Consider the following 136,249-nt stretch of genomic DNA (forward strand, 5'->3'; position numbering starts at 1 on the left):
ATTTTTAGATAAAAATACATTAAATAATCATCTCTTATTATTTAAATGCCATTTATTTAAGGCGCTTTTGAACAAAATGACTTAAATAATCCTTTAAAAAAATAAAAGAGATTATTTAAGGCATTTTCAATCAAAACCCCTTAAATAATCTCCAATATTTTTTATTAATGGTATTTTATAAATAAAAACAGCAATCAAATAAAATATTTATCTTTTTTTGCTATTAAATGCATTGTTTGTCGTTTTGGTATTTATTATTAATAAAAACTAATAAAAAGTTACAATCATATATGTAAAAGATATTATGATAATTATTCAAAAATTAATATATGTGAATTCAATCTAACAAAATGAGTGAATTTGAATAGAAATACCTTAAAAATAAAAAAAAAATTTTCGAATATCACACTTTTTTGAAAATTACACTTTTCTCTAAAATTTAATATTTCACAAATTAAACACCTTCTTAAGATATAGTTTCAACGGTTATTTTAGATTTTTTTACGAGATATATATATATAATTGTCGATAAATTTATTAATTTTATTGACAAAAAAATATTTATAAAAAATTTAAGAAAATATTTAAACAAAAATTATTGTATTTTTTAATTTTTGAAAATATCTATAAACAATCTACTTCAAATGATGATTCGGCACTGTACAATCTCTTATTTTCACCTTACCAAATATATGAATACAAAAAGGAGGTCTCAAGAGAAATGAGAAATGTTTACTAGCAATGAAACAAAAATCTTTGCAAAAAAAAAAAAAAAAACAAAAATCTTCCATATAGCAACAATAAAAATAAAGATATTTTAAATTTTTTAGGTGGTAATATAGAGAAAATGCATAATTAAAAGATATTTTCTGTGTGGAAGATATTTTCATGGGGGCAATTGATATAAAACAACAATAAATGGGCTCAAAACCCCATTTTTTTGAGAAGGGTGGAGGGTTGCAAGGAAATCATGGCACGGCTCTTTCTTATTGCCACGTGTTGCAAAACAATTAACTTCTCGCCAATCATTAATACAAAGAAACATTGCCCCTAAGAAAAAGAAAATTACTGGTTAAATTTACTGTCCCTTAATCCTGGTCTTTTCTAAACCTACATTATTTTATCCCTTTTCACTGTAACTACATTAATGTCAAGTTCCTTTCACAACCTAACAATTTTTGGTTCATTAATAACTCTTTTTCGGCCATAAATTGTAATCTTGTTCATGTTTTAATTAATTTAAATAAATTGGACTCACACGCAAAGATTAATTTAATTAACAAAAAAAGAAAAAAAATTTAATAAAATTAAATTCTTATAAAAAATATTCTTAAAATAAAATTATGACACAGATTCGAAATTCGAGGAGCTTGTCTTTAGAATTGCTTATAGAATAGATTACAGTAAGTCAAGATATAAAGACTCCTGACTATATATTATAAAAATATAAAGAAATTACAATTAATGAAACTAGGTATCTACAGCTCAGGATTTTAATTGAAATAGAAAAGGTTAATATTCTTTTCCTTGGACTTACGTTAAGGAGTTGGACCACTGATGAGAAAATGAAAGCCTGTTGATTAGTACAATACCTAGAAATAGAAGGCAGGCTAGCTTGCTGTCGTGGTCCCCTTTTTTCAACAAAACTTGGATGCCAACATGAATTTCTTTTCTTTTTTATGTATTGCCATAAATGAATAATGATTTTAATCAACTAAGACTTCTTTGCTATTTTAGAGAAAAATATATATGGGTTTTTCTTTTTAATATTTTCCGTACACAATTAACTTTTTTCTTGCAAAATTAAGTTACAATCGTGAAATGGTAACGTGTTTTGTTTAATCTTTATCCTTTAATCAATTGAAAATAAATTGTAGTGTTAGAAACTCCTTATTTCATTTTTTAAAAATTTTTTATGTTTTAAAATTATTTTTTTCTTTTAATAATTAAAACTCTTACATCTTTATGGTTTAAAATTAATTTTCATATTTTTTATTTTTGAAATTAAAAATCATGGTATATTAATTTTATAAAAATATAAAAATTTTAATATTATATATACTAGGTCAAAGCTTTTTTTTTTAAGTTAATATTATAATTTGGGACAGCGGAAGTACATAATTTTGATATTTAATAAACATAGTAAAAATTTAACAAAATTATGCATTTGCTTTATGCTATGATTTTTAATATAGTAGTAACTGATCAGAGCTTCAAATTCATCAATTTTCAAAGAATTTTTGGATAATAAAATAAACTCTAAAACCAATTTAATCCTGTTTTTTTTTTTTTTTTTTACTTTTTACCGAACTCAAGTGTTAAAATTAAACTAGAATTTAATTAAGTACAATTTTTTGTACTTTAATTATATAGTTAACCATCAAGCAATATTACAAATTACGCGTACGAAAATTAGCTAATTTGTTACAAATATGAACAAATAGCGAGTTAGCATTCGAATTCTAGATTAGAATTTTACATTATTTGCTTTGGATTATATATAATAACTCTAACTCATTACCTTAACATTGCTTAGTTTTCCAAACCTCTAATTAAGCATATATTTCTCAAAATATAAAAAAATTAAAATCTAATTCAATTAAATTATATAATTATTTTTTAAAAATAATATCTAACATGTTTAAATTTTAAATCCCATATTTAACACTTATATAAAAAATCCTAGTATTGGAGCCTCAAATTTTGACATAAGAATATATATATATATATATAATATTTGTTGATTTCCAATTTCATTGTTTGTATGGCTGTTATTTTCAACTTTTTCAGTGAAAAGAAAGCAACAAAAAAGAAAAGCAACCTTTGCAAGGTCAAATAAACAACAACATAAACTTATTAAATTAATCATATGAAATTTGCTGACCAATAACCATGCAATAGCTTGATATATACAATTTTTTTTTCATACAAATAATTGGAATGAATGAAACAAAATCAAATGAAATGAAATCTAATAAATCTCTGAGCTTTCAGAGTAGCATCAATGGTGGGGTTTTCTGAGTACAAGCTCATTGAATGTTATAGGCTTGTAAGCACGTGGTATTATTGTCACTGAACCTGTCAAAGGACAAGGCAAGTGGGACAACAGGGAAAGAAAAAAATAATGTATAAATTGGAATATAGGAACTTTGTTTTGTTATAATTTCAATTATTAAAGATTATTGTTTAGAGCCTTTCCTAGTTTGGAACGATTGTGTGTTGTGAGGTTTGAAAGTGGCCACGACAAACCCAATCATCCTTAGCCATTCGTTTCCCATTTGGTGGTATTAATGGGAATGAAATGATCATAAGTACTCTTGTTAGGTTTGTACCTCTCTTTCTGTCTCATTTCCCCCCTTATTTCATGAAGAAATTCGGATCATTGCTATACCCATATTGTAAAAGTATTAAGTTCAACTTTTGATTTGGTAGCTAATTAAGAGTTATTTTAAACGAATTATATATATGAATTATATAACGTATAAGACTTATTTTAATTGATAAAAAAATTCTTTTTTTTTTCATTGTCTTGTTAGTCAGAGTTTGATTTTTGTGAGAATTAAAAATGATTTCGAAAGTAAAATTTTTAACGTATCAAAGAGAGGGTTTTCTCTTTAAATATAATATAAGATTTATTGCTCCAAGGAAAATAATTACATGTTTGTGAGTACATATATTTATTTAGAAATCTCCTTAACTAATTAAAAATGTTCTTTTCCTTGCTTGTACGTGGGGGTTGGCTTACTTTATTTTTGGTACAAATTATTCTTACTTGAGTTTAGGGTTGGTCAGCAATGAAAATAGAGGATGAAAATGTGCGTCACGTGAAAGTTCTATGATTGGTGAGGGAATCCACGCAAAAAGAGGCATAAGAAAGAAAACGATCCAGTTGTCTTGCAGTTTCCTCTGAATTGATTTACAGGTTAATTCCCCATGCTATATTTGTTTCATAAACTACATCCTACTATGGTTCAAACTGAAAAAAAAAAAAAAAAAGGATGAAGCTGAAAAATGATATTAATGAAATCAATTATAGATTCTTTTTACAAAGAAAATTGTAATCCAGTGATAATAAAAATTATATATATATTAAAAATTGAAATTTAAAACTATTAAATATAATTTTTATTGCATGTAACACCTAAATTAAAGTATGTGGTATAAGATAAAAACATAAAGTAATATTTTATCTAGAGTTCCCGGTTATCGGAGATACTTCCACCTATAGATTGAGTGCGTGATGGGGATGTGACTGGCATTGTTGCCAATTATCATGGTGCTTTGTCAAAATTGTCTAATCACACGCGGAAAATGATAATTTCCACTTCGGGGGACAAAGAAAGGTTGATACGAGTTTCCAATTTAGGCAAGAAAGACTTTGCTTTATTTCCCAATGGGTGCTTTTCAGTTTTCACTAAAAAAGGGGTGAGTAAATATCATGGCAATGGCAAAAAGCAACCGCCTAAGAAATAGAAACTTTGGAAACCCTTTTCTAAGATAAGCAAATAGGTTGGTTTAAAACGTTTTAAATTAAATTGCACTGATGATATATAATCCGTTGTTAAAATGTTAAACCCTTAGTTTCATTAACCAAGAATATTGATAATTTCAAATATATATATATATATATATATTAAAAAAAAAAGAGCACTGAACCCTTTTCCTTAATAGGAGAATCGTAACGATCAAAGCAAAGCTTTTGAGCCTTTACCAACTTTCTGATTATATATATTGTCTATTTGTTAAGCCAAATTAAGCATTGACTTTCAACTCATCAGTCAGTCTTCAAGCAAGCTCCATGAACAAGTTTCCTCAAAGCCCTGTAAGACCCAAGTGACAGGCCAAGTTGGCACGAGAAATGGACTTAGTTTGTCTCAATTCATGCAACTTTGAAGAAATGAAAGATTTAAGCATATCCAACAAATCATCTTTTAAGTTTGAAGCGTCATTTTTCCCTTTTCTGGTTTCCAACAAATTAGCGGGCTTTCAGCTCAAAAGAAGTCTCCCTCAGATTGAAAAGCTTCAATGCTTCTACAAGAAGCGAATGTTTCTCATCACCATGGGGTTTGCCATTGACACTCGAAATTGCCAAAGCCTCGTATTTTGAAAAGCTTAATCAAATTTTAAACAATATTGAAATATATTTAAACAAAAATGTTTACCATTTCTATTCCTTCTCTTTTCATCATCATCATTCTGTGTTGTATAATCTCAGTTTTTGCCAAAAGAAAAACCGTGGTGCTGTTTACAAGGAATCTCAAAATAAAACTAGAGTTGAAAATCAGAAGCTGTTTGTCCTGCTAACATTTTGATGTGATAAAGAATCATGAGAATAAAGAATGAGCATCAAACTGAGGTCATTACTTGAGTACAAAGATTCATTTTGCAGAGGCTGCCAGCAGAAGTCCTTGTCTGACAGTTGTAAGCAAATTGGAAGCATGTGCGTACAAGATCAAGTCTATGGCACAAAGTAGACCTACAAAGGGAAATCAAAATAATCAGCAAGATGCATCTTTCTAAGATGGCTTACATTTCTCTTTCATAAGTGCTCTTTCTTGGCACAATCAATTTCTTCATCTGGTAAAATGAAAATCAAATTTCATTGGAAGATTAGAAAGAAGAAATATCTTGCATACATGCATCTACTCACATAATATAGAAAATCATTGAGTATAATAATTGCAGCATAAGCACTCACATGATAACAAGATCATATGCACAATGCACCCATATCAGGCGGCCCTCCATCAGATCCAGAGGATGCTGCAGCTTTAGCAGATGCTCCCGTCTTGCCTTGTTTCCACTCCTTTCTACCCTTTCTAGCATCTGTTGTTTGGTTCCTAAACAGCAAAACATAACATTGGAAAATAATGAGCTCTTTCTTCTTAGGAGTTGTTAACATCTTTCCTACAAGTCAAATTTTAAGAAACTTGACACTCAACAAAGGAATCTAAACTAAACAAAAAATAAGAGAGAATAACTCAAGCTCTGATCATATCAAGATTAACAGAATGCATGCTGTACCCTTGTCATACTCTACAAAGAATGTCCCCTGCTAACTGGTGTTCAGTTGAATTTGAGTAGTACAAGTGCAGAACTAGTACATATTGCGTTTAGCTTAAATAGCATAAATAGATCCAAAAGCAAAATAGAGTTCAGGTAGCATACACTATAAGCTTAGTCGAGGGCCTCCCCATGACTGATCCACAACAAGCCTTGTATTTTTTCTTTGACCCACAAGGGCATGGCTGGTTTCTTGCGATCTTCTGCAGTTTGGAAAAGAGGAAAAAGAGTGAGAATCATATTTTAAAACCATGTTTTTAAAAAAGGGAAAATGTTTCTTATTTTCATTATAGTATAAACCTTTTCATCTGACCGAGAACTGCCATCACCAAGGGTTTTAATGCTATCACAGGATCGATCCTGTTCAAATGTCTTCTTTGCAGGTTCTTCCTTGTGTTCACTGTTTGCATGTTCACCATTACCTGGATATCCTATTTAAAAAGAGATAAGTACCATATATGTTGAAATATAATCTCTTTAAACATCATAGAAAGCAGAAGCATAGTGAACTCAACCAATGTCAAGCAGACGTCAAACAAAATGAATCAGATTTAACAGAGATAACGAAAATATGTCCATCTTCCTGGTTTTAATAATTAAGAAACCAATTGCAAATGTTAAATGCAAAGGAGGAATGCAACAAAAATCATATAATGGTTTTAATTTCAGTTCCATTTTAAGTAAAAAAAAGAAAACCTTTACTCCTCAAGTCTTCCATGAAAATCTTCACATAAAACAGACTCATAAATCTTCTAAAGCAGGCAAGGATGGTCCTGAATGGGGGTGTCAGAGACAATTGGTGCCACCGCATTTTCCCAACCTAGGAGCCATACACATTACTAGAGTAGGTTTTTCATATTTCATCTAGTAATGATCTTTCTAATCTCATCAACTGTCTTACTAACCCAAAAAATCTCCATAAAATGTTACAATAAAATGGAATTTTCATTATAAAGAAGAAAAGGAAATATCAAATGTAAGGAGAACTCTAACAAAAGAATATCTAGAATGTGCATATATACTGACCGGCCATTACCATAAGAACCATCTGCATGACATGTAACTGAATCATTAGCAGCTGTGTATTCTTCAGTTCCTTGTTCTGCAAACAGGAACTCCGTAGCAGCATCAACATCACCATCTACTTGTAGCAAAATCTGAAGAAGTATGAGTGAGGCAAAGTAAGGAAAAACAATTCCATGCATGACATGACTCCTGAGTATGGAAAATAAGGGACTTTGAGTCCATAACTTAGAGAAACATGCTCAATTCATCACCTCTTCAACTTTTTCAGCACTTTCACAACCACTTCCAGCCATTACCAATTTGATTGATCCTGTGTTGATACTGTCCTTACCAGCTGCCCCCTTTGGCTTAATAACAGCAGCTTTTGCTTGATTAGATGATGTTGAGATATCAGCATCCACCTTTTGACAAACTAGAAGTTATTAGGCATTCTTTACCAATTTAGACATTCCGACTTAAGAGCGGAATAAAAACAATAATAATCACATTGAAAAACCATAAAAAAACCTTAATTATAATTGGCATTGCTGGCCCATTACAAGGGTCCTCCTTTAATCTTACACTATTGTAGTGCTCCTCATCATGATATGATCTGAAAAACATTTGCAAATCATACAGCAGAACTGAAACTATAGACGATAATCAGAGAATGTAAAAGCTAATTGGACAGTGTAAACAAGAAAAGATTCTATAACACTCACAAATGGACCATGCGAGCCCGATGGTTGTCAAAATTCTTTATGTACCAGCGAGGTGACATGTTCTATAAACAATGTATAGCATGAGAGATGAATTCCACAATGCCCAAGGCTAACCTTAGAAGACAGGAAAAGATAAGATCTTACCCGGTGTATGCATATATTTCTGCGAGTAACAAGGGAAGCAGCCTGAAGTTCCATATGTCCAGCCCATGTACCATCCTTTTCCATGGACTGACAGTATTCATCAAATGGGACATCGTCCTCAATAAATGGTTCAAACATTTCACGGTTCTTCTGTTAATATCAGGTACAAAGTGAGATTTGTCTACAAGTTGGATCTTCAAGAAGAGGAAAAGATGGAAGAGGCATGCAGGGGGAGAGAGGGAAAAAAAAGATGAGGAATAAATCGTAAATCATCCAACCATCCAAGCAAGCAATAAAGTTTGTGAAACAATAACTAAGTAAAGACAAATTAGCTATCCTTCTAATTTACTGTAAAAAAAGGAGAGTTAAAATATGGCAGATCATGCCACATTCAGCCAATTAGGCAAAACTGGGTTATCTATTTTTTCCACATTTAGGTTGTTCAATGCATGTGGAATTTTATGTACTCGCTAGTCCAGTCCTTTTTGTGTGCTAGAATAAATACCCTATTCATTGATTAATAATAAGTTGTCAAGTTAGTTTGTGTGAAGCCTCTAGAGGGGCATGTAATATAGATAACCCTAGTTCTTTTTTTTTTCCCCAGTAAGTCTAACTATCTAACTCTGAGATTCTAAGTTCATTAGCCTTATCTTACGATTTTCAACACACTATAGTACTTGTTTCCATTCTCATTGTTGATAATAAGAACACAGCTATAATATACTTTTCGGTACATCAATTACATTTGATGCACTGTGGTAACAAAAAAAATAAAATTTCATAACTCACCAAAGAGACTAGAAGATTCTTAATTAAACTATAACAAAAACAATAACCAAGCCTTTTCTCCTTTAACATCATCAATTACCACTATATATTGCACCACCATGCTGCGATATTTTCCATGTTCCTCCTCATCACCTTCCAACTGATCAGCAAGAGCCCTGCTAACTAACAAGAGTGAACAACTTCAACAATATCAAAGAAAATGTGCACCTTTAAGACAAAGCAATTACAATGATGATGAAGAACAGAAATCAGATTTAATAATTCAAATGACATAAACACCACAAAATACATCGCAAAAGCATTATCAAAAGAATAAGAGGAGAAAAAGTAGAATCCAAAAGACACAAACCTGAAGAAACAATTACCATCTGCAGTCACTTGGATGATTTTTAGGCCCAATGCATCAAGTTGGGCACAAAACTGAGAAATATCTGTCTGCTTTCCCTGCTTTTTTACCTGTCCATCAAACAGATCAAGGTTTGTTAATTTTGCAGTATGAAGAAACAACAACTACTAAAAGCATTAAATTGAACTTTCATTTCATATTTCTGTTTGATAGTCTACCAGTGGCATCCTTAATTGAATATGCAATAAAAAAAAAATTCCCATGTTTTATCTGTCCCTTACTTTTTATTATCAGACATTGATCTCTAAAGCAAAATTTAAAGTGCATTGCTCCACATGTATTTCATAATTTATCCATAAAATTCTTTATTCTAATAATAAATTAATTATTACAGACATAAAACCAACATATAAACTGAATTGAAAAAAAAAAACAAAAACTTACATGGGGATGTTGTTTCTTGGGTTTGGGTTTGGATTTGGATTTTTGTTGTCTGGTTTTTACCATTGGTTCACGAAATTGTTCGTCGTCTTCGATGAACAAATAATAGGATATCTCGTTCCGACAAAAGAGGGAGGGAGAGATGATGGCGGTGATAGTCGAACCTTCGAAGTTGGAACGACTCCAAACCAGATTGAAATTGCGGAGACTCGGGCGTCTCGTTTGTCGAGTTCACCCTTGACGAAGCTCATTAGGCCCATGAAATTTCAGTCCTTAATAGGTATGCCTAGAAACCTAGATAAAACAAATCGCTAAAAATTCTGGCCACTTGGATGGCTCCTATTGGTCCAATAACCTTTACTTGTTATATACTGGGTTTGAGCCTTTCAAGCATATGGGCTCGTGTACTTTACAATCTTTTTCCTTCAAGATTGGGTTATGAATGCTCAATCTTTTCAATGGAAGCTTGATGAATTTAAGGAATTTTATCCAAGTTTTGCTATTTTTTTTATATGTTTGCCATTGCAAATTGTTGTGTTCTACTTTATCAAGAACAGTCGGGATTTTCTTTTGAACTAGTGGTGAGGGATAAATAATGACAAATAAAATTTTTCTTAACATTTTTTTTTTCTAGATAATTTTTTAGTGATAGCGATTTGTTTTTATTTGACTTTATAAATTGATTTAACATGCAATATTTTTTTTTTACAAAATCTAAATAGAATAGTTTTAATAACCAAATCAAATCAAATCAAATTCAGTGATTTGATTTTTTGATTTTTTAAATTTAAATTGTTTTCAATTTTTTAAAAAATCTCTCTTCTCTTTTAGTAATTCATTCTCTCTTTTTTCATAATTAAAGTTTTAGTTTCATGTTCTCTTCAAGTTATTTCATAGTTTACAGTGATACAAGTTGAGTATGCTCTACAGTTATCATAATATTATGGATCTTTTGCATCTTATAAATAAGATCATGAGCATGTTTTTTAATTATCTTTTTGGTAATGATCTGCTAAATTTCATGAGGAAGGTTATGAACTGGGAAAATTGGTTAGAAATTTGGATCTAGAACAAAAGATTTGTATTTTGGGTTGTAAAGGTAAGTATAGAGAAAAGGATTGGTTACCGTTTAAGGAATAAGATCAAAAGAGGGTAAAGGTAAAGGTAAAAAAGTTATCATGCCAATAACTGGAATGATCTGTAAAGTGTTTGAAAGAAGTTTTGGAGGTGGTCTTGTAAGCATATCTGGAACGAGGTTATCTTTACCTTTTATATATAATGTGGTAAATGAGTATTGGGAGAACCACTGTGATAACCTGAGTAATTGAGCATTTGACATCTGTTTTTTTTTTAAATTAAGCATCTGATCAAAGACTGACACATCTAATTTCACAAGAAAATAATATCCAATAAAGTGAAATTCAAATCTTTGAATTTCATACTTTACAATTAAAATTTTTTTTAGTATAAAGTGATAATGAAATTTCAAATCTTTAAAATTTTTACTTTTGTATCCACAGATTTGTCTGATTCTATCTTTTTCTTCCAAAAGAATTGTTCACCAAAATTGTTCACTTGCATCTGTCTGCAGTATCTTTTTTTCATCTGAAGAAATCTTTAAAGTTAAAAGTTACTTTGTTTTTATCTTCAAGGTTTATACTGCATTTGTCTGCTTGTGAGACCATGTGACTGGTTCTTTCTTGAGCATCTGTCTAAGAAGATAAGTTAGCTATGCAAGACTGAGAGAAATTCATTCATATAACTGATTATGCCAAAGAATTATTGTACTTGCTTCTTTGAAAGATTTTCAACACGAGAAATAATTTTTTGGTTCTCATATTCATCTCTGTTAGTGGGATTTGAGATTTTTGGAATATGTTTGTATTAGTCTTTATGAAACTCTTGAAAATGAGAGAAATATGAACTTGGGTAGTTTGGTTGCATCATGAAATTTTAAAGTAAAGGTTTGGTGGAATCTGGTTTTTATGTGATTTGGTTTGGGCCAGTTTGAGGGAGTTGTTTTTTCTTTTTAGGATAGATGACATAGTAGTCAAACTTTCCTGAGAGTTTACTAAGGAGATGAACTTCAAGATCTTCATTCTCATATCTTTCTTTGAGTTTTTGTTGGGAAGATTTTTTTTTTATTTTTTTGGAATATCATCATCATCATCATCCAATAAGCTTCTGTACGCATCTATCTGGCATTCTTTGTATTTACAATTTATGTCCCGATAATAATGTCTTTGTGAAGATTTGTATGCATATACGAGATTTTCATTAGACTAAAAGTGTGTGACTGAAACTTCAAGGGGATCAGCTTGACATATTTGCATCATGAATTGTGTTGAAAAGATTATTGGAAGAGGAACATCCTTTCTTTTACTGTGGTCAAACTCAATTGTGACAGTACTATTTTGATTTGTCTTGTAGGTTGGATCAAAGTGTTGAATTAGTTCATCTTACTTCCAAATTTTTTGATAACTTGTCGTCTATATTTTTGAGAGAATGGTGGCAAGTTATTCATTTGAGATTTGCTTTGGAATATGAACATGTTTAGGAGTCCTATCTGCTGCTTCTATTTTGACAAATACAGCATCACTAAAGTGAAAAAGAGGCAAGTTAATATCATGGTCTTGAACTCTATATGCCATCTGGTAGTAAAAGGTTACCTGGAGTCATTTCATCTCTGTGCTACGATTTGGACTTGAACTTTTAAAACATCTAATAGTATTGTATCATGAAGAGACATATTATAATTTGAGAAGACTATGAAGAAGACAGTTCCTATAGTAAGTGTTATCTCAACTATACCAAAGACTGCATGTTTGTATTCTTTGAATCATATGTCCAATAAAGTCATTATGGTACATACAGGAATACCATTTATGCCGTAAAAGTTTAAGGCTATTTTAATAGCATCAAAGTGGATATGAGTGTATTATTGTTTTGATCACTGTTGAGAAATTTCTTCTGGGATCTGAAAAGTAACAAAATACTCTTAAGGTCTTGCTGAAAGAATACATTGATCAAAGTTTGTGGCTTGAACATATTTTTTTGGAGCTTAATATTTTGGTTTTAAATGAGTTTTTAAAGATCTAGTAAGAGAAGGAGAGGAGTTTAAGAAAGTCGTATAAGGATTTACAAGGGGAAGAACTGTTTGTTGAATTTGTTTTTTTGGGATATAATCTACTTCATATAATAACTTTAACTTAAAAGATGAAGACTTTTTAAGTACAGAAAAATGATGAGAAAATAGACTAAAAAAAGATCTAGAAGAAGAGGTTGAGAACTAAAATTACTGGTAGTTGATTAATTCATAAAAGTAAGACTTTCTTTTGACTTTTCCTATTCAACTTCAATAATCAAGAATTAGAAACATATTTTCTTCTCGTTATCTTGGCAAGCTAGCTAGCTCTAATACCATTTCTTACACAGCAGCAGGTAGTAGTGCCAAGGTTTTGATAACTGACAGCTTTAATTCTGAGCTCTGGTGAAGCATTTTATGTCAACAAACGTTCTGAATAAGTTCATAAAAAATTAAGATTGGTGATTAATTACAAACCTCTTAATATTTTTCTTGCAGATGATAAGTTTTTTCTTCTAGACAGAAAAACTTGTTTGCAAAATTGACAAATGCAAAAGTCTTTTCAAAGTTTGACCTCAAAACAAGATTTTAGTAATTAGGTATACATCTACAGGACAGATACAAAACAACGTTTTGCATTCTTCAACATAATTTCCACTGGACAGTAATACCTTTTAGATTAAAAACTGCTGACCAAAACTGTTTACTTGCAACTGTTTACTTGCAACTGTTTACTTGCATCTGTCTACAGAATCTTTAAAGTTGGAAGTGACTTTGCTTTTATCTTCAAGGTTTGTACTGTATTTGTTTGCTTATGGGACTACATGGGTGGTTATTTCTTGAGCATCTATTTGAGATGATGAGTTAGCTGTGTAAGATCTGGAAAGAATTCACTCATAGAATTGACTACACCAAGGAATTGTTGTCCTTGCTTCTTTGAAATATTTTCATCAGAAAAAATCTGTAAGTGTCTGAGCTATGTGGGGTTAAGCTATGTACTGTCCATCTTTTAGATGCATGCTTAAAAAATTAATTTTTGAGGCACCAATTATCATCCTTTTTTCTGAGAGCATTATCCTATACTGTTGAATAATCTGTTAAAATTTATTTAATAGCTGTGTATGAGATGTGACATTTAGAGAAAATAATAAGATATCATCAGTGTAAATTAAAATATTATCAAAAATTAAAGTAAATATTTTCGTCATTGCTTTCTGAAATAATAAAAGAATAACTTTTAATTCAAAAAATATTATTGTCCACTGCATACGAAAATTTTCAAAAAAAAAAAAAAACTATGATTAAATGCATATGATCTAAATCTCCCAACAGAAATCCACTGTTGCAGTTGTTTAAATTCTTGATAAAGAGACAATTAACAACATATATACTTGAGGCCTAAGTAAAGGAAACAAAGAAAAAAAATGAGAAAGAAATGCACAATGAAAAAAAAGGAACAAAACCAAAGCACCAACGCTAACAGATGTGAAGGAGCAACGATTGACGTTTCCTTCATTTTGTCCTTTTTGAGACCAAAAAAGAAAAAGTGGGCCTCAAATGTTAAAGAGAATTGAGACTTTTTACTCCTTTTGCGTTACTCTCTATAAAGAGAAAAGTAGGGGTTTGGTAACAGAGTTAAATACGGCATTCAAGGAAGGGAGAATGAGTTGCCATGCCTTGTTCTGCTGTCTGCAGCAACCATGTCCTGCAAGCCATACGGAGCCCAACGCCTTAGCCCACAAATCAGATTTTGATTTTACATCACACTCTCGCTTTTGTTGTTTTGTCAATTCTAACGCTTTTTTTTTTCTCACATTTTTTTTACCATCCAAAAAATTCTATTTTGTCAAAACACAGTTCTACACGCTTGGTTCCTAATAAGATGCACTCAAATTTGTCTTTAATTGAAACCGTTGTATTTTTTTTTTTTTCTTTAAAATTTCAATCTGTATAAAACAAATCATGAATCAAATTAAGCTCGGAAGTTTTATTTTCAAATCATTAATATTAATTAAATAAAAAATAAAAATATTAATCAAAAGAAGTTTTATTTATACTAAATATAAAGTGACCATTTTAATTTCTTTACTATTTTATAAATATTTAATTATTTATTTATTTCATTCACATATTTTTTTTATAAAATTACAAGTACAAGTTATAATTATAATCAAATATTATATTTATATATAAAAAAAATCATTCAATAATCTAATAAACAAATTAAAATATTACTATATAAATCTAACATAAAATTGAATCGAACTTATATACAATAAAATTTAAATTTAAAATTTCAAAATTATAAGGTATCTTTTTTACCATTAAGTTAAAACTTCATTGGCTCATCAGTATAAATATATTTAGCATGCATAAGACTAGTAAAAAAGGCATTGACCAATTGGAAAATATGTACAACTTATGTGTGAATTGTTAAAAAAAAAAATTAAGCATTAAATTGATAGAATGAATTTTTTAAAATTTGAATTAAAAAATTAAGAATAAAAATGTGATGTTTAGAACTAAGATTGACAGGTAGACTAGCTATGATCAATGTTGTGCACTAAAGAATTTATCATTTATTTGTTATACAATTCCACGCTTGACAATTTGCAAGTTTTTGTACATTATACTCAGAAAAAAACAAAACTAAATAAAAAAAAAAAAAGTGAAACATATTACTAGGTGAGATTATGGTCAGAAAAACAGACAAACCAACAGAGTGTAATGCAAGAATGCATTGTTTAGAAAATAATTAATCAAATGATGTTCCTGACAATGATGGTGGGACAATTAAGGGACCACCAAAAATCACTATCGTTGTTTAGTGCATAATTAAAGAAACTTAAGAAAGATTCCAAAGACAAATAATAAAGTATGCACCTGGTTTAAGCAAGAATATATGTCAAAGCATTAGTGATAATGGTTGAATATAGAAGAGCAAAAAGGAAAAGAGGTTTGAAAGATGCAATGATACTCTAATTATAGTTTTTAAGCTTTTTGGGTTTAAGTTAAAATGACATGTTATAAGACCTAGAGTCCTTTATTAATTATATTTGTGTTTGATATGAAGGGTGTTGGGGTGTTTAAATATTGTTTTATATGGTTTGTTGTTTAAATTAAAAAAGATAATATATTAATTATATTTTTTTTAATAAATATTAATTTGACGAGTGCATGTAACCACTTGTTAATTTACGATTGGTTACGTTGATGAAATCAAATATTTCGTATGTAAAATTTAAATTCAAATTTTACTATAAATAATTTTTTTAATGAATGATTTATAATTTTAATATATTTTTGAGACTTACAATCTGTCTTTAACTTTGAGACGAAAAATCCTTCCTTAACCTTACATCTTACCTACCCCGACCCCGACCCCAAGCTCAAGTTTCATTTAAAGAGCTAGTGGAAAATAAGAAAGCCAAAGAGTGGAGAGTTGGGGTAGTTGCATTTACACTTAGAAGAAGATACATTAAATTGTTTAATGAATATTTTCATTAAAGATTCTTCTTCATAATTGCGTAGTTAAGAAAATTCTTATCTTCAAACTTTAATTGACAACCATATTGTAAGTGCACCAATCAAGTAAATTGAGCAAGACCTTTGGACAATAACAATGGAAATGTTTTTGGTGTTTCAAGCCGCAACTAAAATATGGAAAAATAAATCCTGAAAAAGCTTAATAAAATATTAGTAATTGAAAATTTCCGCAACCATTTGCAATTATTTGACCTATTTCTTTTTCACTATTTCCTTCGCTTTAATCTTTTACAAATATTAATAGCTTCTGCCATTAAGCATACGAGATCGACCCACGGATCTTGTTCGATTCTGCCCGTATTTTGGATAAAGATTTTTTAGTTAAATTTGATTTAAAATATTAAATTATTAATAAAAATATTTTTATTTAATTTTAATTAAAAAATACATTAAAGAGTATATTTTAATATTTTAATATGTTTTAAAAAATTTTAAATTACTTAAACTAGATAAATTAAATTGATTGTAAAACAAAATTAAAAAAAATTAATTGAACTTAATTCAATTGGACCGAATTTAACTTATTTCGATACATAAACAAATTTAAAGCAATACGTGAGCACTAAAAATCAAACCAGAAAACAATCATAGGAACCTTTTATCTAACTCAATTATACCAAAAAACAAGAAAAAGAATTATTACTAGGTTTTCTCTTTTTTTTTTTCTTTAATGGAGTAATAATGAGCATATTTTTACTTTTTACCTTTTATTTTTTTGACAGCTAAGGAAGGAATTGAGGGAAAAATAGACAAAGACTACCGCTCTTCCGCTCCGTCTGATGAAAGCAATCAACCAACAAAACGGGATCTTCCTCCCGCAAAACGCCAAGTCTTTCCTATCTTTTTCTCTCTACAGTTTCAAGTACCTTCACTTCACTTTTCCCACATTTTACTTTTCCTGTTTACCAAACACACTCACTTTCTCTCTCCCCCTCTTTTCTTTTATGTTACTTAGTTTATCTCATCTCATCGTCATCGTCATCACTCTTTCTTCTTTCCCTTCCTCTTCTTTGTTCCACTCCTCACTGTCGGTGGAATTCCCAACACCCCACATTTCTAATTTAATTCATATTTCCCCTGTTTTCCTCTGGCTCAGCTCTCTGTTTTTTCCACAGTTGAGAGTTTTTGTTTTTGTTTTCCTTCTTTGTTCTCTGCTTTGGTGATCCATGCACAGTTTTAAACTACTACTCCACTCATCATCAAAGGTAAAGGACATTATACTTTTTGTTTTTAACAGATTTACGTTTGTTTTGGTTCTACTAAGGTTTTTCTTTTTCAATCTTTTCATATTTTGCTTAAGATTACATTTTGCTTTCATGTTTGTACTTTAAAATTCGCAGTTTTTGGAAGTATGTAGCTTGACCGTTATCCATGCAATGAGTGTTTCAAAATTTACCTGTTGTAATTTATGTTTTTTTTTTTTAACCTTTAATGTGAAACAAATATTTTCTCCAATGGCTGATGATCAACATCTTAACTTCTTGTATTTTCATGTAATTCAAATGCAGGTGTTTTAAACTGAAAGCTTTGAGTTGTTGAGACTGGGACTGGTGAAATAATGGAGCACAAAACCTGGCTTTGGAGGAAAAAATCAACAGAGAAAATCATTCTTCCAACTGAAAAACTAAACCTCTCCCAGAAAGACAATGAAGAAGAGGTAAATTATGAATGTTTGACTATTTTTGCAATAAACTTTCTCGAAAATTGATGATGTTGATGCCTGCTCGGTCTAAATTAGACATATTTATACGTTTTAAGTTCAATGATATCCATCAAGATATCAAACCACTTCAGACAAAGCCAGAAAATATCCCAGCTCAACAGCCGAATGATTCTGCTGTTGTAGATAATGTTCTAAATGCTAATGGGGAAGAAAAAAAAAACTAAGTAATAAAGAAAACTTGCCAAATTATTCTCTGACAACCACATACCTCCACTGAATATGCATCTGAAAAAGTTCCTCTACATTCATAGGAGATGTTCAAGTACAAGCGTTTCAGATTAGAATCGTTTTTTTTTACTCCAAATTTCTTATGACTGATGCTGAATTGGGTTTTCCATCAAGTGAAATTTAGTGGCCATATTTAACTGCAAAAATGGGTGCACGACCAAGCAAGTGCTGAGAAATAGTTAGAGTGAAATTCTTGGACTCTATTAGGATGCCTTTTCTCGGAAACTTTCTGCTTTGGAATAGTTTGATTACACTAATGTCTTACGGGTAATTTTGGTTCTTTACCTTTTCTCCAGATACAGATTCTTGTGGCTGATAAAGGAGAATTGGAGAATGAGCTGCGAATTTTAAATAACAAGCTTTCTTCTGCACTTTCTCACTGTAATACCAAAGATGAACTTGTGAAGAAACATGAAAAGATGGCATTGGAAGCTGTTGCAGGTATATTTTTGCTTTCCTTTTAGAGTTTTCTGTCAGTTAATGATGTGCTTTTTAAGTTTTCTTATTCTATAGATCATTTAGCTACTTTTCTTTTTATCAACAAATTATATGCAGCAAGGAAGAAGGCGGAAGCAGAAGCAGTTTCTCTGAAGCAAGAACTAGGTGAAGCTTTGCAGCAGAGAGTTGCATGTGAAGAAAGGCTAACTCATTTAGATATGGCCCTCAAGGAATACATTCAGCAACTACGCTTTGTTCGAGAAGAGCAGGAACAAAGGATTCATGATGCTGTGATGAAGGCCTCAAATGAGTTTGAGAAATCGCAGAAGATTTTAGAGGAGCAGTTGGCAGAGACTAGCAAAATGCTTACCAAATTAGATATCGAGAATACTAAGCTTACTAAAGCTCTCTTGGCAAAGGAAAAGGCCATCAATGATTTAAACAAGCAAAGGGCTCAGATGGAGACAGATTTTAATGGACTAATGACAAGATTAGAATCCACAGAGAAAGATAATGCTTCTCTGAAATATGAGGTTCGAGTGCTTGAGAAGGAACTTGAGATCAGGAATGAGGAGAGAGAATTCAATCGTCGAACAGCTGATGCATCACACAAACAACATTTAGAAAGTGTGAAGAAAATTGCTAAGCTAGAATCAGAATGTCAAAGGCTGCGTCTCTTAGTCCGGAAAAGATTGCCAGGTCCTGCTGCATTGGCCAAGATGAAAAATGAAGTTGAAATGCTGGGAAGGGACTCTGTTGAAATGAGGAGAAAGTTGAATCCTGGTCACACTGGTGCAGGGCTCGATTTCACAGTTGACAATTATTCAGACAGCCCGAGCAAGAGGATTAACATCCTAACTGAGCAGTTATGTGCTATAGAAGAAGAAAATAAGGCTCTCAAGGAAGCCCTTAATAAGAAAACGAATGAACTTCAATTCTCAAGAGTCATGTATGCACGCACAGCTTCCAAATTATCGGAGGTTGAGTCACAGCTTGAAGAATCATCAAAAAGTCAGGCAAACAATGAATCAACCAGGAACAGTATAATGTCACATGAGATCTCTCTGGCATCAGTGTCTGATGTTGGCAGCGATGATAAAGCCAGCTGTGCAGAATCCTGGGCTTCTGCTTTAATTTCAGAACTGGAGCATTTCAGGAATGGACAATTAAGGAAGTCGTCATCACGCAAAGCTGTTGGATCTTCAGAAATAAATCTGATGGATGACTTTGTTGAAATGGAAAAATTAGCTTTAGTCTCTGTTGATAAACTGTCTGGAAGTTCTCATGTTTCTTCGGATGAAGCTAATGGGACCCTTGGACCCTTGCAAACTGGGTTAGGTGGAAATTCCTTGGAGGTAATGTGCACGGAGATAGTACCTGTTCCTGACAGTCAGCCTGACCAAAACATGTTGCATAATGAAATGAAGTCCAAAAGTCCATTGCCTAGCAAAGTTCCTAGTTGGCTTCAGAATATACTGAAAGTGATCTTAGAGCAAAACCGTGCAACTCAAAGAAACCCAGATGAAATACTTGAGGATATTAGAAAAGCTTTGGCCTGCATTAGCCATTCAAACGCTGGTGAAATCCTTGATGAAAGGGTTAATCCCTCTTGTATTAGTGGCTATATCTCATGGAAACCTTCAAATGGTTCTTCAAAGATGGATTCATCTAATAGGGATGCTGATGCTAACATCTGCTTGGAAAAGAAGAGCAATCGGCAGTTTCACCCTGATTGGAGTAAATCAATTTGCAGGATAATTGAGCTTATTGAAGGGATCGGCTTACCATCAGCGGATTATAATATCCCAGATACCTTGTCCAAGAAGGAGAGGAATTCATTCTCATACAAGCACTCAGAAACACCTTCAGGCTACATGGTTCGTGTTTTCCAATGGAAAACTTCCGAACTCAGTGATGTTTTACGGCAATTTGTGCATGCTTGTTATGACCTGTTGAACGGAAAGACAGACCTCAACAAATTTACCCAAGAATTAACTTCTGCTCTGGACTGGATCATTAATCATTGCTTTTCCCTTCAAGACACTTCAAGCATGAGAGATGCAATTAAGAAGCATTTTGACTGGGATGAATCACGAAGTGAAAGTGAAGCAGAAAGTGGAATAGTTGGTCAATTTGCAGAGGCAGATAAATTTCACCTTGCTGCTCCATATGACAATAATAATTTCCTTCAAAAAGAAGAGCCTAATGTGAGAGAAGAAAATAGAAAACTAAGAGATGAGTTGATCAATATAGAAGCTGCAAAGAAACATCTGGAAGATAAGCTCCAGTCAACAACAAATAGGAGTGACTCTCTGTTGAATCAACTTGAGAAATCCGAAAAAACCATTGTAAATTTGGAGGCAGAGTTAGATACTTTGAGAAAAACTGAGGAAATGGCTGAAAATCAAGTTGAAAAACAGAAGTTGATAAATGAAAACCGTGATAAACAGCTTTCCTTGACCAAAGTTGACACAAGCGAAGCTTGTCAAAAATTTCCATCTCAAGACCTGGAATCAGAGAATAAAAATGATTGCCGTGAAGAATTGGAGGCCTCGTGTCTTGACAGGTAACATCAATTTTGCTTTCTGAACCTAATATCAAGGTCAATTTTTATTTTTTATTTTTTATTTTTTGCATTGTTGATAGTCTTATGCAGCTGATGTTTGTTGCCTTCAGTGTGGCAGAAAAGGAAACACCAAAGTCTGAAGTCAAGCTGGAAGGAAATCAGTTACCAGCTGTAAGTTCATATCAAGATGTTACAAGTGCACAAGATAATTTTACTTAATTCCATTTTACATAATGACTCTGGAAGCTTTGATGCCACATTGACAATTAGATTAATCCTTGCTTTAAATATAACATGTAAATTGTTGTTGACTCTTGGTCAATCTGGCAGAACTGGGAAATTACAGCTGCTTCAGAAAAGTTGGCTGAGTGCCAAGAAACTATTTTAAACTTGGGAAAGCAGTTGAAGGCGTTGGCATCTCCAAAGGAAGCAGCCCTTTTTGACAAGGTCATCTCCACTCCAACTTCCACTACCATTCCAACTCCTCCAATGAAGAAGTTGATCAGCCAAAGATCCTCTCTACTTGATCAGATGATAGCTGAAGATAATGCTGAAACAAATAATCTTGAGTCTCCTAAGGCCAAAGAGAAGGGCAATCCCAGTTCTTCTTTCATTTCTAACAGGATGATAGCACCTCTAGACAATGCTGCAGTTAAATCTTTAGCAATTGTTCCTAGCAAAAACCAAGGTGGGAGTTTATGGAAAAAGTTGTTGTGGAGAAAAACCAAAAGTAATAGCAAGAAAACACCCCTTCCATTTGACCCATAGACATTGAAACAAAGAAGAAAGTGGTGACGAGGCAGGGCTTTCGCACAGTTGTCATGGTTGTTGCTTTTTGTTTTACTTTCTTGTTTGAGTTCGAATGAATAAAAGTCTGGCTTTTGGATGCTCGCTTGAGAGTATCTTGTTTGTAGTCCTGGTGCATATACGACAGAAACCCGGTCAAAGCCAATAATTTATCGGGTTTGCTATTTTACAGATTCATTCTGAGTGCCCTGATTTTCTACAGAATAGTTAAACATTTGAATTAAGCATGTCCTTATTAATAATTACAGAACAACTTAAAAATGTGTTGTTTTCCCAGAATTTAGTGAATTAAAAGAAAAATCGTGATGACCATTAATCACTGAAGAAGAGTATTTGCCTTAAGCTATCTCAGCCATGTTTCCCATGTGCTTTGAACATCATTTACTCTATGAATAATAAGGAGATAGCACGAAATATTTTGAAGGTAAATGCAACTTGGAGGAACTCGTAAGAGATGGAAGATAAACATTATCAGTTCAAAAGCAGTTACATAGGCATTACAGATTGAAATGGGAAGGAAAAGGTGAAAAAGGCCAAATCATATATCTTCCTCTCTATTAGTGATTAAGACCAACCGTTGCAAAACATGCTCATGCTAGTCATGAGGCCAATGAATCCCCTAATCAAAATTTTCCATTTCCATATGCAGTAATTGCAAAAAAAAAAAAAAAAAAAAAGAAGAAAAGAAAAGAAAAACCCTAAGATTTTTAAATAGGAAAAAAATACCATCAAAATTGAAGATACAAAAATCGCAGACTAAATTCTTATGCTCAGCAATTAGTCTCTGTATTGCACAAATCTTGCAATATCATGGAGTCCAGCCTTCTTGTAACATTCAGCAATCTGCTCCAAAGAGTCCTCCCAAGTCCCTTCCACAGAAGCTAAATCCAACAAAAAGGCAGCTTCATCCAATGTGATCTGTGGATTTCATTTAGGCGATGAATCATACTCAAAAAGAAAATTAGTGGGAAGAAAAAAAAAAACAAGTTGTTAATATACACTTTTAGTATATAGTCAGATCAATAAACATCACAGGTTATAACTAGCAAGCTGCACAGGTGGCTTTCCCTTGTTTAGATCTTCTTGCTTTCCCTCTTCTGTCAATTTTTCTGTTATATATTCAATTTGCTCATCCTCCCATTCTGCTATACAAGCAACTTCCTGCAGAGGAAGCAATTATTTAATATGACAAGAGAATTATTTTAAAGGGAAAATGAAAAAAGATCATGAAAAAAGATTATCTATAGATCCCATACATGGTAATTGCAACCCAGAGTCCACCATGGGGATTTTAAAGCTCCCCTTGCTGCATCTTTAGCTTCTGGATTACGCCCAACCCTAAAAAATGCCAATGAGGATCCTTAGTAGAACATGTCAGTTGAACGTAGCAGAATAAACTAAAGAGAGAGTAATTGGAGTATCTACTACTTCAGTAAAACTTCTGCATTGAAAACAAAAGGCCGTGCAAATCCTGGAAAATGCTCTTTCCTTGCATAGAATTCTCCAGTCACCAAAGCTGAAACCTTTTACACATAGGTAGAGATATATAAAGAAACAATGTTAACTTACATGCAGTATGCTGCTTAAAATAGACAGGGCAGTTAGGGAGCCTTACATGGTCTCCTTTCTCAAAATGCTGAATCACTTTGCGCTCTAGGACATCAGGAAATAATCCAACCTGAAACAGTAATTTATCATTACAATTTGGCATATGACTGAAATTTGATTGAAGTATAATAGAAAAAAATATATAGTTTCAAGTTAAATTGGTGTTATACCACATTTGTTAAATATTAAGTTTCCTATGGTCTTACATTCAAGTTGGATCTCTCCACCTATAGCCAATTGGTCTTAAGTTGGATGCTTAAGCCCAAATTTTGTTAGCAAATACCTTTCTTAAAAGATAGACATCTAAATCAGTAATCTTTGATTTAGAAAAGTCGCCCTTTTGATAAAATTTCTTCCCAGCATCAGATGCAGCATGGAATAACTCATCACTTCCTTTTTGGCGGCTATTGGCTTCTTCTTCAACCAGGATTCTGTGTATGAACTGGTCCACCTGTTTGAGAGAGAGAGAGAGAGAGATTACAAAGTACAGGAGGTATGTCAGCATGGTGAAGAATTGAAATTCGAGATATCAATACAATCAAATTCCAGCTTTGGACCCTAGCCATGGGAAATGGTGACATGGCCATGTCATGCCGAGCACAAAACTTACATTCTTGGCTAAAAACCAAACTCCGTGTTTACGAACCTCCACCACTGGCATCTCCATCCTGAGGGAAAAGGTGAATCTCAATCAGGCTAGAGAGAACTAACCACTTATAAAAGGTCAGACATTTGAAGTTTCTCACTCAGCAGGAGCAGTTGGCCACCTGAGCAATGCAGTTATAGCACCTATTACCAACAAAATCATACAATAGCTTCAACTTAAGTATTTATTATAAATAGCCAATTCCAAACATAGATAACACTTTATCAGTACCTGAGCTGCTTTTGGCTAGCGGAATTACCAGCGGGATTAACCCTTGCTTTGCTCCAGGAGAAAGAATTGATTCACCTGTTGCAATGCACCAGATATGGAGAATATAAGCCCTAACAGTTTCAATCACCACAAATATACTACTTTTTCTCTAAAATAGGATCAAAACCAGCATTTCTTTCCAAAATTAAAAGTTCAAAAATTTTAATATCAAATTTGTCACCTTTATAATAATAAGTAGACAATTCAAATAACCCACTTTCTCTGATAGTCAACAAATGCACACATATGAACTTTAATTTTTAGTAACCTAAATAAAATTTTCTTTCATGGGTGATAAGTTAAACTCTATTAGCAATTTAGTACCAAATATTTTCATTCATACGTCCCTCACAAAAACCAATTCAAATACAGAACTTTTTAAGATGGAACTTTTACCTCTTGTATTGAGAATTTTTAATAGCTGTGAAAGATGCTGAGGAGGTCGAGTTACGGCCACTTCTTTGATGAAACTAATGTGGTCTGCAATTTTTTTCATAATGATATTCTTTACTTACTGACTAAAACGTTATAAACCAAACAGGAAACGAAAAATGAGAAGGAAAACAAACCCAAAAATGCAAACAGATAAAAGTATAAATACCCACCTGGAAATGATGAAGAAGAAGAGCAGAGGAATCTGGCGCATCTTCCATGGCCAAGAAGAAGAGAACTGGCGCGTGGTGATGAAAACGCCATGACCTTCAATGACCAGACAGATCCAATGAAACCCATATTTCAAAGGCTTCGAATTACATTATAAAAATGCACACAATGAGCCCAAATAGACTTGTCCGATTGGGCCTAAATTTAGTTAGGATTAAATATAAAAATAGTTCCCGAATCATATATTTGGTACCTAAAAGAATATATTATCAATTTAGTACTTTAACTTTGATTTTGTCATCCACTTTGGGATATAAAATAGTAAGACTAATGTCGTCAATTAACTATATTGATGTGACATGAACATCCAATAAAATATTAAAATATATTAAAAAGTTCAATCAATACTATATCATTAATTATCACATCAATATTAAAAGAAAATTCTAAAAAAAATTTTAAAAATATTTTAAAAATATTTTTTTAAAAAAGATAAATTACAAATATATATATATATACACCTTATAGTTAAACGTGATTTGAGTTTACTCTTGAGGTTTAAAATGTGATATTTAATTATCTTATGATTTTTTTTATTATTTTTTTTACCTAAAATCATTACTTTTTCCATTTCATTTTTTTAATTTTTTTTCCTTTTTCTTCATCTTCAATTTATTCTCTCTTTAAAATTAGATTAATTTTCTCTTTCTATAAAAGTTCTTTGCTTTCTTTCTAGAATTGAAAAAAACAAAATCCCAAATTCTGTTGAAACTCATCGTCATCGTCCACTACGCTACCATGGTCGATTGATGTTGGTATCCTTTGTCACTAGTGACCACCACCGTAAAGTAAAAAAAGAAATCCCAACCAAAAAGTTAGAGAACCCTCTATGTTGCTACAATTTTTTCTACCAGCACGCCTCATTTTCTTTAGTCTGAAATGAAACATTCGAAGACAACCAAACGCAAAATCACCAAAAAGCTCTTTTTTACAAACATAAAAAAGCAATCTCAAGCCAAAACCTAAAATTTTTATTTTGCTATTAGATGTTCCTACTAATGCTATTTTTTGTTTATGTTCATTGTTTTTGGTTAAGACTTTTAATTTTTTTGCTTATCTGCTTGGATGCAAATTCTAGGTTTTGTGTCTTTTTGGGAATGAAATTTATGCTGTTTGAAATTGTATCTTGGGGAGCTAGTTCTGGAATTTACTAGATTATTGGGTTTATGGATTGGTTGGGTGTAAGGTTTAGGTTTCCTTCTAGGTTTAATGGGTTAAAGCTCTCGATTTGGTTATTTGTGTTTGTTGGCTTTCGACTTCTGTAAGTATGGTAGTTGGGTATGGCCTTATGGTTTTGACTTTGCTTTTGTAAATTGCTTGTTTGTTTGATGCTTAATTCCTTAATTGCAAGTTGTTTATGCTTGTTTATGTGATGCCGACTTTGCTTCTATAAACTTTTGTAAATTGCTTTTGTAAATTACTAAATTCATCTGATCTTAGAAAAAGCGAGAATCAATTGAAGATGAAGAAGAAGGAAAAAAAAAACGAAAAAAATAACAATTTCGGGTAAAAATACAATATCACAGGGTAGTTACGTGTTATATTTTAAATCTTAAGGGACAAACTTAAATTGCATTTAACTACAAGGTATATATATATAATTTACCCTTTAAAAAATTATAGAAAAAATTTAAAAATTGAAATATTTTTAAAAAATTAAAAAATTATGAAAATATAAAAAAATAAAAAACTTAAAATTTTCATTTAAAAATCCCAAAAAATTTTAAAAAATCTAAAAAAATAAAAAAAAGAAAATTTTGATAAAAATAAAATTTCCTTCAAATTCATTAAAAATTCACAAAAACTTAAAAAAAAAAAAAAGAATCTAAATGTTTTTGAAAAGTTTAAAATTTTTCTTAAAAATTGTAATTTTTTTTAATTATGAAATTTTTTATTTTTTTAATATTATAATTTTACTTTTTTAAATATATTTTATGAATTTTTATTAAATTTTTTATTTTTCAAAATTATTTTAATTATTTATAGTTTTTTAGAATATTCAATTTTAGGAATTTTTTAATTTTTCATAAATTTAAAAAATTGTTAGGATTATTTTAATAAATTTTTAGATTTAAAAAAATATATTAGATTTTTTTTAATTTTCAATTTTTAAGTTTTTTGTGAATCTTTTTTAATTTTAACAAAATTTTTTGGACATTTTATTAAAATTTTGATATTGTTTCAATTTTTTAAGTTTTCATATTTTTTAATTTTTATGATTTTAAAATAATTTATAGTTTTTAAATTTTTTAGATTTTAAAACTATTTTAGATTTTTAAAAAAATATTTTTAAAATATTTTTGAATTTTAAAAAAAAATTTGGACTTTTTTATTTAATGCTGACATGGCAATTGATGATGAGGCACTTACTAGACTTTTTTACATGTTTCAACATTTTATTAATTGTTTATACTACGTCAACAAGTGGACTAGCGGGTTTGTCCAAAGTACTAAAATGATGACAAAATAGAAGTTTTAGTATTAAACTGACAATTTTATTTATTTAGGTATTAAACTGATAAAAAGTGCATAGTTTAGAGACTATTTTTTATATTTAACCCATTTAGTTGTTGTTGGATTACAGGGTCTAGCAGTCTCCTCTAGAGATTCGATATGTCGGTTCATATGGGTGAGGTATCTCATGGTGGATCAGATTTTGATATATGACAATCCAACTTGCCAAGGCCCAATAGGTGTGGTATCTCAAGAAGGCTTTGTGAAGCCTTTTATATCCACCTGTCGCTTAGTACGGGACTACGCACTACAAAAAAAAAAAAAAAAGTTACGCCTTCACTATCAGCTATAGGTTTTAGTGTAGTGGTAAGCGTTTGGTCTTGAAAATTGATATCAAAGAGAAGTTGTAGGTTCAAGTCCCGTAAATACCGTTGGAGGGGAGATTGTTGGATTATAGGGTCCAGCAGTCTCCCTTAGAAACTCGGTATATTGGTTCATCTAGGTGAAGTATCCCATGGTGGATCAGATTTCGATGTATGATAACCTAACCTATCAAATTCTAATAGGTGTGGTATCCCAAGAAGGCTTTGTGAAACTTTTTACGTCCACCTATCGCTTAGTACGGGATTCTACGCTACCAAAAAGAATAATGAAATAAAATCGTGCCTTTATTATCAACCATAGCTTTTGGTATAGTGGTAAGCAATTGATTCTGAAAATAATTATTGTTAGCTTTTTAGGTGAGATAATGATCCAAGAAGAGGGTGAATTGGATTTTTTTCAAATTCTTCTCAAACAATAATTTTAAAATAATTGAATGAAAATTAAAACTAATATCAAAATATGATGCAAATAACAATAAATTGATGTATGTAAAAGTATATATAATCAACAATGAAAATAAAAAGATGGGATAGAGAAATCAAACACAACGATTTACAAAAGTTCAGTTCTTCTCTACAAGTCACTTATGTCCTTTTTTCTTGGTTATCCACACCAAGACTTCAATCTACTAATCTTGAATTGAAAATACAACCCTATTTTTTCTCTCTAAACCTTAAGATAGAAATATCTACCCTTTATAGTATTTTACTTAATCTCACTACAAAGTTTTCAAGAGGGTACCTCACCTCTTATTCTTTTCCAGTCTTATATATCAAATGTAATTTTACAAATAATAGAACAACCTCTCTAAGGCTAAGTGTTTGCTAAGTTTAAGTACAATAAAATGATAAATGAATAGCAAATATGATTTGAATACAATAAATACAATATAGACTTTAAAGCCCTAAAACTTTTGATTTCTTTCAGAGAATGAAAATATAGCTTGTTGGTTATTGCTTTCTTGATTCATCAATCTTTTTAGTGTGTTAGAGTGACCAATATATAGAGAAATTGAAGAACTAGCTATTGAGGAAGCTTGGGATAAGAAAATAACTATTGAAGCTTGATAAACTAGCCATTGGAGTTGTTTCAGGGCCTACCCATTCGATCCCTTCCATGAGGGGATAGATTGATTCAAGTTTTGGTGCTATTTATGCCTTTGAAAATCACGACTTGATGGATCCTTTCCTTAAGGGTATCAATTGGTTTAAGGGGGTGATCAATCCCCTACATAAGGTGATCGATCTTTTATTCAACTAGATCACAAACCTACATTCTGAGTAAAAAATCAATTGATCCAATTCATGAGGGGATTGATCTTGTCAAAGTTATATGGTTGTCTCCTATTTTGCACTCTACTCACTAATTTGATTATATTTTTAGTTATACAAATCCAAATAAAAAATCGTGTGAAGATTTAGAAGCTAGACTTAAAGGGCTTTCTATCCATATAAAATTTATCACATAATTCATTGTGTACGAATTATAACTAATTTTAAAATCTACCCCTTATGCAGTTTTTAAACAACTGCAAAGTGTCTAGTAAAAATTTAAAATATTTTTTTAAAAAATTTGGATTGTGATTTTATTTAATCCATTAGAAGTAGACTCAAAGAGCTTTTCAACCATATAAAATTTAAATATTTAAAGCTTTATGAATTAGTACAAAAAAAAATAAAAATTCAATGTTGGAAAACTTTGTTCTTGTAAAATAACTTTTTTAAGTTAATCTATTTCTCAAAACCAATTATTATAAAAAATGTATTAAGTCTAAAATGAATAAGTTCACTTTAAAAACAACAAGTGAACTTTCATTTAAGCTCAAATAAAAAAAGGTTTAAAGATACTTTTGATTTGAGAAATAAGAAAACATAAAAAAATGTTTGTTTAAACTTTGAAAATCATATTATTTATTTAGTACCAAAATATAAAACTTCAGAACATGTACTTAATAAATCTTTTTCAAAATCTTGATTAAGCTTATAGAGCTTAATGTTTTGTCATTTTAAAATAAGGATCAATTCAAAGCTAACAATCTCTCTCTTTTTGATATGACAAAACTTAAAGACAAATTTGCTTGATAAAAAACTTTCTTTAAGACATTTAAGATTTTGAAAAATATTTTGAAAAACTCCCCCTTAAATAATGCATGGCAAAACACCCCTTCAATTTATGCATCTTAATCCAATGCAACTCAACAAACATATGTTAGTCAAATATATAAATAAGTACAATCAAACATATGCATATCAAGCATAAACAAATTTGTCTATATAATATTTCTCCTTTTTTTTTTGTCATAACAAAAAGGCACGAGCATATTAATTAGTAAATAAACATAAAGAGGCATCACTAATAAATATATTCATAAAATATTTCTCTTTTTTTTTGTTTATGCTCTTTATACCATATGTTTAAACTCCTATATCAATTGCTATAAGCATAATATAGACACTCATTTTTCAAATTTATTTTGGTTGATTCGATGGGCTCCAGATGGGATAATCAGAACAATAAAAGTAAAATTTTAGTTTTGATTAGGGGTATAATCAATCGAGTTCAAGTCAATATAGTATTAAACTCGAGCTCGAGCTCAATTCAAAATTTGAGGCTTGAAACTTGACTCGAACTTGATTGAGTTTTATTTTTTAGCTCGAGTTTGACTCGAGATAAAAATCGAGTTACTTGAGCTCATTCGATTAATATGTAAAAATAAGTTCGATTTTTATATTTGACAAAAGCTCTATTATTTGTGCTCGAGCTCAAGTTTGAAATATTTTATTAATTAAAATAATAAAAATATATTTAAATATAAAAGCTTGATTAAGCTTACAAGTGACTCGAGTCGGGTATAAAAATACTTGAACTTGACTCGATCGATGAGTTAAGCTACTTGAGCTTGAGCATGAGCTCGAGCTCAAGCTTGACTTGATAATAATAGAGTGAAATTTGAGTTTTATTCGAATCGAACCCGAGTAATTTGCGAGTACTAATATATCATTTATACCTTTAGTTCTGATAGCATTCTAGATAAAAAGTTTGAAATTGGGTTGATAAGAAAACTCTTGAGAGATCAAAACAAAAAAGGATAAACGGATAAGAGTTTTGGGAAAAAAAGATACTTTTTTAAAATTTTCAACTGATCTGAAAGGTTAGGCTGGGCAGTTTAAGTCCTATATAAATCAGTGATCGCACACAATAAGGGGGCAAAAAAGCATATTATATAGAAAATCACAGAAGAATAAAAAAAGAGAGCAGTTACACAAAAAAATTAAACAGGCTCAACCATCAAGCAAAACTGCCAAGTTTTCCAAATCTAAACCTCTCTTTTACCACCATCAAACACCATCTGCACCATACCACACTGGAATCTCCACCTAAGCCAAACTTCCACCATTGCTACCAAAACCTTTAACTATCTTCATCCATAACCAATCCTTACACAGTCATCAAAACCATAAACAACATAATAACCACAAACCCAAAACCTTTACAATTATACAGAAAAAACCATTTGACTAAAAATCCACCTTCTCTCATCACCATTGCCATAAAACAATATCACTCCATTGCTAGAATCCCTATAAACACACTACTATATCTGTCAAACCACCACAGCTCCATCATCAAACGTAATTTCCCATCAATGCCAATACCAGGTAGAACCCTAAAAGCCCATACTAAATCGTCAACTGTTAAGCCAGGTTGTAATTTTTTAATGTATTTTTTTTTTTTTGCTTATTAGTTATTTATTCATTTTTTGAGTGAATTTTTTTGAAAAAAATAAAAAAAATCAAAATAAATGCTTTTGAAGAAAAGTTAAAAACATCAATTTTATTTGAAAATAAAATTTTCAAAAATATTTTAAAGAATGTTTTAAAGAAAATTTGAAATTATTAATTCTTTAAATATAAAATTTTCAAAAGATTTTTTTTGAGAAAAAGTTGAAAGTATCAATTTTTTTTTGAATAAAAACATTAATCCTTTTTTAAAAAAATAAAATAGGAAAAAAATCTCAAGAAAAAGTTAAAATATTATTTTTTTTCTAGAATTTTTTAAAATGTTAAATAATTCGATGACAGAGCTTCTGCAAGAGAAACAATAGTTTGCTTGTATACTATTGAGGTAAGAGAATTTTTTTAATTTTCTGTCAAAAGTATTGGAATCAATTAAGAATAATTTTTAATAATTAATTATATAATAAAATTTTTAAGACTCAATAGGTAACACAAAATCAAGTTGGTACCATCCTTTAATAGGTGTTGTCGGGGTGCCATAACCTTCCTTACACGTAATCGTACTCTCGAACCTAGTTCTAGTTTTGTAGACATCGAATCTACCTTTTAAAGATACCTAAGTTAAACTTAAGATTTCTCTTTACAAAGGGATAGATTCGATTAAGTGGTCAATCACACCTAAAACAAAAAAAAAAGATTCATGGTGACTCTTTAAGTCAATGTCTAGAGACAGGTTCACAGACTTAGACGTTATGACACATATAAGAATAAATATCTTTAAATCTCTCCATTTTTGTTATTTCAAAAGAAAATAGATCAATTCAAAGCATGAAACAAAATGCTTAATACTAATAATATCAAGAGTATTTTGAATGCATTTAATCAAGTGTAACATGCACAATAAAATTCACATATATGTATTCAAGCACAAAAGTATAAGTGTAATTAAAATGTTATAGCACAAAATCATTCATTCAACTTAACCACATAAAATTTTTGAGCAAAAGGATAATAAATGATATGTAACCTATTCATAAATCATGTTATCATAAGAGGTGCTTAGAACCTAAAATATCAATAACAATTAAGCATAAATTCAAGTACATGTATACAAGATCATATCAATTGTTAAGGATATGTTACCACAAAGTATACCAATTATTATCACAAAACAAATCAAGTAAAATTATATTCTAAAATTGCTTATCATTTCATAATAAAGATTAATCAATTTAAGGCACACACAATTTTGCATAAAAGGTATAAGCTATGTCAATGATAGGCACATAAATAAACATCTATGAAAGTTTAAAAATCTTTACCAAATTTTGATACCAATTGTTAATAATTTTATTCAACAACTTTCATAGAGCACACATACTTCAAACTTATGAAAAATTCATTCAATACATGCATAAATGATAATAGTAATCTTTCATAAATTATCATATCCATACAAGAACCAAAAGCTCACATGTATATAATAAATTATAGGTATGAACGTGCATGAGGTTCAATCATCATGTCCTAACAAAAATTATATAAGCATGATTTTTCAAACATGATAAGCACATATTCTATAGCAAAAAAATAATGAAAACATAATTTCAATTATAATCCAAATTATTTCAATGTAAAGTAATATTCTTAATCCAAACCTATGCAAGTCTATAAATATAGTTTAAACATATTTTTCAATCAAAATCATACAAGCATATGTAAAAAATTTCAAATCACATATAGCAATATACCAATAGAGATACAAACATTAGACATAATATGGTGCATGTTATCTCAATGATCTCGATCAATGAATATGTATATAAAATTTCAAAATCGTAAGTTCATAGTCCATGAGTCAAGGCAATTAAAAGATAAAAAAATCAATATATTCAACTCATATCCATGTTCAAAGATTCAAATAAATATTCATGTAATAAAAACTAGTAATCAAAGCAATCAAGAACTAGGCATGAATATTAATCAATCCAAGCATTTAACAAAGTTAAGACAAATTTTATCAAGTAGATTGGTGATTAATTTGTTCAAAGTATTCACAAATTCAAACATAATATTTTATTTTTGTACATATCAAAGCAAGCATTTATCAAATAATGCATTAAACAGTATAAATCATAGGTGCATAGCATAGATTCAATAAAATTATCTCTATCATTGTCAAGCTATGTTGTTGTGCTCATTGTAGTTGAGTGAGGCTTTAAATCTTCCATTCAACATCATTTGAGCTAGTTTTTGATGTACTTAGGCTTGATTGATGAAGATGACTTGCTTTACTTGTTCCACTTAAAATTCAAAAAATGTAGGCTCATTCATGCTCATTTCAAGTACTTCTAGCATAAACTTAGAAAATATTCTTAACAAAGAAATATTCATTAGCAGCATCAAGAAAATCAATTGATAAAAATTATATTAATTGTTAAAAAATAATTTCATATTCTAAGTCATTATAGGCAAAAGATAATTTATTCACTAAGCACAAGTTACCAATTGCAAGAGAGATATATACTTAAGCTAGATGTCATATATCAATTTAAACATCAAATAGCATAAGAATGGCACTAAAGCAAAAGTTCTCATATAATGTGCAAAAATCAAACCTTTTAGATCATTCATGCACACAAATTAGACATATTCAATATTCATGTATATTCAAAAAATCATCAAAGAATATATCAAAATAAATTTTAGGCCATATGAAAACTAAAAACTCAAAGAATACATATTTATCATAAAAAACATATTCAAGAAAATTTTAGCACAAAATCATAAATATGTCTACACAAATTATAGTCCATAATCAATAATGACTTAAACTAAAAATAAGTATCATAAGAAATTCATTTACTTAAGTCATGTTGCAAGCATATCAAGTAAAGATAAATAATATTTATCACACAAGCACATACTTGATAAGAATAATAGATAAACTAACAACATTTTTTATTTACAAATAAGTAGTTTATTATATTCAAAATCATAAATCAATAGATAAAACAATTATGTATAACACAATCAAGTTTAAAGAATTCACAAGATTTAAGCTTATAAATAAATTGAGTAACTTTAAATATCATGTCATATAGGCATATTTAATAATCACAAATTAATATGTATAAAAATCATAAAATCGTTTCCATCATGCCAAAATCATTCAAACAAATATATTTATGCAAAATACAATAGGATAAATAATTCAAAGCTTAATATTTTAAATATTTTTATTTTTGATATTTTGAAGCTCATTTTTGTTGGAAAAAGACTTTAATAAATCTCATAACCAATCAAGCTCATTTTTAACCAACTTAAACCATTCCAACAAGTTTCAAATAACAAAACAGAGTTATTCAAGTGGTCATTTGACATTAGAAATAAGGAAATTAAAAAGTTAACTTTTAATCTCATATTTTCTTGAAAAAGGTTATTATGATGGGCAAATATATTTAAACACACATTTAAGCTCTTCAAACCATTTAGAAAAGTTTTATATCACAATTTGAAATTGTCTAAATGGCTTTTATACCCATGTTTGTTCAAAAACAAGATTTGATCTTTTAGGTTCTAAAATCTTTTAAAACTTGTATCTAGCACTTATGAAAATTTTAAACCATTGCAAGTTATTAAGTTATCTTTGTTTGAACAAGTTTAAATAATTGAATTCAAGATATTCAAATTCATTTTATAATAAAAAGCTTGTTAAAACAAAATTTCATATTTTAAGGCTTGACTCTAGCAAAAATCATTTTCAAAGCAAAATATAAAGTCTCAAAATCATTAAGCTTTGAGTGCTCCCTCTAAGTTTGTGCATAAATATAAAAATAATTTAGCACACAATTTATCACATAAAGTACCAATAACAATTTCACAAAGCATGTATAATATCATCAATAACCAATATTCATATATACAATCATACATAAGCACAAGTCCTCAAAAATGTCAATTTCACAAATAATATCAAAATATCAAGATCATTCATACAATCTCAATATTAAGAGCATTCACACGAAATCCCACAAATTCATTAAAGCATTCATAAATTCTCTTAAAACTGTATCTTAAAAAATAAATATTAAACACAATATCAATAAGCATGTGGAATATGTAAAAATCATACAAAAAAATGCATACTCAATTCAAGCTTACATATATCAAATAAAATTGGTATATTCAGGTATATCATCAAAGTATATACCAATATCCATTAAGCATTCAATGTTCAACAAGAATAGGCAACCAATTTCATATTCACTTAAAATAAAAATTTTAAGGTTACCCATCTCTATTTTGCGTCTAGATTTTCATTCTTCAAAATCATATTATAACTCTTTACTCTAGTACACCTACAAAAGATAATCTCATTTGATTTTTGGTACCCAAATTGCTTTAGGTCCTTGAGAATTAGTCACTAAGTTGTTTCTTCCTTTAAGAACCCATACTTGTCTAATTCTAATGAAACTTTTTCTTTTTTTAAGACAAGTATATGTAGTATGACCATAAAAATTATAAAAATTACATTTTATCATTTTAGTACTTAAACAAGTCTTGAAACGATTTTGTTTTTTATTCATTAATTCATCAAATTTCTTTTTCAAATCAATTTTTTTAAAAAAGAATTCATTTTTATTTTGAAAGGTCTCAAAATCTATTTTCAATTTTTCATTTTCTTTTTTCAAAATATCTTTTGCATTTATCAAAAAATCATTTTCAATATTCAATTTTGAAATCATTTTCTTGTATTTCATTTTCATTAACTCAAATTCCATAACTAACTCACTAAAGGCACGTTGCAATTTATCAAAAGTATACGAATTTGAATCAATTAAGTTAAAGATTACCTTAGACTCTTCAAGAGCCATAAGACATGATGCATTTTGGTTAAAAATTTATCTTTCATGTAGCTCATCCAACTTTCTTCATATTTCATTTGAAGTGGAGCAATTTGAGACCAAGTTAAAGTTGTGGGAGTCGAGAGCTCCATAAAGAATGCATTTGGCCTTTGTATCATCCATCACTTGCCTCATATAGTTTGTATCATTTGAAGGAATTTCAAACCCTTTCTCAATCACATTTTAAGCTTTAAAATCATGGGCTATTATGAACACATTCATCTTCATTCTCCATTCATAAAATTCATATTTATTAAACATTGAAACTTTAAGGATTTTTTCACCATCTTGGAACCTAAATTGAGCCATAAGGTTTTTATTCAAGGTGGTTAAACCTACAAAAAGATATCAAATCTCTAATACTAATTGTTAGCTTTTTAGGTGAAATGGTATCCAAGAGGGGTGAATTAGATTTTTTTCAAATTTTTCCTAAACAAGGATTTCAAAATAATTGAATGAAAATTAAAACCAATATCAAAATATGATGCAAATAATGAAAAATTGATGTATCTAGAAGTATATAAATCAACAATGAAAATAAAGAGATAAGGATAGAGAAATTAAACATAAAGATTTATAGAGATTCAGTTCTTCTTCACAAGATACCCACGTCCTCTCTTCTTGGTTGTCCACACTAAGACTTCAGTCCACTAATCTTAAATTGAAATACAACTCTATTTTTTCTCTATGGCTTAAGACAATAATCTCTACCCTTTGTAGTATTTTATCCAATCTCACTACAAAGCTCTCAAGAGGATATCTCACCTCTTGTTCTCTTTCAGCCTTGTATATCAAAGGTAATTTTGTAAATAATAGAACAACCTCTCTAAGGCTAAGTGTTTGCTAAGTACAAAAAAATGATAAATGAATAATAAATATGATTTGGATATAATAAATATAAAGATATAGACTTTAAAGCTCTAAAACTCTTGATTTCTTTGAGAGAATAACAATATAGCTTATTGGTTCTTACTCTCTTGATCCATTAATCTTCTCGGTGTGTTAGAGTGGCCAATATATAGAGAAATTAAAGAAGTAGTCATTGGTGAAGCTAGGGAGAAGAAAATAGCTATTGAAGCTTGATAAACTAGCCATTGGAGTTATTTCAGGGCCTACCCAATCGATCAATTCCATGAGGAGATCAATTGGTACAAGTTTTGGTGCCATTTATGCCTTTGAAAATCATAACCCGATCGATCATTTTCTTGAGGTGATTAATTGGTTCAAAAAGGTAATCGATCCCCTACATAGGGTGATCGATCCTTTCTTCAACTAAGAGCATAAACCTACATTCTGAGTAAAAAATCAATCAATCAATCCCTTCCCTGAGGGGATTGTTCCTGTCAAAGCTAGATGGTTGTCTCATGTTTTACATTATATTTACTAATTTGATCATATCTTGAGTTATACAAATTTAAATAAAAAATTGTTTAAAGATTTAAAAACTAGACTTAAAGGGCTTTCTATCCATATAAAATTCATCACTTAATTCATTGTATACGAATTATAGTAAATTTTCAAAACTACCTCTTGTGAAGTTTTTAGACAACTATAAAGTGCCTAGAAATATTCAAAATCTTTTCCTAAAAAATTTAGATTTAGATTTTGTTTGATCCATTAGAAAGTAGACTCAAAGAGCTTTTCAACAATATAAAATTCAAATGTTAAAGCTTTATAAATTAATACAAAAAAATAAAATAAGTTTAATGTTGGAAAACTTTATTCTTGTAAAATAACTTTCTTAAGTTAATCTATTTCTCAAAAAAAATATTATCAAAATTGTATTGAGTCCAAAATGAATAAGTTCACTTTAAAAACAACAATTGAACTTTCATTTAAGCTCAAATAAAAAATATTTAAAGATACTTTTTATTTGAGAAATAAGAAACCATAAAAAAATGTTTGTTTAAACTTTGAAAATCATATTATTTATTTAGTACCAAAATATAAAACTTAAGAACATTTACTAAATAAATCTTTTTTTAAATGTTGATTAAGCTTATTTAACTTAATATTTTATCATTTCAAAATAATAATTAATCAAGGCTAATAGTTATTAGATTGAATAAAAATATATAAATTTTCCTTTTACCTGTTTGGTATCATTTTCGAAATCATTATAGTAATTTAATCATTGAGGTGATCTTATTATTAAAATGATCTTTTCACTCATGATTTAGAATCACTTTGGTTGCTTAATAATCATTAGTTTTCTGGGATAAAATATCATTAATTTGGTATTGTTAAAAATCAAACATTATATTATTTGAAAATACAAAAATAATCATGCATATTCTAATAATTACACAAGTTAATGATTTCATTATTGTTTAAGGATAATAACTTGTAATATATTAGTAATATTTCATTTATTTCATAATAAAATATAATTAAATTATTAAATTAAAAAATATATTTATTGATAGGTAAATCAATTTTTATAATATAAATTATGTAAAAATTTGAATTAGAAATTAAAATTATTTATTTATTAAAATTATAACAAAAGAAAATAAAAAGATTGTATTATATATAATTAAAAAACCTAAAAAAACACAAAAATTATTTTTGAAATTGTTACAATAAATATTAGTTTGAAAATATAAAAACTTATAATATAAAATAATTATAATTTTGAGAGAAAACGAGTTTTTATTTTACTTATTAAATAGATAATATTGACTATTTTTAAGTTTACATATCTTTTCACCTCAGTGATAAAAATTTTCTATCATTTTGAATAAGAATTAAAATGCAAATTTAATCACTCATTATAATCTAAGATCATTTAACGGAGAATCATTGATTGCTTATTAAACATGACATCTAATTATTATATGTAAATCACCATGATTTTTAAGATGATCGCGTCATACCAAACACTACCCTATATTATTTTGTTAGATTATTTTTTAAAAAAGTTGGATTAACATTTACATGTGAAATATAATATAATATAATATAACTCATTTTTTAATTTAGTAATGAAAGAATTAAATGAGAAAATTAATTGTAAATAACATATGATTCGTTGATAAAATATTAAATTTTTAATTCTCATGATAAAAAGATGTATATTATTATTGATTTGTATAAAAAAGATGTGTATTCTTATTCTTTTTGTGCTTAATTTTGCCTGTAACATTTTGTTGCACATAATTAAATAATCTCTATATGCACTCGTAGACATCCAACTAGTATAATTATGATTATGGATCTCCTATATGCAAGAAATATTGTGAAGTTTATAGAAAATATATGGCAAGCTTCCATTTTATTTCCTCGAGTACCATCTAGGCTGAAAGCCCTAGAAAAAAACTGATAGGGTTTAGCTAATTCTATGGGGTCTTTAACACATTTTAGTAGGCTATTTGTAAGGGAAATTACTCTTCCATAAGCTTAAACTACAAAATGAGGAACCAAAAAAAGCCTTGATACATCACTTAAAAACCTCTCTTTCATGTATATGAAACTGTTAGGATCATGATAGCTTTGATACTAGTTAAGAATTACAATAGCTCTAATACCTTTGTTGGGCAAAAAAGCCTTCAATCAATTAAGTCAACGTAATCAAAATCAAACAATTAACACATAAGATATAATAATTTAACGTGATTTAGTCCAATCGACCTATGTTCATAAATGAAAAAAAAAGATTCATTAGTTGTAAAAAATTACAAAAATACAATCATATTAGCCATATAAATACCCATAAACTCTTTCAATCTCATTTAGTTCTATGGAGTGTTCTCAATCTAAATAAATACATACCCATGTGCACCCATACACCATACTTATATGAACCTTCTCAATCTCTTTTAGTCCACTCATAAACGTTCAAACATATACACCCATAAAACGTAAATCTTTAATAGTCCTATAAGGTGTCTGTATCATAAAATCCTACAATTCTTTTACATATTTTTTTCATACCTAACCTTATAGAAACTTCACCTATTTATAGCCATATTAACTTGCCTATTAAAAATCTATTTTTTCTTAGAATTATTCTTCTACAAGTCTTCTTATCCATCAAGTAATATTTAGCTAATCTCAAATAAAATCTCTTATGGGATTTGAGTCACTATTTCCAACAATCTCCACATTTACTCAAATTTTATTAATCATCTGTCTTTACGCTAGACATGCTTAGCTCCACTTGTAATGAAAATCTTATAATCATATTCTCTTATGTGTTTTCATGCTTTATGCAAATCAATTTTCAAAACACTAACTCGAACTATTCCTTTGAATCGAGCTCTTATATGCTTTTCTCTTTACATATATTGAACATTTAGCTCTGATACCACTTGTTAGGATCACGACGATTCTGATATCACTCGTTAAAGATTACGATAGCTTTGATATCACTAGTTGGGCAAAAAAACCTCCAATCAATTAAGCAAGTGGAAGTAAAATTAAACAATTAATCAATCATACAAGATATAATAATTTAATGTGATTCAGCCCAACCGACCTACATTCACGAATAAGAAAAAATTCATTAATTGTAGGAAATTACAAACATACAGTCATATCAACCACATCAGTACCCAAAGATGCTTTCAATCTCCTCTAGTTCTATGAAGTATTCTCAACTCAAACAAATACATACCCATATGCACACATGCATCATACCTATGTGGACCCTCTTAGTCTCTTTTAGTACATTCACAAAGATCCAGACATATTCACCCATAAATATAAATCTTTAGTAGTCTTATAAGGTGTCTATTTCATAAAACCCTATAACTCTATTACATATTTTTCTCATATATAACCTTATAAAGACTTTACATATTGATAACCATACTAACTTACTTAACAAGAATCCATTTTTCTTTAAAATTCTTCTTCTGCAAGTTTTTTTATCCATAAAGTAATATCTAACTAATCTCAAACAAATCTTTTATAAGATTTGAGTCACTATTTCCAATAAAAACATTTTTACCCCATTTGCAGGTCACCTTGCCACCATCGAACATGAAGATAAAAACCACTTCAATTTGTTCATTAACTGCAACAATTCTGGAGCCTTATTTGTCCATGGTGTAGCTGAGAAAGTAACCATTTCTGATCTCATTGAACCCGTCAATATATGTTCCTGAAACTTTCGACTTCTTTTTTCAATTGGACGGGGTTAAGAATATTGAGGGTACTTTGAAGCCATTGCCTGCAGTGCAAATAACTGAGCTTGTAGATGGTATCTTCATTGCTTGCAGCATCAACCATTCTGTTGTTAATGGTGCTTCATTTTGGCATTTTTTTTAATTCTTGGTCAAAAATTTCTCGCGGTTCTGGTCATTTATCTAAACCTCCGATATTTCGACGCCCATTTCTGGATGGTATAGATTACCCCATTTAATTTCCTTTAAAATTAAAAGAAGTAAATCCAAGATCAGTTCATACCATCAAGAAGCGGGGAAGAAAATCAGGAGTTCATACTTACATACATGCATGTGAAAATGCCAAGGTACTATGCTATGCTAAAGCATGTAAAATATATAATTAAATAGGTGCAAAACTAGAGGATACAAGCTCTCAATATCGCAATATCATTAACTGAAGGAATAAAGCCGGTAAAAATCCAAATGGGTTAATGTGTAAATTGATTTTTAACTATATCATTAAAAAAAAATTCATTATTTAGTACTTTAGCTTTGCTTTTATCAAACAATTTACACCATTCTAAAAGTATTTAGTAAAATAATGATAGGGCAGATATTGAGTACAAAAATGTACATTATCATTTTGTTAATTTCTTGTTACATCAACATATTATTAAAAGAATTGATATCTTGAGTAAATAATATGACAAAATGAAAGTTAAATATCAATTCATGAAGTTGTTAAAAGTATTAAATTATAAAGAGTAATATAATTAAAAGATCAAATTACATATTAACCTAATCCAAATAACCTGAATTTTGTAATGAAGGAATTGAATTTGGAATTGAAAGAACAAAGTAATTAATAACGCGATCCTTGATTGTTAAAAGGGAAATGGCTAGGATATTTGGGTTGTAAAACATATTTCATAGTGCTTTCTTTTTTTTTTAACTGTTGTTATAAGAAAGCACATATACTGATATACATTTTACATGATTAATTACATCTAAGTTCAATAATGCAGTTTGTAGACTGTAGGCCCATTTTATATGGAGATAAATATTCAATGAAACAATAATATTCCGCTAGAGAGCCTTATAGTTTATTTAGTACAGCAGAAAAGCACACCACACAGACTGGAAGCAAGATAAGAAAAGAGAGAGAAATTGAAAAAGAAAAGGACGGATGGGATGTTGGGTGCCTTTTAGTCTTGTAAGTACTGAAGTTTCTTTTACTTTGATGAAAGGGTCGTTTAATTTGGTTGTTTGGGGCCTTGATTTGGGCATTTGAACCTCCAAGTTTCCAAACAACTATTCTGCTTCTTGGGTTAATACTGATCAGTTTATTCCATATGCTTGGTTGATTTTATTGTCTTGTTTCCAAAATTAAGTCTGTTAGAGTCAAAATAGATGCAGTTTGATATAAAAATTGAAATTTGTTCTTGAAATAGTATCAACTTTCAAATTCATCTGCTATCAAAGGTAGAATTTTTTTTCCTGGATGTTGATTTTCCTTCCACAGGATTGTTAGAGTACTCCAGAATTATAGTTCGTCAGAATGGAAATAACACCGATGGTTTGGTTTGGACTTAGCAGGTTACTAATCGGAAAATCTAGACAAGGTGGGCAACAGTTCATGTGGCATCAGCTTTTGAGTTTTGAGTGAAGATTTTGTCTTGGAGTTAACATGGCCGATGTAAGATTCATATCCAGCAGTATAGTTCAAGCAGAAGATCACAGGGCATCAGGTAAGAGGATTGAGTTAACACCCTGGGATCTTCGTCTCCTTGCAATAGGGCATATTCAAAAGGGACTTCTTTTCCCCAAGCCTAAACCTTATCTGCAAGAGAAGGAAACTGAGAACACTCTGATCCACCACTTAAAAACCTCTCTCTCCCGCACTCTAGACTACTTTCCGCTCCTGGCAGGTCGCCTAGAAACAGCAGAACATGAAGATGACGCCATTTCCCTTTTTGTTGACTGCAACAATGCTGGAGCTTTATTTATCCATGCTGCAGCTGATGGAGTAACCATTTCTGACATCATTAAACCTGTTTGTGTTCCTCCCATTATTCACTCGTTTTTCCCACTGAATGGCCTCAACAACTATAAGGGTATTACTAACCCATTACTTGGAATACAAATAACAGATCTTGCGGATGGTATATTTGTTGGTTGCACCATCAATCATGCTGTGGCCGATGGTACATCATTCTGGCATTTCTTTAATTCATGGTCAGAAATATCTAAGGGTTCAATTCACTTATCCAAGCCACCGGTTTTTCAATGTCGGTTACCTGATGGTACTGATCTCCCCATTCGTATTCCTCAATCTTGTCTCGAACAAATCAATGAAGACTTCATTCTACCACCTCTACGAGAAAGGGTTTTCCATTTTACAAAGGAAAACATTGCAAAACTCAAAGCAAAAGCTAATGCTGAGATTGGCACCAATAACATCTCATCTCTTCAAGCTCTGATGTCTCATATTTGGAGATCTGTTATCCGCAACAAAATTTTGGACCCTAATGAGGAGACCAATTTCCGCATTGTAGTTGGCGCTAGACGAAGATTGCAGGAGCTGTCTGAAAATTACTTTGGGAATGCTATGCTGGGTCGGATTGTAAAAATGAAAGCAAAGGAGCTACTGGAACAAGGAATTGGTAACGTGGCGTGGCAAATGAACAGCGTAATTGCTAAAGTGACCGAAGAAACTTTCAAAAAATTCCTTCAGTCTTGGCCAGCAAGCCCCAAGTTGGTAACTATGAGTAATATGACAAGCAACACCCTGGTTATAAGTAGTTCTCCTCGGTTCAATATGTATGGTAATGATTTTGGATGGGGAAAGCCAATTGCAGTACGAAGCGGATCAGCAAATAAGTTTGATGGGAAGATCACATTGTTTTGTGGAGCAAAAGAAGGAAGTATTGACATTGAAGCATGCCTTTCTCCAGAGATATTGGAGGCTATGGCAAATGATCAAGAATTTATTGATATCGTCACCGTTTAACTATCTCAGTCCAAACTCTAAAGCTGAAAGTTGCTTTCATCATGATAGTATCAACTGAATTGATGTTATTGTTAATGTCGGTTTGTTCTTGGATTAATGTATTTTGAAGCAGATTGTAAGTGAAATTTAGCCTGCCATGTTTACAATTTGTGTTGTTTTGAAAATAGAAAAAATTAAAAATCATGGAAGTAATCACAATAATGAATGTTTTATGTGATTCCAATGAAGTTGAATCGGACATAAATATATGCTTCTTATGATCCAAAATTTTTTATACTTCATTTAAATGATTGGTGAAAACAATTTTCATCGTATTATTACATTATTTTGGTACTGAACATTAACAACTATATCAGTCAATTATTCATAAATCTTATTCATCAATCACATTTATAGTATTGAATGCATCCAATACATATGAATCAAAATATTAAATTTGCATGTGTCATTGGTAACACTTGGAATATTGTTATGCACATTGTTCTATTTGCTTCTTTAACAAAAGAAAATACTACTCCTTAAGTCTATTTTTTAGTACATTTTTCATATTTGAAATTTCTAAATTTACATTATCTTTCTATTTTTTAACAATTGATACTTGTAAAATATTTTTATATTTACAATATTTTCTCATATTTTTTCTCTTTCACATGAAAAATCATACCTGAGTATTAATATAATAAAAAGAGATAATGTCATAATTAATTTTTAAATTATAATAAAATATTTAATGCAATATTTGAATTTTAAAAAAATTTAATATGTTATTTAAATTATAAATCTATTAACTAATATAATATTTAAAAGATCTTTTATTTATTACATATCATCATTTTAAAATTAATTATCTTAAGATAAGTATAATATTAAATTAATAGATTTATAATTTAAATATTATATTAAAAAAATTTAAATTTAAATATCATATTAAATATTTTATTATAATTTTAAATTTATTTATGATACTAACTTAATAACTTTTAAAATTTTAAAAAACTCAACAAAAAATATCTAGAATTAATTATTTTTAAAGTTTTTTTTGCCAAATTAAATATGAATAAGAATAATGAAACGATGAATTATTATATTATTATGATGCTTAATAATAGTGGTGAAAGGCATTGATAAGTAGGCCAAGTACGCAGGAGCACAATGGAAATTCCGCAATAATCTAAAAGGTTAAAAACTCGTGTCAACACTCCACCAAGCACGATATATTCTGAACATATAGAGTTTGGAGGAAAATTAAAATATTTTGAAGAGGCCCATCGAATCTCTTCTTCAATTAAAATAAAGCCTAAAAACCTTGCAATCTGTGCTTTTTTTTCTAGAAAAGCAAATAGCATCAAACAAAAGCACGCGGAGCAAGCAAGCCGAGGTAGCGTAACTGGTGTCAGGAAGGGACAGTACGCTAGTAAATGGCGCTTCAGCGTCGACAGGTCATTGTCATTGCTTGGAGCCCACAGTTCGTAACGCATGACGGAAGCATCATTATGTTTTGTTTACCTTCAGCCACGGGTGTGGCATTCTGTTTGCCACCTGTCTACTACATGTTTTTCGTGTTGAGCGCTAATAAATGAAATGGTTTTGTTTGTTTGATTAATCTCCTATATGTAGGGTATGGCTTGTAAACTAGAAATCAGTACGGTAGAACTCAAAGAATTGACCGAGTTTAGGGAGTCGAGTGAACAGTTTTTCTTCGAGAATATATGGAAGGTGTCCGATGCATCTCGAGTGCTATGGTTCAGGCAGCAACTCAGAAGGTAGAGAATCAGAGGGTTGAGTTAACACCATGGGATTTGCATCCTCTTCTAGTCGGACCTATCCAAAAGGGACTTCTTTTTCCCAAGCCAAAACCTTCAGGAGAGAATGAAATTGATCAAAGCAACTTCATCCACCACTTGAAAACTTCCCTCTCCAACACTTTAGACTATTTTCCACCCCTGGCAGGTCGCCTAGCCACCACTGAACATGACGATGACACAATTTCCTTTTTTATTGATTGTAATAATGCTGGAGCCTTGTTTATCCATGCTGAAGCTGATGGAGTAACCATTTCTGAATTTGTTAAACCTGTTTATGTTCCTTCTATTGTTCATTCATTTTTCCCACTTAATGGATTGAAGAACTACGAGGGCATTTTCAAGCCATTACTTGGAGTGCAGGTGACAGAGCTTGTTGATGGTATTTTTGTTGGTTGCACCATAAATCATTCTGTGGCTGATGGTACATCGTTTTGGCATTTCTTTAATTCATGGTCAGAAATTTCAAGAGGTTCGATTCACATATCAAAATCCCCTGTTTTCGAATCTTCATTTATTGATGGCATCAATTTTCCAATTCGGGTTCCTCAATCTTTGGTCAAGCAATTCCATGAAGAATTAATATTACCTCCCTTGAAAGAAAGGGTTTTCCATTTCTCAAAGCAAAGCATTGCAAAACTCAAAGCAAAAGCTAATGCTGAAGTTGGCACCAACAGCATCTCATCTCTTCAAGCACTTCTATCCTATCTTTGGCGATCTGTTATCGTCAACAGAAAATTAGACCCCGATGAAGAGATGAGTTACTACATAATGATCGGTGCGAGGGCAAGAATGCACAAGCTGCCGGAAGAATATTTTGGAAATGCAGTAAAGGTTGAAAGCATAACTATGAAAGCAAAGGAACTGCAGGAACAAAGAGTTGGTGACATCGCAAAGGAAATGAACAGGGTGATTGCTACACAAACTGAAGAAAAGTTCATAAAGGACCTGGAGTCTTGGATCGCAAGTCCTAAGCTGTTAACAATGGACACTGTTATGAGAAATGTTATGGTCACAAGTAGTTCACCTCGGTTCAACATGTATGGTAACGATTTTGGATGGGGAAGACCAATTGCGGTAAGAAGTGGGTCAGCGAACAAATTTGATGGAAAGATAACCGTGTTTTGTGGAGCAAAAGAAGGAAGTATTGATATTGAAGCATGCCTATTGCCTGAGACATTGGAAGCCATGGCAAATGATCACGAATTCATGGATACAGTCATCCAACTCCAATAACTTTCTTCACCAGTCACCGTGATAATTGATGAGTACGAGTTTTTTCTCGCACCGAGGTGGATGGAAATCTTTATTATCAAATGAGAGTTCTTTTAATATTTTATCTTAAATTTGGTTTTTAAGCCACGTCACTGTTTTATCGTTGCTTCCAATGGAAAAACTACCACGTCAGCTGAATTTTGCTTTGTTTTTTATTCTAATAATAAATTACATTTGCTACAAATGAATCTTGCGCAAAGCCTCTCCAGGGATACCTTCACCTTTCCAACGGACCCATTATTTCAAATGATTCTGTGTCAGCCAGAGGGTCTGTCTGATATATTCTAATCCGTCCATTCTCAGATGCACGCAGGGACAACCATAGCGACCTTTATTGCAAGCTCTCTCATCTCCAGTGCGGAAATAAAAAACACGAACCCTTTGTATCTTCTCCTCCGGTAATGAATTTATTTCCATACTTCAATTCTAATGAGTCTGATCGATGAATATTTAATTTTGAAAAAATCAAATAATATTATACATTATCTTAATTTTTTTCACAAAATAAATGTATATAAAAATAAAATACATCAAATAAATAATTTTATTTAAAATTGTGATTAATTTTTTTGAGAATATATATAAATAAATCAATTGTTTAAAAATATATTTTTATTAAAAACAAGAAAAATAAAATACATCATTAAATAAATAAAGTTGAAATTTTGAGATTATTAGTAAAGATACTTTTCTTATAATTAATTACTTTTCTAAATTTTTATAAAGTGGTTTCAATCTTAATTTTTTATAAAATAATTTGCATGACAATAAAGAAAGAGATTTTAATCATATTTGATACATAAAATTATGATATGATAAGATAAAAAGATATTATAAATATGATTAGATTAAATAATATTATTTTATTTTATGTTTAATGTGTATAAGTATTAATATAAGATAATTTATTTATTGATCAAAATTATTTTTTTTTTAAATTTATATAATTTAAATTATTGACATAATTTTTAAGAATATAATAAGATATATAAGTTTAATCTCATAGATTAAAAATAATTTTTTTAATTTTAAAAGAATTGAATCATATTACACAAAGAATATTATAATCTTTTTTATAATCATATCCCTTTCAATTAAATATAAATTAAATATAATATAAAATAATTATCATGGTATCTATCATTTTATATATCAAATATAACTTTAAAATATAATTTAAAGTAAAAAATTATATGAAAAAGAGAAATTGAATTTCCCAGAGGAAAAGTAAAACATGGTTCATACTTAGTTGGAGATTTGGAATTTTGTTTAATTAATCAAATTATAATATAATAAAATAATTTTAAATTTTTTATAACGATGAAATTAAAATAATAACCATCATACTAAATTAAATAAAAAATGTAAATTTAAATTCAATAAATATATATATATATATATATACTGTGGTGTTTTTAAAACTTTATTCCGGAGGAAGGGAGGGGGGGGTTCTAGCTCTTATAACCGTCAGTCCTTGAATTGCGGTACCTGCTGCATATGGGAAAACCGATGCTGGCAGTGTGCATACGAGTTTCAAAGTCTTTGATGCAAATAAGTGAGCTCTTCCAAGCTAATGCACATGAAAAGAACAAAGAGAAAAATCAACTGCTTATGCTCAAAAAGTCTCCATATGGCACAATTTTTCTTGTTCAATTTTTGGATGAAAAAGACTTTAGTCCAAGTTGAACCGAAAATGCTGCCAATTGGTGTTCGGTCAATTTGGACAGCTCAAAATGCAAGTTACTTAATGATTAAGATCAATCCATCCAACTAACATTTTTTTTAAATAAAAATATGATATTTTTATTTTTATTTTTATTTTTTCGTTCATTATGGTTTTTCATTTAATCTTTAATATTTGTTCATTTTCTTTTATTAAAACTTAAATATATATATATATATAATTTAACATATTTTTTAATGTTTATACTATAATATTATATATTTATCATTTATATATAATGTAAACTTTATAATTTGAGAGAACCATAAATGTCGAGCCAAAAGTTTGGTCATTTTTCAAACGAGCTTTACTTTTTGAACCAAATCTGTTTAAAAACCTTTTTTCTTTTTTTTTTTAACTCTCTTAAATATTGAGCATGCCTTTGAAACTGGATGAGTGGACGACCCTATCACATTTTTATTTCTAATTTATTCTTTTTGTTGTTTTCTTTTTTTCTTATCCCTGATACTTTATATGCCCACATAAACCAGGTTGTTAACGGTGATAAGAACAAGGAAGGTTAAAATTGTACATTAATTAGTATAATATAGTAGAATACATACACCATTAAAAAAGTTCTAATTCATAGGTGCACAACTGAATACACTTTTAATCCGTTTGAATTTTTTAAAAACTTTTATTTTTAATTTTTACTTTTTGCTAGTGATTTAAAAGTTTTCAATGTTATATTAAGAATTTGTTTGGTCATGGTAAGACTTATTTATTGTAAAAGCAAAAATTAGGAGTTTGGTTTTTTAGAATTTAAAAAATTTTAACTTGGATGGGAAATATAGTTGAGCGTTTAGAGAAAGTTATAAATAAAAACTTTTTATAAAACTGTTAACTTTTTATAATAAGTAGTTAATGAAAAATTTTTTCGTTCTCACTCTACTCTTTAATAATTTATAGAACTATACAAAAATTATATTATTTTACATTATTTTTTATTAAATTCATTTTTTTATTATAATTAATAAAAATATTTTTTTATTTTATTTATTCTTTTCACTTAAAAACTTGTGATTTAATTTAATAAAATTGATTATTTTTGTTATTTATTTATTAAAAATATAAAAAAAATACTATATCAAATAGTTTTATCAACATTTTATAGCGTTTCTGCGTTAAGTTTGTCAAACACTATTTTAACTTTTATTTATAAAACTTTTAAAACAGCTCTACTCTAACAACATGTTTTATAAAACCTTCAGCTGGATCAAACGGACTTCAAGTATTTTTGTCTACAAACACCCCTTAACATGCATACATATTTTATATAAATACACAAAAGCTAAAGTTTTTGGTAGAAAAGAAAAAAATTTAACATAAATGTTATATTCTTTTGACACGTACAATCTTAAACAAATATTTTATGTCTTATATTTAATTATTTTGACTTGATTTTATTTAAATTTTAAAATATTTTATACAATAAATATATGTCTAAACTAATTTTATAATATATTACGATGAGATAATATTTATGAAATGTAAAAAATATTATATTTTTTTTAATTATGATGACAGTTGTATATTATTATTATTGTTGAACTCTATATATATACCAATAATATATGATGAAAACTACTTATTTGTAAAGATTTTTGCATATCATCTAAATGATATCATATTTGTGAAAGGTGAAATTTATTGTGTGCTTTCGTTTGTGATTTTATTTGTATATTATAATTGTTGATAAAATATGTAATGAAGTAATTTAGAGCAAAGACATTGTAGAAAATCTTGTATTAAACTAGATAATTTGGTGTATATTGAAATGCAATGAATTTGTAAAATGTGAAAATTATGCTTAAAGTTGTGAATTGTTTGAAATTGTGATCTTTTAATGAACTATATAGGTTCTATAATAATGATTATTATTTTAAACTTTTTGTAAAAAAAACTATGATACCGCATTATCTCAGAAATACAGTTAATACTATTTCAACCATCTAATTTCGACCCACAAACATAGACTGAAACTATTGGAGGGGTTGAAACTACGGTCACTAATGTGTATGACTTTGAATCAGCAAATAGATCTAGGGACCTCTTTTCACTGAACTTAATCCATTGCAACAATAGGATCGTCTAACTTTGTTTGTAGTCTGTCATTTGTGTATTCTAAGGCTCATTAACCTCAGATAGAATAAGGAATTAATGAGTTGAAGACTAAGTTAAGAATTGGGTTTAGGTCATTCATAGATTAGATGATGCAGTTGATGGGGTCTAAACAAACTACACCATCGCAATATTCTAAACTTAATGATGACATCGAAAATTTTAGATCATAAGGTGCAGCAACAACATAATGACATTTTTTTTTTTTTTGGATTTGTATGAAATATTTAATGGATTGATGTTATGGATGTTTGATGGATGTTTTATGATGTATTTGATGAATGTTATATGGATTTGATATTCTAATTAATAATAACATATTTAAATAATTACACATGTTTAAATTGTAATTTACAGGGTTCGAATATAATTACATGTTTTTTTGAATAATTATAAATGTTTTTATAATGACAGCTTTAATACTACTTGTTAAGAATTACAACAGCTCTAATATCATTTGTTGGGCAAAAAAGCCTTCAATCAATTAAGTCAGTGGAATCAAAATCAAACAATTAACACACAAGAGATAATAATTTAACGTGATTTAGCCCAATCGACTTATGTTCATAAATGAGAAAAAAAGATTTATTAGTTGTAGAAAATTATAAAAATACAATCATATTAGCCATATCAATACCCATCAATCTCATTTAGTTCTATAGAGTGTTCTCAATCTAAATAAATATATATCCATGTGCACCTATACACCATACTTATGTGGACCTTCTCAATCTCTTCTAGTCCACTCATAAACGTTCAAACATATATACCCATAAAATGTAAATCTTTAATAGTCCTATAAGGTGTCTGTATCATAAAATCTTACAATTTTTTTACATCTTTTTCTCATACCTAACCTTATAAAAACTTCACATATTTATAGTCATACTAACTTGGCTATTAAAACTCTATTTTTCTTAAAATTATTTTTCTACAAGTCTTCTTATCCATCAAGTAATATTTAGCTAATCTCAAATAAAATCTCTTATAGAATTTAAGTTACTATTTTCAACAATCTTCATATTTACTCAAATTCTATTAATCATCTGTCTTTACGCTAGACATGCTTGGCTCCACTTGTAATGAAAATTTTATAATCATCTTCTCCTATGTGTTTTCATGCTTTATGCAAATCAATTTTCAAAACACTAACTCGAACTCTTCCTTTGAATCGAGCTTCTCTATGCTTTCCTCTTCACATATATTGAACATTTAACTCTGATACCACTTGTTAAGATCATGATGATTCTAATATCACTCGTTAAAGATTACGATAGCTTTGATATCACTAGTTGGGCAAAAAAACCTCCAATCAATTAAGCCAATGGAAGTAAAATTAAACAATTAATCAATCATACAAGATATAATAATTTAATGTGATTCGGCCTAACCGGCCTACATTCATGAATAAGAAAAAATTCATTAATTATAGGAAATTACAAACATACAATCATATCAATCACATCAGTACCCAAAGATACTTTCAATCTCCTCTAGTTCTATAGAGTATTCTCAACTCAAACAAATACATACCCATATGCACACATGCATCATACCTATATGGACCCTCTTAATCTCTTCTAGTACATTCACAAAGATCCAGACATACACACCCATAAAATATAAATCTTTAGTAGTTCTATAGGGTGTCTATCTCATAAAACCCTATAACTCTATTACATATTTTTCTCATATATAACCTTATAAAGACTTTACATATTGATAACCATACTAACTTACTTAACAAGAATCCATTTTTCTTTAAAATTCTTCTTCTGCGAGTCTTTTCATCCATCAAGTAATATCTATCTAATCTCAAACAAATCTTTTATGAGATTTGAGTCACTATTCCCAATAAAAACATTTTTACCCCATTTGCAGGTCACCTTGCCACCATTGAACATGAAGATAAAAACCACTTCAATTTGTTTATTAATTGCAACAATTCTGAAGCCTTATTTGTCTATGGTGTAGCTGAGAAAGTAACCATTTCTGATCTCATTGAACTCGTCAATATATGTTCCTGAAACTTTCAACTCCTTTTTCCAATTGGATGGGGTTAAGAATATTGAGGGTACTTTGAAGCCATTGCCTGCAGTGCAAATAACTGAGCTTGTAGATGGTATCTTCATTGCTTGCAGCATCAACCATTCTGTTGTTAATGGTGCTTCATTTTGGCATTTTTTTAATTCTTGGTGAGAAATTTCTCGTGGTTCTGGTCATTTATCTAAACCTCTGATATTTCGACGACCACTTCTGGATGGTATAGATTACCCCATTTGATTTCCTTTAAAATTAAAAGAAGTAAATCCAAGATCAGTTCATACCATCAAGAAGCGGGGAAGAAAATCAAGAGTTCATACTTACATACATGCATGTGAAAATGCCAAGGTACTATGCTATGCTAAAGCATGTAAAATATATAATTAAATAGGTGCAAAACTAGAGGATACAAGCTCTCAATATCACAATGTCATTAACTGAAGGAATAAAGCCGGTAAAAATCCAAATGGGTTAATGTGTAAATTGATTTTTAACTATATCATTAAAAAAAAATTCATTATTTAGTACTTTAGCTTTGCTTTTATCAAACAATTTACACCATTCTAAAAGTATTTAGTAAAATAATGATAGGGCGGATATTGAGTACAAAAATGTACATTATCATTTTGTTAATTTCTTGTTACATCAACATATTATTAAAAGAATTGATATCTTGAGTAAATAATATGACAAAATGAAAGTTAAATATCAATTCATGAAGTTGTTAAAAGTATTAAATTATAAAGAGTAATATAATTAAAAGATCAAATTACATATTAACCTAATCCAAATAACCTGAATTTTGTAATGAAGGAATTGAATTTGGAATTGAAAGAACAAAGTAATTAATAACGCGATCCTTGATTGTTAAAAGGGAAATGGCTAGGATATTTGGGTTGTAAAACATATTTCATAGTGCTTTCTTTTTTTTTTAACTGTTGTTATAAGAAAGCACATATACTGATATACATTTTACATGATTAATTACATCTAAGTTCAATAATGCAGTTTGTAGACTGTAGGCCCATTTTATATGGAGATAAATATTCAATGAAACAATAATATTCCGCTAGAGAGCCTTATAGTTTATTTAGTACAGCAGAAAAGCACACCACACAGACTGGAAGCAAGATAAGAAAAGAGAGAGAAATTGAAAAAGAAAAGGACGGATGGGATGTTGGGTGCCTTTTAGTTTTGTAAGTACTGAAGTTTCTTTTACTTTGATGAAAGGGTCGTTTAATTTGGTTGTTTGGGGCCTTGATTTGGGCATTTGAACCTCCAAGTTTCCAAACAACTATTCTGCTTCTTGGGTTAATACTGATCAGTTTATTCCATATGCTTGGTTGATTTTATTGTCTTGTTTCCAAAATTAAGTCTGTTAGAGTCAAAATAGATGCAGTTTGATGTAAAAATTGAAATTTGTTCTTGAAATAGTATCAACTTTCAAATTCATCTGCTATCAAAGGTAGAATTTTTTTTTTCCTGGATGTTGATTTTCCTTCCACAGGATTGTTAGAGTACTCCAGAATTATAGTTCGTCAGAATGGAAATAACACCGATGGTTTGGTTTGGACTTAGCAGGTTACTAATCGGAAAATCTAGACAAGGTGGGCAACAGTTCATGTGGCATCAGCTTTTGAGTTTTGAGTGAAGATTTTGTCTTGGAGTTAACATGGCCGATGTAAGATTCATATCCAGCAGTATAGTTCAAGCAGAAGATCACAGGGCATCAGGTAAGAGGATTGAGTTAACACCCTGGGATCTTCGTCTCCTTGCAATAGGGCATATTCAAAAGGGACTTCTTTTCCCCAAGCCTAAACCTTATCTGCAAGAGAAGGAAACTGAGAACACTCTGATCCACCACTTAAAAACCTCTCTCTCCCGCACTCTAGACTACTTTCCGCTCCTGGCAGGTCGCCTAGAAACAGCAGAACATGAAGATGACGCCATTTCCCTTTTTGTTGACTGCAACAATGCTGGAGCTTTATTTATCCATGCTGCAGCTGATGGAGTAACCATTTCTGACATCATTAAACCTGTTTGTGTTCCTCCCATTATTCACTCGTTTTTCCCACTGAATGGCCTCAACAACTATAAGGGTATTACTAACCCATTACTTGGAATACAAATAACAGATCTTGCGGGTGGTATATTTGTTGGTTGCACCATCAATCATGCTGTGGCCGATGGTACATCATTCTGGCATTTCTTTAATTCATGGTCAGAAATATCTAAGGGTTCAATTCACTTATCCAAGCCACCGGTTTTTCAATGTCGGTTACCTGATGGTACTGATCTCCCCATTCGTATTCCTCAATCTTGTCTCGAACAAATCAATGAAGACTTCATTCTACCACCTCTACGAGAAAGGGTTTTCCATTTTACAAAGGAAAACATTGCAAAACTCAAAGCAAAAGCTAATGCTGAGATTGGCACCAATAACATCTCATCTCTTCAAGCTCTGATGTCTCATATTAGGAGATCTGTTATCCGCAACAAAATTTTGGACCCTAATGAGGAGACCAATTTCCGCATTGTAGTTGGCGCTAGACGAAGATTGCAGTAGCTGTCTGAAAATTACTTTGGGAATGCTATGCTGGGTCGGATTGTAAAAATGAAAGCAAAGGAGCTACTGGAACAAGGAATTGGTAACGTGGCGTGGCAAATGAACAGCGTAATTGCTAAAGTGACCGAAGAAACTTTCAAAAAATTCCTTCAGTCTTGGCCAGCAAGCCCCAAGTTGGTAACTATGAGTAATATGACAAGCAACACCCTGGTTATAAGTAGTTCTCCTCGGTTCAATATGTATGGTAATGATTTTGGATGGGGAAAGCCAATTGCAGTACGAAGCGGATCAGCAAATAAGTTTGATGGGAAGATCACATTGTTTTGTGGAGCAAAAGAAGGAAGTATTGACATTGAAGCATGCCTTTCTCCAGAGATATTGGAGGCTATGGCAAATGATCAAGAATTTATTGATATCGTCACCGTTTAACTATCTCAGTCCAAACTCTAAAGCTGAAAGTTGCTTTCATCATGATAGTATCAACTGAATTGATGTTATTGTTAATGTCGGTTTGCTCTTGGATTAATGTATTTTGAAGCAGATTGTAAGTGAAATTTAGCCTGCCATGTTTACAATTTGTGTTGTTTTGAAAATAGAAAAAATTAAAAATCATGGAAGTAATCACAATAATGAATGTTTTATGTGATTCCAATGAAGTTGAATCGGACATAAATATATGCTTCTTATGATCCGAAATTTTTTATACTTCATTTAAATGATTGGTGAAAACAATTTTTATTATATTATTATATTATTTTGGTACTGAACATTAACAACTATATCAGTCAATTATTCATAAATCTTATTCATCAATCACATTTACAGTATTGAATGCATCCAATACATATGAATCAAAATATTAAATTTGCATGTGTCATTGGTAACACTTGGAATATTGTTATGCACATTGTTCTATTTGCTTCTTTAACACAAGAAAATACTACTCCTTAAGTCTATTTTTTAGTACATTTTTCATATTTGAAAATTTCTAAATTTACATTATCTTTCTATTTTTTAACAATTGATACTTGTAAAATATTTTTATATTTACAATGTTTTCTCATATTTGTTCTCTTTCACATGAAAAATCATACCTGAGTATTAATATAATAAAAAGAGATAATGTCATAATTAATTTTTAAATTATAATAAAATATTTAATGTAGTATTTAAATTTTAAAAAAATTTAATATGTTATTTAAATTATAAATCTATTAATTAATATAATATTTAAAAGATCTTTTATTTATTACATATCATCATTTTAAAATTAATTATCTTAAGATAAGTATAATATTAAATTAATAGATTTATAATTTAAATATTATATTAAAAAAATTTTAAATTTAAATATCATATTAAATATTTTATTATAATTTTAAATTTATTTATGATACTAACTTAATAAATTTTAAAATTTTAAAAAACTCAACAAAAAATATCTAAAATTAATTATTTTTAAAGTTTTTTTTGCCAAATTAAATATGAATAAGAATAATGAAACGATGAATTATTATATTATTATGATGCTTAATAATAGTGGTGAAAGGCATTGATAAGTAGGCCAAGTACCCAGGAGCAGAATGGAAATTCCGCAATAATCTAAAAGGTTAAAAACTCGTGTCAACAATCCACCAAGCACGATATATTCTGAACATATAGAGTTCGGGGGAAAATTAAAATATTTTGAAGAGGCCCATCGAATCTCTTCTTAATTAAAATAAAGCCTAAAAACCTTGCAATCTGTGCTTTTTTTTTTTAAATGGAAATAGCATCAAACAAAAGCACGTGGAGCCAGCAAGCCGAGGTAGCGTAACTGGTGTCAGGAAGGGACAGTACGCTAGTAAATGGCGCTTCAGCGTCGACAGGTCATTGTCATTGCTTGGAGCCCACAGTTCGTAACGCATGACGGAAGAATCATTATGTTTTGTTTATCTTCAGCCACGGGTGTGGCATTATGTTTGCCACCTGTCGACTACATGTTTTTCGTGTTGAGCGCTAATAAATGAAATGGTTTTGTTTGTTTGGTTAATCTCCTATATATGTAGGGTATGGCTTGTAAACTAGAAATCAGTACGGTAGAACTCAAAGAATTGACCGAGTTTAGGGAGTCGAGTGAACAGTTTTACTTGGAGAATATATGGAAGGTGTCCGATGTATCTCGAGTGCTATGGTTCAGGCAGCAACTCAGAAGGTAGAGAATCAGAGGGTTGAGTTAACACCATGGGATTTGCATCTTCTTCTAGTCGGACCTATCCAAAAGGGACTTCTTTTTCCCAAGCCAAAACCTTCAGGAGAGAATGAAATTGATCAAAGCAACTTCATCCACCACTTGAAAACTTCCCTCTCCAACACTTTAGACTATTTTCCACCCCTGGCGGGTCGCCTAGCGACCACTGAACATGACGATGACACAATTTCCTTTTTTATTGATTGTAATAATGCTGGAGCCTTGTTTATCCATGCTGAAGCTGATGGAGTAACCATTTCTGAATTTGTTAAACCTGTTTATGTTCCTTCTATTGTTCATTCATTTTTCCCACTTAATGGATTGAAGAACTACGAGGGCATTTTCAAGCCATTACTTGGAGTGCAGGTGACAGAGCTTGTTGATGGTATTTTTGTTGGTTGTACCATAAATCATTCTGTGGCTGATGGTACATCGTTTTGGCATTTCTTTAATTCATGGTCAGAAATTTCAAGAGGTTCGATTCACATATCAAAATCCCCTGTTTTCGAATCTTCATTTATTGATGGCATCAATTTTCCGATTCGGGTTCCTCAATCTTTGGTCAAGCAATTCCATGAAGAATTAATATTACCTCCCTTGAAAGAAAGGGTTTTCCATTTCTCAAAGCAAAGCATTGCAAAACTCAAAGCAAAAGCTAATGCTGAAGTTGGCACCAACAGCATCTCATCTCTTCAAGCACTTCTATCTTATCTTTGGCGATCTGTTATCCTCAACAGAAAATTAGACCCCGATGAAGAGATGAGTTACTATATATTGATCGGTGCGAGGGCAAGAATGCACAAGCTGCCGGAAGAATATTTTGGAAATGCAGTAAAGGTTGAAAGCATAACTATGAAAGCAAAGGAACTGCAGGAGCAAAGAGTTGGTGACATCGCAAAGGAAATGAACAGGGTGATTGCTACACAAACTGAAGAAAAGTTCATAAAGGACTTGGAGTCTTGGATCGCAAGTCCTAAGCTGTTAACAATGGACACTGTTATGAGAAATGTTATGGTCACAAGTAGTTCACCTCGGTTCAACATGTATGGTAACGATTTTGGATGGGGAAGACCAATTGCAGTAAGAAGTGGGTCAGCGAACAAATTTGATGGAAAGATAACCGTGTTTTGTGGAGCAAAAGAAGGAAGTATTGATATTGAAGCATGCCTATTGCCTGAGACATTGGAAGCCATGGCAAATGATCACGAATTCATGGATACAGTCATCCAACCCCAATAACTTTCTTCACCAGTCACCATGATAATAGATCAGTACGAGTTTTTTCTCGCACCGAGGTGGATGGAAATCTTTATTATCAAATGAGAGTTCTTTTAATATTTTTTCTTAAATTTGGTTTTTAAGCCACGTCACTGTTTTATCGTTGCTTCCAATGGAAAAACTACCACGTCAGCTGAATTTTGCTTTGTTTTTTATTCTAGTAATAAATTACATTTGCTACGAATGAATCTTGCGCAAAGCCTCTCCAGGGATACCTTTGCCTTTCCCACTGACCCATTATTTCAAATGATTCTGTGTCAGCCAGAGGGTCTGTCTGATATATTCTAGTCGGTCCATCCTCAGATGCATGCAGGGACAACCATGGCGACCCTTATTGCAAGCTCTCTCATCTCCAGTGCGGAAATAAAAAACACGAACCCTTTGTATCTTCTCCTCCGGTAATGAATTTATTTCCATACTTCAATTCTAATGAGTCTGATCAATGAATATTTAATTTTGAAAAAATCAAATAATATTATACATTATCTTAATTTTTTTCACAAAATAAATGTATATAAAAATAAAATACATCAAATAAATAATTTTATTTAAAATTGTGATTAATTTTTTTGAAAATATATATAAATAAATCAATTGTTTAAAAATATATTTTTATTAAAAATAAGAAAAATAAAATACATCATTAAATAAATAAAGTTGAAGTTTTGAGATTATTAGTAAAGATACTTTTCTAAATTTTTATAAAGTGGTTTCAATCTTAATTTTTTATAAAATAATTTGCATGACAATAAAGAAAGAGATTTTAATCATATTTGATACATAAAATTATGGTAGGATAAGATTAGATTAAATAATATTATTTTATTTTATGTTTGATGTGTATAAGTATTAATATAAGATAATTTATTTATTGATCAAAATTATTTTTTTTTAAATTTATATAATTTAAATTTTTGACATAATTTTTAAGAGTATAATAAGAAATGTAAGTTTAATTTCATAGATTAAAAATAAATTTCTTAACTTTAAGAAAATTAAATCATCTTATACTAAGAATATTATAATCTTTTTTATAGTCATATCCCTTTCAATTAAATATAAATCAAATATAACATAAAATAATTATCATATTATTATATCTATCATTTTATGTATCAAATATAACTTTAAAATGTAATTCAAAGTAAAAAATTATATGAAAAAGAGAAATTGGAATTCCCCAAAGGAAAAGTAAAACATGGTTCATACGTAGTTGGAGATTTGGAATTTTGTTTAATTAATCAAATTATAATATAATAAATTAATTTTAATTTTTTTATAATGATGAAATTAAAATAATAACCATAATACTATATTAAATAAAAATTTAAATTTAAATTCAATAAATATATGTATATATATATATATATATATATTGCTTTCAACTTGTTATACAACAAATTGAAAGCAATATATATACTGTGGTGTTTTTAAAACTTTATTCTTGGGGGGGGGGGGGGGGGGGGGGGGCTTCTAACTCTTATTACCGTCAGTCCTTGAATTGCGGTACCTGCTGCATATGGGAAAACCGACGCCGGCAGTGTGCATACGAGTTTCAAAGTCTTTGATGCAAATAAGTGAGCTCTTCCAAGCTAATGCACATGAAAAGAACAAAGAAAAAAATCAACTGCTTATGCTCAAAAAGTCTCCATATGGCACAATGTTTCTTGTTCAAATTTTGGATGAAAAAGACTTTAGTCCAAGTTGAACCGAAAATGCTGCCAATTGGTGTTCGGTCAATTTGAACAGCTCAAAATGCAAGTTACTTAATGATTAAGCTCAATCCATCCAACTAACATTTTTTCAAAATAAAAATATGATATTTTTATTTTTATTTTTATTTTTTCGTTCATTATGGTTTTTCATTTAATCTTTAATATTTGTTCTTTTTCTTTTATTAAAACTTAAATATATATATATATAATTTAACATATTTTTTAATGTTTATACTATAATATTATATATTTATCATTTATATATAATGTAAACTATATAATTTGAGAGAACCATAAATGTCGAGCCAAAAGTTTGGTCATTTTTCAAACGAGCTTTACTTTTTGAACCAAATCTGTTTAAAAACCTTTTTTCTTTTTTTTTTTAACTCTCTTAAATATTGAGCATGCCTTTGAAACTGGATGAGTGGACGACCCTATCACATTTTTATTTCTAATTTATTCTTTTTGTTGTTTTCTTTTTTTCTTATCCCTGATACTTTATATGCCCACATAAACCAGGTTGTTAACGGTGATAAGAACAAGGAAGGTTAAAATTGTACATTAATTAGTATAATATAGTAGAATACATACACCATGAAAAAAGTTGTAATTCATAGGTGCACAGCTGAATACCCTTTTAATCCGTTTGAATTTTTAAAAAACTTTTATTTTTAATTTTTACTTTTTGCTAGTGATTTAAAAGTTTTCAATGTTATATTAAGAATTTGTTTGGTCATGGAATGACTTATTTATTGTAAAAGCAAAAATTAGGTGTTTGGTTTTTTAGAATTTTAAAAATTTTAACTTGGATGGGAAATAGAGTTGAGCGTTTAGAGGAAGTTATAAATAAAAACTTTTTATAAAAGTGTTAATTTTAATAATAAGTAGTTAATGAAAAATTTTTACATTCTCACTCTACTCTTTAATAATTTATAGAACTATACAAAAATTATATTATTTTACATTATTTTTTATTAAATTCATTTTTTTATTATAATTAATAAAAATATTTTTTATTTTATTTTTCTTTTCACTTAAAAACTTGTGATTTAATTTAATAAAATTGATTATTTTTGTTATTTATTTATTAAAAATATAAAAAAAATACTATATCAAATAGTTTTATCAACATTTTATAGGGCTTTGCGTTAAGTTTGTCAAACACTATTTTAACTTTTATTTATAGAACTTTAAAACAGCTCTACTCTAACAACATGTTTTATAAAACCTTCGGCTGGACCAAACGGACTTCAAGTATTTTTGTCTACAAACACCCCTTAACATGCATACATATTTTATATAAATACACAAAAGCTAAAGTTTTTGGTAGAAAAGAAAAAAATTTAACATAAATGGTATATTCTTTTGACACGTACAATCTTAAACAAATATTTTGTGTCTTATATTTAATTATTTTGACTTGATTTTATTTAAATTTTAAAATATTTTATACAATAAATTATATGTCTAAACTAATTTTATAATATATTGCGATGAGATAATATTTATGAAATGTAAAAAATATTACATTTCTTTTAATTATGATGACAGTTGTATATTATGATTATTGTTGAACTCTATATATATGCCAATAATATATGGTGAAAACTACTTATTTGTAAAGATTTTTGCATATTATTTAAATGATATCACATTTGTGAAAGGTGAAATATATTGTGTGTTTTCATTTGTGATTCTATTGATATATTATAATTGTTGATAAAATATGTAGTGAAGTAATTTAGAGCAAAGACATTGTAGAAAATCTTGTATTAAACTAGATAATTTGGTGTATATTGAAATGCAATGAATTTGTAAAATGTGAAAATTATGCTTAAAGTTGTGAATTGTTTGAAGTTGTGATCTTTTAATGAACTATATAGGTTTTATAATAATGATTATTGTTTTAAACTTTTTGTAAAAAAACTATGCTACCACATTATCTCATAAATACGGTAAATACTATTTCAATCATCCAAATTTCAACCCACAATGTGTATTGGAGGGGTTGAAACTACGCTCACTAATGTGTATGACTTTGAATAAGCAAATAGATCTAGGGACCTCCTTCACTCAACTTAATCCATTGTAATAATAGGATCGTCTAACTTTGTTTGTAGTCCGTCATTTGTGTATTCCAAGGCTCATTAGTTGAAGACTGAGTTGGGAATTGGGTTTAGGTTATTCATAGATTAGATGATGCAATTGATGGGGTCTAAACAAACTACACCATCGCAATATTCTAAACCTAATGATGACATTGAAAATTTTAGATCATAAGGTGCAGCAACAGCATAATGACATTTTTTTTTTTGGATTTATATGAAATATTTAATGGATGGATGCTATGGATGTTTGATGGATGTTTTATGATGTATTTGATGAATGTTATATGGATTTGATATTCTAATTAATAATAACATATTTAAATAATTACACATGTTTAAATTGTAATTTACAGGGTTTGAATATAATTACATGTTTTTTTGAATAATTATAAATGTTTTTATTTAAATTATTGATGAAATTATACTTTTATCAATAAAATTTATTGACAGAAAAATCCCTTTATGATAATTTTCATGCTTATTATTGAGGAAATTTCATTATTACCAATAGAATTTTTATCATTGTCGATGGATTTATTGACAGAAAAAAAAAAAAAAACCCTTTATAGATAGATTTATCAATGAAAAATTTCATAGGTAATTAACGAATAAGTAAAACTGTTGGTAATAAATTCGTCAATAATTATTGATAAAATTTACAAACGAATTTTTCGTTGGTAATTACCAATGAATTTCAATCATTATTGACGAAATAGTATTACTAACATATCTAATATCGATGAAATTTTTTTATTATTAGAACCATTGCTAATGCTATTACTAATGAATTTTTAACTTTTATCGATAAAAAATTTCGTCAATAAAACCAAAATTTTTAATAGGGTGAGATGATAAAAACTGTCTGCGATGACAAATAAGAGATTACAAACATAAGTTAGAAAACAAGATCAAGGATCAGCATAAATTTTCCCATCACTCAACAACAGGATTTACCTTTTGTATGATTTCCCAACTGAAAGCTTTTCACATGAAGCATGTTTTGTTTTGCAATCCTTGCCCAAAACCAAAATTTCAACAAAATATTCGATGTGTATGTATTAAAGTAAAAGTCTTTAGAGCATAAGAAGATGTTAGTGGATTGGTCTTTATTGCATTGAAAGTTGATCACAACTTTCATGTGAAGAGAATTGGGTTGTAAAACCTAAACGTTTATTTGCTTCTGGATCACATATTTCTCTGATATTTATAAAACCCTAAACAAATTTCATGCCACAATATTTGATTATGGGACATCATGATTCATGGAAAACGAGTGGCCCCAATGCAAACATTGAGGCACATGTATCACGATGCTATTGCTAGCTCTTTCATTTCCCTCATTTGGCGAAAGAAACAGCCACCGCGTTGGATGTCATATTCTCTTCTGTTCCAGACTAGTTTAGAAAAAAAAAAAACATTTTATTTCTTTTGAGAATCCAAAGTTTCCCTATATTTTTTTCACGTGTTCATTCTTTTACCAGCAGTTAACTCATAATTAAATGACTATCATTTGCAAAAAATTTAAATTTCATTAGTTAATTATTAAATCATGTAATAATTAATTATATAAATATAATATTTTATTATGAGTCTAATTTCAAACAAAAAAAATTAATTACATTTTTTATTATTTACCTTAAATTATTCCTAATTAAATCCATATAAAAGATATTATATTATTTTTTTATTAGTATCATTAATACGTAATATAATAATTAATATTGTATCCTTTTTTTTGGATAATATTATAATTAGACAAACAAATTTAATTATTAAACCAAATCAATATATGAATGACAAATTAATACTAAAATTTCAGATAATAGAAAATTAATATTGCACATATTTTGAATATGTAAGTTAAAAATTACCCATTTAAACATAATTATAGCCATAAATTGATAGATTCAATTTCTAAAAAGTCCAACTATAGCATAATTCTTCAATGCATGCATCCCAAAAGGGAATACAAACATCTTAGATAATCATGATTTCTCTTTTATTTTATTGCATTGTTGTATAAATCATAATTATCAAAACCAAATCAGATATTCAATTGTTCAAGATTTTAGATCATTGGGTTAATGATTCAACCATTGGGTCAATCAAATCAATTGTCGATTTAATAAAAAATATTATATAAAATATAAATATTTTAAAAATTCAAAATTCAAAATTTTAACTCAAGTTATAGTTTAATAATTCAACCATAAAACTATAAATTTTAAGGTATATCATAACTTACAAATTTTAAAATATAAAATTTATAAAATAGTTAATTACTAGTTAGAAATGAAATTATTTAACATTTTATTAAAATCTTATTTTATATTTTAATAGTTGAAAATAATATTTATATTTTAAAAAATATAATAAATAGTAACTAATAAATAATTATAAATAATAATTATTTGTATTTATTAAAATATAAATATTATTTATTAATACATAATAATTAATTTTTTAATAAAAAGAAATATTTATATATAAAATTAGTAAAAAAATCTATATTTATATGAAAATTAATTAAAAAAATTAAAATCATTTATATATTTTTTATATGAATGTAGATTTTTTAAATTAATTTTACACATAACATTTTATTTTATTAATTATTTTTTATCATAAAAAATAATTAATCAATTTTATTAACATTTCATTTTTTATTAATTATCTATTATTATTTTATAATTATTTTTAATTATGATATCAATTAATAAAATTTTTTGTTAGATCATTTTTTTTAAATTACTTATTTTTACACATGTATAAGTTTTTTTTACAATGTCATTATTCACATGTTTCAAAATAAGCCAATATATCATTAATATAAATATACAAGAGTTTTGATGATAAAAAATAAGAGTTGAGGAGTTTATTTATATGAAATAGTAGTATAAGAACTTACTTAGATTATTTTGAATACTAAAAGGGTTTTTTTTTTTTTTTTTCATATTTTACCTAAATTTATTAGTTGGTATTGAATCAGTTTGATTCAAAAATAATTGTTCAATTTATTGATTTATTATGTAAACTGTCGGTTTACAATGATTTACAATGGTTTAATTGTAAAATTGATTTAATTACAAAATCAGATCAATTTCAATATTAATTCACCGATTCAACCGGTCTAACTAATGATTCAATTCTGATAATTATGACATAAATTATTGGCCAATTGTTTAAGAATTGCTTAAATTATGTAATAAAAAAAAAGAAATAATGGAAGAACAAATACTTATGACCAAATCAAAATAATTTCTCCATTTACCATGTCTTTAGAGAAACACCTAAATATACAGGATCAGGATTTACCTTTTGTATGATTTCCCAATTGAAAGCTATTTCACATGAACCATGTTTTGTTTTGTAATCCTTGCCCAAAACCAAAATTTCGACAAAATATTCGATGTACATGTATTAAAGTAAAAGTCTTTAGAGCATAAGAAGATGTTAGTGGATTGGTCTTTATTGCGTTGAAAGTTGCTCACAACTTTCATGTGAAGGAATTGGGTTGTAAAACCTAAAAGTTTATTTGCTTCTGGATCACATATTTCTCTGATATTTTTCAAACCCTAAACAAATTTCATGCCGCAATATTGATTATGGGACATCATGATTCATGGAAAACGAGTGGCCCCAACGCAAACATTTGAGGCACATGTATCACGATGCTATCGCTAGCTCTTCCATTTCCCTCATTTGGCGAGAGAAAAAGCCACTGCGTTGGAGGTCGTATTCTCTCCTGCTCCAGACTAGTTTAGAAAAAAAAAGAAAAAACATTTTATTTCTTTTGAGAATCCAAAGTTTCCCTATAATTTTCTCACGTGTTCATTCTTTTGCCAACAGTTAACTCATAATTAAATGACTACCATTTACAAAAAATTTAAATTTCATTAGTTAATTATTAAGTGATGTAATAATTAATTATATAAATATAATATTTTATTATGAGTCTAATTTCAAACAAAAAAATTAATTACATTTTTTTATTATTGACGTTAAATTATTCCTAATTAAATTCATATAAAAGATAATATATTATTATTTTTTATTAGTATCATTAATACATAATATAATAATTAATATTGTATCCATTCTTTTTGGATAATATTATAATTAGACAAAAAATTTTAATTATTAAACCAAATCAATATATGAATGACAAATTAATACTAAAATTTCAGATCATAGAAAATTAATATTGCACATGTTTTGAATATGTAAGTTAAAAATTACTCATTTAAACATAATTATAGCCATAAATTGATCAGATTCAATTTATAAAATGTCCAACTGTAGCATAATTCTTCAATTCATGCATCCCAAAAGGGAATACAAACATCTTAGATAATCATGATTTCTCTTTTATTTTATTTTATTATTGTATAAACTATAGTTATTAAAATCGGATCAAATATTCAATCATTCAAGGTTTTAGTCACTGGATTAATGATTCAACCATCGAGTCAATTGAATCAATTATCAGTTTAATAAAAATATTATATAAAATATAAATATTTTAAAAATTCAAACTTTTAACTTAAGTTATAGTTTAATAATTCAACTATAAAACTATAAATTTTAAGGTATATCATAAATTACAAATTTTAAAATATAAAATTCATAGAACAATTAATTACTAGTTAGAAATTAAATTATTTAACATTTTATTAAAATCATATTTTATATTTTAATAGTTAGAAATCTAATATATATATATATATATATATATTATACAAGAATATACACAAATAAATTTGTCACATAGGCACCTATGTGGATAACTCTTTTAAATGACACATAAGATAGTTTTTTTAAAAAATAAGATAATTTCTTCTAATTACAAATTAGTTAATTTTAAATTTATTCAAATATCAAAATTATTCAAATTATAATTGAATATCAAATCAATTTAGAGATATATATTCTAAAATTAAAAATATGAAATATATTTTTTATTTTTTTAATAAATAATTTTAGTTGTTTGCCAAATAACCTTATTTAAAAAATTATGTAATTATCAAAATCTTTCAAACATACTTAAAAATGACAAAGATTAAGTTTATCTAAATCTTTCAACAATATTTTTTATCTTGATTAAAAAAATTTACATATGACATTCAAAATTCAAGTAATTTTATATAATATTTTGAAAATTCAAAAATTTTTCATCTTAAATCTTTAAATAATAAGATTATCAAAATAATTATATCAATTTCAACTCTAATTATCAAATTTATATTTCAAATAAATGCAATTTTTTAATATTATCTTTATCACTTATTATATCCATATTAAATTTTAAAAAATTAATTTAAAAATTATCTATTTAATCCTAATTGTGACTAAAAAATTCTTCTAAAATTTAAGATTATAAATGTAATCTGTTATACATCAATGTTTTTTATTTTTTTAGTAATTTTTTTGAAGGTATATTTTATTACTTCTTTTTTTGTTTATAAAATTTTTCTAAGATATATTTTGTTATTATTACAGTTTCATTCTTATGAAAAATAATATTTTTTTAATTTATTTTTTTCACATATTTTTCATATTTTATATGATAATTTAGTCAATATTACTGAAGTGCAAATATATTAATACTTCTTTTATTATTTAATTTATCATTCAATAATATATATTTTTATTTTTTAAAAAAGACATAATTTATTTTTATTTGATATAATTTTATAAGTGTATAAATATTATTATAAACAAAAATATCCAAAGGAAATATATAATTTTTTAATGTTCTCATAAAGTTTATTTTTTAATGACAAATTAATATATATAAATTTTATATATGTTATGAGTTTTAAAGATTTGAATATAATTAAAAAAATTAATTTATATATTTTTATATTAAATAAATAAAATTATTTTGTGTATCGACATGGGTTATAATCTGATAATATTTATATTTTAATAAATATAATAAATAGTAACTAATAAATAATTATAAGTAATAATTATTTGTGTTTATTAAAATATAAATATTATTTATTAATACATAATAATTAATTTTTATGTAATAAAAAAGAAATATTTATATATAAAATTAATAAAAGAAAACATTTATTTTATATGAAAATTAATAAAAAATTAAAATCATTTTTAAATTTTTTATATAAATGTAGATTTTTTAAATTAATTTTTCATATAACATTTTTTTATTAATTATTTTTTATCATGATCAAATAATTAATAAATTTTATTAACATTTCATTTTCTTATTAATTTATATATTATTATTTAATAATTATTTTTAATTATGGTATCAATTAATAAAATTTTTCGTTAGATCATTTTTTTTTAAATTGCTTATTTTTACACATGTATAATTTTTTTTTACAATGTCATTATTTACATGTATCAAAATATGACAACATATCATTAATATAAGAATACAATAGTTTTGATAGTAAAAAAAAAAAGAATTAAAGAGTTTATTTAGATGAAATAGTAGTATAAGAACTTGATTAGATTATTTTGAATATTAGAAGGATTTCATTTTTGTATACATTTTACCTAAACTTATTAATTGATATTGAATTAGTTTGATTAAAAAATAATCACTCGGTTTATTGATTTATTATGTTAACCGTCAGTTGACAATGGTTTACAATGATTTAATTGTAAAACTGATTTAATTACAAATCAAACAAATGTCAACATTAATTCATCAATTTAATCAATCAAACCAATGATTCGATCCGATTATGATAACTTTGGCATAAACTATTGACCAATTGTTTAAGAATTGCTTAAATTATGCCCAAAAACAAAAAGAAATAATGGAAGAACAAATAATCATGACCCAATCAAAGTAATTACTCCATTTACTATGTCTTTAGAGAAACACCTAAATATATAGATCAGTTCTTACGTAATATCATTTTCCAAATTCTTCAACGTTCTTACTTTTTAATTGTACAACTGCAACGGTACACTTTTTTGCTTCTTCATTTGATTTCACATATGCGATTTTTTATTTATAAATATTTTTACCAATATTTTGCTCCATTTCTTAGGCTTATTTATTTTTTAGTTGTTCCACTCTATTTGTTTTTTTTTTCTCTCATTTAATTTTATTTCTAGCTTATTTTTTATTTTTTATTTTATGTAAATATATGTTTGATTTAATTATTTTATTTTATTTTTTTGGAGAGTGAGATGTGATAATTGATGACATTAAGGCATCAGTTTCTTGATGTATCTGTTGTTCTTTCCATCATGTTAGCAGAGAGAGACTAATATTTTTGCTCATTAATATGATCCAACTAGGGTAGATTGAATAGTCCATGGCAAACTAGTCTCCCTCTCTCATAGCTTATATATCTTCATCTAAATATCATTTAATGGTTTAACAAATTATTTTTACTTTCCATAAATAAAAAGTATAATTAAGATTCTTAATTGCTCAATTTCTTTGACTTTTTTTTTATACATGAAAACATTTATTTGGCTTTTTTAATGTTTATTTTATGTTTACTTTTGGTTTATAATATATCCTGTATTAATTTATTTGAACATATTGTTTTCATTTATTCAATTGTTCTATTGGTTGAAATAAAGCTTTATTAAAAGTACTATTTTTCCAAAACTTCATGTTCAGTTTTTTATTTTAAAATTTATTCTTTACTTAAACATTTTATCAAATCAACCTTCATTCATAAAAAAAAAAATGTGATTTGTATTTTAAAATTTTTTAAAAGTAACATAATAATGTGTGGTGAATTGTAAGATCCCATTATCTTTAATGCTATAAAAATATGTTAATATTTTAATTAAATTGTGTGGCCCTGTGCACGGATTTAAAACCAATATATATTGTTAAAGATGAAGACAACGTTGCCAACTTTAAAGCGTTTTAAAATTTAGGTACCCATTAGGAAGCATTAAATGAGATTTAATTTAATTCAATGAGTTAGATAAAAGTCTATTGCCAGCCCTCCTCTGCTGTCCCTATCCCCCAAGCAAGTTGAGAAAACAAGAGCCCACGGTTCAGACTTAAGAACTCACAGGTACCATTAGAAAAGTCTACACTTTTTTGTTATTTCTATAATACTTGATAAAACTTTCATGTAAATTTTTAAATAAAATTTATGAAATTAAAAAATAATTTAATAAAATTTCAAACTGATAAATCAATAAAATTTAATGTAAAAATCAATAATATATAAAAAAATTATTAAAATTATTATTTATAATTTAAATTTAATAGATATTTATTTAATGGTAAAATTTTTATTAAATATATTTATCTAAAAGTATAAATCAAAATTTATTAATTTTTAAAATTTTATATATTTAATTTATATAATCAAATTTTTTAATTTATCGATTTTAATTTTTTATTTTAATTTTTGTTTAATCGTTTACGTTGGAAAACTTCATGAATTTTATCTATCTAATTACGTATAAGTCCTTCCCTCAAGTTCAACACAAATTTGCTTAGAAGGCTGGAAAGGATCCAAGTTTGCTTCAAATTTGCATACACAACTCAAACAACTTGGCGAATTAAGTGAAAAGTTTCACTTGCACAAGACATGGCAGGGGTCCGATACATCTCGAGTGCTATTATTCAGGCAGCAACTCACAAGGCAGAGAACCAGAGGGTTGAGTTAACTCCATGGGATCTTCAGCTTCTTCCAGTCGGCCCTATCCAAAAGGGACTTCTTTTTCCCAAACCAAAACCACCGCAAAAGAATGAAATTGAAAACGCTTTGGTCCAACACCTAAAAACCTCTCTTTCCCACACTCTAGACTACTTTTGCACCCCTTGCGGGTCGCCTTGAGACTGTTGAACCTGACAGTAACACCATATCTTTTTTTATTGATTGTAATAATGCTGGCCCTGCTAAAGCTGATGGAGTAACCATTTCCGACATTGTTAAACCCGTTTATGTTCCTTCTATTGTTCATTCATTTTTCCCACTTAATGGTCTTAAGAACTATGAGGGTGTTTCTAACCCATTACTTGGAGTGCAGGTGACACAGCTTGTCGATGGTATTTTTATTGGCTGTACCATGAATCATTCCGTGGTTGATGGTACATCATTTTGGCATTTCTTTAATTCATGGTCCGGGATTTCAAGAGGTTCGATTCACTTACCAAACCTCCGTGTTTTCCAACGTTCGTTTCTTAGTAGTATCGATTATCCCATTCGGATTCCTCGGTCTTATGTCCATCAATTCCATGAAGATTTTGTTGTACCGCCTTTTGAGAGAATGGGTTTTCCATTTCACAAAAGAGAGCATTGCAAAACTCAAAGCGAAAGCTAATGCCGAAGTTGGCACCAATAAAATCTCCTCTCTTCAAGCACTCTTATCTCATCTCTGACGATCTGTTATTGGCAACAAAAATTTGGACCCAAATGAAGAGATCCATTACAACATAGTGATTGTGTAGACACCCAATTTGATTCAGGTTCGGATCAATTGGGTCTGATTTAAATGAGTATGCTCATTATTTTTTTTATTTTATTTTTTATTTTTATATTTTTTCTCTTCTTTTTCTTCTGTGTATCTTATGTATTATTTATATATTTATTTTTTATTACTATTTATTAACATATATATATTTTTTATTTTTTATTTTTTATTTTTTTATCTATTTATATATTATTATATATATGTATTTATTAGTATTTATCTATTTATATATTACAATTTATCTATTATTTATTTTTATTTATCTATTATCTGATTATTTTCCTTTTAATTATCCATTAATATATATATATATTATTTTATTTTTATTTTCTTTTTTTGTTAGAGATTTTAACAATTTTGAAGAATCCTACCGTGAATGGGGATTCAATAAGAGTCTATATTAGATTCAATGATTGAATCCTAATCCAAAAAAGAGTTGGGATTGATCAGAAATTCTTTTGATCAATCCTTATAAAAGGACCTATGGATTAAAGGAAAAACACAGAAAAAAGAGATATTGATTGAGAGAAAAAGGCACAGAGAAGGTTTAAAAGCTGAAAAAAGGTTTAGAGGCGTTAGAATAACTTTAGAAATCGGTGAGAAATTTTTGGAGAATTTTTTTACGATTTTTTCTGGAAATTTTTGGAAAAATTCTAGATTTAGTTGAATTTTCTGGCGAAAGGTTGAATTTTTCGACGATTATTCTGGCCAAGTTTGAATTTTCCTACCAGCTGCCCAATTTTCGACAAGAAATTTCAGAAATCGACCAACTTTTCGATGAACTTTAGATGAAAAACTCAAATTTCGATGAAAATTTTCAGAATCTGGTGAATATTCAACCGGAGTTCTTCGAGTTTTAGAGAGAATGGAAAAAAAAAAAAGAAGGGAAAAGAGAGAAGAGGAGAAGGGATTCTGAGAAAAAATGGACATTCAGCTTTATATACTTTCCCCAAAATGACGTCGTTTCTGCGTTAAGTAACCCAGAGAATCCGTACGTTTTATCAAGATCCGACCCGACCCGAGCGTCAACCCACTTTCGACCACGTTCAACCCGAATACGAGCCGTTTTTCGAGTCGAGCCGCATCTCCAAGCAGTTTTTCTTTCTCAAGCCGAGCCGAGCCATTCCAAGTTTTTTTTTTCTTTTTTTTATATTTATATTTTTTATTATTATTATTATTATTATTAGATTTGTTTAATATTTTTTATTTTTATCTTTATTTTACTTTTCTTTATTTTTATTTTCACTTTTATTTTATTTTATTATTTTATTTTATTTAAATAAAATCTAAAATAAATATTTTTGAGAAAAAGTTGAAAGTATCAATTTTCCTTAAAAATAAATTTTCAAAACAAAGTTTTGAGGAAAAATTGAAAGTATCAATTTTTCTTAAAAATAAACTTTCTAAAAAATATTTTTGAGGAAAAGTTGAAAGTATCAATTTTCCTTGAAAATAAGCTTTCCAAAAAATATTTTTGGAAAAAAATTGAAAGTATCAATTTTCTTTGCACAAAAGCAATCATTTTTTTGAATTTTCTTTAATGTTAAATAATTCGACGATGGAGCCTCTGCAAGTGAAACAGTAATTTTCTTGCATACTTTTGAAGTGAGAAGATTTTTTCAATTTTCTGCTAAAAGTATTAGAGTCAATTGAGAATAATTTTCAACAACTAATTACTTGATAAATTTTTAAGGCTTATTGGATAACACAAAATTAAGCTGGTACTATCTTTCGATTGGTGTTGTGAGGGTGTTATAACCTTCCTTACGCGTAACCGAACTCTCAAACCTTGTTTTGGTTAGTAGACTGAACATATTCTTTTAGGGACCCTTAAACTTAGATGTTCAATGTAAGGATAGATTCTTTAGGTGATCAATCGCACCTAGATAAAAAAGATTAGTGACAACTCCTTAAGTCAATGTCTAGCGATAGATCCTCGGATCTAGACGTTATGACAATTGGTGCCAGGCAAAGATTGCATGAGTTGACTGAACAGTATTTTGGAAATGCAGTAAAGACTGATGCTAGAGTAACTATGAAAGTAAAGGAGCTGCTAGAACAAGGAATTGGTGACATCACATGGAAAATGAACAAGATGATTAGTACAAATACAGAAGAAGAGTTCAAGAAGGTCCTGGTGTTGTGGATAGCAAGCCCTAAGCTGCTAAAGATGACCAGACAAGTAAGGCTCTGATCACAAGCAGTTCTCTATGGTTCAACATTTATGGTAATGATTTTGGATAGGGAAGGCCAATTGTAGTAAAAAGTGGGTCAGCAAACAAATTTGATGGGAAGGTAACAGTGTATTGTGGAGCAAAAGAAGGCAGTATTGATATTGATGCATGTCTATCACCCGAGACCTTGGATGCCATGTCAAATGATCAATAATTCATGGATCATATCACCAATTAACGTCAGTCCAAACTCCAATAAATTACCTCTACCAAGATAGTATATATAGTACTACGAAATTAATATGTTCTATTGTTTTTATTGTAATGGTCTAGACTCTGAAATTGATGAAGCCTATTGCTTTGCTTATAAGAAAAGTCACCCAACAATACTTTGTCCCCAATTCTAACAGAGCTAGGTGTTTTTTTTTGTTTTTTTTTCTTCAGTTAGCTGTTAGAATGCGGAGACTTTGTCGAATGTATGAGCTAACAAGGCTCGAGAATTTGTTTCAACCAATAAAATCGAAACATAATGTTATCGTTATGTTTGGTGGTGGTTAGGTATATGATCCTAGAAATAAGTCATAAATCTTACATCGACTGTGTATTAGAGTTGATATTACGATATAAGGGTTCATACCTTTTTAACCTGTAAGATATTTTTTGTAGGACAAAATCATGAGAGTCAAAGCAGAAAATACCTCACAAGTTAGTGTAGATTGTGACATTTGGTATTAGAGTTAACTCTGAAAGTACTAATAATATGTCATCGAAGGCGGTAGGCTTCTGTTAGAATAGGTCAGTGGATTGGAGTGAGAAAGGATGTCATGGTCCTAGAGAAGAGCTATGAATCTCATATCGACTGTGTACTAAAGTTAATTTTAAAATATAAGTGTTTACTCCCCTTCAACTTGTGTGAGATAAAATCGTGAGATCAACGAATCAAAATAGATAATATTTCATAAATTAGTGTGGATCGTGACACTAGACGTGCTAATCCTAAAATTTGAATTGATCAAGACTAAGCAGTTGATACAGATGGGATGATTATGTTTTGTTGATTTCATTGATTTGATTTTCAATTAATTGCCCAAAAGCATTTCCACAAATTTTGGTTACCAGAAAATTAAAGAGAATGTAAATTATACGAGAAGAAAACGTTTTAATCAAGATAAAAGGAACATAACAGAAACCAAACCTTATGTCCAAAATCCTTGTCCCCTTAGGATTAAGTCAAATAGCCTTGTTTGGTAGAGGAACAGGATTCATTATCTTCCGGGTTCAATGAGAAATTTTGAGGAACGCAGGCCTAGAATTCATTTCTCATATACCATCTGACAGCTTAAATTGTCATCCGCTTGAACCAAAAACTTAGCCTTCGGCCCTTTGCCAAAGAATCCAAGTACCTCAAAGCCCAATAGGCGTCTAGAAAGTTAAGACTGATCCACGTAAAAGAATATAGCTTGATCACAATCGCCCAGCACATGCGATGTTGTTTCCTCTGCACCGATACCCACACCTACATTTACTGATTTTTTTTTTTTTGGAGATTTATAGTATTTAAGTTTCGATTAATCTAAAATTAAATTAGATTGAATTTTATAAGAAAAATAAACTCTTTTAAATTAATTTTTTTATTTACAATATTTAAAATCAATATCTTACTTAATAATAATCAATTTTTTGTTTTTAAAACTAACAGATATTGATTTATTTATCGATTTATGTATTTATATTATACATTTATTTTATATTTTATAATAAACTATTTATTATAATCCATATTAATATAAAATATAAATAATTTTTTATTTTATTAAATTTATATAATTATTATTAAAATTTTAAACTTTATTACCTTTTTATATTTTTTATATAATATTTTAAATTACCATACGCCACGTACAACTGACCAAAAACCCCAATTATGTTATATTTCAATTTTCAACTTCAAACCTCGCATTAATCATGGCTGCAGTTGTTTCCTTCTATTTTTTCCCCTACTTTTTTACTAGTGCTTTTCTCACATGATAAATAAAACAAAAATATTACAACTATATTGTATTATATTTTATACTAAGTGAAGCAACCCTTTCTATTGGCCCAAAGAAAATAAATTTGAGTCATTGGACAACCAATTTTTTTTTTAGTGATTGTAATGCATCAGATAAAGTAGATTGCTTGCTTGTAGGTACAATATGCCTTGTCCCCTTACAAATTTTAATTGAGTGGGAGCATTCAATGCCAACTTTTTAAGAATTTATTTCTAAGTAAGTTCTTTCTCTATTTTAGGTAACATATAATTATCACATACTATTTTCTTTAAGAGGTTGTCTAGTATGAGATAATCGATATAAACATTATAGTGATTTGTATTTGATAATTATATTATTTTGTTTTATAGAAATTTAAAAACTTTATGTGACATAGATTTTAAATTATTGCGTAATAAGATAATTATCTTGAGAGTGATTTTATTCTAATTTTAAGGGTAAAAAAATTTATCATCATTAAAAATAAAATTTAATATTATTTTTTAATTTATTTTGACAACAAATTTAGTAACATTATCTCAAGAAGCAGTCCAATAAAAATATTCAAAATTCAAAATTTCTAATCACTCATTTAAAAAAAGTTTTTTATTACAATTGAATAAATGTTTGTTGACTAAAAAATATAATGAATTTACTTAATATCTTCTTAAAAATTATTTTAATTAAAATTGATTTATAATTTGTAATTTTTATAAAACAATATTTAATTATTTTATAAATTGTTGATTCAATTAATATTTAATATTTTCTTTTTTTATAAGGTTATTTTGATTATTTTATACTAAATAATTTATTTTTATATAATACTAAATATAATGATTTAAGATTGATTGTGATTTTTAATATTATACCAGACATGATAATTTAAAATTACTTGTGATCAAATCACTTTAATGATCTTATCACTATGATAATTAAATCATATGATAATTTTGAAAACAATATTGAATGCTATCAAACTGCATAATTGTTTTTCATATGTAATGAAAAAGCATTAAAACTTGATTATAGAGCATTTATTCCATCCTATTATATAATACATTTATTCAAATTAAATGTCACAAATTGGAAAAAGAAAAATAATCCCAAATGATATATATTAAAGGGGCGTTTGGTTTAGGATAATCATGTATTTTTCTCTAGAATCTTACTGGTTAGTATTTCCTTCTAACATTTGGTTCAAGATAATTTGATTTTTGGTGAAAATGATAGATTTTCAACAATACCCAAAATCTTGGAATAAAAAACCCATTTTTCCATGTTATATTCTATGATTTTGGGGAAAAATGTTATGTTATTTTTAAAATTGATATAAATAAAAAATTATGAAATATCAGCTATCTTTTTTAAAATGATGTCTGAAAGTAACTATAAATCAGTTATAAATTTTTACTGTTAAAAATATTTTTTTATGTTACAATTAATGACGTTTGGTATGAAAAATACCTTAAATGATCATGTTTAAATTTTTTATTATTTAAGGTATTTTTTAATAAAACATATCTTAAATAATCTTTTAAAAAACTTGACCAACGTTATTTAAGGCGTTTTTTTGTTATAAATACTTTAAATAATCATGTTCTTTTTTTTTGGATTATTTAAGGTGTTTTTTACTATAAAATACCTTAAATAATCATATTCAATTTTGTAGAAGATTATTTAAGGTGTTTTCTGGCAAAAAATATTTTAAATAATCTCTTAAAAAATTGATCAGTATTATTTATATATGTTTTATGACAAAAAAATACTTTAAATAATCATAAAAAAATCTTATAAGTAATATCCACAAATAAGTGTTAGAGGAGATTATCAAATTTATAACCTTATGATTAATAGTCATATGCTCTAATTAATTGAGCTACTTTATTATTTTTTTATATTTTATCTATTAAATCTTATAAGTAATAATAAATATTATTTAAGGTATTTTTAGTCAAAAATATTTTAAATAATACATTTTAATTTTTTTTAAAATGCCTGAAATAAGACCCTTTAAAAATATTAAAGGACTAGAGGGAGGAATTGAATCTACGATTTTAAAGTTAATAGTCATATGCTATAACCGGTTGAGTTACTTTTATTTTTTTATATTTTATCTCATAAATCTTTTAAGTAATGAAATTGATTATTTAAAGCGTTTTTAGAAAATAATGCCTTAAATAATCAATTTTAAAAAAATATTGAAAATTATTTAAGATGTTTTTAGATAAAAAAAATGCTTTAAATAATTCTCTCATATTTTTAAAATGGCATTTATTTAAGGTGCTTATGGATAAAAAAATACCTTAAATAATCATTTAAAAAAATAAAAGGAATTATTTAAAGTATTTTCTAACAAAAAATACCTTAAACAATCCAAATATTTTTTTATTGATGATATTTTATAAATTAAATAACAATCAAATAAAATATTTGTCTTCTTTTGTTGTTAAAGGTATTATTTATCATTTGAGTATTTATTAGTAATAAAAACTAATAAAAAGTTACAATTATATATGTTAAAGAGATTATAATAATTATTTATAAATTAATATATGTGAATTCTCCAAAATCTAACTAGTGAATTTGAATACAAGGTGTTTTGAAAATAAAATAAAACTCAAGTATCACACTTTTTTTTTTAATTACACTTTATTTCGAAATTTAAGATTCCGTGAATTAAATACTCCTTATAATTTTTAAATTTCGTAAAATGATTTAAATAATTCACTTATTTATTAGACTATAACTAAAGAAATTAGTAAACTGATACAATTATTAAGCAAACTCATGACAATTGATGGTAGTATATAAAAAAAAAAATCTTTCAAATAAATCTAAATGATCACGTAATTGTTTTTTAAGATATATAAAGCATAAACTAATGACCAATAGCATTGTTTTTGTCGTCAACATACTAATAATACCACTAGTTCAGTTTTTCAAACTCAATTCAAGTGTGTAAAAGACGATTGTTAATTTGTCTAACAATTATATATCGTAAAATTCTAAAATTTTTAATTTAATGAAAAATATTTTACTTTGATTAATTTCAAATTGAGAAAATATTTACTATTTATGTTCGTTTGATTGTCAATTTTATTATTAATGTTTTGTTTTTAAAAGAAAATGAATTGTTTTGATAATTAGTTAAGAAGTTAGTTAAATAAAATGTATAATTTTATTTTTTATAATTATCAAATTCAAAATTTTTATTATATAATTGATAATTGTCATTCTTGATATACAATACCAAACTCCTGCAGACCATAACAAATGTCTTTCTTTCGAATCTCAATATTTATTTGCAAAGAAACAAAATAGAAAAAGAAAAGGAATTCTAGCTGTTTATCTAAACAAGGAATTGCAGCTTTTGTTAGTTCTACAGTGCATAATTCAAACCACATTGCCACGTTTCTTTCCCCCCAAAATTTTATTTTACTTTTTTTCAACCCGAATTTGTTATTATTTTATTGTGCAAGTTAAAATAACCATATAAATCGCCAAATTAAAAAACTCAAGCAAAAAAAAAAAAAAAAATCAAAAGAAAAACCCACACCCGAAAATATTGAGAGAGAAAGAGAAAGGTTACATTACAATTAGGGTTTGAAGCTTGACCCGCCAAATCTTCTCCGCCAAAAAACCCTAATTTTCTTGGTTCACTCCTCCGGCATTGCCTTCTTATGAATCGGATCCCGATCCGGATCCTCCAAATTATTGTTTCGGACTCGAACGGGTTCTCTCCCCGACAATGGCGGCGAAATCTTCGCCTTCTGATTCGGTGGATAGATCGGAACCTCCCAATGACTCCTCGGTAACTTTCGCCTTTCCAATTTCGCTTTCTCTCTCTGACATGCATGAAACGAATCTTTTATTCGTTCTGCTTCTCGTTGAACTGTTTTTTGTTTGACTTATTTTTTTTTTCATTTTTTTTCTGAATTGTGCACTTATTTGAGGGTAGTAATAGCTGCATTTTGTTAAATTTAGCTGATTGTAATTAAATCTAATTTGATTATGTAATTTTGATAAAATATTTTGAATTTTATGGATTATTACGTCATTAATATGTTATCTACAGTTTGTAAGTTTACAAAGTAGAAATGTGACTAAAATGGATTAGTTTTAGGATTTTCTTTTGAGGCCAATTTGTTGTTTCTTTTCCTTTTGCTCTGTTAATTTTAAATGTTTGTTGAAAATTTTATTAATATATATTATGTCTTGAATTATGTATAATTTTATCATCCTAGATTGGTAAGCTTGATTGGATTTTTCATTTTTACACAGATGACACAAACTGAAGAAAACACTGTGACTGTTAAGGAGGTTTTATTGATAATTGATTCATTAAAGAAGCAAGTTACAGCTGACCGATCTGTTTATGTGAAGGTGAATTCCTAGGTTTTCTGATCATTTATTGGCTTAAATAATGGTTACATGTGCTAATCAGTTTCAGTTCATTTTGTTTCCAGAAAAGATTGGAAGAAAACAGGCAAAATTTGGGTGGTATAACGAGCCATCTTTATAAATTGTCAAATGAAAGAAGAAGCAGTTGGATTAGTGATACTGACAGTGCTTCGGATCTATTGACAAAGAGGCAAAAAGATGCACTTAGTATGCAAAATGGTTTTGACATAAGTGATGGGGATAAGGATAGTTATAGCTATCAAGAACCTTCTACAGCAGTTCTTATGGGATCTAGTATTCCAGTCAAGAATGCTGTTCGTCCTGTTAAGCTTACAGAAGTGAAAAAGCTACCGCCTTATACTACATGGATATTTCTGGACAGGTTTGTTAGGTTAACTAGACATTTTGTCCAATTTTGTTATATTTTGTATTCTACTCTGTTTCTTTATTAATATATAGAGTGCTATTCAGAAAGAAATGTTTCACTCTTATGTTTCTAAACATCTCTTTTGTTTATCCAATTTTAGAAAATTGGTATAAAAAATTGAAGGATTTGCTGTTGTAAAAAGAAAAAATGCTTTTGTTCAATAGCTGATTTTTGGCATTTTCTATGAATTTCTATAAAAAAGATAAACTAAACAAACCTTTTTGTTCGTTTAACTTAAACTTTATTCTCTAGACTTGCAATATTTTTCTTATCTTTAGAACAATTTTAATCTTTCTTGCTTGAGTTATCAGTTAATTTTCATTTCTTTGGCTACAGAAATCAAAGAATGACAGAGGATCAATCAGTGGTAGGTCGAAGGAGAATCTACTATGATCAAAATGGTGGTGAAGCACTTATCTGCAGTGACAGTGAGGAGGAAGCAATTGAGGAAGATGAAGAAAAGAGAGATTTTGCGGAATCTGAAGACTTTATTCTTCGGTTGGTATAAACATATTATGTATTGTGATCATAGTCATGTTTTTGTCCTTTTTGTTTCCTTGTTTCTATCTTGAAGTATATTTTGTTGCCTTTATTTCCTGTTCTAGTGGAGAAACCTGGAAATTGTCTGGAATCACGTATGGTTTCTTTATTTATTGCTATTTTCTGCAGCAATTAGGATTTGTCAATCTGTAAAAGTTGTATTTTAAATATTTAATGACAAAATGTACATAATCAACTTAGTTTTGAATTAATAATTGTAAAAGGGTTGATAGTTATGGGATGCATTACAAGTATTGTAAAAAAAGCTGGGTAAGACATCAATTATTTTGAAAGGAAAATTAGGGGTGACAAAGACTTTTCTACTCTCTAGTTTGCTTGCATTTGTGAATTTTCTGTTTTAGGGGTTTCTTGGCACCTTTTGGATGTTTGCCTTGTTAATTAACTCAGTTAACTTTTTTTGATGGAAAATAAGCTTTTTTTTAATGGAAAAATATGCTTTGTTAATTATGCTACTTTTTACCAAATTCTAAATCCTTACATAGTTACGAAAATTATTCTTATTTCCTTCATGAACCTGTGAACTCTCTTTATAGGATGTTTTATAACATGTATGAAGTTTAATTGATATTGCCTTTCTGATTTGTGTATCTTCCTGTTCTATAATTGTCAAATTGACTTAATGTAGCTATAAGGCTATAACATATCTTACTAGGATTCTTAAAATTGTTGTCTGAAACTCAATCTATTTATAGCTAATAATTCATGCATCGTCCTGTTATAAAATTGCCAGAATGACCATCAAGGAAGTTGGTTTGTCGGATCCAGTACTGGAATCACTAGCACAATGTTTGTATAGAAGTCCTTCTGAAGTCAAGGTATGCACCCTTGATGGAAATTGCAGTGTTGGCCTTTGATTTTTTTCATACTGGTCTTTTTTCTTTCACTTTTAGCAATTAAAATTCTTCTTTCCATGAGATTGTTTTATCTCCTGTGCATTTTCTGATAAAACTGGTCATAGTGTAAACTTTGGTCCAGCTGCTCCCATTTTCTTTTTGCTGGCTTTACAGAGATATGAAACACCATCAAACATCTTATACAGGCAAGATATGAAACTCTTATGAAGGAAGGGAAGGATGCTGGGGCCTCTAAGAATGGGGATATTGAAGCACAAAATTGGAATTCCTTTCTTGAAAAAGATCTTGAAGCAGCTCTTGATTCTTTTGACAATTTATTTTGTAGACGATGCCTTGTAAGCACTTTTCTTGCTCATTATCATGTTCTGTTTTGCTTTTTGTTGTATTCTTTAATTGTATCTTTTTTTCCCCTGTATTTGGCAGGTCTTTGATTGCAGATTACATGGATGCTCTCAGGACCTTATCTTTCCTGTGAGTTGTTCATGCAATTCTAATTGTTTATAATGTCTTACTATGTTGCTGGGCTCCTAGATTTTTATTTTCTGAATACGTTATATTGTCAGGCTGATAAACAAACTCCATGGAACCATCCAGATGAAGAGAATGAACCATGTGGTCCGCACTGCTATCGTTTGGTATATGTTTGGCTGATCTCTTTTCTCTTTAATAGTTGATATCTTTATATTTATACAGGATTAAATTGTTTAATGCTAGGTGCTTAACTCAGAACGAAATGGCACAGTCAGCACTCCAATGAATCCCAAAGAAAAGTCAAACTCTTCATCTGATGGTGTTGGGGCACAAACGTCATCCCGTAAGAAATCTTCTGGTCCATATGCTAGGAGGAAGGTAAAGTCCTGCCAAAGTGAAAGTGCTTTGTCCAATGCTAAAAATCTTTCAGAAAGTAGTGACTCAGAGATTGGACCCAGGCATGAAAACTCCTTGTCGCCTATTCCCCAGTTATCACCTTCTAAGAATAAAATTGCTGGAAAATCTGGAATTCTCAAGAGGAATAGCAAGCGAGTCGCTGAACGTGTTTTAATTTGCATGCGCAAGAGGCAGAAGAAGATGGCAGCTTCGTATTCTGATTCTGTTGTGAGTGGAGGTGTTTCGCCAACAGATATGAAACTGAGGTCTAATGCATGGAAAGAAAACGAAGATTCTACATCTTCTTCGCAGAAGAATGTGAAATCTCCAAACACAGGAAGGTCTAGGAGGAAAGAGTGGCCATTACAGGAAGGAGAGAAAGGAGAAGTTCCTGAAGTTCCTTCTAGTGAGACTATTAATGAATTGGCTCGGTCTAGTAGCAATTATGGCCTGAGAAAAGAAGAGTTTGTGGATGAAAACTTATGTAAACAAGAACTAAGTGATGATAAATCTTGGAAAGCTATTGAAAAAGGTCTTTTTGAGAAAGGTGTGGAGATTTTTGGCACGAACAGGTTAGTTTCTGGAGTTTACATTGTGTTTTAATGAATTGCTTTTGATATTCACTAGACAGAATCCACATTGCATTTAAGTCAATTAATTCTACGAAAGCTGTTGCCTGCTTATTGTTAATTTTACACTAAAGAATCTACTATCATCAAATTCAATGGTAGGTATTTCCAACTTAACTCATTTTCTAGAGGTCTTGTTATAAGTGTTTGTTAAAAGTAGCAGTTATGACGCTAATTTTCTTACCTCCTTTTTCTCAAAATTCAGACAACCATCAGGAGTAGTGGTCTAAGAGTTACTTTATGTAGTTTGTGAATCATTATGCAAGTAACACTAATTTTTTTGCATTTCCTTTGCACTAGTACGTTTTGGGATTCCTTCCGGTAAATTGATTCTCTATCTACTTACAGTTTACTCTTTGTCATGTCAGCTGTTTGATTGCCAGAAATCTTTTAAATGGATTGAAGACATGTTGGGAAGTTTTCCAATACATGACCTGCTCTGACAATAAACTGGCTTGCCATGCAGCTGATGGTGTTATATCTCTTCTTGAAGGGTATTCCAAGTTTGACCTTAATGGAACCATGGTTAGTAATTATATTTGACTTAGCTTTGCAGGTTTGGGCATGAGTATCTTTTTGCTAAACTATATAATTCTACCATTCTTTTTCCTCTGTTTTCACATTCTCTTGTTTTTCTTTTTTTAATAACTCTAGGGAAATAACGAAGTACGACGCAGATCAAGATTCTTGCGTAGAAGGGGTAGGGTCCGTCGTTTGAAATATACCTGGAAATCAGCTGCATATCACTCAATCAGGAAAAGGATTACTGAGAGGAAAGATCAACCATGCCGGCAGTATAATCCATGTAGTTGTCAAACAGCTTGTGGAAAGCAATGTGCTTGCCTTTTAAATGGGACTTGCTGTGAAAAATACTGCGGGTGAGCTGTTATTTTTCAAGCTGAATTGTGTTAGAATACTTCATCAATTCATTTTACTCCTTATTAACTTTGGCTGCTTTGGATTTCTTATATCTTGATATAGATTTATGGTTAACACATGCGTTGATGATATCTTGATGTTGATCCATTTATTCTCTTTCCTGCTCTTTGCTCATTTATATAGATGTCCTAAGAGTTGCAAGAATCGATTTAGAGGTTGTCATTGTGCTAAAAGTCAATGTCGAAGCCGTCAGTGTCCATGCTTTGCTGCAGACAGGGAATGTGATCCAGATGTTTGTAGAAATTGTTGGGTCAGGTGAGCTCTTGACTTTGATTTTCTATTTTCTTGTTGTGTTACCTAGTGGCATTCAAAGGGATAAAAAAAGATGCATCTATGCACCTTAAAAAAAAATCTATATTAGCATTGAAAAGAGGTACTAATTTTCATAGGCACTATTGCAGTTAGTTTTATATGTTATGGCTTTTCTACCCTTCTCTCGGGAAAGAATTATGTTAACTTTGCCCATGATATAGCTTCACCTGCTTATGCATCATTTAGTTGTGCTAGTTCTGATTCATTTACTATTAGTTCATCATTACTAGTTCCTTAAATATTTCTATAACTAGAATGTACATGTGCTTTGCTGTGAGAACTTTTTTATTTTATTTGATTTTAACATATATAAATTGAGTTACAAAAACTACTGTAGATTTTTAGTTTAGATATTAATATGTACATTTTGATATAGAGTATCAAATATATAATTAACTCTATTTAATAGTTAAAATTGAGTTGTCCACAATTACAAACTTAATTTAACATATCATTTCTCTTTTTCTTTTAAAAATTGAAACATGCTTGCATTCGAGTGTTTGTTGGATTGTATTGACAAACTAACTCACGAATCAAAATATATGAATTCATAAGGTCAAGATTTTCAATAGAAAAATGATAATTTTTTTAAACATAATGTTTAAAACTTGCTTTTTTAGATTGTAAATAGAAATCAAGAAAAGATTTGATACAAATAGTAAATTTTTGTTTCTTTTTATTATTTTAAAAAATAAATTGATAATATTTTTTATATTTTACGTTTTTTGCATAAACCATATTAAATTATAACTTTTATATAGAAGCATTTAAGAAAAAAAATTAAATAAAGATAGAAAGAACCAAAATAAAAGAGAAAAAATATAATGGTGAAAAAGTTTCATACATTTTTATTATTTTATTATTTTCTTCTTTTTTTTTTTTTTCTCTCAATTTTTCCTTTACAAAAAAAAAAAAATCTGAAACTTTTTACTCAAGTTAAAGTAAAGAAAATAAAGATTTAAGAAAACAAAGGAAACTAACACAAAAAGGATTCAAAACCCTTTTTAAAAAGCTAAATCCATGAAAAGTTAAAAACATTTGTCATTTTTTTATTTTAAAGTCTTCAAATTTGTTCATAAAACTTTTCTATTTGATTTTTAAAATTTTTTAAATTATATAATTTTTTGTTGAAAAAAAATCTAAAAGACAAAAGACATAAAGAAGTGAAAATGAAACATGAGAAAACAAATAAGAATAATAAAATGAATTCATGTTTTTCATTAACTTTTTCCTTTTAATAAGTATTTTATTTTTTCCTTATTTCTCTTTTTTTATTTCTAAAAGAATTCAAAATGTTTTTTCCCTTTTTTTTTTAAACAAATTCATTGTGAAATACCTATGACTAAAGACATAAGAAGCCTAAAACTCCTTTAACATTTTGGAAATCTGTCCATATCCCACTTAATATGAAGATGAAAAGTTAAAATCAACCCAAAATAAAGACAAGAAAAACCCAAAATGCCCCAAACATTTGAAAAATCCTCTCTAATTATATTTGTGGCTTAAAATCAATATACTTTAGATTAACTTTTGTTAACATAATAAATTTTTTTGTAAATGCACCTATTATTACAATGAGTTAATTGTTGACATCTTGAATCAAAATGTAGTTTCAGCTAGTAGTGGATCTTAAAATTTTGGGAATATCTGCATTAAATCAATAGTTGTAATGGTCAATGAGCTCTTCTTTTTTATTTGTTATTTTTTATTTTAAATTTGAAGTTATAATTTGTATATTGTTGTTTTTTTTTTTATTTTTTCCAACTTTTTATATTGCTTCTAGCATGTGATTCTTTGAAATTGGCTTTGCAGTTGTGGTGATGGCACTGGTACACTTGGAGCCCCTCCACAAAGGGGTGACAATTATGAATGCAGAAATATGAAGCTTCTTCTCAAACAACAGCAAAGGGTGATGTGTTTTCTCTTCCATCTTATTTAGTTGCTTCATTCCAGTTAGATAAGTGCATATGTGTGGCTGTGTGAATATGCTTCAATATATATTTTTATTAAATACTTAAAGAAACATTGAATCAATTAGTGCCCCCTTGCTTTGAAATAAGTGTCCTATCTTATAAGTATTTAATTGCTTAATTTTTGTTTGCTCTAGATACCTAAATGAAATGTTTGACTATTAATCTTTTATTCAACAACTCTTTTAAAGTATTGTTTGTGGAAAAACTAAAAAATAAAAATATGTGAAAAACTCAAAGTAAAACTGAATGTATATTGAAAAATTGTTCTTTAGAATTATACAAGCACCTTAGGTTTATATACTACTAACTAGTGGGTAAACTAGAAAACTAAATATTCTTAAACTAATCCTATAATTGAGGGATTGTCTATCCTAACTTTCTTTCCTTAATTCTAGGGATGTAAATACTTAATTCTAGTGATTCTAGGGATACAAATATAAATATACAAATTATATGATTACTACCAGCTGTAAATAAGTATTTTCTCACACTCTCTCTCAAGCTAGTGAATAGGTGTTTTCCATTTTTAGCTTGGAAATAATTTCCTGAAATGTTGCATTGTTGAGACCTTTAGTTATCACATCTGCAAGTTGACCTTTGGTTAATATATATGGTGTACAAATCTACCCACTATCTAGTTTCTCCTTTATGAAGTGCTGGTTTACTTTAATGTTTTTTGTTTTGTCATGTTGCACAAGATTGTGTGCAATGCTTATTACAGACTTGTTATCATAGTAGAGTCTCATTGGTCTATCCTACTTGATCTTTAGGTCTTCTAGGATAATCTTTAATCATAGTAGTTCACAAATTCCTTGAACCATTGTTTTGAACTTTGCTTCAACACTTGATCTTGCCACGACATTCTGTTTTTTACTCCTCTAAGTCATAAGATTACCACCTAGGAAAGAGCAATAGCTTGAGGTGGATCTTCTATCAGTTACTGAACCTGCATAATCTGCATCTGTATATGCCTTTAGAACCAGCCTAGAATTTCTTTTAAACAAGATATACCTCTCCCAGGATTGGCCTTTAGATAGTGTAATGTACAGTAGATAGCTTGTAGGTACACTTCTTTAGGCCTATGCATAAATTGACTTATCACACTCATAGCATATATAGTATGTCAGATTAAGTATGTGAGAGATAAATGAGTCTTCCAACTAATCTCTAGTACACCTTTCTAGCTATAGTGGCATTTTCATTAGCTTCTCCAAGTTTGTGATTAGGATTTATAGGGGTATTTGCAGGTTTAAATGCGAGCTTTCCGGTTTCCTTCAAAAGATCCATCATATATTTTTGTTGTGAGATGAAAATATTATACCGTGAGTGAGCTACTTCAATTCCTAGGAATTACTTAAATCTCCCTAGCTCTTTTATCTTAAATTCTCTAGCCAAATATTGTTTTACAGATTTTCTCTCTTTTTCATCATCTTCGGTTCCAATCATATTATCAATATACACTAATAAATAGTGTGTGAGCTCCTTGACTCTATTTATATTCCATTGCTAGTTCACTTTGACAAATCTCTCGAACCAAGCCCTGGTAGACTATTTAAGGCCATATAATGCCTTTTTCAGCTTGCATATTTTGTTTGCTTCTAAATGACCTCCGTGGAACCTTCATATATATTTCTTCTTCCAAATAACCATGTAGAAAAACATTCTTTACATCAAATTGTTGAAGCTACCAATTGTAATTTGCATCCAAGGATAACAAAATCCTAATTATATTCATCTTGGCAATTGGAGCAAAAGTTTCTTGATAATCTACTCCATAAGTTTGAGTGTAGCCTTTAGTCACTAACCTAGCTTTATACCTTTCAACAGTACTATTTGCCTTGTATTTTACAATGAAAACCCATTTACACTCAATTGGATTTTTTTCTTTTAGGCAACTTTACCAATTCTCATGTCTTATTTTTCTCTAAGGTCTCCATTTTTATTTTCATGGCTTGCTTCCATTTTTCACTAGATAATGCCTCGGATAATGTAGTTGTAATAAAGCTAGTGTTTAGGCTCACAAGAAAATTTGTGGGATGGTGAGAATTTTTTAAATGACATAAAATTAGAGCTTAGGTATAATGAATGTTTAGTACATGCTCTGATTTCTTTCCTAATAGCAATAAGCAAATCATAATCACTAGTTATAGTTTTAGAGATTTATGCTCGTTTTGAGAATAGAATCAGAGATTGTAGTTACCTCATTTCCAGAGTTAGGATAAGGTTCTTGGACTTGCATCGGTTCAAGAGCTAGAACTTTCCTTCTTGAGTACACCTTTAATTCCTTCATAGAATCAAGAATAATTTTATCTTTTGTCACATCTTTTGTGTTTCGAACAGGTTCAAACTCAAATTTAGTGTTTGACTTAGACTTAGAAGAAATAGGTTTAGACTCAAAAAAATTAATGGGTGAAAATGTTGAAGAGGATGAGAAGTCAAGCAAAAAGAAGTCTTTATTTTTATTTTTCGTGAATGAAGTCTCCCCCTTAAGATAAGGTTGAGTAAAAAATAATTTATTTTCTCCAAAAGTGATAGATGCGGACACAAAATTTTTTGATAGGCAGATGATAGCACTTATACCCTTTCTGAGTTGATGAATACCCCACAAAAATATGTTTAACTGCTTTAGGATCCAACTTCCCCCTATTATGAACAAATCATGTACAACCAAATATCCTAGGTGTGAGGTTGTTTGTAGTATTAAAGTTTGTATAGAATTGTGAGAGTAGTTCCATAGGAGTTTTAAATTCCAAAACCTTTGAAAGTAATCTATTTATAATGTGTGTGGTAGTGACAACAATTTCCTCCTAGCAAGATTTGATATGTTTGCTTGAAAAAGTAAAGCTCGGTTGTGGCTAGTAAATGGTTGTTTTTCTTCTCTGCCATTTCATTTTGCCGTTGAGTATTAACACAATATTTGCTTATGAGAGTAGGAAGCTGAACGGAGTCGAGACTCATGGATAATTCTCTCTTTTTGGAAATAGGTAGATAGGCTCTGGTTGAAATAGTCTTTTGCATTATCAGGCCTAAATCTCTTGATTTCACTCAAATTGATTTTGGATCATGTTTTGGAAGCTTGAAAACACATTATTCACATCTGATTTGGATTTAAGTAAAAATATCCAAGAGACCTTAGTACAATCATCTATGAAAGAAACAAACCACCTAGCATCAGAAATACTAGGAATCGTAGAGGAACCCCATATGTCATTATGAATCAAGTAAAAAAGAGTAGAACTTCTTTTGTTACTAATTGGAAAAGACACACGTCTGTGTTTTGCAAGTGTAGAAACATTACAATAAAAATTTTAAACATTTAATTTTTTGAACAAAGAAGGAAACATGTGTTTCAAAGTTTCAAAAGAAGGATGTCCAAGACGAAAATTATAAAGCTAGATTTTGTCTTTATTGGGAGATTTTTCAGAAAGAAATGACAAAAGGTAAATTATTTTTTATATTACTTATGTTGTTTGATGTCCCAAGATAGTATAGTTCATCTTTTTCCTTAGCAAGTCCAATCATTTTTCCTGAACTTTGGTCCTGAAATTCACAATAGGAGGGATAAAAAGTCACTTTGCAATTCATGTTTCTAGTAAGTTTTTGAATAGATATCATATTAGTAGACAATTGAGAAACATGAAGAACATTTTTTAAGAACAAATGAGGGATTAATTTGAATATATCCTAATTTTGCCACTATAGTAAGTGAATGATTTGCAACAACAATTTTCTTATTATTAGACGCAGGGTATATGTACTAAACTTTTGTGAGGAATATGTCATGTGGTCTGTGGCTCTTGAGTCAATGACCCAAGAACTCATAATAGGCTTAACCAAGACATTTAATCCTTGAGAATTAGAGACTTTACCTGAACTTAAGCCTTTACTCAAGGAACATACCCTTGTAGGCTTTTCAAGGGTTTTCAGTGGGCTTCTCAGTTTCTCAATCTTTTCTTTGTCCAGCTTTCCTTGTTTTCGAGACATCTGTAGTACTTCAATAGTTTTACCTGTTGACACTTTCCCAAATCAAGTGATAGTGATAGCAAATTTTGTTATTTTAACATTGTTATCTTTTTTTGAATTGAAATAAGTCTTAAGATATTATCAAAAATGACTCTTATTAGTGAAGGCTAAAGAAGGGAAAAATAAAATGGCTATTAAGGCCTAAAATAGAAGTCAATAATGAATGTTGAAAATTTTGCTTCTCAAGAAGAGTATAAAGCATGTGGAGAAACTAAAAAATAAAATTATGTAAAAAACTAAGAGTAAAATTGAATGTATATTGAAAAACTGCTCTTTAGAATTATATAAGCACCTTAGGTTTATATACAACTAACTAGTGGTAAACTAGGAACGTAAATCTTCCTAAAACTAATCCTATAATTGAAGGATTGTCTATCCTAATTTTCTGTCCTTAATTCTAGGGATAAAAATACTTAATTGTAGGGATGCTAGGGATATAAATACTTAATTTTAGAGATACAAATATAAATATATAGATTACAAGATTACAACCAGCTGTACAATAAGTGTTTTCCCACATTGTTATATCACTCTTATAGACAGCATGAAATTTATTTGTTGTACAGAAAATGGTGTCTTATAGACGGCATGCAACAAGCCTCATGGTTATCCTAGGCCAAGGGTCATTTCTTTGGCCATTGGTACTTGAATAATCCTACATTCTGATCATTTCATTTTTCTGTATGGAGTGGGGTGGTACTTGGTAGGGAGGTTGGAGGACAAGGACAGTGGTATTAAGTGAACAAATAAATAATATGATCCATTTATTTAACTTTGTAGAAAATAAAAGTCTTTTTTATGCTTATTCCATGTTAGCCGAGTCATTGTAACTGACACCAGAAAATTATGAGAGCAAATAAAGTTTCATATGTGTTGACAAAAGGCTTGCCTGGCATGAATGTACAGGTGTTGCTTGGAAGATCTGATGTTTCTGGATGGGGAGCTTTCTTGAAGGTAATATGGGGCTTTTCAACTTGATGTTGCCCTTAAATCTTGTGTTTTTTCTGTTTCTACTTACTACCATTTAATTTTTGGCCATCCCTTCAGAATAGTGTTGGCAAGCATGAATACCTTGGTGAGTACACTGGGGAGCTGATTTCACATCGGGAAGCAGATAAGCGTGGAAAGATATATGACCGTGAAAATTCTTCATTTCTCTTCAATCTGAATGATCAGGCATGGTCTTTTATTTTATTTTTTTTAGATGTGACCCCTTTTATCTTTCTATATTCTTAGCAAATGATATTTCCTTGGTTCTGTCATTTTCAGTTTGTTCTTGATGCTTACCGAAAGGGTGACAAATTGAAGTTTGCCAACCATTCTCCTGATCCTAATTGCTATGCAAAGGTACACTTTAGACTGTCTTTGCATGCAGGAAAGACCTCGTTGCCTTGGCTCTTTTCATATTGTTTGTCTAGAACGTCTGGAGTTCTGTTTAGGTGTTTTTGCCATATCTTTATTCATGCAGTAGCTGAACCATTGTCTTGCAGGTCATTATGGTGGCAGGGGATCATCGGGTGGGTATATTTGCCAAAGAACGAATTAATGCAGGGGAGGAACTTTTCTATGACTATCGTTACGAGCCCGACAGAGCTCCTGCTTGGGCTAGAAAGCCTGAGGCCTCTGGGTCCAAAAAAGAGGATGGGGCTCCTTCAAGTGGACGAGCAAAGAAGCTTGCTTAACCTGACCATTTATTTACATCCTGAATTCAATTCTTTTGCCATTCTTTCACAGGTAGAAGGATCATTCTCATTGATAGATGATAGGAAAGGTGAATGTTCTCTCATTTTGTTGGGGATGCCATTGTCATCTCCATTAATAACGTATTTGATTTTTGCCTTTCAATTCAAGTTTATTCCAGACTGGACTGTGTTCACTTAACCTGGAAAAGAGCCACCACTTACCATCTTCCATGTGACCTGACTTAACATGACATCAAACTGTTCTTGTAAAAGGCAAATGCAAAGATACAATCATGCTTGCCTCCTTTTTGTTATGGGAGGTTAATGTTGCTGGAAGAAATCGTGCTACAAATTTTAGGTATAGTTTCTGGTTAACAGTAGTCAGTAGTTTGCATTATTGCCTATTTTCATTTTTATTATTCTGGTGGTAAATTATTCCGGGTAAAATTTCTCCGGGGAAGGTGGATGGATGATTCATTCTAGTTCTAATAATAAAAAAAAAGTACCACAAATATCCAACGTCGCCTGCCCATCTGTCACAAACCTATTTTTATTTTTTTTTGTTTAGGTCGGGGATTTTTCTCTTTTTGGGGCTGTGTGCAGGTTTCGAGGAAAGTGCATATGGGGTGATATTTATTATTTTACAAAGACATTTGTCAAGTTTTAAGTGAGATTTATTCGCTACCGATCATACACGTAAGTGTCTCATTCGTGGTATATTCTTTACCTTTCAGCTTGCTAATCCAGATTAGATGATTAACCCCTACCAACTAAAGCACAGCTATTTCAAGTAGGCGTTTAAAATTGTTACTTGCTTCCTTGAACACTTGCTACATATTGTTTTACCAAAAAAAAAGAAAGGCCTCAGTGTAACAGCAGCTGAAGTCCAAACTAATCGTCTACATCTTCAACATCTGGCACCCCAAACGAAACAAAGCACCATATATTTCAAACAATGCTCAGAAAGTGCACTTCCCTCAGCAGAGGCAGCCTGCCCCACCACGTGAGGGACACTGCCAGTATAAGCCTCCACAGTGGGGCAATGCCCAATTTTAAAGCGGAAAATGTAATAATTTGGCAAGTTAAACTTTTTTGATAACGACAAGACAGTCCAAATCAACTAATCTGTAACCTATTTATTCCTGAACGACATCGTGTTTGCAAAGTAAAAAGCTTGACAAAAAAGTGAAGAAATCACCTCAAAATAAGAGAAAAATTAAAGGTATAATAAAGCCCGCGTTAAGCATCCAAAAACCTTTGTCATTTGTCACCGTCACATCCAGAGTAAAATGTTCTCTTTAGTCTTTAGTTTTTATTTATGGTAGCTGTCGATGATTTCTTAGGCTTCTCTCTCTATCTCTCTCTCTTCTGCTCATGTTTTTTTGCTTCCTCGGGTTCTGCATAAGCAGAAGCGAAATACAAATAATGTTGGCCCGTTTCACGGACCACCGTAGCTTATGCAGAGCCACTGCAATTGGGTACTTGTTTCTGTTACTCTTCTCTTTCTTCATCAGCATTTCTACTTCTTGTTCTAATGGAAACTGCCAGGTTCCTTTCTTCTTCTTCTCTTTTAACTTTCTCTTTCTCTTTGTTTATGATCTGTAGTACAGTTTAAACTGAAATTTTAGAGAATTTTGCAGATTCTGGATTCATGTTCACTGGCTACAGATTGTGGTCCAGGTCTTTATTGTGGAAACTGCCCTGCTTTGGGCAAGACTCAACCTTACTGTATCAGAGGCCAAGCTACCATACCCACTTCTGTTGTAAGCTTCTTTTTGCATCTTAATCATGAGTATTTGTTTTTTTTTTCAGGTAAAATAGTGTGAATTTGCTTCCTTTTTGGCAAAGAAAGCTCCTTTGCTTCTTTTTTTTTTCTTTCAATATTTTGGTGATGGATTTGAGCAATTCAGTTCTTTTTCTTTTCTTTTTTCTTCCCCTTCATATTATTATGTGATTTTAAGCAACTTAGTGACGGAAATTAGTGTTTTGGGTGTCAATTGTGGGTTGCAGATTGGTGGATTGCCTTTCAACAAGTATTCATGGTTGGTGACCCACAATTCATTCAGCATAGTGGATGCACCACCTTTGCCAGGTGTTCAAAGATTGACATTTTACAATCAAGAAGACACTGTTACTAATCAGTTGATGGTGTGTACTTGTATTCTTTTGCTTCAACTTTAAATGACCTTGTTAGTTGTTGAGAATCTAAAGTAAACTATAAGATAAGGAATTGTGACATGCCCTGCTAAATTACCTCTCTAGAGTAATTGATAGATAGTGTAAAAGTTTCTCTTTGTCGTTCTTTTTATCTGTTTGGTGCTAACAAGCAGAGAAAATGTGAAATTCGAATACGTGTCATTTCTTCCCTTTACTTGGTTTCTTTGTAGCCATCCGAAGTATGAGATAATTTTTGGTCAATTCTTTTCTTACTTCTTAGAGAAACAAATAAAACAATAAATATCTTCTTTTTTCAACTAATTTTCCTTGCGTTTTGGTCATTGTTTAGAACGGAGTGAGGGGGCTGATGTTGGACATGTACGATTTTGAAGGTGATATTTGGCTCTGCCATTCATTCCGGGGGCAATGTTTCAACTTCACTGCCTTTGTAATATATCTTTCCATCTTACAAATTTAGCAGTTATCTTGCATGTTCTTTTATTTTTATTTTTATTTTCAAGTTTTATGAGATGATTTGCAATGTTCTCATTGGATCTTATTCAGCAACCTGCAATTAACACCTTGAGGGAAGTGGAAGCATTCTTGAGTCAGAATCCAATGGAGATTGTAACCATTATAATTGAGGATTATGTGCATACACCAAAAGGATTGACTAAGCTTTTCACAAATGCTGGTTTGGACAAGTATTGGTTTCCTGTGTCCAAGATGCCAAAAAAGGGTGATGATTGGCCTACTGTGAATGAAATGGTGCAAGCAAATCACAGGCTTTTGGTTTTTACTTCAGTTGCTTCGAAGGAAGCAGAGGAAGGAATAGCTTATCAATGGAAGTATATGTTGGAAAATGAAGGTAACATGTATGATACTTTTTTTTTTTTTTTTGGGTTCACGTTGTTTACTTGCTATCTAGTAACACCTTCATGATGTTTTGGGTTTCAGCTGGAGATCCAGGGGTAAAGGCAGGCTCATGTCCAAACAGAAAAGAATCACGGCCACTTAATTCAAAAAGTGCCTCCCTTTTCCTTATGAATTACTTTCCAACTTACCCAGTTGAAGATGAAGCTTGCAAAGAGCATTCAACACAACTTGCCGACATGATTGGCACCTGCTACAAAGCAGCGGGGAATATGATGCCAAACTTTTTGGCAGTCAACTTTTACATGGTATTCAGTTGTAACTTATATCTATAAATTTGTTCTTAAATATGAAAAGCACTAACACAGGATAAATCATGCAGAGGAGTGATGGAGGAGGTGTTTTTTATGATCTGGATAGCATGAATGGCCAGAGATTATGTGGATGTAGTACTATTGCAGCCTGCCAGGTTTGTCCAAATTCAAAATTACTTGTCTGGAAAGCATTGGCCAATACAGTTCCAATTTACAGTGAAGTCATTTGAGGGCTTATTTTGCAACAAGCCCTTGTTCCATTGACACTTACTAACATTATGTATAGCTGGCATTGTACAGCCTAAAGCATCCACAATTTCAAAAGTTTTTTTTTACTCCAAATGTTCATCAATGGTTATCAGTTATCACTTATCAAAGTCTGAGACATATATCTCTGCAACTTTTCTCAATGTATGATTGTTATTTATTTTTAAGCTGAATTTTGGAGGTGCTTGATTTGGAGTGCTGTTCCAGATTAGAATTAGCTATAGTTCACTCAATTTCACACATATATATGCTTGATTTTGTCTTATTTTGCATTTAGATTAGCCAACTTTTCAAAACTATTTTCGAAGCATAGAAACTTGCCTTGTGCTTTTTGCCCTTTTTCATGTGAGGGAATCTAGTTCGATGCAAAGAGGAATTTTGTAGAATTTGGTCAAGATTTATATCTTTTGATAAATTTATTGTTGAATGAAACTAAAAAGTCTTCATGCCTGCAGAACATCAGTAAACTTGATTTTGTAATCTCTTTCCCCCTTTGACAGCTTTTTTTATGTTGTTCCTTAGCAATTTGGACAGTGTAATGGGATTGCTTTGGAAACCTAGTATTTCATCGAGATGGGTCTAGTTCTTGTGATGACATTTTTTGAAATCTCTGTTTTGTTCTTTTGCAGGCTGGAGCACCCTTCGGATCTTGCAAGAATATTTCTATACCTACTCCAAGTCCGGTGACCAATACTGGTGGAAGCTTTTCTGGATCTGTTCAGTTCTCAAGATCTGCTTCAACGGTCTATCATCCTAATCACTTGATTGTTGGGTTGCTTTCTTTTCCATGGATAATGCTTTTATTTTGACTAGAATAGATAATTTTCAGGATAGCATCTACACTTTTAGGGGGGCTTATAAAATGTCTGTACGTAAATTTTGGAGTCGAGGATTAGTATACTGCATCCCTGCCTTATTGGGTGAAGGTCAAGGAATGCTTGTCATGGTTATAGACTTTGATTACAATTAAAAATCTCTTTAGATTCTTCTGTTAAGGCAAAATCAAATGGTTGTACTGGAAGCTGAGTTAGATACAAACCAAGAGAGAACTGGAATGTACTGAGTACAGTTCAGGTATGCAATTTGCTTCACTATAGTATGATTCATATGGTTAGGTGCATGATTAAGTTCCACTATGTTATTTGTCTGATAAATTGCTATCCATTAGATATGAGCTTTATTGTACCTTATCAAGTTTCCTTTATCAATTAATTTAGAGATCCATATTACCATAAGCTTTTATTAATCACTTTTCGTACCATAATCTTTTCTTGTCATGAAAGAACCAATAACAGACAGTGTAAAAATTATGGCAACAAAGTAAAGAACCTCCTCCAGGTATTAGGATTACTCATAACTTCTGACTGTTGCTATTGAGCTTGATAACTGTAGCACAACTGATGCCCGCAATTCTTTGTTGCATAGAGACGAATGTTGCACTTAGAAATGGCATTAATAAGACCCTGGCACTAGTTTCACTTTATATATGCTTTGACTTCGATATTATTCTTACTAAAATCTTTTCTTGTCATGAAAGAACCAATAACAGACAGTGTAAAAATTATGGCAACAAAGTAAAGAACCTCCTCCAGGTATTAGGATTACTCTTAACTTCCGACTGTTCTGCTGTTGAACTTGATAACTGTAGCACAACTGCTGCCAGCAATTCTTTGTTGCATAGAGACGAATGTTGCTCTTAGAAATGGCATTAATAAGACCCTGGCACTAGTTTCATATTAATATATGCTTTGACTTCGATATTACTCCTAAAATACTTGAACATCGTAGGAAATATATGCTTCTATTTTAGGCAGTGATGTTAGGCTTAGGTGCTTAGCAGATCTTTCCGCACCTTCTTTTTTTTTTTTTTTTCTTTTTTGTGGTTTCAGCAGCTCTTCCCAAACATGCTTCTCCTGCCCCTTCGTTTAAATTGGGTACCCTAGCTCATACAGACATCATCTCGGACCCACAAGGCTTCCACCGAAAAAGAGAAAGGTTTTGAAAGATTTAATTCAATTGATTCATGAAATTATTTTTAAGAAGTAATATTTAATATCTGAGATTAAAATTTAACATTGTAACCTTTTTCTTCAATCTTAGGTTACACTTCTTATATATATATAAAGAGAAATGTGTTGATGTCAGAACCTCCTTTCCGTCTTGTATTCGTAAAAAAGAGGGTCTCAAGTCCCAACGTTCTCTGTTTACCTCTGTCAAAGCAACAATTAGCTTCTTTCTTTCTTTCTTTCAATCCAGCTATACTTGGCGGCTCATATTGTAATGAGTGGTTTATTCAGGTTTAACCCTTAGTTGATTTAGTTCAACTTTATTTCGTGGTATTATCATTCGATGAATTATTTCGATGTCTCTCTGATTTCAGGTTCTGTTGGGAAGTAGTTTTAAGTAGGAGTCTGAATTTGTGTCACAACCTGCGTGTTAAGTGCTTCTGTTATGATTAGTCCTAGTGTTATGGTTTCAGAGAAGAATCATGAATCATGAATTTCACATAGGCTGTATATTAGAATTGGTCATGAAACAAAAAGGTTCACATCACCTTTAACATGTAAAGTATATTTTGTGTGATAAAATCGTGAGATCAGAGTGGGACAAAGTAGATAATACTTTATAAGAATGTGAACCGTAACAGTTAGGTTGATCTGAAACGTTGGATGAGTTTATGAATTTCGAGTCTTAGAGTTGCGTGAGCCTGAAAATTGAATCTCGATTTGTGACAAGTGATATCAAAATTAGCTTTCAGGGTATTAGTGATGTGTTACCGGTGAATCATTGATGAAGTGAAAGAAGATCTCACGATTATAGAGAGGAGTCATAAATTTTGGCCCGGAACACTAGTCCTTGTATTCTAACATTATACAGCTTTTTTAGCTAGCTTAACACTTGCACATTCAACATTCAGCCCATTGTTGTCTCGTGCTTTTCATGTATGAAGATTGTCTATTTACCAAGGACTTTGAAGGTTTCTTGTTTCAAAAGATTAAACATGGAATGGGAGGGAGTGGTCGAGGAATGAATGACAGCAAAATAAAAAATTCAAATTCTGGGTTCTAATGGACTTCATTTTCCTGTAATAATTTATGTCAAGCTTCAAATCCTTTTGTCAAAGTCAGAAGCAGATATTCCCCTTCAGAAATAATGTCTTACGTGAATAAAACCAATTTGCAGTTGCCAAAACGGACCTAGCCGTGCCATCCGTCAAATTTTGAACACACCGTAGAATACTTTAGCCAAAAAACTTGATTAAATAATGCTCTAGTTTTAGAGAAAATTGGAATCCTACCAGAAACCCAAAGAAGATTTTGAGCAGGATGAAATCATTTTCTGTCATCTCCGAAAAAACCACTTTGAATTTGCACAAAATGATTCAGCAGCAGATGTTTCATACTGTTAATACTTTAAAGACTTTGAATGCAACTTTCAATTTATTGAACCAATCAATTCATACAATAATAATTGGAATTCCCAGAAGAATGTGATATGTACAAGCAGCGTTTGGAAATGCAATCACAAGAATGAGCACCTTATACAACAGGTAACACTGTAACAGCTCCAACATTTAATGGCAAACCTTGTGGTTTTATTTGAAGAGCTGGACGGATGGTAAGCAAACCGATGAAACACTCCAAGGGAACTCTAATCCCCCATACATTGATCGACTCTAGTTTACGACATTTACTTACTAGAACAAACAACCCAGTTTCTGTAACATGACGGCAACTCCATAGGACAATGCTCTGAGATTAGATGGTGATAACCAAAATTTAGTATCTCCATGATTTTTCTGAAGAATAAACTTTCTGGAAAATGCATAATCGATGTTAAACTCACCTTTAAACGTGGACAGCTATTGGCAATGGCAGACAAGGATTCATCCGTGATAAATGTACCACCAACATTCAGGTGTTGCAAGGAATTGGCTCTTGTTATCTGTTCAGAAAATCAATTGAGAACCAGCGAAAGGAAAAAAAGAAAATCAAGTCCATTGAGAAAATGCAAAAATACATTCAAGTTGAAGAAATTCATTGATTGATGTGGCAAAAATGGCATCACATACCAATTGAACAACACCTTTGTCAGTGATCCCTGTGATACCCCAAAGGGAAATAGATGTCAAGTTGCTAACACACTTTGCCAATGAGATTTGATACAGTCCATTATCAGTTATTTGGCAACCCCAACGATTCCTTGAACTGTGATCATAATAAGAATTAGAATATGAAAATGAAGATCAGGCCTATCAACATCAAGATTGAGATTTCTGATTAAAAAATTTTCTCATTCAGCTGCACATGGAAGATTAGCTATCACCAATTTGATGCATTACTGTGACACTTGCGTGTGTGTCAGAAACTGGAATTCACTGCTTAACTTCTGCCTCTTTAAGAAAAACCAATTTGCAGTATAAAAACTACATGAAATAATTTCAGCCATTGAAACTTGACAAGAGGCTTATCTTTCTTTCCCGCCTAATTGATGAATGACAAATGGTTGAATTTATACCTTTCTTTATTAGGTTAAGTTTATAAAGGAACTAATTCTCCATTAGAATCAATCAACCATCAGTGTCATGCAATGGGTCGAATGCTAATTGGGAAACTTCCAAAATAAAGACCAACGATTTCCAGCAAGTTCTAGTCAGTCCACACAATGAATTTCAGGTTAATGGACACCATAGCAACATAGCCACAATTCAATCCTTTAGCTCTGACCAAGAAAACCTCAAATATTGCAACCAATCACTCTCAAACAGACATATCTCTTCCATATTGTAAAGCCAAGTCAAAGAGAAGGCTCTGTCACGCTCAAAATTTCCCCCTCATGAACTTGCTTCATATACAATTCAAACAGAAAAAGAAAAACAAATAAAATCAACAAAAAAAATGAAAATAGAAATAGAAGAAGAAGAAATGAGTACATGTCAAGTTCTTTGAGGCTGTAAGCATGGCGCACGAGACGAGCAGTGGAATCGTCATCCATCTTACAACCAGCAAAACTCAGAGTCTGTCTTCTAGCCAGAGCCTGTTTCACCCCTTGTTTCCAGTTCCTGCAAACCCCACTTGCCCTACATACATAACATAATCCACCATCCATCCCCACAACAATTACTACTATTTGAAGCTGATCATCAACACATATTTAATAAATCAAGAAAAAAAAAAAACTTACTGGGCTAAATCGGTGAAAGAAGTGATCATCACCAATATATGAGCCAACAAGTCTGTGGGCAACCTATCAATCTCTGCCTCTTCCTCCATACTATTCAAAGACAGAGAGGAACAGAACAGAGTTTTTTTTTTCTTTGGTGGTTTTGGAGAGGAAAGGTCGGTTGAAGTTACCGGTACTTTTATACCAACATAACCCAAAAAAAATGTGGTCATTGTTTTGTCATAATTTCATGAATCTATTATAAAATTAAGTAATGGGTAATTAATATTTTAGTAATTAGATTCAGAATCTAGGCTTAAATTTGGATTCAAGTTTTAATTTTTCAAAGATTGAGTAAAAATAATCTCATTATTTCGGTTCTTTCCTTAGCGGTCATTAACGTTTCTGTACTTTTCGTGTGTTGCATGTCTTTTTAATTTCCACGTCGCATGGGCTGTCTCATCCGTTTCTTGTCTAGTCGGTTTTTTATTTTCCCTATTCTAAGATTTTTAATTTAGGTTTTTTTTTTAGTTTATTTCTTATAGTACGGAATGGTAAATCTGGCATCCATTGCTGCCCTGCTTCTGTTATGGATCATTATCATTGTCAATCGTCCTTCATTTTCTCTTTAATGCTGACGTTTTTCTTCTTGAATAGGGCCATGATATCACCATCTATATCTCAATTACGAAATTGATAAAGGTATATGATTCACACTATCATTTTGTTTTTCTTTCAAATCTTAATCAAACAAGTAAATATAAAATTTAAGTGAAATTTCCTAAGTTTGTAATTTTATAATTTTTTAAAAAAATGAATCATGTTCTATGTTAAAATTATTCAACATGGTAAAATTAGAATTAGCGTTTCAAACTAAGATTATGTTGAGTTGTCAATTTCATTACGTACAAGTAACAACTTCCATTTTTTAAAAAATTAAAAAAGAAACTTTCAAAAATCAATGGCTAATCTTGAGAATTTTGATAGAGGCACATCCATTGTGAAATGACTATCAGGAATCAGCCCATCTCTTAAAGACCGAACCCTATACATTCTTACACCGTGTTTGCATTATCAGTTATCAGGAATCAGCCCAGCCCATAAAAGCCAATGAACAAACATTGATGTTAATTTCTGCATCTCCATTGGAGAGATTTTTTTTCTTTTTTTTTGTATTTGTATTTGAGATTACTAGAAATTGAATTTTGATTATCAGAACTAAGAATGCAGCACTCTAACCATAATTATACTGTTGACATTGGAGGGAATACTTTGGGAGCAAATGAAAGCATTAAAAAGGAAAATACTTGACTTCTATATGGAATCTAGAGACGATGTGAGGTTGAATTTGAATGAAACATGGATTAATTGTGAGATTTGAATCCATGGTGTTGGAGGACAATTTGAAGCTGAATTCTGATCTATGATCTACTTTTAACTTCATAAGAGAGAAGAAAAATGGGGAAAAAGTAAGAGAGATTCAAGTGATTTAAAATGAAATTCAATTTGAAATTAAACATTTTTCTGCTATAAAGGCAAGGCTTAAGATATTTCATGGATCATTAATAATAATCCTGGATTAGTTGACTTAGAGCGAGAGGGATTAGTTGACTTAGTTGCTTATAGGTTTATTACATTTATAGTTAACTTGATTAAAAGTACTTAATTCTTGCATATGCTGTGGGTTTATATTGAAAGTCTTCTGGTGAAGAATTCCAGGCAGAAATCTTTTCCGTAAAGCAATTTCTCTCCACACGGAAAACGTAAGTTTGATATTGTCTAGTTTGTGTTTACCAGGTTGGGCTTTTTAATGCAAATGTCAACAGAGCTCCGAAGGTGGAACTGTTTTCCAGCCTGAAAATGACTCTAGTCCTTATGCAAACGAGGATGATTGATATCATGAATTCGGAAATTAAGTAAAACTGTCTATAGGCGTTACTAAGTAAGATTTGTATAAGTAACTTTTATGTTGTAACCAAGGACAAGGAGTTCTTAAAGTGAAGCTCAATTAGGTCATACCTTCCCTGACCTGACGATTAACTTAATCCCATCCCACCTTCTGCACTGCCTTATCCTTGGACCTCGCTTGCCACTAAGCTTCAAAATATATCGATCCTAAAACCCCACACATCCAATAATGAATAATATTGTCATAATATAACATAATAAATGGATTTTTTCTTCAGGAATGTATGGAAATTGGAATCATCTACATATCAAAATCAAATTACAATTAAATCAAAAAATTAATTCAATTGATTCATATAATTATTTTTAAAAAATAACATTCAATAAATATAAAATTCAAATCTAAATAACCCATTCTCTTATATTAAATTATTCGTTGTATAAATAAAAAAAGAAAAACAATTGGGAGCTTTTAAAATGGCAAAGATCATGTTAAATGTAAATTGAACTAAAAAAATTAACATTGTCCTTTAGGCTTTAAGCTTTATTAACTGATCATTCTTCTTTGTCATGTAATAATATTAATTACAGGCGTTTTTACAGTTTGATTATGTATAGCTTTCTCTTTTGTTTGTTTCTACCGTACTCTTCCATTTTGAAGCTCATGATCATATCATATACCCCAAATTTTATGTCCCACCATTGCAGTGGTTGAAAGGATTGAAAGGCTAACAAACTAGAGCAAATATTACAAGCCTTTGATATCACAATATTACATTTTGAAACCAAAGTAGCAAAAGAGAGATGATGAAACATTGAAGAAGTGTTCTTTTTTTTTTTTTTTTTTCCTTTTTGGAATAAGTAGGAAAATAGAACAGAATTTGGGTTTTTTTTTTTTTTTTTTTATTACACATGACATATTGATGACTCAAAAAATCCTTGTGTCAAAGCCCCAAACATTTTATATTTTCTTCCTCAAAGCCTTTCAGAGAATTAATGCAAAGGCAAGGAACAAAATTGGTGACATGAATGCTGTTGATGGGTAAGAACAGTTTATTCCTTGGTTAACAAAACTTTAGATGAGAAATCTACGTTTTTCACATTCGTCTTTCCTAACTAATTAACTAATAAATTTGTGGCTAAAAGCTAAAAAAAGTCTTTGAATTATAATTTAATAATCATTTAAATTTATAATATTTTATTACAATCAATCAAATTCTTAATTTTTTATTTCAACTCAATTAAATTCTTAATTGGATGAAATTTAATCATGTGAAAAAATTGAATCAAGTAATTTCCGAATTACAGTCAATTAAACTCTCAAAAGAATTTTAGAGAGAAAATTGAAGAAAAAAAAGAAAAAAAGAAAAAAATTATTTATTTATTTTTCACTTATATTAATTGCATAACATGATGAACTTTCATCTATTTTATTGATGTCACTTAAAATTTTATCTTAATTAAAAAAAATTAATAATGTTAACTTTTTCATTCAAATAAAGTTTTAATTAAATGTAAATAAATATTATAAGGGTTGATTGATTACAATAAAAAAAACTAAAGATTTGAATGATTTTTTAATTATAGTTGAAGAGTTTTTTATATCCTTTAACCTAAACTTTTTCTCTTAAAGAATCGATAAGCTGTAGCTAGATAAACAGATTAAAATGGTTTTTTTTTTTGTACTTGAGATTATTAAAAATTAAAAATTAATTATTTTATATAAATATATAAATGCCAAAATTGTTGGCAAAAAAAGAAAATTTCCAATGTGGATGGCCTATTTTATTGGCATATGGATGATCTTGAAAAATCGCCATATGTAATATATTTTATTTTATTTAAATTATTTTTAAAAATTAAATTAATTACATTTATTTTTTTTATTATTTACCTTAAATCTCTCTTAACTAAATGCATATTAAAGCTAATAAAACTTTAATTGCTATCATCATAGGATAATTTTGTGTTCTCTTTTTCCAATTATAACAATCAATTCTTAAATTACATTTGTGTAAAAAAAATTCACTTTCTAATTTTGAAATCTATGACCTATTTTTTTACTTCACTTTTTAAGCTATGTATATATGTTTAATATGTGTATATATATATATATATTAATTTTAAAATGATTAACAGATGATCAAATTAATTAAAATTAATTTGAAATATATTAAATAAAATGAATTTTATTACCATTATTACACTAATTTCAAAATCCTTATTTTTTCATTTCTCACAAACAAGTTAAATACATAATATGTTTGATTATTCTAATTGTTAAACATAAATTACTCTTCATTTAAAATACTATTACTGATTTTGATTTGGTTCTTAAATTCATTTTAATTAATTAGACATTCAAAGTTACAAATTATTCCACAATTATTTTCAAGACCCACACTATAAATATGGGTGTTTGGGGATGCTTAAAAAATAACTTGTATTCTTACAATATTATTTTCCCATTATCGTGATATTTTTTCACCATATAATAAACCTAGCTTAGGTTCGCTTTCTTTTTGTTTGTGATATTATACATAGATAGATTAGATGCCCAAATTACTTTATGTTTGGTTTTATATTATTTTGGGTACTTTTTTTTGTGTTAAGATCTTTTAGATTAATTCTTCATCATAGTTGTATAATGATTTATTTTTTGAAAACAAAATCATTTTGAAAAGAAATTTTAAAATTAAGCCAAATTTCTTGAAAATTTAATGTTTTAGATTTCTTTTTAAATTTTGGCTATTGCTAACAATTTTATTATAGTTTAAATTATACATATATTGTATATATCTTTATACTTTTTTTTTTGTTTTTGTTATGATATCGATTTATATATCAAATTGTCATTATACTTTATAATGAAATAAAAGAGCAAATTTGGTGATAAAATAGAGAAAAGTGATCACTTATCACCCATCCTATAATATGTGTCAAGTATACATTGTATTTTTGTATGAAGTGAATTGATTTATTTCTTTTCTTAGTGATATGATTTTTTTTTGTCATTATGATATTATGTTTATTACTTTGATATTATCACTTTCATGATTTAACTTGAAATGGAGCTAATTACTATATAAGTAAATGAAAATTGATAGAAGTAGCTATTTAGTTTCAATTTTTTGATGCATATAACAAGTATTATAATGTTTACAATAATTGATAGTTATTTTCACCAAATAATTTAAAAAGGTAATTTTTTATTCAACATTTTACTATGCTATTTTTTTTTTTACAAAATTTTTGAGGGTGTGAAATTTTTTTAAAACATTTAGAATAAGTTGAATAGTTATGTGTACAAACAATAATGAATAGATGTGTGTATACCAATTGATGTTATGCAAGATATGAAATATAATTTTGGAATCGGGTTCTTAAATATAATGAGATCACCTTAACTCTCCAAAATCTAAGTTGAGTTTATGTGCAACTATTTATATTTAAGATCCTATTTTTAGTATTTTTTTTATTCTTTTGTTTAATTTTATTATTATTGTAGGTTTAGGACTCGTACGAAAAAAACTTATGAAATAAGGTTTCCTAAATACCCCATTTTCTAGGTCTCATTCAGGAATAAATTATTTCATGTGAGATTTTTGTACGTATCCTTAAAATTTTGGGATGGTTTTAGGTATGGGTTTAGGTCGAGGTTTTAGGTTTAGAATGATTTTCGGGTAATGATTTGGAGATACGAGTCGAATTTTGGTTTAGGGTTAAATTTAGAGTCTTAATGGATTTTTAGAATTTAGGGTTGCATTTAAAGGTTTCAATGTTTTAGGGTTTTATGCTTTAGGATTTTGGTTTTAGAATTTTGAGGTTTTAGGGTTTAGGGTTTTAAATGTTTAGGGCTTTAAGTATTTAGGGTTTAGGGTTTTAAAGGTCTTAGGATTTTAGATTTTAGGGTTTCAAATTTTAAGGTTTTGAGGGTTTTAGAGTTTCGAGTTTTAAATTTTAGATTTTGGATTTTAGGGTTTTAAATTTTAAGGTTTTAAGGGTTTCAAAGGTTTTAAGGGTTTTAAGATTTCGGTTAGGATTTAAAGTTTTGAAGGTTTTGGGGTTTCACAATTTTAGGGTCATGAGGTTTTGAGGTTTTGAGGGTTTTAGGATTTTGAATTTTAGGTTTTCAAGGTTTTAGGGTTTTAGTTTTAGGGTTGGTGTTGCAAGGTTTTAGATTTTAGGGCTAGGGAGTTTTAGGGTTTTGAATTTTAAGGCTTGTGGTTTTAGAGTTTTAGGGTTTCGGATTTTAAGGTTTTAGGGTCTTCTTGAAATTTTTTTATGAGAAAAATAGAAATTATCTGTAACCCAAACTTTCTCAATTATCCTCGATATCTAGGTGGACTTTTGAAATAACTTTGGTTTTCGTAATTCTCTTTTTTCCTAACAATTTTATATTAATGCAATATAAAGCAAATAAATTATGCAAATGAAAACAAAGAATTAAAACAATAAATTTAATCAATTTTATGCATATTTTATTCCTATTTACTTATTACCATTTTCTTTCTAAAAATTGAAAGTGGAAAAATTTTTATTTGTTATTTAATATACTTATGAAAATTTTACTTTGTTCTTTAAATTCTAATTTAAATTAACTTGACTTAATTTTTTTTAATTTTTAATTTTTTTAATTTCTCAACATCTAAGTGGAATTCATTTTTTAAAACACAACTTTGAATTTCTTTTAATATTTAGGCAAGGTTTTCAAAGGCATTTAAAAAAAAATCATTTTGTATAAATATTGTTCTATTTTATTCCTAAAATTTTCTTTTTCAAAACACATTTTAAAAGTGCAAAATTAGTTAAATTTATTTTTTATTTAAGAATTTGTATAGAATTTTTTATTGGGTTTAATCATTCACAAACAAGTTTATTTTTAAGGGTGTACAACATTAAATAAATGCATGTAATACCATAATAAAAATAAAATAAGAGTAGAAAATATACTCAAATAGTCTTTTAAGTTTAAACCTAATATGATCCAAAACAAGAGAGCTTAATTTGGTCGATTTGGAACAAGCTTGAATGGAGCAGATGGCTGAAGCAGGTGAGCAAGCTGGCTTTAAAAGAGCTGAGTCACAGACCGGGCCATTTGGTTTAATCACAGGTGGGTCAAGTCAAGTTGACCCATTTTACTATTCTTTTTTTTTTTTTACTTATAAAAGCTTTATTTTTTTTATAACATCATTTCATCACCCATAAAAAACATTTTCTCTTTTTCTCTTAACAAAAGAAACCAGTAGCCTTTATAAACTTAAAATTTGGTCATTGACTGTCGGTCACCACCATCGACCAATCCTTTTTGAAACCTAAATTTCATCGAAGCTTCATTTTCACTCATTTTTCACGGATTTGAGCCTTGTTTTTTTATAAATCAACCTCTAAAATTTTAGATTTGAACGTGAAACACAAAATTTCAAATCACTGTTTATCCTCTGCCTATCGTCTGATTGGCCTGCATTTTTAACATGTTGTTCTCTTCTTTTTTCTCTACCTTTCCACCATTTCAGATAGCTCAAAAGCTTCTTGCCACCGTCAATCATTAGCGTTGCCACCAGCACGTCACCTTTTTTTTTTCTCTTTTTATTTTTTATTTTTATTTATCTCTCATTCTCTGTCAAAATTGACGTTTCTTTTTGTTTGACTTTGGCTATATTGCTTCCTCACTGAAGGAATATATATTTTTTATGCTTTTTATTGTAGTGTTCTGCTGTTACTCCTCAAAAGGAGATGAGAATTTTTTTGGTTATTCGATAGTGTTTTTAAGTAAGAGATTTAAGGTAATCATGGTTGTTTTTGGTACGGTGGTTGTCTCGAGGGTTAAGCAAACAATCAGTTCGATTATTTCGATCATAAAAACCAAATAACTGATTTAACTAATATAATCTATTATAATAATTGAACTGACCGATATATATAAGAAAAACCAAAAAAACTAAATCGAATTAAAATGATAAGTTTCAATTGATTTTTGTTGTGTTAATCGGTTCTAGTTTATGTTTCCTGCATTAACTATACCTATATTATATTATTTTTTTTATTATTTATTTTATATTAAGTCAGGTATTTTGGTTTATTCAGTTTAAGTATTTTAAAATAAAAAACTGATCGTTTTAAGCATTTATACCAAAATAATAATCAAAATATCAATATAACCCAAATTACCCGATCTGATTTCTCATGAAAATTTAATTTTTTTGGTGTTTTTGATTTTAACCAAATTTCGCTCAACCCTTATTGTCTCGGTGAGGGCGTTTTGGTCATGCTAAGTTTGAAAAAGGTCGTGGGTTGATGGGGATTGATTTTTTGTGAAAGAAATATGGTGGTTTGATTGGGTTTAAAAGTGGTGATAATGATGGGTGATTTTTTAGATGATAGGTGTTAGTAGTATGTGGTTTTTCTGTGTTTGGCCGAATGGTGCCCATCGTGGGGTTGTGGTGGTGCTAGTTTGAAAGGGGACTGAGTTAGGGACTATAAGTTCTCCAACTGTTTTTTTGGTTAGTGTCTTGGTTTAGGAAGGTTAAATGCCAAGGTCATTTTTTGCTTCCTCTATTAAACTCCAATAATGACTTTGGACTACTGTTCATTGTAGCAATGATATTGCTGTATTTCAGGTTGTGTAATGCTAATTTTGGGAGACTGTTCATTTTGATTTTGGGAGGTTGAAAAAGTGATGAGAATTTGATAAAATTGAATTGAAAGTGAATTGGGGCAAAATGTAAAAGGGAAAAACAGAAAGCTAGAAAAGCCATTTTTTTATAGTTTTTAATTAATTAAAGTAAACAAATTTATCTTAAAGTAATCAAATTTTAGACTTTCATTAGGCCTTTACATCTTAACTTAAAGTTGACCAAATTAAATTGAATTAGATTTAGGCCTATGTAAGAAAATAAAAAAATGATTAATTTGAAATAAAGCCCAAATGGATTTTGATTTAGTTAAAACATTTTAATTGAACCAAATTGAAGCATTTACATCAAGCATAAAATATAACACATTCGAATTGACCTAGACAAAATTAGGTATTTATAGTTGCCCATTTTTATACATTTTTAAGAATCAGGAATAAGATAAAGACATAAATAACAATTATTCGGAAGTAACAATTTATGTTTTTTTTTTTTGTTTTGTTTTGTTTTTGTATATTTTTTAGAATTTTGGTTTTCTTTGTTTGTTTTTTTCTCTTTTTTTGTGTGGTTTCCAAAGTTGGAAGTGATCTAGATTGAATCACAAATTGAAAAATAAAATAACCGAGACTAAATCACAAGTCAAAAAATAAAGATGATTGAAACTGAGCCGTGAATTGAAAAATAAGAATAATCGAGATTGGACTACAAGTCAAAAAATAAAAATGATCGAGATTGTGCCACGAGTCAGGAAATGAAAATGATTATGATTGAACTATAGGTCAATGAATAAAGATTATCAAGACTGAATTGCAAGTTAGAAAATGAAAACGATTGAGGTTAAACCATTAGTCCAAGAATAAAGATGACCATGATTGAACCGTTAGTTGAAGAATAAAGATGACCGAGATTGAACAGTAAATCAAAAAATAAGAATAATTGAGACTGAACTACAAGTCAAAAAATAAAGATGATTAGGAATAAGCCCCAAGTTAAAAAAATAAAGGCGGCCCCAATTGAACCGCAAGTCAAAAAATAAAAAAGACCAAGACTGAATTGTAAGTCGAAGAATAAAAATAACCGGGACTGAGCCGTAAGTTAGAAAATAAAAGTGATCGAGATTGAACTACAAGTTGAAGAATAAAAATAACTGGGATTAAGCTGCAAGTTAGAAAATAAAGATGATTGGGTGTCTTGTAAATCTATAGTCGAGGTTTTGGTGCTCTATAAAATTTGACCAAGTTAGTCCAATTTTTTTTTTCAAAAATTTGTAACATCTATGATCTTGCTATATTTGATTTTATATAACTAATCATTGTCCCATACTTGCAATTAATGGAAAGTTACCCCAAAAGTTGTTTCCCTTAAACCCTAACGTGGATTTATCCAGCCATATGTCATCTTTTCATTTTCTTTGAAGGACTTCCTCTTAGCTTGACCTTTATTTAAGCTATCTTTTTAAGATTTTAGCTCAAACGATCCCTTTTTTAATTCATAACTCCCTTTCCTGGTTTTTAGTTTGAGGTTTTTTTTTTTTAATTTTTTATTATTATCTTTTGGCCATCAGAGGTTTTGAAAATTTTAAAATCTTAATTTTGAAATTTAAAACATTATGTCCGGAGAACTTAAGAATCATGACACTAAAAATAAATTTGGCTCGAAAGACTTATTAATCTTGTCCAAAGAACTTAGAAACTATGTTCAGTGATCTTATAAGTCTCAACACTTAAATAAATGTAGTTCGAAAAACTTACGAATCTTATCTAGAAGAGAGCTTTAGAGATAATGCCCAGAGGTATGGTATTAAAAATTTTAACATTTACAAATGCTCCTATAAAAAGAAGCCTTAAAACTTTAAAGTTTAAAATATTTTGACCAGAGACCTTATGAACCTTAACATTTACAAATGTTTCTCTAAAAAAAAATCTTGAAATTTTAAATTTTAAAATATCCTACCTGGAGGCCTTACATATCTTTTTCTAAAATGAAACATTCAAAATTTTAAAACTTTTTGTATTTCAGGTATCATCACCTGAGGGAACTCGGTTATCACCACCAAGTGAATAAGCAAATAACAATCAATCTTGATTACTTGGATATCACCACCAAGAAAACTTTAATGATACACAAATATAAATACTCAGATATCACCATCGAGTAAAGATGCAAACTAATTCAGATATCACCATTGAGTAATCTTGATGAAAACTTGATCACAACATTTTTCTTAATCGATGCCAATTTTATTGGGCTTAAAATCTATATACCAACTAATCTGAGCTTAAATATAAGTGTCAGCTAAATTAGGCTTAAATTTATGTGCCAACTAAACTAAGCTTAAATCTATCTTGTATCTTATCTTATCCTTTTCAATCATTTCAAAAATCCATCTTTTTTTTTTTTATGAATCCCTTTCTTTTAACTCTTCAAACCCTTTTAATATATTGGTTTCTTGTCAAACTATTTTCTAGTTTTCTTATTTATTTATCATTTTTCATGAAAGATTTTTTTCTCTTTTTTATTTTATTTGCTATATTTCCTTTCTTTTTCTCCTTTTTTTTTGTTTTTATTTTTTGCAAAACTCAAAAGAATATCCATATTGCTATATCGTATCTCATATTTTTCAATCATTTCAACAACCCATCTTTTTTTTTTTACAAATCTCTTTCTATTGACTCTTCAAACCCTTTTGACATTTTGATTTCTTGTCAAACTATTTTTTATTTTTCTTATTTCTTTATCATTTTTCATGAAATATTTTTTTCTTTTATTTATTTATTATTTTTCATTTTTTTTTTACTTTTATTTTTGCAAAAACTTAAAAGAATGTCCATTTTGCTTTTTCCACCATTCACAAAATTAACAAATGAAGTTATGATGCAAATGTCTAATCCTAAAATGTGAATATCTCTAAACCAATGCAAATGATCATAGGTGCAAATTCTTTTCTTGTGGTTTGTAAACTTTACATGGTGCGAACATACCCTGACAAAAATGCGGATGCTAAACTTATCTCTGTAATACAGATGTCAATATTTTTTCCATGTAGATGCCCTTACAATGGTGTAAATGTAAATTTTTTCATGACACAAATATATCTGACATAGATGCAATAACAAATTTTTTTACATACAAATGCTCCTTACCAATACAAATGCGAATGTTCATGTATGGTACAAATGTTTCAAAACTACGAATACGAATTTGTAAATTCAACTATTTTTTTCAATGATGCAAATACTTCTTATAATTACAAAATTTAGTAAAAAATGCCAATGCCCATACAAAAATGTCATGATGATTATGCCTTAGTATGGATGTAAACACCAATTTTTAAAATGGTGATGCATTTATGTATCAAAAGATGCAGATGGTAAAACTACCTTTTTCCAAAATTTTTTGCTTATTTTTCATTGCCCCTCTAATTAAGTCTTCAACTTCTTTTCTAAAAAGATATCAAATAACCCTTTCCCTATTTTTTCACTTATTTTCATCTTATTTTCTCACCAGTTTTTGCTTTATTCACTTTTCAAACATGCCCTATCGATTTTCCTTTCATTTTTCAATATATTTTCTTTTTTATTTCCATTTTCATATAACATGTAACATGTATTTTGGACTTGATCACAAAACTAAGAAGACAAACCACCATATTCCTCCTAAAAAAATCTTTTTTCTTAATTTTTTAATGAAAATATTTTTCTTTTTTAAATCCAAACCAATATAAAGGTTTTCACAATTCGAGAATTTTTTTTTACACCCAAACATGGTTTTTTTATTTTTCACAAAATGCATGATTAATCACTAAATTTTTTTTTTAAAATGATCAATAAAATTGCCTTACATAATTAAATTTATGTGGTCACAAACAATGAAATGTTTAAATAAATTTAACTTTAAGGTCTCTTGGAAATTGGTGCTCCCTATTACAAAAAGTGACAATAGATTGAATAGTTCAACATGTTAAGGTTTCAGTTCATTCATAAAAATTTCACCACTTAAAACAAGCAGAAGAAATGTATACTTTTCAGTTGGACTCACAAATGAGACATAAATTTTTTTAAAAAGCAAGAATCCTTTGAAGATTAAACATTTTGACACTTTTTTTAGTTTTTAAATGTGGCATTTTGATTAATGTTAAAGTCAGTTATGATAGGTTCAAAGTTTTGAAAAATCATTTAGGAACGAGAGAATAGGACTTAAATTTTCAAAATTAATCTTTTGATGTATTTTAAACTTCCAAAGCATCGACATTCTTAGATTTTTCAAAAATCTGGGTGGTTTCATATTGGCCTCCTTTACATCTTATGCACAGGATTGGTTTCATGGCTTTCAAACTTGCTCTAGATTACCCTTTTTGGGGTTTTAACCCTAGGGCCTTATTTTTTGCTCTTTTTCTTTTTGTTGATCATTCCACCATGCACTTTAAAATTTCAATTTCATCCAAAATGAATTGATAGATCAAATGGGTATTTTAGCAATGAAAGGGAGCAAATGATTCACAAGTTTTATGGTGATTCCTTAAAGAAAAGCTTATCAAGTTAAACATTCATACTTGATCCAATATAAACTTTTTTAAAGATGTAACGTAGGCCACGTTCAGGATTCAGAAGGAAAGGATAAATAAGCCCAAAATGTATTTAAGGTTGATTAAACCAAGAACTATTTCACCTATATACATGATTATTTTAGGACTTTTTTTTTATTGTCCACATTTACCATTCCATCATCATTTTTTGCTTTTTTTATGTTTTTTTTTTCTCTTGCCTTTTCTTTTTACTTTTTACTTTACTTTTTTTTTGCACACATCCACCTTGATTTTGTAAGTTTAAAAGTTTTTAAGAAATCATTTTATTAGATATTTTCCCCTCGACATATTAGATTTTTTTTTATACTTGGAATAGGACCTCACCATGTGTGTTTCTCAAATATGTCCATTTTTTATCCCTCGATATGAAAGGTGATCCTTGGTAAGGGTTCATTAAAAAAAAATTCATCAGGCTCAAAGGGGTAATAAGGAACTAATTTTCTTGTTTGTGAAAAGATAATGAAAAATAGCCATTTGTCATCTCAAGCATAATCACTTAAGTTGAAAAGCGATTCCTTTTAAGAAAATAAATCTAAAGAAATTTTTTTTTGGATTTTTTTAGTTTTTTCAACTTTATTTTTTGGTTCTATTTTTATTTTGGCTTCTCTTGGTTTCTTTTACAAATTTTTAGTTTTTTTAGTTTTTTTTCATTTTTCAGGCTTTTATTTGGATTTATTAAACATTTCAAGTGCATGATGCCACAATTATTTTTTTTTATTTTTTTCTTTCTTTCTCTTTTTTTACATGCCCCTTATAACTTATACATCAATCCACTTTACCGAAATGATTTATGGAAAACGTCTTATTTCAATGTGACACTTTAAATGACAATGATGTTGATAAACTCAAAAAGGACTTACAAATGGTTCATGTCATTCAGTAAAAGAGAAGGTTTCAGCACAAATCAAGTTGTTTTAAAGTCAATGGGTGATTCTACTTTTCTAATTGGTTTGTCCCAAAACATGAAATAAGGTAAGGTGAGAATTGAGGCCTTTATGTGTTCGAGGTCATTTAACGAAATTGAGGTATCTTGCTTTTGGCACATTTGAGACAATGACATAATCTTGACATCTCAAATTACCCACATCTGGCTTATAAAAAAAATGTCATATTTGCTTGGTTTTCAAAAAATCCAAAAATTTTTTCTTCTCTTTTTTAAATCAATTGTCTCATTGTTCATCATGTAGAAACATGATCAAGTGAAACTAAGGTTTACAAATTCAAGTTCACGTCCCTTAAAGGATTATGGCTGATGAGCAAAATTATGCAAGTGGTTTGGTCATAGTGTTTGGAGAGAGATGTAAATGTATTGGATGGGTTTATAATCACTAATTCTTTTAAGACTCTTGTCATTTTTTATGGATTTATTCTTTTTTTTTTTTTTGCTTCTTGTTTTTGAAAAGGTACACTTTTCCAAAATTTGTTCTTCCTTTTTATCCTAGTTTTCCTTCATGATATTAAAAACTACTTATATGATGCTTTATTCATAAATAATTACAAATCAATTTTTTTTTGAATTTTTCTCAAACAAAAGTAAGGAAATATATTAAAAAAATGTATATTTACAAGTCTAACCTAACTAGTCAATGTGTTACTATTTATAAAGTTTGAAAATTAAAAGTCATCCCTTTTTAAAGAAACAACAATCCACTTTTAAGAATTTTGAAAACAAAATGATGTACAACACTAAAGAGACCAGAGGTTTTTTGTGATCAACAATTATGCTTTCATTTCTATAAAATTGCTTTTCATCTTAGACCTATTCAGTTCAATGTATTGAATCTTTTCCAATATTCAACTTTTCAAAGTTCTTGCCAAACTCAGACAAAAAATGAAGTAAATTGGTTGGAAGGCGACTTATGCTCTATCAAATTTTCATGATCATGATTTTCCCTCGCAAGAACTTTATGACTTTTTTTGGTTTACCCATGAGAGCACTCTTTATTCAACAAACGATGGGATATCATAGAGAACAATTAAATAAATGCATGGATGACATGAAATATCAATAATGAATTTGTGAATGTATGTGCAATAAAGATGATGCATATTTCCCTAAAATGCAATGCATATAGCATTCGAGTTTGATGAGAATCACATTATTTATCCATGTACATCAAATAACTAGACATATTTACATGAAATGAAATGTATTTACTATACAGTATGATGGTAATTGTACCATTTCTGAATATTTACACATGAAATGAATGATGAGACATATTTATATGAAATACAATATATGTACAACACAAAACATGTGAATGTGTATGAATGAAATGTAATGTCCTATTTCATTATGTGTTTGCATTAAATGTAATGTGCATATAATGCAACTTTAGAATTATATCTCTTATGAATGTATAAGTATAAAATATAATGACACACTACACGAGTAATCAGATGTCTATCTATACCCAATGAAACATACTTATGTGTAATGCATTAGTATACCATACACATGACAAGATATGTTTACACGAAATGCAATGCATGTATTATGCAAATCTAATGCATTTGTCACTACCATTAAAAGGTGCGTAAGATGAAATACATGTATTATCTATTAAGATGTGCATGCATGTACTTTCTAATTAAAATGTGCATGAGATGAAATGCATACATTACTATCTATTAATATGTGTATGAAATGAAACATATGTCCTATCTTATTTTTATCAACTCTAAAAATATGAAAATGTAGGCAAACAGGATCAAATGAAATACAAGTACTGAAAAAACCTTGACTATCTTTTTTTATTCTTTGAAATGGGCAAAATTAAAAACCACACACATACTTTTTATTTCACAAGGAATGACCATAATTCAATTTTTTTTATTTTTTTATTTTTAATTCTTTAATTCTCTTTTTTTCATCGACGAACAAAGAATTTAAGAAAGGCTTTCTATTTTTTAAAAAAAAATTATGTTTTTTTATATTATTTTTGAACTTTTTCCTAGATCTTTTTTGTAAGGCCTATTAGTTTACTTGATCAGTTTCAAAATTTTCCTTTTTTTTTTTTAAATGTGAGTACATAGAAAATACAAATAACTCAATTCTAAATTCATTCAAACAAAAATTTGGGTTAAAACAAAAGAGGTAAAATCCATTTTTATCTCTTATTTGGTTAACAAAGAAATTAAGAAAAGTTCCTTCTGTCTTTTTTTTTTTTGGTTTTTTTCTTTTCTCTTTGTTAAAAAAATAAACAAAAACCTTTTTTGAAGATGCATTTCTCGAACAAACATTAGATAAATCAAATAGTATGTTAAAAGAAAATTTTTATTGGAAGCATTTTTTCTTTTTTCTTTCTTTCAAAATTTAGTTTCCTTTGCATTATTATGACCCCAAAAGTATAGGTTGTATCAAAGTATTCTTTATGTGTCCTAATTCAAGTAATTCTATAAAAAGGGTTGATATAACTCTATTTAGGATTGGCCTCTAAGGTTCATTATATCCTTGGTTCAAATTTAGGTGTCTAAAGGTTCTTTAATTGTTCCTCATATCATCGTCCATTATACACTAGTAAGGTACCCCGATCCTCACCCATTATAAGCTACAAATAGAAAAGATCTAATTTGAGTTGAAGTGTTTCACTAGCAAATATAAAGGTTATCACCTCACAAGAGTGTAACAACTTAACTTTCTCATAATAGGAACATGCCCGAGTCTAGAGCTTATGCATGTATGTGAATATGCAGAGTGTGTGCAAAGAGTTATATCAATAAAACAATATCAAAGAAAAATACATGACAAAATCAAAGTATAATATGGACATGCAATGTTTTTTGAAAGAATTAAATGTAGGGAATTAAAATTAATATCAACTAAAATCGTAAAATCCAATAATTTGAATAACACATGATTAATTTTTGGCCTAACCCTAAAACACGTCCTCAATAGAGTCGTCAAGCTGTCATAACAGTTTTGAAATCGTTAGACATAAAATTTAATTTTGAGAAAAACGAGAAAGTCACCATCAATCTTTTTTGTTAGGCGATTGGCCACCCAAAAAGTTTATCTTTTAAATAAAATGATAAAAACAGGTTTAAAATTTATCAAAAAGATAATTTTTTATTTACAAAAATAGAATTGAATTCGAAATTCAGCTACACGTAGGGAAATATTAGTACCTCAACAGTGCTCATGAAAATTCATACTCATTAGTCATGCCTTATCTTTAGGGTTGGATAAAATGGTTTTAATTTGAAATTTAATAATAATTCCCTTCATTTTTTAAAAAGAAAATTCAATGTTACTAGTATTTTATTTAAGAATATTGCAAAAAATCTTTAAATTAAAGAAGTATCTTAAAATCGTCCAACGTCTAGGCTTAATTTAAAGGAAGTTCTTTTCGCCTAAGATTTATTATAACATTCCTTGAAAATGAAAATAATATTCTTTGTAAAAGATAATTGTCGGTGACTTTTTAACATCTAAGCAAAGTGCCAAAAATTATTTCCTTCAAAATATTATTTTGTTTTATTTTATAATTTCACATTTTTAAATTACACATTTTTTAAAGCATTTTTACGGAAAAGCCAATGAGGGTACAATTATTTAGTAATGACAATGAAGGGTATAAATATTTGAAATGAGGATAAACAATAATCAATAGATGCGTGTATGCCAATGGATGTTATACAAGATGATGAAATACAATTTTGAAATTGGATTCTTAAATATAATGAGACCACCTTAACTCCCTGACATTTAGGTAAAGCTTAGGTGTGACTATTTATATTTAAAATCTCATTTTTATCGATATATTTTTTATTTTTTTATTATTATTGTGGGTTCAAGACTCATACAAAAAAAAATTATGAAATAAAGTTTCCTAAATACCCTATCTTCTAGGCATTATTCAGGAACAAATTTTTTTATGTAAGATTTTTACACGTACTTTAAAATTTTAATATGGTTTTGGGTATAGGTTTAGGTTGAGATTTTAAGTTTAGAATGATTTTTGGGTGATGATTTTGGGGATGCGAGTTGAATTTTAGGTTAGGGTTAAATTTAAAGTCTTTAAGGATTTTTAAGATTTATGGTCTCATTTTAGGGTTTTAATATTTTAAGGTTTTGGGTTTTAGAGTTTTAGTTTTGGAATTTTGGGGTTTCAGGGTTTAAGGTTTTTAGGCTCTTAGGGTTTTAGATTTTGGGATTTCAAGGTTAAATTTCAAGGTTTTGAGGATTTTAGGGTTTCGAAAGTTTTAGAGTTTTGAGTTTTAAATTTTAGGCTTTTGGATTTTAAGGTTTTGAATTTTAGGGTTTTAAGGGTTTTAGGATTTCATTATTTTAAGGTTTTGATATTTTAGGGTATTGAGGGTTTTAGGGTTTTGAATTTTAAGGTTTCAAAGTTTTAGGTTTTCATAATTTTAGGGTTTCGATTTTATGGTTGATGTTGTAAGGTTTTAGATTTTAAGGCTAGGGAGTTTTATGGTTTTGGATTTTAAGGCTTCGGGGTTTTAGGGTTTTTAGGTTTTAGGGTCTTAAATTTTTTTTTATGAGACAAATGGAAATTATCGATAACCCAAGCTTTCTCAATTATCTTTGATATTTAGGTAGACTTTCAAAGCAAGATTGATTTTCATAATTTTTTTTCATTAACAGTTTTATATTAATGCAATATGAAGCAAATAAATTATGCAAATGAAAACTAAGAATTAAAACAACCAATTTAATCAATTTTATGTATATTTTATTCCTATTCACTTATTACCATTTTCTTTTTAGAAATTAAAAGTGGAATAAATTTTATTTGTTATTTAATTTACTTATAAAAATTTTACTTTGTCTTTTAAATTCTAATTTAATTTAACTTAATTTTTTTTAATTTTAAGTTTTTTAATTTCCTAACATGTAGGCAGAATTTATTTTTTAAAACATGATTTTAAATTCCTTCCAAACTTAGGCAGGGTTTTCAAAATCATTTTTTAAATCATTTTGTATAAATATTGTTCTATTTTTTCCTAAAATTTTCTTTCTTAAAATACATTTTAAAAGTGCAAAATTAGTTCAATTTATTTTTTTTTTTTAAGAATTTGTATAGAATTTTTTTATCAAGTTTAATCATCTATAAACAAGTTTATTTTTAAGGGTTTACAACATTAAATAAATGCATGCAATACCACAATAAAATAAAATGAGTAGAAAATGTACTTAAATAGTTTTTTAAGTTTAAACCTAATATGATCCAAAACAAGAGAGCTCAATTTGATGGATTTAGAACAAGCTTAAATGGAGTAGGTGGCTTGGAGTAGGTGAGTAGGTCGGATCATAGGTCGGACTAATTGATTTGATCACAGGTAGGTCGTGTCCGAGTTGACCCATTTGACTATTCTTTTTTTTTTTTTTTTTACATATAAAAGCTTTTTTTTTTTTTTACTTATAAAAGTTTCTTTTTTTTTATAACATCATTTCATCACCCATAAAAAAAAAATTTCTCTTCTCTTAATGAAAGAAATCGACAGCTTTTATAAGCCCAGAATTTAATTGTCGGCACAGGCAACTAGTCACCACCGTCGACCGATCCCTTTTGAAGCTCAAATTTTACCTAAAGCTTCCTTTTCACCTCTTTCACAGATCTAGGCCCTGTTTTGCATAAATCAGCCTCTAAAGTTCTAGATCTAAACTTGAAATCCAAAATTTTAAATCATCTTTTAACCTTTACCCATTGTTCGATCAGTCTATATTTTTAGTATATTATTTTCTTCCTTCTTCTATACCTTTCCACTATTTCAGATCGCCCAAAAGCTGTTTACCACTATCAGTCATAGGTGCTACCACCGACGTATCGCCCATCTTCCTTTCTCTTTTTTTTCTTTTCCTCTTCTCTCTTTTATCTCTCATTCTCTGTCGAATTGACACTTATTTTGTTTTTTACTTTGGCTCTATTGCTTCTTCATTGAGAGGAATAGGATTTTTTATGCTTTTTATCGTAATATTTTACTGCTACTCCCCAAAAGGGGATGAGAATTCTTTTTTTTTTTTGTTGGTTATTTGACAATATTTTCAAATAGGAGATTTTGGGTGATCTTGGTTGTTTTTGGTGCGATGGTTGTCTCAATAAGGGTGTTTCAGCTATGTTGAGTTTTTGAAAGGGTCGTGGCCTGATGGGGATTGATTTTTGGTGGAAGAAATATTGTGGTTCGACTAGATTTGAAAGTGGTGGTGATGATGATAGATGATTTTTTAGATAAAGGGTGTTAGTAGTTTGTGGTTTTTTTTGTGTTTGGTCAAATGGTGCCCACCATGGGGTTATGGTGGTGCCGGCTTGGAAGGGGATTGGGTTAGGGTCTATAGGTTCTCCCAATAGGCCTCCATGTTGTCTTTTTGCTTGGTGTCTTGGTTTATGAAAACTAAGTGCCTAGGTCATTTTTTGCTTCCCCTGTTGAACTCTAATAATGATTTTAGACTGCTGTTCATTGTAGCAATGACATTGCTGCATTTCAAGTTGTGCAATGCTGATTTTGGGACGTTGGAAAAGTGATGATAATTTGATAAAATTGAGTTGAAGGTGAATTGGAGCAAAATACAAATGGGAAAAATAGAAAGCTAGAAAAACCAATTTTTTTATGGTTTTTAATTAATTAAAGCAATCAAATTAATATTAGAGTAATCAAAATTTGGACTTTCATTAGGTCTTCACATTTTAATTCAAAGTTGACTAAATAAAATTAAATTAAATTTAGAATTATGCAAGAAAATAAAAAAAATGATTAATCCAAAATAAAGCCCAATCGAGTTCGATTTAGTTAAAACATTTTAACTGACCTAAATCAAAGCATTCACATCAAGCATAAAGTCGAATACATTCGAATCGACCAGAATAAAATTAGATATCTACAACATCTCAATCAAAATTTTCATTAATTCCATTTTTTATTACCTTTTATTTTAAATAGTTTATAAATTAAATGAGTATTATTATTAATTCAAATATTTTTTATGTAATTATTTCTCCATTTTTTAATACCTTTTATTTTAAATAGTTTATAAATTAAATGAGTATTATTATTAATTCAAATATTTTTTATGTAATTATTTCTAATCTATTGTTATTGTTAATGAACTATTAGTATTTAAAATTTTTATTTTATTTTATTTAAAAATTATTATAAAATAAAATTATTACCTATGCATCGTACGGATTTAAATATAGTTGAAATTAAATTTTAAATACTCTATACATAATTACACTGTTGTCGATTTTTTTTTTCTTACTAATAAATTCTACTGTGGGAATAACGCTGGGATTAATGACGTTTGAGGGTGTGGATAGGAAATTGACAATTTCTGAATATATCGATGAGTAGTCAAACTAATTAAAATTTGTTTTTACGTTCCATTTGAGAAAGAAATTAGTTTAAGTAAATTTTTAATTATTTAAAACTGTGGCATGAAGGTTCTTCTGAAATCTGGAAGAAACATAAAATATACTACTACATACGAAGGGCTTTGGTTGCGGGGTTTGCTTTATTCATGTTTCAAATTTGTTTTCCTTAGCTTGATAGCAAAAATGGTATTAGTAGCAGTATTATTATTATTTAAGGAAAAGGGTTTTCCTTCTCTCAAAGATTATATTCAAGTCTATTTAGAACTTTATCCTGGCAAAAGAGATATCCTTTGGATTTTTTATAAGTATAAAAAGTTGATGACAATTAAGGAATATCAATTAGGCACATGAGCATTCTCGATTCCCTGCAGGATGGTATAATTAAGATTTTGGATATGAATAGCAAAATTTTATTTTTTTAATTTTTAATTTATCTTTAATCATTTAATTAAAAGTGTTCATGGATCGAATTAGACTAAATTTATACATATTATTAATAGTTTATATGTTTATTCAGATTCAGTTCAATCCGATATTTTAAATCTTAAAATTTTTTCAACCTGACCCAAATTTAAAAAAAAAAAAATTCAAATCCATCTATTAAACTTAATTCATATAATAAAAAATTAATAAAATATGATTAAATTAAGTTTAATGAGATTATATTCAATTCACATATATATAAATTAAAAATAAAAATTAAGTTTAATAAAATATATAATTTTTATTTTTAATTTATATATAATTTAAATATATATAAAAATTCAAATCCATCTATTAAACTTAATTCATATAATAAAAAATTAATAAAATATGATTAAATTAAGTTTAATGAGATTATATTCAATTCACATATATTTAAATTAAAAATAAAAATTATATAAAAATAAAAATTAAGTTTAATAAAATATATAATTTTTATTTTTAATTTATATATAATTGAAGTATATATAAAAATAAAAAATTTATATATATGTAAATTCAGATTGGATCGATCGAATTTGAGATTTAATTTTTTTATCTAAGATCCAGATTGAAATTTAAACAAACTTAAAATTTGTGCCCAAACCCTTTTAACGGATTTTAATTTTTTGTCTAAACTCTTTTAAAATTTGAATGAACTTTCAGATTTAGATTGATAACCTGACCCTTGAACAAATCTATCATCAACCCTTATCTACTTAATTCACAAGAAAAAAAATTATATATATATATATATATCCTCAAACTTGCAATTTTTAAAAATCTGATCAATAAATATGTTATTTGATATTCGGGTAACTTGAAAATGCCATTGTTAAATAAATAGTGAAGCAATATAGAAAACTTTTTTTTAACTCAACATCTACTTTATTTTGACAACAATAAATGATATGAATGAGTGCTTAATTTCGCAACATTTGAAGATATTGAAGATAAGAATTAATTATGCAATATGCATTAGTCTTATGCACAGCCACGTGAAATAGATTAAAATTTGATTATTTAAATAAACATTAAATGAATATAAAAGAATACACGTACCTGCTTATAAAAGAAACAGAGAAAAAAAGAAGAAGAAGTGAATAAGAGGATTTGAAAAAGTAAATTATAAATACAACCTTGTTAATCTATATCTTTTTATTTTATGATTTATCTTTTTATCAATTTTCCAATTAACAAATTAAAAATATTGCAAAGAAACAAACGTGCCTACGATCATATTATTTCCAATTTTAGAAATCATTACCATATATAATCTACTGAAAATTTTCATAGTAACAACATTCATCGACTTTGAATGTTACCTAGGTATATATATTCTCATTGTTGCAAAAAAAAAAAAAAAGGGTTATAAGTGTAATGACTGTCTAAAAAAAAATAATGATTATTAAAGAATACAAAACTTTACTAAAATTTTCACAATAAATATATATTTCAAAAATTATTTCATTCATTGTCATTAGAGTTTTTAAACGCTACAAATAAAATTAATAGAGAGATACATACTCTTATAGTATATTTAAAAAATGAAAAAACTAATTAGAAATAAAATATTTGTCAATTTCTTAATTTTGTTTATAAAATTAAATAAATTATATTAATAATATATCAAATACTAACTCTATATATTTAATATACCAAATATAAAAAAATTCCTTTACAACAAAAATAGTAAGTTATAAACCAAAATTGGTCCCTTTTTAAAAAAAACAATTAATTAGAAATCTAGAGAGAAAAGGTGCAATTTGATACACAAGTTAAAACAACATGATTTTTCATTTCAATACTTTATCAATAAATCACATAATGGTTGTTCTTTTTTTTTTTTTTTAATTTTGCATTACCCTACAAACTTATTAATTTTTATATAAAAAAAGAAAAAAATATAATTTTTCATAAAAAATAAAAAAGTAGTAATAAATTGAAAAAAAAAAAAAAAAAACCTACCATATAAAAAGGTTTGTCTATTAAGGAAATTTTGAAACGACCTGATAAGGACAATAAAGGAGGCGAACCGAAAACAAGAGAGAGAGGAAGAATGACTCTCAAATGCATTGCAAAATCCCAGATACAGAAAGAGAGGGCAATTGCATTGCAAATTATTGCAACATTCGTAAAAATCGTAAATTTAAGAATTTAAAAAAAAAAAAAAAAAGAGTGGTGAAGACACGAGGCTCACCCATTGAAAGAGTCCAAAATGCAGAGAATCCAATTGGTCAGCGGCCAACTATGACACCTGCTTATTACCATAGTTGTCTCTTGTTTCCTTTGAAATTATGATTCCAATCTTTCATTGGAAAATTCCCTTAAATATCTCCAAAAAACACCCCAACCTTTTCACTCTTGTAATAAACACTGTATAACACCACTCATTTTGCATTTGTCCCATTGCACCAAATTAAAGTCTCACAGATAAGTTTGAGTACTGAAAAAGAAGAAAAAACATAGAAGAATCCGTGGTGGTTACAGAATTGTCTCTGTTTGCCGTAGGCTTCACTGCCGCTTTTCTTCAGTTTGGGTATTCACCCTTTTTTTGCTCTTCTTTTGTGCAAGGTCACAGGGTTTTAATCTTTTTTTTTATATGTTTATTTTTGTGTTTCTTCATGAATTGGGATTTGGTTTCATTGTGTCCTATGAATTTTGCTTTTTGAGTTTTAGTTTTTAAGAGTTAAGACTCATTGAGAGGCTTGGTTTTATATTTGGTCCAGAAATTTCAAATTGTGTTTTGTTTAATTTTATTTTTTTTAATCTGCCTTTTTTCATCCTTAATTTCTTGTTTGCTAAACTTGGATTGGTTTTACAGGGTAATTTTTTTGAGTTACTAGTGCAAGTTGATTTTAGTCAAATGTAGAGCTTTGAGATCTCACAAAATACCATTCTTTTAATCAATGGAAGAAAAGAAGGAATCTTTTTATTCATGTCTAATTCCTCAAGACAAAAGAAAACAAAATAAGGATTGATATATGTGACAATGGAGCATGTTGATCTTGTTTTTATCATTGAGTTCTGCCCCTTGACAATCCTATGAAATCATTAGTAAAACTTTTCTCAATTGTTTGCATGTTGAGGTAAGATCTTTGTGAATGATAATTGGTTTTATATTTCATTTCTCTTCCTTCTTAAAAATCTGGTGAAGTCTTTCGGTAAAGATCCCATATTGTTTCTGATTACTATAGATCTTTGTAACTAAACTCAAGAGGGAAGTGTGGCCCAAAAAAAGACAAATCATCTTCATTACTCTCTGTCCTTCCTTCGTTACCTTATTTTGGAGATTTATGGTCCTGCATGCGTCTATGAAGCCTTTGTTCTCAAACATTCTTTGTATTTGTTTGTGGTTCAAGTGGCTAGATCTTTAGAACCAATTTTTGGGGTAAATTCTTTTGATTTTGCTTCATTCTAATGCATTATTCCTTCTATATTATTCGTAGAAATATATCTACATGTAGTTTATTAATAAAATAAAGAAAATTTCTTAACTCTTTTTTTCTGTAATTTGAGATTTTAATTTATTTTTTTGTTAATTAATTTATTTTTTTGACTTCCAATTTGATATTATCTTTCAGAATTTGAGATATAAACTTTCGTGAATAATAACACAATTAAAAGTGGAGTTAATATAAAGCCTATATGTTTTTCCCATAGTTATTTCATACATTTTATATATTTTTTCTTATGTTAATTGGTAGTAATAAATTTTTTATATTTTAATTTTCTGCTGAGTGAAATTTTCCTGATCAATTAATTAAGTTTGTGAATCGAATGTTGGATTACTCTAAAGGGCAAAACAAAATTAATTAGGCACATTTCTCATTTTGACATTAGTTTATGTAGCACTCTATAATTGTAAGGTCTGTTTGCTCATGTATGACTTAATTTATATATTTCCTTTGCTTTCTAGTGTGTTTAGATTGAATATTTAGTTGTTTAATTAGTCATGTTTTTATGTGGAGCATATCACTTACAATTCATTTTACGACAATGCTATAATTATTCAATTATAATTAATTTTATGACAATGCTATAATTATCCAATTATAATAAAAAATTATGTAGAGATTCACCATTTATAAGTATAAGATCTACATAAAATTGTGATGAATTTCATGTAATTTTAAATTTTAATTGGTTAATGTACTGCAGGTATTGTTAGTGAAATGCTATGATCCAGGGATTAAGACATGATTATTACAATGGCTGGTCATTCTGGCAAGTTGCAACACATAATTTTTTTACTTCGGAATTCATATCACTTCTTCCCATGTTTATCCTGTCATTTTTGCTAGTGTAGAATTCTTCATTACAAGCCGTACCGTTTTCATACCCTAGGTTAGTGTTTAGTATATGAAGTATAAGTATATAAAAATTCTTACGAACTGAACCTGAAGATACCATTATGAACTTATAGTTGAATTGACTGTTTCTAGATCACGTGGTTGCATGCATGCAAAATACTTGTGTGATCATTTGCATGCACTGGAGCTGCAACATGCCATTGTTTCCTTGCATTAGAACAAGTTTTCATCTCATCAGCAATGTTCTTATATAACGATACATCGTATAGCTGTTTTGATTTTTTATTATCTAATCTACATCTTTAAGCAAAAACTCATATATAGGAATCCCGTTGCATAATGTAATAGGTAAAAGTTGAAATTTTTGTTTGCTTTTGAATGTATTAATCGATCTTATTATGGAAACATCAAGTCTTTCTCGTAATTAAGATAAATGATTACAGTATCTAGAGCTTAAGCTGAAAACTGGTTAGTTTGCGTTGAAGTAGTTGAATTGAAATGTTTTATATATGAAGAGGAAGAACAAGGAAACAAAGAAAGAAATTAATGCACATAGAAGATCTTTATAGTTTGTAATGATTAGGAAATTGAACATTGATAAAACTAGAAAATCTTAGTTAATTATTGTACAGTGGATCTCTTCTTGACATCGGCAACAATTACCCTTGCATTAATATATTTATCTTCATATTGCTTTACATTGATGATGTCTTAAACATGCATGCAAGGTTTACTTTGTCACCTTGCACTTCGACTCTGGTAAAATCAGGTTACTCTTCTTCTAAGTAAATTACGGGTCATTTGTTTTCAGGTCGCTGGGCAGCCCGGGCTTTCTTCTAGTGATTTCTTAACGCTGAAGAGAATATTTGTTGGCCATAATGCAAGGTCAAGGTCAAGGCAGCAGCTCCAATTCCTTCCCAGGAAACTTTTACTTCAATGGAAGTCTTGGATCTGATCAGCATAATATGGTTCCCGATGCTTTAGTTCATGATGGACATACTTCTATGAGAGGGATTCGTCAATCCAGTTCTGGTCTTGATACCCAAAACCATGCTGGTTTTGATCAGTTCTTAGGTGATGACTTTTGGCTTTCACCCCTTGGTGATCAGGCCGGCACTAGTCAAAGGTCTGAAGAAAGGCATTCTAACGAGCCAACCTTTGATCCTTTCCTAGCGAACCTTAGCATGAACCCTGGTAATGGTCATGTCAGTACTGAGCACGGCCCAATTGGCCCATCATTTTTGCCAGGGCAAGAGGCTGGTTCTGGTCCTCTCCATGTCCAACATAACTTAGACCTGAATGCTGCTGTACATGAAGGCAATGGAATTGATGCAACTCAGGATAATGGGCCATACTTATCATTCGACCTTTTCAGATCAGGAGCAGCAACAGGTGATCACATCCCAACCTCCGGTGGTTCTTCTAGCCCAGTCATGATTTATTCAGGAATTGCGGGATATGTTCTAGAAGAAAATATGAGCAGAGAGGGTCTTCCAGCTAATGGCCAGAGAAGGCTTTTATGCAAAAGAAGGGCGCCTGAATTTGCTTCTGGACAAGTAACTTCTGGTGATAGTTCAAGCTCCGCACGGCGAGCTGGGAATTCTGAACAGCCACGGGTTACTGCCCAAGATAATGTTATCAGCAGCTTAAATCCAGCTAGTTCCTTCAATAATAGCCTGAATAGAAGTCATTCGACAGGACTTATGGGTGCTGTGCCAACACCCCATAACTTCCATCAAATTCCAAACGAGGCTGGACAAGCAGACAACTTTCAAAGAAATACCCGTTTGAGAAGAACTGTAAGTCAACAGAACCCTACACCAGCAAACTTATGGACATGGAACTCAAGCAATTCTAATGTACAATCAACTGGTCAACGATCAGTATTTTCTCCATTTGATCAATTTACGATTACAAGCTCAGCACCAGCGTCAGTTCTGGTAAATCCGGTGCAACCCATTGTACAAGTCTCTAATTCGTTGCAAGCTCCGCTACCTTACCGATATTGGAATGGGACAACGATGTCAAGGATTGGTTCTTCGTCCATCTCTCTTGATCGGACTTTAAATGTAAGAGAAGCTATGGGACAGGAAGATAACTTGAGAAACAACGGAAGAAATATGATGATTCCGTTGGCAAACATGCAAGCAAACATGAACTTAGCCAATGGGAATGCAAACTTTCTTGGAAATATTGCCTCCTCCTCGAGGATCCAATCCAGCTCGGGCATGCATATACCATCTTCGTCCATGAGGTCCCCTCAACCAAATATGGCTGAACAATATGCACGACGAATGCGAGATATTGTCTATCGCTCTGAGGGCTGGAGGCAGGGGAATTACTGCCCAATACATTCTGGTGCTTCTCCTGCTTTGCGAGATATGGACGTTTCAGTGAGAGGTGGTAATGCCAGATCTGCTCAGGTTCCTCTGAGGTTGGGAGCGAGAGCTGGGAGACAAGCTGGCCATCATTCTGAAGTCTCACCTACGGTACAATCTCAGACTGCTTTCCAAAGGAGAAGTAGACTGATATCTGAGGTATGCTCCATAGATAATAATTATCTCCATAACTATGGCTTCCATTTATATAAATTTCTACAAGAATGATGCTAATGTGCTGTTCATTAAATCAAATTTGCGAGAAATGCTTGAATACAAAATTAGTTATTTCTGAAAAATGAGAATCTAGAGGTGTTGATTTTAGGTAAAAAAGAAAAAGCTAATATGTCATTGATCAACACAAAGATAGAGCTTCTTAGGCAAGGAAGAGTGTTTATTTATGTTGTTTTCTGGTTTTAGAATGTACTTGGGAACTAAGTACTAATTTTCTTTGGTATTTTCATTTTAATTTGTACTTAATTAGATTTTCTTATTGGCTGCTACAACCATCACTGAATCCAGAAGTTCTAACACCCCTGCCTTTGCCATAACAGGTTCGCAATGCCTTAGGACTTGTACGGAGGCCTGGTGGCTTACGACTTGAGGTAGGGTGGAAACTTTGTTTATTTATTTTTAAAAGTTTTAGTTGGATACAAATACAATAGTTGTCCATATTGTTACATGTTGGTTTCTCTAGTTTCAACTCAAAGGGATTTGCTGCGATATCAAGGTTTAACTTTAGTTTTGCTCCAATGGTGGTATGCTATGTCAGGATGTCATGGTAATCGATCGTTCAGTTTTGTATGGTATGCCTGAGGTGGCAGATATTCATGACGATATGCGCCTTGATGTTGATAATATGTCTTATGAGGTAACCTTTAAATCTTTGTAATTGAATGGCATTGACTTCAGATATTAAAATGAGAAGATTTCTTTCAAATGTTGGCGAATTGATTTGGATGAAGCTCCTGTCCCTTATTTTCTAGGATTTTTTGTAATCCTGAATAACAATTATTTTCTTTAGGAACTACTGGACCTGGAAGAGCTAATTGGGAATGTTTGCACTGGACTAAGCGAGGAATCTATTCTGGCCAATCTGAGGAGGCGAAAATATCAGTCTATCACAACTGAACCTCCGGTAGAAGCTGAACCATGCTGTATCTGTCAGGTATATGATCCCTTATTCTTCTTATTCCAGGAATAAATATAAAGCTGAAATTTAATTAGTTTTCTAAGCACATTCTTTGGAGTTTGTATGGATTAATATAGATGTTGATTACTGCAATTAATTTCCATTTCGCTGTGCTTGGAAACTGTTTACAGGAGGACTATGCTGATGGAGAAGAGCTTGGTAAGCTGGACTGCGGTCATGACTTCCACTTCAATTGCATTAAGCAATGGCTTGTGCAGAAGAATTCATGCCCCATATGCAAAAAGACAGCTTTGGCTATTTGAAAGCAGGATCACCATTGTCATGCCTCCTTTTAGTCTGACAACAGATAATTGCTGAATGTTTGGACCTGCCTAAGGATTATCTCGTCTCAGTATCTTTATAAACATTGTTATTTCCATTTCCTTTCATTGCACAGGTTTTCATGTTAGCAACAGCCAAGTCTATGAGAATGAGACACCTCATTTTCTCATACTCATTACTTTCTCCGCCAGGTGGATGCTCTAAGGGCTGGGCAGACATGGAAGCGCATCCTCCTAGTTCAGGATGTTGAGGAATAAATTTTAGTTTTGAAATTTTGCTTTTACAATAAAGTCGGGAAAAACGAAACCTAATCCAATATTGTAGAATCCCCAAGCTTTGTTGATTAATGTAATAAGAAGCTGAAGGAGACTGTTTAAGACTTCGCACCTTCTTGATTATCTATATTTTCTATATTCCTTACGACTTGATCATCAATGATTTTAAATTATCACGTTTGGTATAATATTATAAATTATTATTAATTTTAAATTATTGTATTTAATATTTTACGAAAAAATAAATTATAAAATATAAAATATTCAAAATAATCTTACAAAAAAAGCAAAAATTAAATATTTATTAAATTAATAATTTATAAAATAATTAATGTTATTTTATTAGAAAAATATAAAATATCAATCAATTTTAATTAAAATAATTTTTAAAAATTATTAAATAAATGTATTATATTTTAAATCAATAAATATTTATTCAATTGTAACAAAAAACTTTTTTTAAAATAAATAATTGAAAAAATCAGTTTTTGAAAATTTTTACTAGTCAACTTTTTTAGGGCAATATTACTATAGTTTGTGTAAATTAATAAAAAAAAATATTAAAAATTAATTTTCTCATGGTAATAACAATTTTTGCATCTTTTTATGTTGAGAATTAGGATAATTTCTTAATACAATTATCTTATTATCTTAATAATTTAAAATCATTATCAAATCAAATATATAAATTGTTATTAAATAAGATAACGTAACTACCGAATACAAATCACCTATAACAAATGCTCTTTTGGGGTAATAGTCGGTTATTGCTGTTTTTGCAAGTTAATAATTTTGGTAGCCATTTAGCTATTGCAATTTGCAAAAACCATGTAGGTGTAGGCTCATCCACACCTTGATGCAGCACTTCAGGCAATGCTAGCCAGCTATTAATCAGCCAAGGCTATAATCAGATTTAATTGACAGATGATGCAGCATGCAAATCAAATCCAAAAATGGTAATGTAAAAGATTATGGGTTCCATTAGTTTCAGGTATTCTTTGTGGTGGCAGTAGCCTTTTGTGCGAGGCAGTGTTTGATTTTAATCTGATAATATATTTGACATCAATGATCAATCATTATTGGATGCTATCAATAAAAACAAAGATCTTGACTCTGAATTCTTACACTTAAGAAGGCAGTGGTCTGCGGTCCACTACATACAAACTGGGCTCCTCATATTCCAAATTTCTAAAATTTTTGGTACTCTTATTTTCATCTTCATCCATTAGTGCCACCAGAATCAGAGTAAAAGAGAAAGCGACTCTTAGCAGAACTCGGGAGTTCATCTTCCTGAATCCTCAGCCGTCTATCTTCCTTATCCATCTCCATCAAAAACAAATCACCCAATGTACATAAAACCAGGACACGACACGTGCATCCGAAAACCTTGGGAACAGACGATTTCTCTAAATTTTACGGTTCACCAATCAAATCACCTCTCTTTAAAGTTGATCTACAAAATTCCTCCATCGTCCGATCAATTCACATCCCTATTCGTCATGGCCTTATCCAATTGACACGTCCACATTCAATCTCGTGGAACCCACCAAAAATTATAGATTTAATGATCGTATCTCAACTTGCCGTGTGTGGATTTTATTCATCCTGCAATGTGTGACGTTGATGACAGAGACGCAGATACTCTGATGGTCCCGCATGTAGAGTAGACTTAGGAGGGTTGGATACGAGATCTATTGGGCGAATGAAGGTGTGACACGTAAGTAGACACAGTATAAAAAGGCTGATTAAAGATATTGAAAAATTCTCGGGAAAAAAAAAATTAGTGGTTTGCTTAAGGTGGCATTTGGTCGGACGAGACAGCGAAAGGGACAGATTGTGAGCGCTCTGATCATCTGACCAAACTTTGAATTTTAAGACTATAATCCAACGTTAAGAACAAAAGACAGAACCGGAAGTCTCCCAACTTCATATTACATGCCAACTACTAACTGGTCTGGTTTCTGAGTTATACCATTACTATTTTTATCATTCGAGTTTTAATTTTTAAAAACTCGTCTTTTTTTTTTATGTTTTTATTCTGCCCCCACAACCCATACCCACACCATGTTATGTTGTTTCAAATTTCAATTAAACTTTCTAACTTTTTTTCCCTCCTCCACCCAACAAAGTAGTTGGATACATGAACACTAACACCCAACATTACCATGTAGACAAGTCACCATTAATTACTTGATTTCCACTTTGCACCACAAAATATTATTTCTTAAGTTTGGCAACTTACAGCAACAAAGGGGGTGGTTAATTTTTCTGGAGTCAAAAAGTGAATAGACGTCTCACAATAACAGCAGGGAGATCATAGGAGCTAGCCTAGCCTGGTGCAGGAGAGATTAGGTTGCCTTTGCGTGTAGATATCCTGGCAACAGCCAAATGGCTAAGCCTAACCAGAGAGCAACCAATTTGCCAATTTGTACCAGAAATCAGTTTCCAAGCATTGCAAATGGAGAAAAACAATAGAGACCCTGCTTTTTCAAAGTGGCGAAATACATGCAATAACTAAACAACTACGCGGCAAGATGGCTAAAAGTCAAAATGAGAGTTTTTGAACTTACAATAAATGACTCGGTAGTAACTTTGGTGTTTTCTTTTTCTCTCTTTCAGTTTGTGTCAGTGACTGTGAGGAACTGAGTTGTGTGATTTCTAGTCAGAGACCAAAATATACTGAAAACTGAGGTAAAGCCATCCGACAAATACATAGGGATTAACTGATAAGCTCTTTGGAAAGCCTGAAAATCTTGTGACCACTCAACTCTCTAGCAAATTCCAAGGCATCAAACGCAATACAATCTCAACATCAACCACATGGCCACGCATTTAGCAAACCAGATCCTTTCCTTTGGACTTTGAAGTTGGGTTTATCACTTTATTATCCCCAATACAACTTATATCCAAAGAAACTGAATAAACAATAATCAAAATATGATTTTTAATCAGTCAGTACTTTGTTTTATGACTTTATTCCAATGAAATCTATGATTAGGGTATAATTGAAATTTTAGAACATAAAAATTAACCCAAGTGAAATGAAGAAAAACAAAAAGGTTGCAGGTCAGTGTCCAAAATTGTAATGATAGAGGGCAAGAAAAGGAGATTACAAGAAAAGCAAAATAAATGGGGCTGTACTTCATCATTGGGGACTAGACTTGTCTCATCTTGGATTAAAATATTTATACAATCATCACCAGCTGGCAATCAGTGGTTACAAAGATGACCACATTTTGAGACTTGGG

General features: G+C 29.5%; 8 protein-coding genes and 4 pseudogenes across 14 annotated transcripts; 9 read left to right on the forward strand and 3 right to left on the reverse strand.

The window, feature by feature from the left end:
* Positions 1-5,143: 5,143 nt before the first annotated feature.
* LOC111292969 (SEC-C motif-containing protein / OTU-like cysteine protease family protein) lies at positions 5,144-9,770 on the reverse strand. Of its 3 annotated transcripts, none has more exons than XM_022885638.2 (12): positions 9,514-9,770; positions 9,073-9,179; positions 8,803-8,878; positions 7,935-8,084; positions 7,791-7,852; positions 7,597-7,681; positions 7,341-7,490; positions 7,100-7,220; positions 6,364-6,485; positions 6,169-6,266; positions 5,699-5,840; positions 5,144-5,476 (listed from the first exon to the last, which is right to left on the reverse strand). In XM_022885638.2, exons 1-11 carry the CDS (start codon positions 9,574-9,576, stop codon positions 5,711-5,713), a joined length of 1,164 nt encoding a protein of 387 aa, XP_022741373.2. In that variant the 5' UTR covers positions 9,577-9,770; the 3' UTR covers positions 5,144-5,476; positions 5,699-5,710. The 3 variants fall into 3 exon arrangements, with proteins under 3 accessions (XP_022741373.2, XP_022741376.2, XP_022741375.2); XM_022885641.2 differs by having other exon boundaries at positions 6,364-6,494; XM_022885640.2 differs by having other exon boundaries at positions 6,364-6,494; positions 8,803-8,885.
* A 7,342-nt stretch (positions 9,771-17,112) lies between these two features.
* On the forward strand, positions 17,113-22,599 carry LOC111293096 (filament-like protein (DUF869)). Its single transcript, XM_022885824.2, has 6 exons — positions 17,113-17,346; positions 17,650-17,798; positions 18,389-18,533; positions 18,648-21,096; positions 21,207-21,267; positions 21,427-22,599. The coding sequence occupies exons 2-6, from the start codon at positions 17,700-17,702 to the stop codon at positions 21,862-21,864; spliced, it is 3,192 nt and encodes a 1,063-aa protein (XP_022741559.2). The 5' UTR covers positions 17,113-17,346; positions 17,650-17,699; the 3' UTR covers positions 21,865-22,599.
* LOC111292352 (cyclin delta-3) lies at positions 22,428-25,186 on the reverse strand. 2 transcript variants are annotated; one of them, XM_089766553.1, is made up of 11 exons: positions 25,033-25,186; positions 24,824-24,907; positions 24,389-24,463; positions 24,279-24,300; positions 24,122-24,179; positions 23,795-23,962; positions 23,519-23,581; positions 23,332-23,426; positions 23,160-23,241; positions 22,954-23,064; positions 22,428-22,821 (listed from the first exon to the last, which is right to left on the reverse strand). In XM_089766553.1, the coding sequence occupies exons 1-11, from the start codon at positions 25,157-25,159 to the stop codon at positions 22,681-22,683; spliced, it is 1,026 nt and encodes a 341-aa protein (XP_089622679.1). In that variant the 5' UTR covers positions 25,160-25,186; the 3' UTR covers positions 22,428-22,680. The 2 variants fall into 2 exon arrangements, with proteins under 2 accessions (XP_089622679.1, XP_022740416.2); XM_022884681.2 differs by having other exon boundaries at positions 24,258-24,300.
* Positions 25,187-42,767: 17,581 nt separating this feature from the next.
* Positions 42,768-44,925, forward strand: LOC111292388 (putative acetyltransferase At3g50280). Of its 2 annotated transcripts, none has more exons than XM_022884762.2 (2): positions 42,768-42,893; positions 43,277-44,925. In XM_022884762.2, the coding sequence occupies exon 2, from the start codon at positions 43,368-43,370 to the stop codon at positions 44,688-44,690; it is 1,323 nt and encodes a 440-aa protein (XP_022740497.1). In that variant the 5' UTR covers positions 42,768-42,893; positions 43,277-43,367; the 3' UTR covers positions 44,691-44,925. The 2 variants fall into 2 exon arrangements, with proteins under 2 accessions (XP_022740497.1, XP_089622680.1); XM_089766554.1 differs by having other exon boundaries at positions 42,813-43,162.
* A 1,322-nt stretch (positions 44,926-46,247) lies between these two features.
* On the forward strand, positions 46,248-47,710 carry LOC111292034 (putative acetyltransferase At3g50280 pseudogene; annotated as a pseudogene).
* Positions 47,711-54,724: 7,014 nt separating this feature from the next.
* On the forward strand, positions 54,725-56,833 carry LOC111292541 (putative acetyltransferase At3g50280; annotated as a pseudogene). The gene is made up of 2 exons (XR_016345954.1): positions 54,725-54,850; positions 55,236-56,833. The product of XR_016345954.1 is annotated as a putative acetyltransferase At3g50280 (transcript).
* Positions 56,834-58,248: 1,415 nt separating this feature from the next.
* On the forward strand, positions 58,249-59,667 carry LOC111292102 (putative acetyltransferase At3g50280 pseudogene; annotated as a pseudogene).
* Positions 59,668-72,022: 12,355 nt separating this feature from the next.
* Positions 72,023-75,401, forward strand: LOC111293147 (putative acetyltransferase At3g50280 pseudogene; annotated as a pseudogene).
* A 5,294-nt stretch (positions 75,402-80,695) lies between these two features.
* Positions 80,696-94,560, forward strand: LOC111291647 (histone-lysine N-methyltransferase CLF-like). Of its 2 annotated transcripts, XR_016345645.1 has the most exons (18): positions 80,713-81,007; positions 81,478-81,579; positions 81,663-81,979; positions 82,361-82,522; positions 83,316-83,400; positions 83,625-83,774; positions 83,863-83,910; positions 84,003-84,074; positions 84,154-84,878; positions 85,304-85,460; positions 85,590-85,813; positions 85,998-86,129; positions 87,999-88,095; positions 93,089-93,136; positions 93,230-93,358; positions 93,452-93,529; positions 93,673-93,916; positions 94,468-94,560. XR_016345645.1 is itself a non-coding variant. In XM_022883467.2 (17 exons), the coding sequence occupies exons 1-17, from the start codon at positions 80,945-80,947 to the stop codon at positions 93,862-93,864; spliced, it is 2,781 nt and encodes a 926-aa protein (XP_022739202.1). In that variant the 5' UTR covers positions 80,696-80,944; the 3' UTR covers positions 93,865-94,225. The 2 variants fall into 2 exon arrangements, 1 of the variants encoding a protein (XP_022739202.1); XM_022883467.2 differs by lacking the exon at positions 94,468-94,560 and having other exon boundaries at positions 80,696-81,007; positions 93,673-94,225.
* Positions 94,561-95,113: 553 nt separating this feature from the next.
* LOC111291648 (PLC-like phosphodiesterases superfamily protein) lies at positions 95,114-98,581 on the forward strand. The gene is made up of 8 exons (XM_022883470.2): positions 95,114-95,412; positions 95,505-95,627; positions 95,875-96,012; positions 96,371-96,469; positions 96,586-96,889; positions 96,979-97,202; positions 97,277-97,363; positions 98,105-98,581. Exons 1-8 carry the CDS (start codon positions 95,239-95,241, stop codon positions 98,282-98,284), a joined length of 1,329 nt encoding a protein of 442 aa, XP_022739205.2. The 5' UTR covers positions 95,114-95,238; the 3' UTR covers positions 98,285-98,581.
* Positions 98,582-100,896: 2,315 nt separating this feature from the next.
* LOC111292804 (F-box protein At5g67140-like) lies at positions 100,897-102,968 on the reverse strand. Its single transcript, XM_022885390.2, has 5 exons — positions 102,660-102,968; positions 102,409-102,555; positions 101,548-101,683; positions 101,322-101,420; positions 100,897-101,227 (listed from the first exon to the last, which is right to left on the reverse strand). Exons 1-5 carry the CDS (start codon positions 102,869-102,871, stop codon positions 101,015-101,017), a joined length of 807 nt encoding a protein of 268 aa, XP_022741125.1. The 5' UTR covers positions 102,872-102,968; the 3' UTR covers positions 100,897-101,014.
* Positions 102,969-129,723: 26,755 nt separating this feature from the next.
* Positions 129,724-133,105, forward strand: LOC111293250 (putative E3 ubiquitin-protein ligase RHG1A). The gene is made up of 5 exons (XM_022886055.2): positions 129,724-131,411; positions 131,807-131,857; positions 132,025-132,123; positions 132,277-132,420; positions 132,576-133,105. The coding sequence occupies exons 1-5, from the start codon at positions 129,753-129,755 to the stop codon at positions 132,705-132,707; spliced, it is 2,085 nt and encodes a 694-aa protein (XP_022741790.2). The 5' UTR covers positions 129,724-129,752; the 3' UTR covers positions 132,708-133,105.
* Positions 133,106-136,249: the final 3,144 nt, after the last annotated feature.

Source organism: Durio zibethinus, chromosome 10, assembly GCF_047325235.1.
Source record: "Durio zibethinus cultivar Kanyao isolate XHJ-2024 chromosome 10, ASM4732523v1, whole genome shotgun sequence".
NCBI classification, from domain to species: Eukaryota; Viridiplantae; Streptophyta; class Magnoliopsida; order Malvales; family Malvaceae; genus Durio; species Durio zibethinus.

What these genes read in the sequence shown, in the direction of transcription:
- LOC111292969 (XM_022885641.2), bottom strand. Translation starts at nt 9,576, where the DNA reads ATGGTAAAAACCAGACAACAAAAATCCAAATCCAAACCCAAACCCAAG. An exon ending in TGGTGGTGCAATATATAGTG is followed by an intron (nt 8,085 to 8,802) that starts GTAATTGATGAT and finishes TGATATTAACAG; the next exon opens with AAGAACCGTGAAATGTTTGA. An exon ending in CCCTCGACTAAGCTTATAGT is followed by an intron (nt 5,841 to 6,168) that starts GTATGCTACCTG and finishes TTTGCTGTTTAG; the next exon opens with GAACCAAACAACAGATGCTA.
- LOC111293096 (XM_022885824.2), top strand. Translation starts at nt 17,700, where the DNA reads ATGGAGCACAAAACCTGGCTTTGGAGGAAAAAATCAACAGAGAAAATC. An exon ending in AGAAAGACAATGAAGAAGAG is followed by an intron (nt 17,799 to 18,388) that starts GTAAATTATGAA and finishes CCTTTTCTCCAG; the next exon opens with ATACAGATTCTTGTGGCTGA. An exon ending in GGCATTGGAAGCTGTTGCAG is followed by an intron (nt 18,534 to 18,647) that starts GTATATTTTTGC and finishes AATTATATGCAG; the next exon opens with CAAGGAAGAAGGCGGAAGCA.
- LOC111292352 (XM_022884681.2), bottom strand. Translation starts at nt 25,159, where the DNA reads ATGGGTTTCATTGGATCTGTCTGGTCATTGAAGGTCATGGCGTTTTCA. An exon ending in AATGCAGAAGTTTTACTGAA is followed by an intron (nt 23,242 to 23,331) that starts GTAGTAGATACT and finishes GGCATTTTTTAG; the next exon opens with GGTTGGGCGTAATCCAGAAG. An exon ending in AGGGAAAGCCACCTGTGCAG is followed by an intron (nt 22,822 to 22,953) that starts CTTGCTAGTTAT and finishes TGAAATCCACAG; the next exon opens with ATCACATTGGATGAAGCTGC.
- LOC111292388 (XM_022884762.2), top strand. Translation starts at nt 43,368, where the DNA reads ATGGCCGATGTAAGATTCATATCCAGCAGTATAGTTCAAGCAGAAGAT.
- LOC111291647 (XM_022883467.2), top strand. Translation starts at nt 80,945, where the DNA reads ATGGCGGCGAAATCTTCGCCTTCTGATTCGGTGGATAGATCGGAACCT. An exon ending in TGCTGTGAAAAATACTGCGG is followed by an intron (nt 85,814 to 85,997) that starts GTGAGCTGTTAT and finishes TCATTTATATAG; the next exon opens with ATGTCCTAAGAGTTGCAAGA. An exon ending in TTCTCAAACAACAGCAAAGG is followed by an intron (nt 88,096 to 93,088) that starts GTGATGTGTTTT and finishes ATGAATGTACAG; the next exon opens with GTGTTGCTTGGAAGATCTGA.
- LOC111291648 (XM_022883470.2), top strand. Translation starts at nt 95,239, where the DNA reads ATGTTTTTTTGCTTCCTCGGGTTCTGCATAAGCAGAAGCGAAATACAA. An exon ending in GTTTCAACTTCACTGCCTTT is followed by an intron (nt 96,470 to 96,585) that starts GTAATATATCTT and finishes GATCTTATTCAG; the next exon opens with CAACCTGCAATTAACACCTT. An exon ending in TGGCAGTCAACTTTTACATG is followed by an intron (nt 97,203 to 97,276) that starts GTATTCAGTTGT and finishes TAAATCATGCAG; the next exon opens with AGGAGTGATGGAGGAGGTGT.
- LOC111292804 (XM_022885390.2), bottom strand. Translation starts at nt 102,871, where the DNA reads ATGACCACATTTTTTTTGGGTTATGTTGGTATAAAAGTACCGGTAACT. An exon ending in AGCCTCAAAGAACTTGACAT is followed by an intron (nt 101,684 to 102,408) that starts GTACTCATTTCT and finishes TTATGATCACAG; the next exon opens with TTCAAGGAATCGTTGGGGTT. An exon ending in ATAGCTGTCCACGTTTAAAG is followed by an intron (nt 101,228 to 101,321) that starts GTGAGTTTAACA and finishes ATCTAATCTCAG; the next exon opens with AGCATTGTCCTATGGAGTTG.
- LOC111293250 (XM_022886055.2), top strand. Translation starts at nt 129,753, where the DNA reads ATGCAAGGTCAAGGTCAAGGCAGCAGCTCCAATTCCTTCCCAGGAAAC. An exon ending in CTGGTGGCTTACGACTTGAG is followed by an intron (nt 131,858 to 132,024) that starts GTAGGGTGGAAA and finishes ATGCTATGTCAG; the next exon opens with GATGTCATGGTAATCGATCG. An exon ending in TTGATAATATGTCTTATGAG is followed by an intron (nt 132,124 to 132,276) that starts GTAACCTTTAAA and finishes TATTTTCTTTAG; the next exon opens with GAACTACTGGACCTGGAAGA.